Genomic DNA, 138,070 nt, shown 5'->3' with positions numbered 1-138,070 from the left:
GGCTTGTAAGGTTTAAGTCCTAGGAAGATTTGTATAATGCTATATATAAGTAAGTTTTTTGTGTGTTCTACAGTTGACCAGCCTCAAGATTAACTTGCTTAAAATTTATGGATCTGCCAAGCATCATTAAAATTTATAATATACCTTTTTTTTATAGCTTTATAATATCTTTTTTTTTTATAGTTAGATAGAACTTTTGGATCCAACTCTTACACTCCTGAAGCTACTTAAGTCAGTTGTTTGCTTTAAAAAGGTGCATTTAAAATTCTTTAGCTTATAGAGTTTAACTGCTTGTCACTTAAGTTAAAAAAAAGGTCTGATTTATTTTTTTTAATGAGGTCTGATTTTTTTTTTTAAATGGAGCAAGATCTGTTCATAAGTGTTTTTTCAATGCCTTAAGAAACCTTTGCAAAATCTTTTACTTTCCTTGATAAATAACATCTGTATGTGAAATTAATATGGATCATATGACTTGTGATGCCTTTTTTCCTCAGGACCTTCTAATTTTTTGTCAAACTGAGTTTTGCAATGTAGATTTTTAATACACGTGTAACTTTTATGCTCTGAAAATTAAACTACTAGTAAAGGTGACTCCATGTGGTGTTTCCAGACTGTGGCAGAAAGTGAGTGTTCGCCTGCTAAAATTCCTGGCTCTAATGTAAAAAGAATAGGAAGAAAAATAAAAGGGTCATGTCAACAATCTGTCAGCTAACCCAGTAAACAGAGATTGAAAAGTCAGCAGTTTATCTGCCAGGAGGGATGAATCACTTGTCTCCCTGTCTGGGGAGAATCAGGACAGAGTGAACTGGCTTGCCAGACCATCTGCCCAGAGGTGCTGTCCTAGAAGGGAAACAGCCTGCTGGCTAATAGGTTCTGGGATGTTAACCTGTAATCTCTTCTCAGATGGTGCTGTAAGCAAATGAGTTACCTGGGAGAGTGAGGGAATGGCAGAAAGAAGAAATCCAAATATAAGTTACACTAAGGCAGAATTCTTCAATAAAAAGATGTATGTGATTTAAAGAAATATCTTTTAAGATATAAAGCTGTTCTGATGGTGAAAAGGATACTGGAATCGGGCAGTTGTATGTATGTAATCTCAGGTGTGTGATAATACAGTGAATCCGAGGGGAAGTTTGTTTGTCATTTGGGGTTTTTTTTAACCTCTAATACTTGTTATTTTCTATTTCTCGAAGAGGTTTCGATTCTAGTATTTTATCTATTATTCTAGTAATATTTCTAATAACTCCTCCTCATGAGAGTAAAAGAACATTGTTGTGGTTTAAGACCAGCCAGCAACTAAGCATCACGCAGCCGCTCAATCATTTCCCCCCCACCCAGTGGGATGGGGGAGAGAATTGGGAAAAAAAAGGGAAAACTTGTGGGTTGAGATAAAAACAGTTTAATGGAACAGAAAGGAAGAAACTAATAATGATAATAACAATAATAAAATGACAATAACAATAAAAGGATTGGAATATACAAAACAAGTGATGCACAATGCAATTGCTCACCACTCACTGGCTGATGCCAAGTTAGTTCCCAAGCAGCAATCTCACCCCCAGGCCAACTCCCCCCAGTTTATATACTGGGCATGACGTCACATGGTATGGAACACCCATTTGGCCAGTTTGCCTCAGCTGTCCTGGCTGTGTCCCCTCCCAACTTCTTGTGCCCCTCCAGCCTTCTTGCTGGCTGGGCATGAGAAGCTGAAAAATCCTTGACTTAGTCTAAACACTACTTAGCAACAACTGAAGACATCTGTGTGTTATCAACATTATTCTCATACTAGATCCAAGACATAACACTATACCAGCTACTAGAAAGAAAATTAACTCTATCCCAACTGAAACCAGGACAAATGTATATAAATCATACTTAAAGAAAAGGGGTGATTTTTACAGAGCTGTAGCTCAAACAGTGCATGTATTCTACAAGAATTCTGAGATTCTGTATTAGGCTTTGCATCTATTACTAGATTATGATATTGAAGAGAATAGTGTGCAAACCATATTCTCTCATAATACTTTACATCTTAAAAATGTAAAAGGAATCTCTTCTGCATGTAAGAATATGTAGATCATAATCACATTGCTTCAGTATTCAGTTGGATAAAGTAATTAGTATGTGAAGTACTCTTTTCGCTTGTCATTATTTAAGGTCTAAAATTGTTCCTTGGCGCTCTTTTTTTTTTTTCAGTTTGTAAACTGCTTTCTTTTCTTTTCTTCTCAAATGAATATGCCAGAATGTGATGCAAGACCACATTCCAGTCTATGATAAAGATGCCTATGTTACTGTTGGCCAAAACCAGCCACATAGGATCTGCATGGGAATGCTCCCTTGTATTAGTAGTATCTCATTTACATTTACCTTTGGATGCCAGTGATTTACATAGATATAATCAATTTCGAACCCTATATAGTTTGGGGTTTTTTTATAACACCAATTTTTTTTTTTTTTTTTTTCCTCAATGTCATACAAGCCTATTAAAAGGCTTCTGCAGGGCATTTGATGTCAACACAGTTACTTTGATCAAATAAACCTGTATTCAGAAAAAAGTGGGTTTTGGCAAGACTTAGTTCTCCTAAAGCTGTTCTGATGCTCATCAGTTATTCTAGCATCTCTAATTCTAAACTGATTGCAGTCTTTATTTTCCATTGTATTATTTTACCCAGGATCAGTATCGAAATGACCAGCATATATTTACATACCTGTTCTCTTTCATCCTTTGAAAATACCTTATATTAGTAAGAGAAAAAGGTCAAAGAAGGTTGTAATTAAAAATAAAGAAACCAGGACAATTCAGAGAGTGAATTCAAGAGAAATATAAGGATCAGAAAGCACATAAATAACAGTGAGGAAATACTAATATTGACATTTCTGCACTAATTGCAACCTCAGCCTCTATTCCTCTATGTTCTTTTAATGCACCTGAGATCAGATGTTTATATAATCAGATAATTTATTTGTATATTGAATAATATTTAAGGTTTTAAATGTAAGTTCACAAAGAATGGCAATGTATACTTAATTTTAGAGGAGATTTAATTTCCTGTGACTACTCTGTTTCCCATCCTTCATCTTTAATTTATCAGTTATTTTTTTTATGAATGCCATAGTCTGTGGAAGCAGAAAACTTAAGCTTTCATAGTATCGTGTGCTTCTCTGTAGGATGCCAGATTTTGTCATCAAAATGGTTTGTATGCCTTACATTAAAAAAAGTAGTTTCATGGGAGAAGTCTAGAATACTTGTTTATGTAGATGTTAAAATGCATTTGTGTAAGTGGTGACATTTGGACTCTTAATGTGGATTGAAGTAAAGAAAATATGTTAACACTCTTGGCCAAAGGCCTGTAGTTCTGCAGAGGAGCTGGTAATAGAATATAGTCCTTTTGACCTCAGCATTTGTGCATTAACTAAAAAGCCATCCTTTGGAGCAGTGACAGGGATGGAGCTGAATTTACTCAGAATAGTTTGTTAGTATAACATAAAATATGTTCTGGCACCTTTGTCTTCCAGAACATTTTTCAGGACACAGAGTTATAAATTACTTGGGTTCTTTAGCTTCCTTGAAAAATGGGTGCCTTAATGTCCCTTGGTCCTTTGACAGTTTTTCCTGTGTTTCCCTGGTTTACAAGCTCTTTGGAACAGAAATTGTTTTGGTTTGTGTATCACTTTTCAGCTTGTAGTAAGTAACACATTCAGTAAATAACAGTAAATCCATCCTGAAATGCATAGTTAGATAATAAAGGATGCAAATGCAATGGAAAAAATTACAAATAGAAGAAAACAGGAATAAGTTTGCCTATGTAGATACTTACTGGTGTTTGAGTCACTTTTCACATGAAGTGTTTGTCTGTTGCAAGTTGAGTGTCTGGATTTTTAATGAGTTATAATACAAAAATTACAGGTCACTTTGTTCATCAGCTCAGAGCTTATGTCTTACTTGAAGAATGTTCTGTGGAATTACACTTTCTTTACGTGGTTTATGATTTAAAAGGAATTACCCAACCAAGCCTCCTGAAATGTTTACCTCTACTGTTCTTGTGTATTTCAGCATACGTTTTAGTATCTGTCTGTGATTTGTTTTATTCTCAAAGAATAAAACTGTTAATTATCCTCTGTTATTTTAAATTCTGATGTAGCTTTGTATTGAATATTAGTTAATGCATAACTGTTTATTTCACAGAAATTCAAGGAAAATAAGAGTTTGTTCTTTCACACTTGTTTAAATTTTAATTGCCTTTTCAAGTAACAAACAAGCTTCAAGCTAAGACTTGCAGATGTTGAAAACTAGGTCATCCTGTTTATGCACAAACTCTGCTTGCTGTACTGCAGTGATGGTCTATAAAAACAAATTAGAAGGATTTTCCTAGGATTAGGCAAGTCAATAAGTACGTTAGAGTATCCTTATTGCATCCTGCCATGAACTAACCATTAGTTTTTTAGTAGTTATTCACCTATTATAGTTCTATTTTTCACTTACTTGGATTTACTTTAACTATCAGACTCGGGATGAGTAATTTTTAAGGAGATTCTTCACTGAAAATGTAACCCATGGAATCAAAGACTGGTATTTAACAAGGATTGATCCAGTGCTTTCTATAATTTAGTCTGCATTGTAGGGTAACTTTACACAGGACTGGTCGCCATGAAGGGAACAGGATCATGCCAGATTACATAGTCATACCATCTTTCTAACCATAAGGATGATTTGAAATGTGGTGACATAAAGCTGTTTCCTTCCTTTACTTCATGTTAGTCATACCATATATCCAGTAAGCCATTCAGTTGCTAAAGTGATGCATAAACAGGCTAATAGTTCTTGTCTTCACTGCAAAACATTAATATTTAACCATTAGTCAGAAGTATGAGGGTAAGTGGTAAAATGCTGACATCACAACTGGTTATATGGAGACTACACATGAAAATGATGTTTAGTGTCATGGTGGCAGTTTATACTTACCTTGTACTGTTTTTTAGATTTGAGCTGTCATTTGTTGAGAGTAAAAATTTCAGGATCTCAAGTGGTAAACTAGGGTAAACACTCAAAAGACATGGTGAGATTTTTGAAAATTTTGTTTTCTTTTTCTGAATCTCTTGCCTCTTTATGGAAGTAATAAGAAAGATATAATGAAAAATTTATCAAATTTCAGTGCTTTTTATGTCAGCTTCGTAAATAGCACAAGAATAGTGCTTCATTTACCCCTGCTAGTTTCCAGTCTTGTTCAGAACAAAAATGCAAAGTTTCGTGAGAACTGAAAGAGTGAAAGTTGTTAAGGTTCTATTAGTCTGAAGTTTTCCATATTATTTATCTCTGACAGTAAATGAGTAGAGTGCTCATGCTAAAATCTGTATTAATGCAACCCAAGAGATTGAGCGTTTGCCTCTGTGACATACCTTTCTTTTGCGTGTCACCTTTTTATTACTCAGAAAAAGCATAGGAATAGATATACTAGAATCTTTCTGCAGTGCTTGGTAGGTTGAGCATATTGTTCACATGAAAGGCTTATCTCTTTCCATTTCCCTGCCTCCTCCTGTTCTGCCTGCTATCTTCCTGTCTGCTTCTATTTTAGAAACACATAAATATATGTTAATAGATGATCTTGTACAATTTGTGATTTATTTAGGGATACCTTCACTTTCTAATAGTGTGGGGGGTTTACTCAAGACATTAGCCTTTTAAACTCAAGGAGGTGATAGAACAGAAATGGAGGAAGTTGGCTTTGTTATATAGAACATTGCTTCACTTAGAAAACTTATTTTATTATTTAAGATTAAATTCACAAAAATTACTAGCTAGGTTGATAGTGTTCTGTTTTTCACTGAATGACTGGGTTTTTAACAAAACCTTTTCTTTATGGCAAATGGCTAGCTCCTTAAAGCTAAATAACTAAAACCTGAAAAGGGTCCTGTTTTCATCTGAAATTTTGTGTTTCAATGTGAGTAATACTGTAGTAAGTAAATAATTATCGGGTTTGATGCCACTGCTTTCACTTTTCTCTGTACACTGGGTTCTTTGACTTCACTACATAGTCTGCTATGCATACTGAATCTTACTCTCCCTTCTTTCCCCCACTTCACCATGAGGGAAGAAATAACATTTCCTAGTTATTTTAATCATCACTCCTTTACAGATCAAGATGTATTACAAAGAAAAGATTAAGGCTTGAGGCAAAGAGCACATTCAATAGCAGCTATGTGACTCAACAGTCCAAGGATTAAAATGGAATTTAACCCTTGATAGCTTTTTATCGAAGTTTTAACTTGTGATGTCTTTTATTCATTTATGCACAAATCTCTGTTGCATCACTTGAGTAACTATGCAATGCAGTCTGTTCAGATGCCATAAGGTAATTGTATAGGATGTGTAAAGTGGGGCAATAATCTCTTCATCTCATTGTCTCACTCTGAATTATTAAAACAACTACACAGAAGTTGGTAATACTGCTGCATATGTCTTACCTGCCAGATGCTAGATTGGAATTGTAGGTACAGGTGGTATGTTTTCTTGGAACACTTAGTACAGTTGGCAAAGTGGCATTTGGTTGCAGAAGCCCCTTTTTTGGATCTGAAATGAAACAACAAACTTCAAAATTAAATACTGTTGAGAATAATTGGTCTCAGATTATACGAGAAAGGAGATAGCTGGTTCCTATGGACTGAAGCAGGGAGGGAGGACGTAAGCAGGGAAGAGAGCTGCCAAGGTGATCATTTACTTGAGGAGAGTGATAGGTAAATTATAGCCTGTGGGACAAGAATATGTTTCAATCGGAGTCAGCAGAGAAGCCACAAATACCTTAGCTTGACCTTCAAATTCTGTTTCTGGAATTTGAATTTGGAAGGGAAGGGAAACAAACAAAACAATACAACTTAGTGAATGATGTAGTTAAGTTTACTCAATTTGCAAGCCAAATAAATGTAAAATGCGTGAGAAGCACTGCAGCAACAATACTATTTTAGTGCAATTTTACAGGCATTTTCTTCAGAGTTTTGCAGGTGTTCAAGTTGATCTGAAACATCTCGTTGTGTACTCTGTTAATTTTTTGCAAATAAAAAACAAGACTTAAATAGGCTGGGATTTTTTGTGTGTGTGTTTTGGGTTTGGGTTTTTTGGGGTTTTTGTTTTTTTGGGGTTTTTTTACTGTTCTGGCAGAGGTATTCTTGATGGCATTTGTCCTCTTATAATACAGTTGACTTTCTTTAGAGACTATGTATCTTGAGTATGTGTATCACACATAGACCCCCTGAAGTCCTTTGAAATCGAAGTAGTTAATAGTTAATGACAGTGTATTATGCATTGTATTGTAATTCCTACTGCTGATTGTATTTGCAGAATATCTGCGTTTTGGGCTAAAACTAGCTAACTGCATGAACCATCTTGGTTTTTCATTTCCACCTGTAGTAGTATTATTTATTCCTTTTCTCAGATATTCATGATGTATTGTAAAAGGCATTAAATTAGAAAGTCATTTACAGTGTTCTGTTTTGATACTGCTGTTCACATTTTTACTAGTGTTGTTACACTGGCTTGTTCATGGATGATTTGGTTTCAAAATTTTTTTTGGCATCAGTATCATACCTTTTCTCCTTTTAAAAAAAAAATAATTAAAAGAATGATTTTTCTGAATAGTTTGCTGATTCTGTGTGCCAGATGTTGTCAAGCACATTGTCTCTAGAATATGTCTACAATATTTAAGGAAAGTGTTTGGGAGAGGTATCTGGTATTTTTGTAGCTCATCAGTATTAGAACTTACTGAAAAAACAGTATCTCTTGATCAAAATGTATCTATGAGGTATACAGTATGACTCAGCAATTTGTATAGCACTGGCTCAATAATATTTGCAGAAGGAAAAAACACACATGGTGTACTGAAGATAATGCCTAGCTATTTTGGAGGTTGTTTCTCTTCTTTTGATTCATACAAAACTGAACTCACTACCTGTTTGCCATGGCAACTATCTCTTGATAAACCTGTTGCCTTATCTGTATGAGTCACTCTTGACAGGTGTGATCTGACTTGTCCTAAGTGGTGTAGAAACATCCTTACACTCTCTCATGGGTAGGCATGAGGCATGCTCACATGTAAGTGGCAAAGAGAACAGGATCCCTACATTCAGGTTACAGATTCAGATTTAATGTCTGTTTTGACCATGGGAAGACATCCATATAATCTCTAGTACTGATAAATGAGACATTGTTATCATCTTTGTGTAACACTGCTGAATCCTTGTATATGAAATTCTCTGAACTACATTTGGTATATGTAAATATAATATATGCATATAATAAGGAAAGGCAAAGTTATAGATAACTGAAGAAATTGATTTCATTTGATATTCAGTGTCATTGTGTGAAGCATTTTTAGAATATATTTATATTCAGATATCACACCGTAATCAGAGTGGGATGCCATGACCAGTACAGAGATATGGTAAGAATTTTTATTCAAAATTGCATCCCATACCTAGAATTTGGATTTGCAAACAATACTTAGTTTTAAAGTGAGCTGAACCAAAATCTTCACGGTAATTCCCCTGAAAGATTAGTAGCTCAAAATCCATGTCTTAGTTTTGTGGCAGACTTCCATTTCTGATGAAGTTTAACTGAAATTAAGCAATGCCCTATGATGTAACTGATGCAACACTCATAAGGCGTAACAGAAACAGTCCAGGTGGATTGTACAAATGAATTACAAAATTATACATTTTTTCTCTGTATCTGTATTTCATGTCATATCTGAATTTGTGTACCTCTTGTAGTACTTTCTTTTTAGAAGTGGAAAAAGACGTTCTCATCTTTGACCTGATGGGCATAATAATTTTTTTTCATGGGTAAGGCAGAATTTTGACTCAGTCTACCAAGTTAGTCAGCCATGAAAATATTTAATGTCATCACTAAATCAAGCATATTATTATATTGGCCTATCCCACCCCCTTCTCCAAATCAGCTACACTGGAGGTGAGAGGTGACCCAAAAGAGGTCTTCTGGTGATCTTGTTTTCTCTGTGACATAGTTTTTATACCCAGCCAGGCTCATTCAAGGACTCAAAAACAGCAGCATATCTGCAACATCTTCTTGTCTATCTACTGGTAGGATTGTTATCTTTGTCTGGGTAAACAGCCAAAAACTCTGTAGACGTATTTTCAGACTGAGGAAAAAAAATCCCAAATGTTCACTACAAATTTTTTTCTTTTTTTTTTTTAAATAGCATTTTTTTGTTTGCAGAGACATAATAAACTATCGAGCCATACTTTCTATTGCTTTTTCTTCAGCTTTTTTCTCACTTTCTTGAGTGAAGCTGGCTATACTGCTTTAGCTAGCCCATAAAGAATCCAGGCTTCTAACCCAAGAAAGAAGCTAATTCCTTAATCCTGCTTAAGAAAAAAGTGAATCTCTTCCACAATACTTATACAAGTGACACATATCATGGCTCTAACAATAATGGCTTAAAATGCTATTTGCCCATACTTTGAATCCATTTCATTGTTTTTTAATAAAACACCCTACCTACTGTTTGCTGGGACATAACCATAGTTTTGACTTCTCATTGGTCAAAAAGTGAAATGTGTTACATGTGTGACATCTCCAACCCTAGAGTATTATTCCTATCTAGTAGAAATACTCCTATAAAAGCACCACAGAAGACTTACAGCTTTGCAATAGTCATTATGATCAGAGATTAGGGAAAGTGTCTTAAGGAAGGGTTATATTGAAATAAATTATTTGTATGTAAAGTAGAATCAATGTTTTACTGTTAATTTTATAAAGAGTTTTTATGAGTCATGACTAGGCAGAGATTTTCATTAGAATGAAAACAAATAATAATGCATGTGAAGTGTGATAGCAGTTTGGGAGTTCCTGCCAGGGACAAAGATTTCATGACACTACTGAAATTAGTCACCGGTTAAATTAATATAATTTCATGACATTGTTTAGTACTAATTAACAATATTCCACACAGGCAGGAAAGAAGGGCTGTTTGCATGTTAGAGCAGTATTTAAGCACATTTTAGAATTTATTTTTTTCTTTGATGGTCATAATTTGCTGACAGTTATATATATGGGCAAACTCTTTTGATGTTTGTACCATTGCAGATGCCATTTAGACTTTACCTTTGCATTGATGCTTGCTCTATGCCACATCCAGTTTAACTGGCAGCCAAAGCAGTAACGAGGTTGTTACTCAGCAGCTTATGACAGTGTACTTTACAACTTGTCTTAAGATTGAATGCAGTAGTAGTTCCAGGTGGATTTAATTCATTAACAGATAAGTTCATTAGCCAAAAATAAAACCCGAGTCTTGTTGTAGAAGTAGATAAAATTCACTGCTAGGTTTTGATTCCATTTCACATTGAAGAGGTGACAAGTTTTCTTGATTAATCTTTCTTCCGGTGTTTGGAAGAAAGAGCCTGACTTGTTTTTTTTTTTTTGAATTACACTGATTTATGATGTTGTCAAATCATTGTTTATAACTTTATTGTTTATTTTTCAGAGTGACCAAGAGTCTAGCATAGCGCGTCTGCCCAACTAGAATTAGTACTATATCTTGGGCAATATCGCTCTGTGGTTACTTCTTTAGGACATACAATACTCACTGTGTATGTCTTACCTACCAGATGGTAGACTGTATCTCCCATTTTTCATTCAAAAACCTTTTACTGTCTACTCTTAGGCAGTTAATATACAAATACAAGATATTAATTGTAATAAATAGTAGAGTAGATATATAAAAAACCAGTGTATTGTGGTATATACCCACAAGATGGCAGATTAACTTTAGCTTATGTGACCTTCAGCATTTGCTGAATTTTGTATTTAGACATGAAGCCTTAATGGTTTATTGATGCCAGAAAGCCTCTGCCTGCCTGTTAAATGGGTATATGTTGGAAAGAGTGACTGTAGGCAGAGTGCATGAGCACCTCCTGTTTGTGTAGTGGTGTAAGGATCAGTCAAAATTGAACCAACATATCTGAAAGCACTGAACCACTCTTCATTTTTCCTAACTTCATCAAAACTGTCTTCTCTACTAACCATTTGTAAAATAAAATATTTACTGTTTACAAATGATATAGTAAGGATTGAAGAACTTCTAACCTGATCTCCTATGACAAGGTGACCCACTTAGCAGATGAGGGAAAGGATGTGGATGTTGTCTATCTAGACTTTAGTCAAGCCTTTGACATTGTTTCCCACAGCATTCTCCTGGAGAAACTGGCTGCTCGTGGCTTTGGCAGGCGTTTGCTTCACTGGGTAAAAGAACTGGCTGGATGGCTGAGCCCAAAGAGCGGTGGTGAATAGAGTCAAATCCAGTTGGCAGCCGGTCACAAGTGGTGTTCCCCAGGGCTCTGTATTGGGGCCAGTTCTGTTTAATATCTTAATCAACAATCTGGATGAGGGGACTGAGTGCACCCTCAGTAATTTTGCAGGCGACACCTAGTTGGGCAGGAGTGCTGATCTGCTTGAGGGTAGGAGGGTTCTACAGAGGGATCTGGACAGGCTGGATTGATGGGCTGAGGCCAACTGTATGAGATTCAACAAGGCCAAGTGCCAGGTCCTGCACTTGGGTCACAACAACCCCATGCAACGCTACAGGCTTGGGGAAGAGTGGCTGGAAAGCTGCCCAGCAGAAAAGGACCTGGGGGTGTTGGTCGACAGACGGCTGCATATGAGCTAGCAGTGTGCCCAGGTGGTCAAGAAGGCCAACAGCATCCTGGCTTGTATCTGAAATAGTGTGGCCAGCAGGACTAGGAAAGTGATCATCCCCTTATGCTTGGCACTGGTGAGGCTGTACCTCAAATATTGTGTTCAGTTTGGGGCCCCTCACTACAAGAAAGACATTGAGGTGCTGGAGCACATCCAAAGAAAGGCAATGAAGCTGGTGAAGGATCTTGTGAGGAGCAGCTGAGGGAACTGGAGTTGTTTATTCTGGAGAAGAGGAGGCTGAAGGAAGACCTTATCACTCTCTGCAACTACCTGAAAGGAGGTTGTAGCCAGGTGGGCGTCGGTCTCTTCTATCAAGTAACTAGTGATAGGACGAGAGGAAATGGCCTCAAGTTGTGCCAGAGGAGGTTTAGATTGGATATTAGGAAAAATTTCTTTACTGAAAGGGTTGTCAGGCATTGGAACAGGCTGCCCAGGGAAGTGGTGGAGTCACCATCCCTGGAGGTATTGAAAAGACATGTAGATGTGGTGCTTGGGGACATGGTTAGTGGTGGACTTGGCAGTGTTAGGTTAATGGTTGGACTTGATGACCTTTTGGACCAACTGAAATGATTCTTTTATCTTCCACACTGAAAGATGTCATCTGCAGTATTGGGAAACCCAGTGCATGTGAATGGATCAGTAGGAGCTCTAGGTTTCCAATAGCTCCTGCCCATTTAGGGAAATAGAGGTCCAACCCAATTCAGCAGCACAGCCTCTGGAAAAATCTACATATGGTCTCTGATGGTAAATCTAAACCACAAGATGGAGAATTCTGCAGCTTGCCTTTTAGTCCTCACTCTCCAGTCACCTATTTCAGGGAACCTGTTGAACACTGAAAATCCCTACCAGCCTGCATTTCTTTCCTGGGGAAACCCAGTGTGCTGGGAAGAGAAGAGGAAGGGGATACTCACTGTGTCTTGCCCAGTGTAAGGTCAAGCTAAGGTAGGGTCACACACCCACATCTGAGCTGTGAGGTGCCGCCTAATTCCGCAACGTACGCATAAACTGAAGGATAGACTATATATATGGGATAAGAAGGAGGAATTCCTCTGCTCCCATTCTGTTTAGGCTGTCTCTTGTCTGTGCTGGGATGCATTTTGCCTGCTTATTTCATTATTTATACTGTTTAATTCCTCACTTCACTGAGTGGTACCATGATAGTAGTTTAGCTAGTTTTTCTGTGATTTTTGGTCAGCTGATGTTTAGAGTCTCAGAAACTGGCAAAATGCTGCAAGCTGGACACTGTTAACTGCAGGCAAACAGTATATGATAATCTGTGTGCATTTCCTCTGCAATAAAAGCAATGTGTAGTAACAATTGCAGCCTATTGTAAAATCTGTTTCTATAATGCCTGCGTTTTAGACTTCTGGACGTAAAGCATCCCGTTTATGATTTTATGCTCAAAATTGCATTTTGAAGAATGTGAAATGTCCATTCATATAAATTTTCAAGCCACTGTTTGTTTTATTTTTTTCATTTTCATAAGCCTTTATTAATAAATCTGGAAATTTCTTCAGATTTTATACTTTGAAAACTGTTTTCTTTGGTTTCTGTTAGGATCAGGTTATTTGGAGATGTGCTGTATGCATTCAGCAGCAGCAAAACAAAGCTTTGTATTCTGGCTCATCGCCTCTGTTGCAGGGGCAGACAGGTGGTGATGTCCTGTCACCATGACTACATACAGCCCTTAGGGAGGGCTCTTGTAAGATGATAGTAATTCCTGAATGGGGGGAAGGGCATCAAGATATACTCCTGGCTGTGGGTTCTTTTGTGTGGGTTGCACTTGATTACCCACCTACCCTGTCGCATGCGTGTGCGCTCCCTGAAATGCAGGAATCGGAAAGAATACATCACTGCAGACAGTGCAACAGGAGCAGCTCACATTTACCATTTAAAGTCTTTGCATGGATTAGAAAGGCAAAAAGACGATTACAGTCAGACTGCCTAAGCTTCTGCATTGTAGTGATCATAGGTCTTCCCAGAGTTAGGCACTTGAGAAGGAAAGGTATACCTGTGCTGAGGTGAAAGCAGGTTAATACAGCAGCAGTTAAGGTCATTGGTCTGAATGGGAAGGGAGGGCTCTGTGGCTTTGACGACATGTAGTGACAGAAAGTGCACATGCTGTGGTGGGAAATGCTGCTGAGAGTAAATGGAAAACGTCCTTCAGCTCTGTCTTCCCTCAGTATGTCCCAGCAATTTGGGTAAGTAGAATTAAGAAGATGGACTATGCCTAGCACACACAGACCACCAGCTTTCGCTTGTGAAAAGAGGTCTAATAGCATTTTCAGTGATTAAATGTGGCTTGACCTTGTTGATGTCATAGCTGAAAAATGGGATTGCATCATCTTTGGCTTCGGATTTGAGTGACTCAAAAAGTGCCACCTAGTGAATTGCCAGTATTTTCCCTCTACATGCTTTTCTGCGGCCTGACCTGGCATGGCCTTGTTCAAACTTCTGAGATCTGCCAAGACCACAGCTGGGTTGGTGTTGCTGCAGGACACTTGTTTCAATTCCACTCCTCCTTTGCAGCAGCGCAGGTAAACATCTCTGCTGCTGGAGGAAGTAATGTGTTTGAGTAAGGAGAGAGAAACTTGAGAGGGGTGTAAGAGAGTTAAATAACATTAGCTGAGAAATGTTAAAGGACTGTCAGGCTTGAAGGGACAGAACAAGCTAAATGAAAGCTGGCCTTGTGGTTCAGAAGGGATTTTTGTTGTTGTTTATGTGACTGAAATTTTACTTTAAGGACCATGCAGCTGTCACTCTGTGTGTCTATGTCTAATACCTGGTGAAGATGAGTTGTGGAGAAGAGTTGGTAATCTGTGATGTTACTAATATTATTCAGTGTTGGAATTTTCAGCCTAATGTTCAGCCAGGAATGCTGTACACAGACAACAGGAAGGTGTCCCTGTTTCAAATTTAGTGTGGCCTGACAGAAAGGAGAGTATAATGCATGAGGAGAGTAAAGATGGGAAGAAACTCTGCCTTTTTAATGGCGAACTAATTAGAGATAATTGGCTAAATGGAAGAAAAGACTTCAGCTAGTACTTCCTTGAAGTGTGTAAGTCCCCGTGGTGAGTGAATGAGAGTTACCACCTGGATCTTAGTTTCCCAAGGGAAGAGACTCTGTGTATATTTTCAGTGCTGTGGAGAAGTGCGGGAGCAGTGATGAGCTGTGGAGAACGATTGGTCTCCTTTGTACTCCATCTTCAGATGCAGCAGTTCCTTCAGTCTGCTGTTTGCTGCCTAATGATTCAGGAACAGAAAGAAGCAGTGACCTAGAAAATATAGAAATATAATTTTACTGTAAAATATTTACAGTTTCTAGCTTCAGCTAGGCAAATTCTGCAGAATGATGAATTGGGAGCAGCCATGCTAGTAAACTGAATTGTCTTCCAAAATTGTTGGTTACATATTTGTCATGGTTTAACCCCAGCCAGCTGCTCGCTCACTCCCCCCCACCCAGTGGGATGGGGGAGAAAATTAGGAAAAGAACTAAAATTTGTGGGTTGAGATAAGAACGGTTTAATAGAACAGAAAAGAAGAAACTAATAATGATAACACTAATAAAATGACAACAGTTGTAATAAAAGGATTGGAATGTACAAATGATGCGCAGGGCAATTGCTCACCACCCACCGACCAACACCCAGCTAGTCCCCGCACGGCGATCCCCCCATCCCTACTCCCCCCAGTCCCTATACTAGACGTGATGTCCCACGGTATGGAATACCCCGTTGGCCAGTTTGGGTCAGCTGCCCTGGCTGTGTCCTGTGCCAGCTTCTTGTGCCCCTCCAGCTTTCTCGCTGGCTGGGCATGAGAAGCTGAAAAATCCTTGACTTCAGTCTAAACACTACTTAGCAACAACTGAAACCATCAGTGTTATCAACATTCTTCACATACTGAACTCAAAACATAGCACTGTACCAGCTACTAGGAAGACAATTAACTCTATCCCAGCTGAAACCAGGACAATATTTTAATCTGAAGTATGACAAGGAGCATTCTCGTATATACATTCTATCTGTAAAATAGAAGTAGAACGGTTAGAACAAGAAATACAGGCTTGCAAAATCACTTTGAAAATTTACTAGCCCAGCCATCAAATTGCCTGCCTGTTCCATTGACAATTAAATAGCATAAATCACCAAGCTATGAAACAAACTTGTTCTGGGCAAGTATTCTGAGACTAATAAAACAATGGGGGGCTTTGTATTTTTAGTTACCTACTAAGTTTTAAGACTTGTTCTTGCATGTCAATCATGAAGACATGTAAGGTGTCAACATCAGAGTTCTGATGAACTTGGATCATGGTATGCAAAAAGGCTACAATCATGCTGGGTCTGGGAACTGAGAATTCCCCTATAGGACTGCCCACTGGAGGTCAAGTACCCCTTAAGGCCCTTTGCACTCAGTATATATTCTCATGTATATGGACAACAAGTGGGATGTTGCTTCATATCCCCATTTGGAACTCTTGAAATTCTGCTGTATATCAAAAACCTGGAGGGCATGGGCAAAGGATGCAGGTGATTTAAATACCACTGCTGCCTTTCCACGTTTCCTATTGCACAACTTGGATGAACTAGATAATTTGTTCTCATTCTTTGGAAGAAAAGGAGAAGGAAAAAAAAAAAGTGTGCTCAATGGAGCAGTTACAGGTTTTTATGTCCAAAACACATAATTGAAAATACACATGTAAATTAAGCATTTAAAAATAATAGACTCTGGGTTAAAATGCTGCATTATGAAACAAAGATAACAGTAAAATAAAAATTATTGCTTGTCCTCATTTCTGCACAAACTCTGCAACATATGAATTAAGGATGTGCCTGGTGCAGATGGGAGATGTTAGTAACATCCTTTCTACACAGCACACATTCATGGAAGTAGCATATGCTCTGCCAGTTTTGTCCCTTGTCACTTTCAGAGTTTGAAAAGAATGTGCTGTTCCCTGGTGCCTGGAGTGGTGGTAGCAAAATCCCATCCAAAGAATAAATTATACCTATGATATGTGTCCCACATGTCAGGATCTGACTATGCCAATTAAAGCTACCATCCCTTTTTTCTTCTGTATCTTTTTGTGTTTATGTATTTCATTTAATGTTTCTTAGTTGAGAGAGTGAATTTATACAGCTTTCCCATTGCTTACTTTCACATGCTTCTCAGATCTTTCTCTGCTTATTTGCATGAAAAGGTAGGATAAGGCCTTTGGTATTCAGCAGAGTTAAAAAGCTGTTATTTTTTTCTGGGTCAATAAATTTCCTTCCTTAGATCAGAGCTGGATTCTCTGAAGTGTATACCAGAACTGAGCTTCCTGCAGTCGTAAAATTAGACCCATCACTGTCATCCCCCTGTAATAGCAACAAGAGAAAAAAAGTGAAGAAGTGTAAAATTTTGTGGTTGTTGAACTCAGTCAATCAGCTCCAGTTCTCTGGGAAAGAAACTCATAATACAACCACTTACAGTGTTTGTATGACATAATTAAAAAACCTGTGCATGTTACCTTTGAATATAGCTGCTATTATATGTCATGTTGTTAAACGGCTTCTTTTGGTTTGCTGGATTTGATATCACTGCATTAGACTGAGGGAAAAAACAGCATGACCCACTTTGATTTAGGATGGCCGATTTCACTCATTAAGACTGTACTTTGCTGCAAGCACATACCTGGGGCTATGCCTTCTGAAAGCAAACCCCAAATTATTAGGAGACTGGTGGGGCAAGATATTTGTGATCCATGTACAAGCTATAAAAGTTTTAGAATCAATAATCCTCTGATACTGAAATTCTCATGAGAGGCTTATTGTTTTATAAAAAAACAGGAATGCCATGTAAGGTCTGGTAAATGCTTTTTTTATATGTATTTCCTATAAGAATGAAGAATACCTTTTAGGGCTGATACCATTTTTTCCCCTTACCCGTTAATGTAGGTTATGAGAAAAAACATTAAATGGCTTTTATTATACAGGAAATGTACTTGAAGTGTAGAATGCTTGGGAATGGATGCCTGCTTTACTGCTATAAATTGTTCATGATATGTCTTTTCTTATATGCATCAAACACAGCACTTGCTGCAGAGATGCATGTGATCTGTCTTCTCTCCTGAGAGATGGTAATTGGCTTCAGTTTACTTAGGCTACTGCAGTACAATTTATTTTCTTAGCTTAGCTGAGGCTCATGTTGCAGCATGTTTTCTTCCATGAGGGTGAAGTATTTAATTTGTAAAGTGGTGGAGAGTATGCGTTGCATTACAAAGACAAAGCACATCCCTGCTCTGTGGTGTTTAGTGGAAACGGGTTACAGCACTCCACCATCCCCCTTTATCCTGTCTTGTTATTAAATTGTACATGAACTAATCATGATCTTTTAGAGAACATCCATTGTAACTAGCTCAGTAATTTGAACACATGACTAATGAACTGTGGTTACTATTTCCTTTGTCTGTTTATAATGAATTATTTCTGTGGTTTTCAGCCACAGTCACATGGTATTATTTCCCTTTTCTGAGTCTTGTCTCTGTCTGGATAACCAAACATTCTTCAAACAGGCAACAAATAGAAAAATAATGAAAACTTATTTTAAGCATAAGGTTTTGTTGATAGTTCAGTGATCTTTCTTCCTGCTCAGATTTCTTTATGGTTTTTCAAATTTATCTATCTAGATGAAGAACTAAACAGATGAACATAAAAATCACAACAAAGGGCAATTCAAGAGAGTTAAGCTTTTCAATGTAAAAATATTCACACAATTGTAACAATTCATGTAGCAATAATAATGATGTAACTTGTAAGTCTTATACAGGAGATGAACCCTCTGAGTGAGGGCTTTCCTGATTTTATTAATTCCCATCATAATTTTACTTTCTAAACGATTGACTTTTTTTTTTCTTCCCCCGATAAAGTATGGTATGCAATTCATAATGGACTAAGAAGTGCTGAGTACACACAGTTCCCTTTAACAGATTAATGAATTTCACGGCAAATACATTTGACTATTGGGGATCTTAACGTGCCATAATGGCAGTCCCACTTACTGTTATTGTGGCCAGTCTACTCCTTCTTGGGGCGGGGGGGGGAGCAGTTGCCACCACACACTGAGCTTTCCTCCTTTGTTAATATTGCTTCAGTGCTGAATTAGCTTCAGTTAATTCTGCAAGCTCATTACTCTTTTATGACTGTGCACATGTTAGTACTGCTGCATTAGCTCATGTGAGGCACTAGGACTTCTGGGAACACTTGCTTGGGAACAGCATTAAGCTGTGCTGCCCTGTGAATTAATTTGCAATGTACTGAACAAGAATATGTCTCCTTTCTGGGCATCCATGTGGAAATTTTTTAATCTAAAAACTCATTAAATAAAAGCAGCAAGTAATGAACTTCTACTACCAGAGTGACCTAGCTCTACTGTCAGCATTATTAATACTCTCGTTTTGGCAATATGTGACAGATAAGGTGTTTAATACAGAGTGGAAGGCATTTTGTCTGTGGTTGGACACATTGAAAATTCACCTGCTTGTGGACATGGATCAATATAGTCATGCAATGAGGATTTTAAGTAGCCAATAAGGGATTCTCCTTTGCTGACTGGAAACTGTGGAGAGGGACTACAAGCACAATGTGGTAGGAATATAAAACTATGTTTGATTGGGATAACCATCACTACTGGCTTGCCTAGCAGCATATAGGGAGTTCTTTCAAGTGGCATTTCTGTTCAAATGCTCTGGAAGCATAGGAGAGGAGTGTGTAATGTGCAATTTAAATTATACAAACTCTATTGATTTCTATGGAAAAAGGAATGGGTAGAAGGGAAGAGGAAGTTCACAGAAGCAGCAAAGGGTAAATGGAAGGACATACATGCCCTCAAAGCAGTGAGCATATTTAGAGTCCACATTAAACCAAGACCATTTCTGCTGGTCCCGTCTGAAAGCATTGTCAATGTTTTCCCACATGCAGTGCTTGGTAATGAAGCTGGGTACAGTAATCTTACTTTTACAGAGTACTGTAAGAGACTCCAGGTTCCTGAAAATGAATGATGAACTGTCATTCCTTATCAGAACACTTGCCAGCCTGTTCACAGAGCAGAAGTTCTGCAGATTTTAGGTGCTGTTTTGAACAGGTAATATGAATAGGTATGAGTAAAACACAATTGTTAGATGTGAAGTCAGGGACCAAAGAAGCAGAACAGCTCCAAAAGTCTCTGGAAGTAAACTGAATCATTTATGAGGTTAGATAAGGTAGTTAGAGGAGTGGTGGAATAAATAACGTACATAACTTTGACTTCGAGGATTTACATATTGACATTAACACAATGTGATTAGAGCATTCTCTAATTCGGGCCTGGAGGCCAGGTACTTATAAGGATGCCCAGACAACTGTGGAATGCCATGTCTTGAGCTTTAACCCCATATTCTAAGAGGGCAGGGACCAGTTCCAGGAACTAATGAGTGGGCTAGATAATTCTGTGTGTTCTTGGTAACGCATATTTTCTGGTGTTGGTAAAGCCATTCCTGTAAGCAAATATAGCTTCCCTATTGCATGGTATACCAACCATGAGATTCTGCTGCAGTGATTGCTAATGCTCATCATATTAGAGATCTTAATAGATTGTAGCGTTAGAATATTTGAACAATTATTTCATGGCTATCCAAGCAATTTAATATTTAGCCAAAATATGGCTAATATGGCATAATATCCACAGGTGAAGAAAACACTGAAAACGTGCCAGTGAGCAAACTCCAAGAACATTCTACTGACTGCTAATTTTGAAATATAATATTTTAAATTCAAGAAGATAATATTGTGTTTCAGTGTACTATATCTTTCTGCCCTTGAACATCATGAAGACATCCATTATAAGTCAAAAGTTACTGTATAGCACCTGGATATTATGACTATGAACACAGCACAGCTGAGTTTCAGTGAGGTCCCTTTCTTGTGAGATCAAGTGAAATGTTATTTATTATTTTTGAGAATTACTGGAATAAAAAGAATCACTGTACAATTAAAAAAACCTTCTGTTTGCAGTGAGCTCTTTGGCTGAATGTTATACAGGACCAAACAGAGGAACTTTGTTGGAGTGTTTGTTTGCATATTTAAGACTCGTAAGTATGGGCAGCTTTGGTAGCAGCAGTGTGGCAAACTAAAACACCACTTTAGATACTGAGCAGTGCCTTGATGGTTTAGAAGGGATTTTGAGGGTTGTCAGAAAGGCTGTTGGGGTAGAATGTGTAGGTGTCCTGTGTTATCCCTAGATAGTACACTGGTGACAAAGAAGTAGAAATCAATGTGGTGTAGTCAAAGTTCCCTCATTTTTTAAAAATCATTTTACATAAAAAAAGATAAATGTGAAGAATAAGGTATTTAGCTCTAGTGATAAAGAAAGCATTCTTTATTTGTACCAAAGCCAGTTTTGGCTTGCTTTAACCAACAGAAGGACAGAGACAAAGAAAAATAAATACAATAAAAAAATGAAATCTTTATTTTTTGGCTCATTTGTAATATTGTTTACGTTGTTTATGATAATAACAATTTCCTGCATGCATTTCACCAACACATTACAAGTCAAAAGCATTTGTAAAAGAAAGATTCTACATTTAATGTTAGCTTGTGTATGAAACACACAATGTCCTGATGTCCTTGATTATACAAATGTGCCATTTTGTTCTTGGGAAATATCGTGGATCCTATTTGTACAAGTCTAGTGCAGCGTGATTCAAAAAGAATAAGAATAGGCTATGTAAACAGACACTGCAAGATAGCAAGGATTTAATGGACAGTGAGACTATCTTGGAACTTCTGATGCAAATGGTGCTAGAAATTTGCATGTTCCCCTAATACTTTCCTTGCTATGTCCTGTTACCAGATATAACTATTTGGAAACAAGCTGGGTTCCAGATTTACACAATTTACTTCACATTGAAATATATGCAAATATAATATTAAAACAAGATAGTCTACAAATACTCACTTTTTTTCTCATAGTGTGATGATGCCAGTTTGAAATGACCATGGTTAGAAAGTAAGTCAAGTGGATGAGGAAAGAAATATAAGAAACAGTGATCTAAACTTGAAGACACTTTTCTTATATACAAAACTGTTGCCAAATGGTATTTCTTTACATTATTTATATATGCTAACCACATCTTCAACAGGTTAAACAGTTTGCAATATGGCCTGTACAGTCTGATTCTACACCATATAGTAGCCACTTCAAATTTAAAATGCAAAACTAAAGAAGCTCATAAATAGCTGCAAACTATTGCTTAATGATTTGAAAGAATGAGGTCTGGTTGAACAATTTGATTCACTTCACCACTGACACATGGCTTCCTATAGTGGCGACTGTGGACAGTGGAAGGAGCAAGATACAGCAGCAAAAGCATTGACATGCATCAGTGATACTCTCCAGACTATCTATAATGACACAGAATACAACATGTCCTGTTGAGCTCTTGCAAATTACCCATACTGTGGCACATATCTGATGCAAGTCAATGTGGCAAAGCCGTTTAATTCTATGCTCAAATATGCACGACAGTATACTGTTAATATTTACATGGAAAAAGGTATTTTATTGATTCATTGGATGTTGGCCATAATGAGAGAAGACAGTAACTAAAGAACAGTCTAGGAAATAATTTGAGGGGTTTTTTTAAAAAAAGAGAACAAAAGAACTCCCAGGTATATTTTGGTGAAGCTATTTTTCCAGTGCAGAAACCACACAATATATTTTAGGCTGTGAATATTTTAACAAGAACAAGAACTTGTTCATCTTGAATGATTTGCATAAAAATAAGTCATTGCAGATTCCTGTAAATTAGAGGAGACTTTCCAGGCACATTAATCTGGATGCACATAATCTGGATGCAGCCATACAAGTAGTTAGAACGCCTCAAATTTAAGAGCAACCCTGAAACACGGAAGTTCTTAAAATCTTTAGCTTTGTGCAATGTCATATTTTTATTTAGGCATGATTGACAAGTGCAGCATGCCTATGCAAATCACTTCTATCTGTACATCATAGAGAATCTGAGAGTAGAACACCTGGTCCTCATACCTCTTTCCCCAACATAAAACCTATTACAAAAATAGTCACATATAATAGTAAACAACTTGTGAATTAAAAAATGATAAATACACTAATACTGATTTTGTAAAAATATGACAAATATAGCAGTTGCATTACAAACAGTGAAGAGAATTACTGTTCTACATGTTTTGCGGTAAGTGAAACAAAAAAAGTATCGCTTTGCACTCATTTCATGCTCCATGTTCTCTGTGGAGCCACTTTTCCCCTCATTCTTTGCAGTGTCAGCTGTAGTGAAAACAGTAACTTCTTGTCAAGTTTGTTACCCTGATTCACAGAGTCACAGTTTGATGATGAAGGTTCACTGTTTTGTTATAGGCACTGACCTTAAGTATATATATAATGTATATATATGCACACACACGCGCACACACACACACATATATATGTGTAAAAACTGTCAGTTTGGCATAAACCTCCTACAGGAGTCCAGTTGATGCTTCATTCTCAAAGACTGTAAACAAGTTGTCCCACAAGCAGAATTCTTAGAGCTTTATTTTTTATTTTCCCTGACATCTTTACCTTTGTAGTTCTTTTCTGCTTTATCTTTTTCGTATTTTTCTTTGTCGGGCTTTGTTACACTGTCATAAGAAGGTGGGGAAGTTGTAGAGGAACTCTCATCCGTTTTTTCTGGAGTGGAGTGCCCATTTAGTTTATCAATAATTATTTCTTTTATAACTGGTCCATCTCCTTCTTTGTTTTTATTTCTGTTGTATATACTAGACACCTTTTTAACTTTTTGCCTTAAAAGATAATGCCTGTAAGCACGCTGAATAATGACAGCAGATACCTCCTCCTGTTTGCGTTTTAATGTGGTTGTGATTGGTTCATAGGAGACTTTTGAAGGATTGGCTGCCATAAACCGATCTTCCATCTGTATTCTGAGGGCATCCATCTCCCCACTTTCCCCCAAAACACGCTTTGTGAAAGCAAACAAGATGTCAAGGCAGTGAATTCTGTCGCCGCTTACCATGGGTAGATCCATTGCAATAAGCTGGACTTTGTTTGGTTTTGCTATAAGAAGAGGAGGATCTAATGAAGCTGCAAAATCTGATAGTTTACTGTATTCTATGAATTGTGTTGCATCGGGATCAAACTTCTCCCAGACTTCATAGAACATCTCAAAGTCATCCTCGCTCAAGGGTTCAGCACTTTCTTCAGTAGCAACACTGAAGTTCTCCAAAATCACAGCAATGTACATGTTCACCACTACCAGAAATGATATGATAATGTAGCTGACAAAGAAGAAAATCCCAACGGAAGGGTTGCCGCAGTCGCCTTTAACGGAGCTCCCTGGATGATCTTTATGGGGATCACAGTCTGGCTCCCCACTGTTAAGAATTGGGGCTAGCAAACCATCCCAGCCAGCAGATGTGGTAATTTGAAATAGGCAGATCATGCTGTTGCCAAACGTTTCAAAGTTGAACATGTCATCAATCCCAACTTCCCTCTTAACATAGGCGAAGTTGGACATGCCAAATATCGCATAGATAAACATGACCAAGAACAGCAGCAGACCAATGTTGAACAGAGCAGGAAGAGACATCATCAAAGCAAAAAGCAGAGTGCGGATTCCCTTAGCGCCTTTAATGAGACGCAGGATTCGACCAATTCTGGCAAGTCGGATGACTCTGAATAGTGTGGGGGACACAAAATATTTCTCAATCATCTCAGCTAAGAACATACCTAGAGAAAAAAAAGTGAATATTTAAAATATAATTTTAAATTTATTTATTCATTATCTATGGAAAGATTTATTTATTTATTAAGACAGCAATAAACAATCAGTATAGGGAGTCTATGTTATAGCAAAACATCATACACGTTATTACATTTATTGAAAGCTGTTATTAAGGTGAAAGCACCTTCCTTATGTTGAAATGCTATCTAGGAGGAGGGAAGTAAGTAAATGAAAGAAGACTGCTTGTGACAAGGTAGCTAGTGTCTGCCTAAGTTTTCAGTTATTCCTAAAGCAGCCTGGAGAAAGGAGTTTCTGTCTTGGAAATAATTAGTTCTTGAAGCTGAGCCTATTACCACTGTCTTTTATGAAGGACTATATTGGCTTAATTTCTGCAAATTACTGATTTTTTTTTTAATCTGAGGATCCACACTGTATCAGCACAGCCTCTCTCAGGTGTATTACTCTTTAAGACTTAAGTTTTGTCACACAACTCATTTGCACCTTGGAGAGTCATTAGCTTTCAGTTGACAGAAATCTAAATACTCACCAAGACCTTAGTTAGCAAAAGCAATTAAAAATTTCACCCCCGTCACATACTTTTCAGTTTTAGTACTGAAAGCAAATCTGTGGTTAGTTTGCATATACTAGTAAACATTCCTCTTTATATTCCTACATGTTAATCTAATGTGCCAAATAGTTCCTTTATGTCTTTTGATGGGGATGATGACAGTGAATCTAGTGGGAGAGATAAAAATCTTATATGCAACATTTCATCTGTTGTATGCTATAAAGTATGAAGTTCTGAATTAACGTGTAAGTCGTATAGGAAACAGAAAATTTCATATTCAGTATCATAACATTCTTGAAACAAATGTTCTGTTTTCCTTCTACTAGTTCCTTCCTGAAAGGGAATTGCTCTTACCTACTATGGAGAGAATCACAACCACAAAATCAAAAATATTCCAGCCTATAGTGAAGTAGTAATGGCGAAGTGAAATCAATTTCAAGACACATTCTCCAGTGAAAAGGATAATGAACACAAGGTTAATCCGGGATAAAATTGTTTCCATTTCTTTACTCTGGTCATCTGTTTCTACCATCATTGTGACCATGTTAAGGCAGATGAGTATCATGATGCTGATGTCAAATACTTGTTTTGTTACAAAATCAAAGACCATGCCTTGGAATTTGTTCTGCAAAAACAAGGATGGAATATAGTTTACACTCTGAAAATATTTGTCTTTACAAATGCTAAATGAGAAAGCAAGTCCCTGCAAGATTTAGGAGTGCAGACCAAGACCCATTCACAATACATCTGTTAACATACACCAAACCATGCTGGTTTGTGTTTCATCCTGTTAGAGCACAAGTCTTATGAGAAGCAGCTGAGGGAACTGAGGTTGTTTAGTCTGGAGAAAAGGAGGCTGAGGGGAGACCTTATCACTCTCTGCAACTACCTGAAAGGAGGTTGTAATGAGGTGGGTACTGGTCTCTTCTATCAAGTAACTAGTGATAGGACGAGAGGAAATGGCGTCAAGTTGTGCCAGGGGAGGTTTAAATTGGATATTAGAAAAAATTTCATTACTGAAAGGGTTGTCAGGCATTGGAACAGGCTGCCCAGGGAGGTGGTGGAGTCACCATCTCTGGAGGTGTTGAAAAGACGTGTAGATGTGGCGCTTCAGGACATGGTTACAGGGCATGGTGGTGTTGGGTTGGCAGTTGGACTTAATCTTAGAGGTCTTTTCCAAACTTTATGATTCTTTTCTATTCTATTCTAAGAAGTGTACCACTGTTGGCTGAAGGGATGGGAAGGGAAACAATGCAATAATAGTAATAATAATAGTAATAATATTGACAATAGATATTATTGGTGTAAAAAGGGTAGTATAACTTGATACCCAGGAAGAATGCCAGCCAAATAGAAACACATTTTCTTATCTTTATTCTTAGCTGGTTTTAGAATACTAACCCCCCAGAGATGTCTCTCTCTTCCTTAAACTAATTGTGCTTGGTGAGATTGTTGGACCGCTGAAGTTACATGTCTCAAACACACCATGACTGCAATATCCTAGTTTTCCTTTAGTACTTAGCTAAATGTTTATTGCCATATGTTTCTCCTTAGAAAGTCTGTTTTTAACCACTTGGTGCATAAGGTTCAACAAGTACTACATTTTTTCCAAACACTGTAGGTGTTCAGTAAATAACAGAGTAGTTTCTTAGAGACAGATTTATCCTAGTTTATGCTTTACTCCCTAGGACATTCTTTTATTCTGTAAGATTATCTGCATCTGTCTTTCTCTTTCACATTAGGTGACCACTGCCCCCTTCTGTCTTCAGCAGCAAGGGCCAGTGCATCCCCATTTCCTACAAATTCTCTGCAAGGAATAAAAACAGAAAATGAAGTTTATCTGTGGGTAACAAGAACTAATAAATGATCCAATCAACTGTACTTTTCTAGGACCTAGCCAGGGAATTGTGAAATTTATCACATTAACCTTATTAAATCCTACAGTTCATACTTCAGAGTGTGTTTTTAAATGAAACATGACCTAGTCCACTGAATTAAAAAAAAGGGGGACAAATTCTACCTTTACCAGAAAGTACATGGAAAAAATATTTTCTTTCCGGACATATAACCTTCTCTTGTTGGCTAAAATCATATTCCCAAATCAATATTTAATATTAGGGGTATTAAAATCAATTCACTCTTACCACTGGCCTCGGTATAGGTTTCTGTGGCTTTTTGGATCCCAGTTTTTTCATTGCATTGTAATATTTCTTCTGTTCTTCTGTCATAAATATATCCTGACCTCCAAAGTAAAGAAATAATATCAAAACTAATTACTACCATGTCCACACATGCAACATTTAACTACAGTATGTCTCTCTGTAATATAACATTACATTTATATTTGATTTATATAACAAAAGTGATTTTTTCAGGTATTTATAGTGTGGATGCTCGTATGCATTCCTAACACACACAAAAAACCCTTACTGGTGCCTTGTCAGGCTGACGGTTGAGTTTTGCCAGTGTCTTCATGCTCGCTTTTGCTGACATGGCTAAAATGGTTCCTACTATACTGATGCTGTTAAATAACTTGCTGAGTAGGATATGTTTAGTGCATAAGAGCTTGACTGGTGCCTTACATGTCCTAAATTCTAGATAGACTTTTAGGATTACAGCTAACCAGGTCTAAAAGTGGCATAACTTCGAGGCACAAGTTGTGTCAAGGGAGAGTATTTGGGTCTATGAGGATTTTAATGACAGCAAAAAAAATCACCTTTGATATAAACTTAAGAAAAGTAATCCAAATCATGCCATAGCAAATTATTAATTAAAACATCACTGGAAACTTGACTAACTCAAATTAACCTTTGTTTGCAGATGCAAATGCTGCCAGTCAGATGTGCGACTGACTGAATTTCAGTATAAAGTAAATTGTGCTTATTGATGAGTCTGAACTAAGTCAGATGGAAACACAATGTCAAAGTCACTGTCTGCTAAAGTGGATATTGAAGCCCAAAGCATGGCATAGTTGACAGAAAGTGAGGAAGTAGCCCCAGACCTGTTTATGGCTCTTTTAAGAAGCTAAAGAATATTTTCACAAGGAAAAAATTCTGTAGCTCACAATTGACTTTTACCATAGATTCTGTTTGGTGCTGCTGCTTTTTATTTGGTGATTGGATAAAACCAAATCATATGAAACTGCTTTTTCACAGCATACAAAGATTTAGAGTGATCCTGAGGTTCTCATTCTTTTTGTCAGTTGAAGGCTAAGAATCTTGAGGCTTCAAAATATTTTAAATGTGATTATTTGTATTTTTAGATTTTTGAAGTTATTTTAAATAACACTATATGCATTATCAATATAATTATTTTAAACATACTTGTATGTCAAATGTGTACAGAAAAAATATCCTTCCTTTTATACCTTTGTTTTATTATTGCTAATAAATTATAGATTCTATTTGTTTAACAAGTTCATCTCATTTCTCACAGAAGTGTTAGAAAAATAGAGCTCTTTTGTAGACATTTTCACTTGTATCTTTAAGCCTTTTCATGTGAGGTTTATTGCACTTACTCTTAACCCCCTGTTTAATCAGTTTGCAGAACTATTATCTATTGTATGAACACAATGCCATGTTGTATCTTCATTAAGTGTCAACAGTTTATAAGATTAATTAAAAATTAATTTATCTTAATTCTTTAAACGTAATTAAAAAAGAAACTCTTCCATGGAAGATAATATTACATCTAATAAAAAGAACAATGCACTTTCCCTTTTTGCATCTTCATTTTAGCTCTTACACAATTTGCATATTATTATGAACTGACTCATGATTTGTCCCTCCTCACTTGTCAAAATGCTGAAATGCAAAGGTCAAAATCACATCCACAGATTTAACGCGGATTATATTTTAAAAGTATTCAAGGACTTGAAATAACTTTTGATTTTTATTAGCTGTACATAAATAAGTTATTAATTCATTAGAGCTATTAATTTATAGCACTGTGGAAACATTTTAAATACTTATCTTCTTTTTTTGTTGGTTGAAGTTGTCTATGATGACACCAATGAAAAGGTTCAAGGTAAAGAATGATCCAAATATGATAAAGATGACAAAATAAAGATACATATACAAGTTGTCCTCATACTTAGGTTGATCTTCTACCTACAAAATGTTATAAATTTTATTACCCATGAGAATATTACATGTAAAAAACAATGTATATAATTTATGAATAGGTATATGCTATCTCAGCTAGAAAAGCTATAAAGTGTACTTAGTTATTAAAAAGACCCAACATGTCCATTCCAATCAATATTTGGAGAACTGGAAGCTGACAGAATGTTTACTCATATGGAGTCATTAGTACTTAAAATTTTAACAGCACAAATCTAAATATTTTATATTGTGTTCAGTATATTTTCATGCAACAGAATCAATTAATTTTTCTATTGTTTAAATCTCCCTGGAACTCTTTTGGTCTTGCATGAGTGTTCTTACATCCAGCTAAGAACAGATGCTCTCAGTAAATTTCTAGTGAGTGTATGTTTTGTGAAATCCATTAAATTGAGGCAAATTTCTAAGGAGGATTTTGTTATTGTTTCAATTTTCTGGATTCCACATCTCAACACCTGCACCATTACTGCACAAGGTGCTCTGGTGTAGAAATGCTGAAGTTAATGAAACGGGATATATTACTCTGGGAGGTGAATATCCCTGTGTGATGATGGATATCACTAATGTGACTATAACCTAGGTTGTACAGAACTAGTTCAGGTATCTGTGTTGCACTTTTTTGTACAAGGTAAACATAGTTTTAGTTTTGTAGCCAAGATAAAATTCTAATCCCTAGAAAACTTAACAGATGACCTTCAACCTTAAAATCTAATTGCAATTAAATAGCTAGATAACCTAAGTGCTCAACCTAAGGAAACAATGAAATGCAGTTACAAATTATAAAACAAGATTAATATATTCAATATGTAATAATTACATTATATAAACTTAAATTAATTCATACTCATGATTACCAAAAGAAGTGGTTAAAAAACCTCTTCTTTGTTTTTTTCATTAAGATTAGCTTTTCCAAATAAAGTCCAGTTAAGTTAATTTAACTTATTTGGCTAAACAGAAGGAAGTGGGATTAATTCTTTCCACTACAAATTCTAAGATTCATGAAGTTACATAGAAGTTCCTTTGTAGACTAAATGTATCTGGGAAAAATATGTATTGGTGCTGATTATCATTCTTAATGTTATTGTGTGTGTAGCTGTTTAAATTCTATACTCTTTAAGTTTATCAGAATATAACCAACACATGATTTTTGAAAGTCTTACACTTACATCTCGTGAATCAACAGCAGCATACATGATATCCATCCATCCTTTGAAAGTAGCCTAGAAATAAAATACAGTTGTTTATCTTCCCTATAAAAATTCATAATGTGGAAAATAACTAGGTCACAGCATTTGGACCTTAACTTTTAATAAAATCATATCTACATTTATAAACCACATTTAATAACAGGCATAATAAAATATTTTTCATTGTAATACTAGTTTTTTGAGAAATTACTTTTTAGGTATTCAATAAATATTAAAAATCAGGCTCTGAAGGTCTCAGCAAGGGCACAATGTGTTTGGAGCTGCAGATGCTTACTTTGCAGGTGAAGAATGGTAGAGTCAGATAGATGTTAATGCTGGAGATGTTCAGGTAGAATCTAATAGAATCACTCATGGTGACAGCCATTTTATCAAGTTTACAGCATGAATTGATGGAGTCAGCAATACAACTTCTGGACAGATGCCAACATGCATCTGAATGTTTTTGCTATGGTTAAACTGCCATGGTATTTTTAGAAATGTTTTAATCCCACATGACTAAAACGAATAGACTCTGTTCAAAATCAAAATATACATTGGTTCTTGAGGGATAAGATTTACAGAAGACAAAAAAAGTGAGCTGTGAAAGAGCTGTGATTAACTTTAAAACTTTGGGCTCAGTTCCTATAGAGACTTTGTCTAGGTAGAATAAAGAGTAAAAAAGATCTGCCGTCATTGCTCTGAGGAGGTGATTTTCAGGGACATGGAATGTCCACTTTCTGAGGAACACCAAAGGGTTGGTGTGACATGCTAGTTGAAGGTGTGAGTGCCTGCTCATTAGCCAGAGTTTCCAAGCTTATTCACAATAACAAAAAAAAAGAGCTAAAAAGCCTGTGAAATGAACAGATAAAGAGCATCTCTCCTGAGGAGATTCAGGAGAGGAACCATCCCAAGGAGTACACTTGCATTTGTGCTTGCCAGAACTAGCTCTGGTACTTTGGTACAGCTGCTAGTTTTCACAGCAGAAAACTTGCACTCTGGGAGTGTTCATGTCCTCCTGAATCTTGCAGTGCAATACAAATTTACTAAGAAGGAATGCTTGGAGCCAGGCTTCGTAGATCTTTCTGGCTCAGTCGACAATTGGCAGCTATTTGGTGCACTTTGCATAGCAGTATTAGAAGAGGAGCAGAGTTTGATAAGAGCAATAAGTACAGAAGTGTGGAGGGAGAATGTTAATGGAGACAATCAGCTGAAGAGGTGACATGATACATGCTCAAGGATCCCTTAATCTCTGGAGGAAAAGTAAAGGGTGGAAGGGAATATTTGAAAAGGAAAATAATGAAAAAAATCAGAACAAAAAGAAATAAAGAAAGAGAAGAAGAATGAAAGGTCCAAAGTAGTGATGTAGTAAGTAAAGACCAACACTGTCTGGATGGGTGACACGGATGACAATCAGACACAGCTTCAAGAGATTAGAATCTTTCCTTATACATCTTCAGAGGCAAGTATTTGTAATAAGATGGTTCACTTTAATCTCTAATACAAGGGTCACAATGAGATCTGAAGTCAGAGAATTAGAATCATTGTTCAGTACTACTACTCCGCACATGAGAGTCACATTGACTTTAGAGGCAAAACATTTTAAGCCAAGTAGTTAATTTGGGAATTAAGGTCAGCTAGGGATACTGACCTTCTCCAGGACAGAAGGGACAAGCATATCATTCTTAGATAACAGTGATATCAGAGCAGTAACAATCCCATGACATTTCTGACATCTTTTCATATATTGAAGCTGTATGTCAAGTTGTAGACAAGTCATTCTACAGCTACAGAGCTCAATCATCTAAACATTATTGCTTGCCTTCTTGCTTGTGTTTTGGGTCAGCTATCAGCTATCAGAAGCTCCACTCTAAGCCAAGGAGCCTGTAAAGAGCTAGGTCTTTATTCCTCTGGCATAAATAAAAGGTATGCTCAGTACCTAGAACAAAACCGTTTCTGTACCACACCGCATAGGAAAAGGACTTGAAGTGGAAATACAATTTACATACTTTGTATAAGTAGCAGTAAATAATAGAATGAATATGCCATGCAATACAATAACATCTAATACTTCACAAGGATAATACTATAAGTAACATAATATTTGTTTAGTATATTATAATGACTCTTTAAGAAGCATTAATGGAATATGGTAGTTATGAGTATTTTTTGTATTTCACATTTTCCTACTTTACCCACAGTTTAATGTCTTTGTAGTTTCAGGTACTTAATGAAATATATTTATTTTAGCAGCAAGTGCTGTTTATCTGCAAACATCAAGAGAAAGTGTTACATGATTAATCAGACCTAATACTCAATTAAGATCTGTCTATCAGTAACTATATTCCCATGGGCAGCTCCTACTTCTCTCAGAGGATTTCAGACCTCTTTCTTACACAAATATTATAATAATAGAGAAAGAATTGGCTCCATGCTACATGAAACATTGGGTGCCCCAATCTGAGATCTTGCATTATTTATGATTCCTTTCCCTAAACCCACTTGCAGGTCTGGAAAATCAAGCCCCTATTAAACAAATATCTGCATTGGAGACACCAGGTTGATATATTTTTATTTTTACCATCTAATTTACAAACTGGTTCCTTAGATGGAATATAGATGTGAAGAAAAATCCACTCCACCTTGACCAGGCTGTTGACAAAAGAAAAATTACTTCTCAGTGTCAAAAGTGCCTAGATTAATGGATTTTGACTGTGGAAGAATGTTGCTGTGGATGCATAATGATACCTAGGAACAGATTATGTGGGAGGCATTGGAGGTAGTTGCTCACTTCGGACCAGTCAGTTAGGAAGTCTGCCCTCTTTTAAGCTGCTGTCTGCCTTCCTGTCTTACAAGGTAACTGAGCTCATAAAGGAGGAGAGAGAGCTTCTAATAATTAGAGGGACCTCTGAGCCTTGTCCACCATGGCGAGACTCATGAAATGCATTACTGAATTTTATATTGTGCACTACTAAAAAGATTCTTGTACCATTTTCACTTATTATTTTCACATTATTATCATCACGATGAGACTGTATTCCCTAGCCTTAGAATGGAAAGTTACTCTACTATCATTAATAGAAAAATTACAGGTAACAATGCAATGGAGTTGTGTAAGCTGTACATCATTGCTATGAAGAAATCATTCCACTACTTAACAGTCTTAACTTGCCCATTTTTCCAAGACTTTTTTAAAAAGAGCAAAAAGAAAATATATAAATTTACTTACTACTTGAAGCAGAGCAAGATATCCAGCTCCTACATTATCAAAGTTTACTTTCACATTTTTCCATCGGGCACTTTGATTGTTTTTTATGAGTTCCTCACACTGAGTATAATTGTTGACATCACTGACATCAAACATCTCACCAGTTGTGGTGTTGACACAGTGATAGAATTTGCCAGCAAACAGATTTACTCCCATGATGCTGAAGATGAGCCAGAATATAAGACAAACCAGCAATACATTCATGATAGACGGAATTGCTCCTACAAGGGCATTTACAACCACCTAGTGTACAAATTAGACAAAATAGCCACTTAGTTTGTGAACAGAAAAATAAAAATACTTTTAAAATGTTAAAACAGTATTAATATGGAATGGACAGTTAAAATATTACATTAAAAATTTAAGGGGAAAATGTTATTTAAGGTTCAATAAAAACACTAATGAGATTGCAAAAAGGAAGAAATAAAATAATATGGAAACCAAGACAATGCAAAAGTCTGAAAAAAACTTAAAAAGCAAAATAAAACCTGTTAGTAGCAAGATGGATTCTTAGAATTTGTGTGCTCTGGAGAAAAAGAGAGAAATAAATGTTAAATTCCAACAATACAAATCAAAATCTATAAGTAGAAAATAAACCAGAAAAAGATCAAAGAATGATGATGTGGAAGACTGAATAAAAATGTCTGCATGTAAAACTATCATTACTAATGATTTTTTTTCTCAGAAACTTTATATATATATATTGTCACCAGTGTATTTTAGCATCTACATACAGTGTAACATAATAAAGCATATTTTATTTAGTGTTTATTAACAGCATCTGCTATAAGTCTTGGTTTTAAATTGCCTGGCTCACTATAGTTGCTCTTATATTTATCTGTTAGGTTTTTTTTTTAATTGGCTGCATTTAATACAGTTGAGCTACTCTATATGGGCAAGTGGAGTAAAAGATCAGGTGAAATTCCTTGAGAAAAATTTTCTTTTACTTATTGTGGTTGAACTAAAAGAAAGCTGCAGATATTCAGACAATAATTTTCTACCAAATCAGTAAAGACTGCAGTACTTTTTTGTGTATGCTTTTAAAAATTGTAGTATTTTTCAATTCACTAATTTGACTGAAAGTAGTCTAAGATCAATAGAGCTTTTGGCCATTTATTAGATAGGGACTTATGTGTTGTTTGCAATGCAAATCATGTAAAATGTAACAGTGATGGCGATGTGCCGCAGGACACACTCCCCTACAGTAGACAGTGTGGCCACCTTTAGAATATCAACAGCCTCAACCCACACAGGAACCACACTATTTATTTGGAAACTTAAGACTTGTGACCAAACTATAAACATGTATTGCCACGTATGGGTATAGGTGAAAGAGTAAAAGGAGATTTCTCGATAACATTATCTTATTCATTTTTTTTTTTATCGGTTTTTCCAGGAAATAGCACAGTCTGCATTTTCAGCACACAGCTTGTAACAGTTGGGTGGGGTTTTTTTGTCAGACTGGTAGAATATGAAAATAATAAATTCCTCAACAGGAAGGATTTAGCTGTGTAGAAGGAGAGGTAAGATGGCAGCAGATGCATTCATACGAAGTAAAAGACACTAGCTGAGAAAATTATTTCCCATCTCTCCCCTTCTATACTTCCAACCCCATTCTTATTTCAGGTGTATGTTCAGAGAACCATTCCCTAATACTACAGCATTTATTGTGGGTTTTTTTCCCCCCAGGCAGGTAGCAGGGAGCTGCAGGGAGGCTTTAGTTTCTGATGTGTCACTGTTGTCAGCTTCTTCTCCTTTTTTTGGTTTGGTTTGGTTTGGTTTGGTTTGGTTTCCGGCTAATCCTGTTCCACCCTGAACCACTGACAAACTAACAGAAAATAAAAGTTAGCTGCAGAAATTTATAAAACAAAGTCCCTAGCTAAAATGGAGGAAAAAAACCCAACCCTCTGTTCTAAAATTTCTCATGTCCTTTTACATTTCTATATAGGTGCAGAAATCAATGGAAATTTTAACAGTCAGGGGGCTGGGATAACACAACTATGCAGCAGTGAGCAGGCAAATTTAATGAGCTCAAGGTCTAATCTCCAAATGTAAGCTGTACACCAGTCGTGTATAAAGACATGTTGGAAGGCCTTTTTCAACACATTTTTGCATGCATTCCCATTCTGGAGTTCTTTGCAGAAGGCACGAGTGTCACACTTCTATATTAATTTTTGTATGCATACATTCATTCAGACTGATTAATTTTATCTCACCCTCATTCCTTCAAATCGTGACAAGGCTCTTAAAGGTCTTAAAGCTCTTAATGTGCGAAGCGATTTAATGGCACCAAGTTCAGAATAGCCCAAAGCATTGGCTATTAAACTAACCAATGAGACCTATAAAAATACAGAAAAAATATTATGAAAATTGTTCTACATTGTTTATTTAAAAAGAATACATGATCAATCAACAGAAAGTTCAACAGTGACAAATAGAAAAACACCATTCTTGCTTATAGTGATATTGGAGGCCCAATCCCACAATTTTCATACTTGCTGGAAAGCCAAGAGGTCATAAGAAGGCATGTTTGAAAAAGGAATATATGCTATTAAATGTCTATTATACGTGGATAGGGTTTCACAGTCAGATAGAAGCACACTGTTGGTGAAGGATAAGATTTTCAGAAATACTTAAAGACAAGATAGCCATACTTTCAGTAACTTCATTAATGTTCAACCTTCCAAGCGATTTAAAGTTCTGAATACATTTGTATAGTTTATTAACTACTGACAATATTTTTAATGCCTGTAATCACTAATAATATGCTAAATAATATAGTGGTTAATTAGCTTCTGCTATAAATATTATTTCTAAGTAAGTCAAACACTCAGTTCATAGCAACAATAGCCAGGGTATCTATGAAATATATATTGACAGAGGTGGTACTTTCTCACTTGCCTGACAACTCTCTCAATAACATTTTTTTTTCTTCTAAATATAGGAAAATATTATGGGATAGTTATTAACAGATGCTAGCATTATAACAGTAAGTGCTTTATTATCTACAACAGTAGTGAGCTCCTGATTCATGTTATCGGGATTTTAATATAATCCAGTCCACTTCAGCAAGGAGCAATTAATTTGCTTCTCAAATGGAACTGAGTTTTAAACAGTGCGAATGTGAAAGAATTTAATTTACTTACTTTGAGCAGTTTTGGAGACAGGAGTGGGGAAATATCATACCTTACTCATCTTTTATTCAGTTCTACCACCAAAAGCATAGAAGACACATAAATGAACATAGACATATTTCAGTCCTTGAAAAAAATCCCTCAAATGTTCATTTCTGTACCTCAATCTAGAGAGTTCATCAAATAATTGGCCGTACAGAAATAGACATTCACTGGCAATGGTGGTAAGATTTTGCCCACTATAGGAAAAGGTGGTTTCCTATGTTAGTTGTATCCGTAAAGAACAATTAGATGAATCACAAACACAAGAGTTACAAGATCATGTCTCAAAAGGACAATCTGAGAGCAGATAGGAATCAATTATTCATTACTATGTTGCTATGTATATTAATCTAACAGAAAATAGTATTTTAGTGAATTCATATCACTGTACCTTTCAACTGGATTACATGTCAGGATGTAATTCTTTTTATCAAAGGAAAGGCTTATTTTATTGCTGTAATGGATAAGTTTGTAAAGAAACTTGCTGTGATTTGTAAGCATATTAAGAAGAAAAATCTTACTGATTTTCTGTAGTCTGTAACTCAAGTCTGTTCACTTACAAGAGATAACATTATTGTTTCTGCCATTACAGTAATTATTGTCATTAATTGTTATCAATAATTGTCATTAATACAATTTATTTGTCCTGTGATTCTACAGTGAGAGAGTACTTTTTTATCCTTGGCCACCTTTAATATATTCCAGAGATAACAAGACATGGAATTCTCTGTATTTTTAATAGAATAGTCATTGATTCACATCAACAAGATACCCAGACATGACCATAAACTGTAGTGTAAAGACAGCACATTTTATGGATTAAAAATAAACTATGAAATATATGTTAAAAAAAAATATGTCTCTCACTGGGAGAGCAAGACATCTCTTTTAAAATTGAACTCACATTAATGGCTCCTTCATTTTATACTTCCTCCCCAAATTAGCACTGTGCCTTAGCTATCTTTCACAAACAAGACTCCATACAGGCTAGTTACATAGCTGTAGCTCCTGTAACTTCAGTGCCACTGTGTATATTAGCAGTTTTTTTGGTTCTGATTGTAAGTCATTCTCCTGAATTGTTTTTGCTTTCCGTTTCAACCTATTTGCAGCTTTCTTAGCATGGTGCTAGTTCTCTTACATCATAAACCTGAAATTGTTTCACAGAGAAATACTTCATCTACTGTAAACAACACGTTTTCCTCTGAAGCACAGTTCAAATGAGAGGCAAAGATTTGCTTGGAATTCTTTGATATTAATTCTATTTTATATAAAGCATAAGTATATACAGCTGTTCTGTACTGCTCTGGTTTTCTCAGTCTTCTCAGCTTGGTCTTCTGTCATCTGTTCCACCTGTTTTGTTGCTAGCAGGTGAGAAAATAAATGTCTCTATACACTGATAAATAGATTAATTTCTTTCTTTTGAGATAAGAATGCATGCAGATGCAGTAATTTTAAGAAATGAAAATGAACTCAAAATGGTAGAAAGAATTTTTACATTCATCTCCTAAAACTGGAGGGTTGTATGTCCACATTTTTGTGTATGGCTCTTCTAATGTAGACTGTCGCAAAAAATGTTTTGAAACTTAACAGTCACAATTAGCCCTGCTGAAGATCTTCAGTCAGGGTTGTCATCTGGGCCAGAGTGTTGGTCATGCAGCTCCACATTTACTTTATTTCTATCTAGGCCTAAAATTTTAATCCAAATTAATTCTGTGCTACTTGGTGAGGTGGCTAATTTATGTGATTTGATTCCAGGTTCCCAGTGGCATATGGCCCTCCTCACTTCCAACACTGCTTATCCTATCTTTCATGCAGTTTAAGTATTCAGGTGTTACACTTAAGTAGGAATAAAAACAAACTGCAAGATTTGGGAAAAAAAAAAATCCAAATATTTTTTCTTTCTATTGAGAAGTTAATGATTTTTCTTATTTTTTGAAAAATAGATACTATATTATCGGTATTCCAGGTAGGCATTTTTTACAATCTCAGAGACAGGACACTGGGCCCAATGTAGCCTTTCTTATGCCTTACGTAGCCTTTCTTATGTTATGGTCCTATGCTAAGGTAATATAATTTTTTCTATATGTACTTGGTGAATAATTCTTAATTTATGGTATTTTATTGGCAAGTATTCAAAATTCATTTTCTTTAGATGCATAATTGCAAGCTATGATTCTGTTCCCTAACTCACTGAACAAGACCCTTAGGTTTCATGCATAGATCATCCGAATATCCCTTTGAATTAATTAATTAATTTCATTAATTTCTGGATTATCCAATGCTATCATAGTGTTCCACATTAGATTACACACAAAGACATATGAGACTGTCTAGGAAGACAAAGTGACATCTCTTTTTGTATCTGGTTTCCCAACACATGAATATGCTCATCTTCTTATTTCTTCTTATTTTTATTATGAAGTTGTCAGGGCAGCAGTTGCCTCTTACTCTGTGCATACAGCATTTAGTATATTAGTATAATGTGACCCTGATCTTTTCCAGAATGTTGCTGCTGAGTTAATTATTCTGAAAAGCTGATAAAAAGGTTGAAAGCACTGTTTAATTAAATTACTTTAACTGTTTTAACAAAAAGCATGAAACATTTTTAGCTATAAGAAGAAATATTATATAAGCCCTCAATATGACCAACTTCTTATGTACTATACAACAAACCCAACTGAAGGGTTGTTTTGCTACATTTAATTGTTCAAAAACTGTACCCATTGGAATTTTTTCAGGCATGAGCATTTTCAGGAAGTTCAAAGATTTCATTCCATTTACAGATTCATTACTGGCCTACAGTATTTGGCAAATACATGATCTGTTTTAAATGTTACTTATTTCCATTTCATTCAAGCACTATTTATTAACACAATAATTTAGAAATAAAGTGTCTACACCAAATTATAGGACTAACTTATAAAGTTTAAAAATATACAGCATAAAATGGTATCCACTTAAGATTATCTAAGATTACATATTGTAACAACAAACTACACAAACAAATTTAATAACTGACAAACTCATTGGGTATTCCCAGATACCCTATCTCCTTCCTTGATGTCATATCTCCTAGCTTTGTATGTGGCAAAGACATCTTAGAGTCATTATAGCTGTAATGTGTTATGTACCTAGACATAATAAACTTATGACAGATGGCTTCTAGAAAAAGGGATAAGAGCAAAAACCAAGGTACAGGATGACATGCTCTACAGTATATAGTAACCCAGTTGTACTGAGTTAAGATATTGCTGTCTCAAGCTGTTACTGGATAACTCTGCCAGAATTAGTCTCCCCCAAAAAAGTGAGTATGTCCCTGCTTCTCAGCTGCGTGCATCCAAAATTCAGTCTCTTTGCTTATACCGCTGATAAATGTGTTTGAACTAATTTACCAGATTGTGATTTTGGGTAGATAAGGCACTCCACCCAAATACCTGCTCCTTGCTACAGATACTGTTGCATCTAGCAGAAGAGTGGGGTGGAGAGATGGCATGATAAGGTCTTAAACTGAGATAGCCAGATGTACCAAGAGTCATCTGTCATGGCTGTAAACTGACAGTGCTGAAAATTGCCATTTCTTTGTGTAATTATTAAAATCTAATTTGGTCACAATCACTGAGAGCAACTATGGCTATTTCTCACAGTCAGAGACTCAGGTATGTAAGATATTAAAGGTCAAAGCCCTAAAGGACTATCAGTGTTTACTCTTGAATAACTTTAGAGGATGGAATTAAACAATTTGATTGACTTTAGTCACTTCTAATGAAGAAGGGCTTACTGGTGTTCTCACTGGGAGAATGCCACTGAATCACACCTGTTTAAACTGCCTGTTAAAGCAGTGTAGATTCTCTGCTTTTCTACAGGAAGATAACATGAGTTCATGTATTTCTTTCAAGTGCTGTCTGGTGGTGCTAAAGGAATCGCTGAATTAGCCTTAGGCACAGTAAGACATTTTTTACCACTTTCTGGAACACTGAATATTATTCTTCAAAAGTAGAAGGTTCCAATCTCATTTAGTCATGCTTTTGTTTATAAAATTAAAAATTATGAGTAAAAATTTGGCAAAATGGATGCTTTACTTATGATGATGTTCTTTATATGTTCTGAGAGCCTGCTCAGATAACAGCATCTGTGAGGCTAAACTATTATTAAGAAACCATGGAGTATGGCTTAGAGTAATCTGTTTAGGTTTATGTTACAAAAAAGAATAATTAAAACATGAGTCGTAGTTTATCTAAAAAAAAAATCCATTCTTAACATAATCCTGGAAGGGAGCATCTGTCTTCTGCATTAAAATCCTCTTAAGAAAACCATTCACACTGCTCCATTCAAGCACAGATTTTCAAGACAGAGCTAGAGATTGACAGTATAACAAAACTAAATTCCTCAGGTTAAAAAAAAGAGAAGGTCTTCCATTTTGAGTTATGGGCCAATCTAGCTAGGTTTTTTCCCCTCTGGGAGTCACAAATCCGATACATTTCTATTATATATTCATAAGGAATAAGTATTTATGGGACCAGGATTTATGCAAACTTCTCAAGAAATATGGTAGCTTGGGCAGAAATTACTATAAATGCATATTTGCCCTGAGATGCCATCTCTCAGTTCCACACTGAGAACATGTATAGCCAATGAACCGGGTCAGATAATGTGTGAAGGCAAGAGACTAAAATAATCTGGGACTAAACCCAGCTTTGATCCCTTCTGACTACATAAGCAAGGCCTTTGCACAGAAGTTTATCACAGCTGGGAAGGCAGCCAAGAAACCTTGTATTGTCTTCTATCATAAACCCTGCCAAGTCATAGCTCATTTAACTATTGCAGATTGTCAGCCCATTAAAACTAATTAATTTTTAGACCAAATAGCCACTGTCATTCTGTTTTACTAAAAATGATAACAGGATAGTTTGGGAGGACGAAGTTCTGAGAACTCAGATGAAATCTGGACCAGATGTATTGTTTCACTTGCAAAGCTGCAGTGTTTGTAGAAGAAACTTGTGCAATGTAGTGTCTTCTTTGCTAAGGAATAAGGCAGTATGATCATAGCATGATTATGTATGAAAGGTAAGTATGTAGGGTAGTATGAAAATAACATGTTGCAAAATTAATTTTTTCCTCATAAAATCTCAAGTATGATACATCCTGAGTATGAAATTATTAACCATGAAGAATGAGCAAACTTATGCCCAGCCATCCTTTTCCATCTGGCATATAAATTTACTTTAAATAACACATACAGATCACTGCAGGCTATTACTAGTGCAGTATAACTATACAATGTGAATTATTTTTGCATGTTTATAAGAAGATCACTTAGTAATAATGAGTTTTACAACATAATGGGCTTTGCTATAGGGAATTTTGCAATATTAAAGACTGTGTACTTACATCAACAATCAAGAAGTCCAGCCAGCACCAGGCATTAGTAAAATATATTTGAAAACCGTATGCTACCCATTTTAAAAGCATTTCCAAAATGAAAATATATGTAAAAACTTTGTCAGCATATTCCAGCATGGTCTTGATAGTTTTGCGCTGTTCAATATAGATATCTTCAAAAGCCTATGAAAGAAATATATTCAGGTATTACTAATGTTTCACAGAACATAAATGATAAAAATAAGGAATAAAAAATAAAAAATAAGTAGGTCGGAGCTAATCTTTTCCCTTGTTCTTCTGCATCCTCTTATTTTACGTATTTCCCAACTTTAATCAAACTACAAATTGGAGCAACTTTATGTATTCTGCCCTGTCTGGGGTTGAACATATATATATGTCCTATTTTCCTAATGAATGAAGAAATAAACTCAAAGCATGAATTTTTGTCCACAGTGATATTAAGAAACTCACATACACACACAAAACACCCTTTCTTATACAAAATCTGTTCCAAATTTGTATATTCCATTCTAGGAAGTGGTTAGGGAGATTACATTTCTATGCTCTATTAATCAAACTTATCTCTAAAAGTCAAATTAAAGAGCAGTGTATTTGCTAGAATGTACACTATGCACATTGATACTGTAGCAAATGTTCAACTTGAGTAAAGCTGGAAAGGTAGGTAATGTAATTTTGTTGAAAAGTGGTTGTTAGGTTTAATTTGCTATCACACTCTTCCCTATCTCCTGCCTCCAAAAAAGGAAGAGAATGAAGTAATTATTCCATTTTTTGTATGGTCTTTCGTAATCAGAATCCAAGAAGTGGCTGAGCCTACAAGGAATTAAGGATTTAAAATCATACATTTAGCTATATATTCACAGTTAACAGTGGTCCTTTGTACTCAAATCTCTTGATAAACATGCTGAAAATTGGTAGGCAGCTTGAATCTTGAGTAGCTATGCTGGCTTAAATAAAATTGCATCAGCTTTACGGTGGTAAACCAAAAGTATCACTAAAAAAGTACATGTGAAATTTAACAAACTTTTTCAAGTTTGGGCCAAGTTTCATTCCATCCTGAAATGATGGAATGCAGGTAATTTTATACAGCTCCAAGCAAAACAAGTCCTGAAGCAAATTTGAATTTTGCTGTTGCTTCTAAGGAGATATCTAAATATTTCAGCATCTGCAATTTTTTTCTACTTACTAGAGCTCCGCTGCTGAGAAGAATCATGAAGACAATGAAAGTCTCAAACCAGTTGTGCTCAACTATACTGTAGCAGGTTTTTCTAAGATTCCACCAAATTTTTCCTTTGCCATCTTCTATACTTACTTGACAACATGGAAATTTCTGCACACAACCTGCATTAGATTAAGAGATATTAGGATCCAAAAGCAAACTATTTCAAAGTCAATATTTACTGAGGTATCAACATTGTTAGAAGCTTTAACAAATTTTATAATAATTTTATAAATTAAACACTGGAATTCTCTTTTATAGGATGCTGAATATCTGAATTTAGCTGAGTAATTTGGAGACAAACCAGACAATAGTAGATGTAATTATGAGTAAACTCAGTCCAAAAAACATTGATATTTTTGACTGTTGGCATGTAACTGTTCCATTTGTTGATGGAGTCTCACAAAAATTAATTTGTTGCAAATTTCAAGGGCCCTTTCAAATAACTGAGAAGCATTTTAAGAATAGAAAAGTTAATGAAGTTTCTTAGTAACAGGACATATGCAGTGGCCAGGCAGATTAAGTTACTCAAAGCCTAGGGAAACCTTGTTTTGGCATCTGATTTCCAGCACTCTAGGCTATGAGTATTTTCTTTCAATTGGTCATGAAGGTCCAGCAGATTTGAAAGTCTCAAGAATTTAAATATGCCTAGAAATAATGCCATTTTACTAATACATCTCATAAGTCAACAGTTATTCTACAACCTTCTGTAAAACAGGCTTCTGGTTCGAGAGCTTCTTCACTTTCAATTTCTGCTTGCTCGCCCTCTCCAGGAGGAGCAATATCAACTGTGCTGCCTTCTGATGAACTGGATGCATTTAGTTTCTGCAAGTAAAGTTCCAAAGAACAATTTTTTTTCATTAGATACATATTCTTTAAAAAATGATACTAAATCAAATCATGCCAGTCTCTGACTTTTGAAGAACGCTAAATTTATACTGATAAATATGCATCACCATAAGTAAAAACATAGTCATGACATGTATATTGTATAGTTTATCTTCTCACAGGGAACAATTAAATATAATTTGGCTACTAACCTGATCCACGTATTCTCAGTAGTATTAAAACTGGAGAGCTTGCATGTACCATGCTCTCGAGTTATTTCATTTTCTTTACTATACTGGATTACATTGAAAATATGTTTTAATTTTCCCAGCAAAATGAACTAGCAGAAAGCTCCACATATATCTTCATGTCCACTACAGATGGTGTTTTCACAAACATACACCATATCTGGATTAAAAAGTTGTAAATTTAATGGCATTTAATGGCAAATTTCTGCACAGTTTAATTAATTTTTGCAGAAAGCACAAATTACCAGATCTGAAATATCTTCTTTGCATTCCAGTCTCTTCTGCATATTGAGAGACCTCCTGAGGTCCTTTCCATCCCAAATTTTTCTATCATTCTATTACTTTTGTGTACAGTGAAATACTATAGTCCTTACTGCAGTAAAAGCACTTCTAGATCTGAAAACTGCAAGAACTGGAGAGTGATATAAAGCAACTGAAATTAAGTAACTTCTTACCAAGTACATTGAAATTTGGATCAGGTCAAGCTGTTTATCAGTCATGCATGACTGCCCATAATTTTGTCCTTTTAAGAAGCATATTTTGAAAGGACAAACCTGCTAAAGATGCATGCAACTAATGCAATAATTGGACATAGAGTTTGTACTGTTTGTGTCTTTAATTGCTTTCATCCAAAATACATTCTTTTTTACTGTGAAATAAGGCTTGTAATCAGAAAGCAACATTAAAAAAAGCATGGTAGTGAAATACTTCTGGTTTATACTATGTAGCAGTAATACATAGGAATTTCAGGGGGTAATCTAGAATGCACCTCTAACTTAAATACTTTAAACTGTACAGGCACTGATGTAACAAAAGGGCATTTGGTCACAGACTAGAGTTGTGGTTTCAGCTAAGCAGATCTGGTCATGCCCTTTGACCTATATGAAGACCTTTCTATACAAATGTTTTGAAAGAATGCTTAATACAAATTACTTTTACATTTAGCTTTCAAGATAGTGACATTTTTAGAATATAAAAAAATACTATTCAGATTATTTGAATGATTTTGCAACAAATAATAAACAATAACTTTTTAGAGAGGCATTTCCGTGTATTCTCTTCTTCAGAGACACTGCTGCAAATTAAAACTAGTTACTTAACTCTTCAGTTAAAACCCAGTCCCTTCAGAAAAATGCATTGGGAGCTAAGACCTTCTTTTCTGCCAGAAATGAAGTAAGTGGCACATATATCTTTATATAGTTTGGTAAGCAATTCTTTCCTCATATTCAACTCTTACCTGAGATTAATTAAGTTTAAAAAAAAAATTCATGTTGGGTGATAGATAATTTCAGGGTTAAGTTTCAAGAAGCTGCCCTCACACACACACATGCAAATGTAGCCAATATATGGCCACTCAAACCTCAGGCTACATGGCTGCTACTGCATTGTGACCAAAAATAAAGGACTTGTCCCATAATAGAAAAGATTTCTGACAAGCACACAGGTATGAGTTTGAAAACCATTCTTTCCTTTTTTAAATATCATGATCTGTCATACATGGAAAATCACACTGACAAATGTGAAAAGATTTGGATAAATACATTGAGATTTGGATTTTCCAATGGTTAATTTTTGCTTAGTTACCATGTTAAAATATCATGTTTCCTTTTTCATACTGCACTTCCTCTGTGATTTCCAAAATTTATATATGTAAAATAGTTACAGCCGTATTGCCTCTAAATGGAATCTTTTTATTACCAGTCATGTAGAGCACTAAGTCTGAAATAAAATATTGTGTACCTCATGTAGTGAGAATATTTTAAACTTTGCTTTCTGTATTACATTTACAGACCAAAATGCACATTAATGTATGCTATATTAAGTGTTATTAGCACACCACCTTATTATCCGCACATCAGGCTCTCTTTTAAAAAGGAAATAGTTTTGTGAATTAACTCTCTTATTATATATCATTGTAATACAAAGAAATAAGAAGTCTGAAATTTGTCACTGAAATTATAGGCAGTTTCTTCATTAAATAAAAACCAAATATTGTGAAAATAATAATCTGTCACATTCAAGTTAGGAAAATTAAAACTAATTCATGGCCTGATCCATCATCATTAAATCAATTACTGACTTAATAGTAGCAAGATAAAGGTTCACAGTAAGCATCAATTATTAATCTATATGAGTGCCAATTAAAGCAGTCAATTTTTTAACTGCATCTTCCCTTGTAAACTCTGTTGCAGATAGTCCTTGTCAGCATAGTTGCTAAAAACCAAGTAATAGAAGTGCAATTTATAATCAGTACAAACAAAACCTACTATAATCCCCTTCATTATTTTTCACATAAAGCATTCTCTTCATTATTTTTCAAATAATCTTAAACAATTGCATTATAAAAAAACCTCATTAAGTTAATAAAACTCCTCTTCTTTGCTTCAAGACCCTAAATTAGGAAAGAACCATTGCATTTTAAATAAGGTGACTTTAATGATCTTTTTTTCTAGCAATAAAACTAATAGAACTAATAGGAAACTGAAGATACGTGATGGATTAACAAAATCTTCTTTTCACCTCATAAGTGTGATTATCAGCCTCTAGAACACGCCATGCCCTGTAAATACTTATTTGCATCTTCAGTGATATCACATTTTCCTTTACAAAGATACATTTGAAAGCAATTGCTTATGATGCAGCATTCTCAAGGCCTGAATCAGCAAAACCACATGCTTGACTAGAGCAGAAGCCTGAGCAATACTGTGGAAATCACACACAAAAATAAAATAAAATAAAAAAAACTACCTGAATGGGATTATATTTTTCTGAAAATAGTATTATAGCTACTCTTGTATAGGATAGAAAATTAAAAAAATGCTTCATCACCAACCCAAATACTTGGTTAATATATGTATAATCAGCCTCCATACTGTCCTTTCAGAGCAGTGCATCTCTTTTCAACAGCTTAGATCATTAAAACAAGCTTTGACCAACAGCATGTTAATGTGCCCATTTACAGGAAAATGCATTCACTTAAGACCCAGTCTTGCTCTCATTCATTTGTTTTTGTTCTAGATTTCAATAAGAGCAAGAGCAGGCTACTAAAATTTTAAGCTTTACAAACGGCTTCATGATTCAAGTGACAAATAAAGGGATTCAGCCATTACAAATTGCCTTTAGTAATTCAGCCATGTGATTTTATCCTTTGAATCTTGAAAGCTGCACTGTAATTGAGTGACAAAATATAAAATAATGGGGATCAATGATTCCAAAGTGATTCTAAACTGACTTTAAATCTCAGATCTTATGATATTTGACTTTTATATAATATTAAGAAAACCACTTTAAAAATCTCTTTCCTTAGAGTTTTATTTGATGTTTGAAGCATATCTTGGTTTAAAATTTAATCAGTAAAATCTCAGAATTTTCAGAATACATACCAGTATGAATTTCTTTTGGCATCTCTGGACAATTTATAACACGATATAATATGGGTAGATCATACTACACTATAATCAATGGTACAAAATGAACCATTTGGTTATCCTTTTGAAGCCAGTGAGACTCTGCCTGAAGGAAACAGATTTGAATCCTGCTATAGGACTGAAATCTCAATCCCAACAAAATTTTGACACCTAGTTTTACTAAGGTAATTTGACCTCCTTAGTTTCATGTATCTTTGGCTCCTGTGCAATATTTGCTGTCCTTATTCCTGAAGGCTCTGCCAATTATGCATCAATGAACATTATACTTGCCTATAATGAAAAACTACCTAGGGTAAATATATATGGAATTTTATAAAAATTATGCCAACTACTCCATAGTCTTTCTAATTTGCACCAAGTAAAGTCCCCCAACTCAGTCACAGACTGCTATCGTGAAACACATTCCAAAATACTGCTATTTATGAAGGAGTTTAAAGTTTAAGAAAACAGTATTTGTAAAATGCTTTGCTTTGAGAGTTTTTTAAGGTGGGTTATTTGCTAAGTATAATTTTAGCAATTATGAAACTATCGGCTCTGCTTACAGTTTATAAAACTCAAGATATGCACTGCCCAAATGAATACAGAATGTAGTTTGTAGCATCTTGAATATTTGCATTACAGTGCAATGTAGGTTTAAAAGCATAACAGTGTAATTTTTATGCAAGTAGCTACTGCAATAGTTTAAATGTTGTTCATTAAGGAGCTGAAGTTGTGGCAGTAATCATTACATAAATCACTTAATGCATTTCATTAAAAATTTACATTTATAAGGGCTGAATCAAAAAGGGTTGTTTTTATTCTTTAAAAACTATGCATGCTCCCTTTTTCTTTGGCCTCTTTAACATATAACATTCCAGTACTCTTATGATTCATACTTCAAAACCTGTAGAGCATGCAGTTATTGCTAAAGACTGTATCAAAATATCCAGAAAAATCATTAGCAGAGTTAAAAAATATGTCGGGGTTGCCAATCCCGCCTGACCATGCTGTGACGTGAGTCCCGTGACTCAGCAGAGAGCAGCTGTGCATGTTTCTACTGTCTTGCAATGGATAGGGAAGGTACATAGCTGAATAGCATGCAGGCCAGTCAAAATCCATTAAAAAGTGATTATATATATATATACATATATATGTATAACTTGCTTAGGTAACCTGTGTGAAAATGGTGACACGTTGCTCTACCTGGTTAAAAAGCACCAGAGCTGCATTCTTGATTGCTCCAGCTTGGTTTTACCCCTGTGAGAAGTAAGAATGGTAGGTAGTGAAGTTCAAGACACAGGATCTCTAGTTTTCCTCTTTTTGGAATCTCTAATTCAAACATGGCTTTAAGACAATTAAAACATAATTATTAAATATTTTATGATCAGTTGGCAAAAAGGGAAATACATAACACCCGAAAAGTTCAACAAACTTTTCTACAGAACTTGTTAGTTTATTTTAGAGAAATAAGAAATGCAGAAGCTGGACCTAAGAATCTGGACTCTGAAATCGTGCTTCATAAATAAAAATACAATGAATTAAATTAGTAAAGACATGGTTAGCAGGTTTGGAAAGTATTCCAGTATTTATATAGTGCAATTTGATTAATGCATATTAATCAAAATTTTAAGGGTTTTTTCTGTTTAATGTTCTAGTCTTCATTTAACTGACTATGTGATTATTTCTTATTTGCCAAAAATGTACATACAGTAAGCAAAATACTTTGAAGATGTATGTCTTCCCATTCCTCCTTCATCCTCTAATAATGGTGGTAGATCTCAATGAGAATACACCTCCTTAATTTCTGTTCAAATTAAATGTGAAGAAGTATCGTATTGTGTAAGTTTCTAGTTTAGATTTAGTATGCTATATACTTCTGACTCTATAACCTCTCCCTCTAAATGTTTCAAAAGAGGATTTTATTGGTGTCCAGACAATGGCCCATCAGTATATCCAGAGATATGGTTTCATTCATTAGTTATCCACAGCTAGTCCACAACTTAAAGAATCTGTGACTTTTGAAGATACCGTCCCAGAAATGGTCAGTTTTAGAAAAGGGGAATTTAGATTGTTGGATATTTTAAAAGAAATGTTATAAAAAATCATCCAGCAAATCACTACTGGGTATGTTTTGGCTAAGAAATTTATTGAAGCCCAATGGCAGTGCTTAACTTTTGGGAATGCAATAACTGTGTTCCTGTCTTTTTACTTCACCTAGGCACAAAGGCACTGGTGAAGCCAATCAGAAAACTGAACTTACTCCTTGTTTTGAAAATTCAGGGGATTAGATGATGAAGGATATTTTAAATTTTATTAAAACCATCTGTTGTGATTTCAGAAGTTAATTGAGCAGCATTACTTCTCCAATCTGAATTTGTACTTACTGCACATACACTGTAGATAGAAAGGCTTTTGGAATTCTGAATGATATAGGCCTGTAGGAATATGTATTTTTTTAGTTGTGAAGTAAGCTTTCCGTAACTGATTAATACATTTGTAATTACTTTTCCATGCTGAAATCCAAAACTTTATTCTATGAAGTTGTGATTCAGATATAATGAACAGTTGTTAAGTGGTACAGAAATAGAATAGCTAGGATTCTTATGTTTGGTAAGATTAACATAGTGCATTCATTTCACTGATTAGCAGGCATATTTTAGAATAGAAACAGCATCCACAATGGTAACTTTAAAAAATACTAAATTATCCCCTTTTGTTGCTTATAATTTTCTTATTATCTTCAAAGTTAATTATCTCAAGTATCTGATTTTCAAAACAGAAATCTGTTATTTCTGATAGTTATTTCATTGGGTATTTCACCTCTATTTTCTGATAGTAGATATTAAAAAAATCCTCCTTCAAAGTATCAGTGAAATGTTCGCTTCTTTCAGGTACTTTTGGTAGTGGGTAACTTTTAAATTGAATAAATGTTATTGTTCTGTTTCATCCAGAGACTTCCCCAAATTTCTAGTGATAAGTATTAGGAAGATCTTGTTTACGTCTGGAACTTGCAACCAGGTTCCAGAATGGATTCTGGCAGATTTGGGAAGTTATTAACTAAAAAATTAATTAGAAAGTGTTTTTATGAACCCGGGGGGGTGGGGGGGGCAGGGGAGGAACCAGCCTTCCAAAAGAAACTTGGTGGCTAGTTATTTTGTACCATAGTATATAGGTGTACTATATAAATAGGAAAAATTACAATTTTTTTCCTCACTCACCACAGTGACAATTTCTATAGTAATGACCTGCTTTTTGCATGCTCCTCAGGGACACACAGCCCCTGCCCCACTTCTAGCATGACCTCTTATTGCTGACAGACTTTAAATAATCATTGTGCTCTTAACATCAGTGACAGTCAGTAAGACACCAGAAAAAAAATGGTTCATTTTACAGTTCCTGTGCAGATCTAGCTTCCCACAGCTGTGTTGTTAAATAAAAAGTTATTAAAGGGGATACCTCCTGAGGGTATTTTAGTTGCTACGTACTGCCACAGTTAAGGCAGGGAAAGTTCTGCCCCATCTCTTATCCCTCCTTTTGCAGACCAGGCCTTCTCCTAGCAGGAATGTTGTCTCAGTGGTATTCCTTGAGAGGCAAAATAAAGCAAATAATGGTGTACTGTTCTAGAGAGGTAACTTAAATGCTGTGCCAATACACTCTTTATCTTCTTCAAAAGACAATCAGAAGGCAGCAAAAGATTCAACAGTACTGTTGACTTGGTAGGAGAAGATTGGGAATCTTTACAAATTCCTGTCACACGCCAGAACATCTGTTTGTATATTACCAAAGCAGGTGGTTTTTTATACACACAATGAAAAAAAGCACTTTATCCTTTCCCTAAAAACCATCCAGAAGGAATGGAATAAGGAATACAGAACAGAAACTGCAATTAATATAGAATTCACAGTTTTCAGGGCACTGGTAAGAAATTCCTGTCTTATTAGGTACCGTTCACAATATGCACACTTGCACTGTACGAATACATGTCAGACAGTTAAATGCTAAACAGTTGTGTGTGAGCAGAACTTGAGGGAAGCACTATTGCTCCAGCTTCACAATGGTAGTGATAATTACATTCTATGGAAATCTTGAGGCTCCACAGAAGTTCTAAACTTATCCTATCCCCATTTAAAATTTCTCCACAAGTTCTTAATATAAACACCATCCATCATTTACTGGTGGATTTCCCACAGTCACCTGAAATTTTCACTTTCAAATTGCTTGTACAGACTTTTGGATTTGGTTTCTTTTCCTGAAGACATACGGATACATCTGAAGTCCATAAAAAAAAAAAAAAGCAAAATCCCTTTTTATTTTTTACGGTCCTGAATCTTCAGGATGGCCTTAGAAGAAAAAAGCATGATGTCTGAACCAGGCAAAGATGGGAATGAACAGAGCAATTGACTTGTGAAAGTCACCCTGAAATCGGTATAATTCAGAACTTCTCAGCACAACAAGGGCTTTTAATCCATTTTTGGGGGGTGTACGTACATCATATATTCACTTGGAAAGCAGAGGAGTTTCTGCCTTTGCAAAGCATTTTATTTTTTCTTCAGCTGTCCTGATAAAATATATGGCAGTACACTGTAAACTTAAGCATTCAATCCATCTTAGAGAAGAAATAAATAAGTAATACCTATGGGATGATGTTATTTAACTTACATCACTCTAGTGACGTGCCTTATAGTACGGACCCACAAGCACTGTAGCAAAGAAAGTAAAGACTGACAGGGGATCAGGAGCCACGTGTGGATGGGAACTTCCCAAGCCAGCTCTGCTGCTGCAGCTAACATGTCACGTAACCAACACATTTAGCATCTGCACAGCTTATAAGCCTCCCAACTTCCTAAGGCATATTACAAACTTTTTAAAAAGTAACATATTCATGAAATTTTTAGGCATGTAACTTCATAAGATGATGTTACTAGGAAGGCACTCATCACTGTGTTTATGAAAACTAACTGCTATCAAAACTAAGGAAAGCAGAAAATTTGTAGTAAAATGTCATTGTAAAGAACATCAGAATATATGAAAAGACTTAGAATACTTTGCTCAAGATTCATTGGAAAAGACAATTAACTTTTATTAGATCAGCTCAGATGAAAAATACTCTCAGACCCAGAGTAACTCTGAAAGCTTTTTTTTTTTAATAGTAGTTGATCTCATAAATTATATCACTTTACACTTCTTGTATCTCTTATATCCTTAAATTTTTCTGGATAAGCACTACTGCTATACTATCTCATACATCTGCATTGAAAATATTTGTCTCATAACTGAACAACTGAGATGATAGAATATCTTGCTCTTAATCTTACAGTTGTTGTGCAGAGTAACTTTCTTTGCAGTTGCAAATAAACACACACTCTTTAAGTTCCTTCATGTTCTTTAGCAAAAAAACCCCAACTATGATTAACTGGATCATGTCTATCCATTAAAGTTTTGTGGTATGGTTTGGTATTGCTGAGGAATACAGCATTATTTGCAAATATGGCAGCTATACAGCTATGATACAGTAATGAATGCAGGGCTTCTTTGTAGAACTTTCTTTACGGTAATGAAACCCTTTTGTATTAATGAGTTATCACACAACACCAGAGCTTCTAATCTAACTGAAAACATATTTATCCATGGTTCCTGGTCCCTTAAACCTCACAGTTCCTACATTTCTAATGGCATTGAATATAATTATATTCTGCTAATGCATTTATTAGCTTGTCATTGAACATTACTCCAACATACAAAGTTTTCCTTGAGTAGCACCTGTTTGTGACCACTTCTGGTATTTAAGCCACTTATACTTTGAGGCACATGGCTTCTGGTTTTTAGACCAGCTTTTGTCTCTTTGCACAATAATAATAGCAATGGTAATTTCAAGTAAACTGCTTCCACATGCATCTATATTACAAGATTATTCTGCTCTCCAGGATAACTTGAGATACTGCTTCATCATGACATTGATTGGTATCTGGATTACTTCGATTCAGCCAGCCATAGTCTCTGAACCCAAAATCTGTATGAGTATTACTCACAAAACTTTTTAGATAATCCAGAATACATCACTGCTTTATGATGTCTCAGGGTTCATTCTTAGAACTACCCTAAATACAGAAAAAAATATTTTTTCTCCACTTATATTTGATTGGGTATGCAATGCTGTGTACTCTTGATTGTTCCTTAGCCTTCTACAATACTCTTATCCCATAAATCCTGATCACATTATAGGTACTACAGAAAGAATGCTTTACGAAATGTGTGCTAGTCCTAAAACCTCATAAAGTTGTGAAAGAGATAACCATACTGAAAATGATACATCTTTCAAATGCTAATAAACAGAGTATTAAAAACGTAAACTCTAAGGACGCCCTAATATCCCATCATGTAGGTTATTTCTTTTCTTGAATTACAATTACATAAAATAATAAAATATAAAATATATTTGTATGGGATAAGACAGTTTTTAAACAATTCTAAATATGTAATTAAGAAACATGTAAATGCATGACTACAATTTAATTGTTAAGATTGAAAAAATCCTACCTGTTTGCTTTCTTCCATATCAGATTCGCTGCTAAATTCTTCTGTATTTAAATTTTCAAAATCTGATTCTCCAACTGCAATTGGCACTGTCACAGTGAGGCCTGGGTTGTTTATGAATGACATGTAATCGTTTTCATCAATTACGTATTTTTCCACACTGCTGCCTGTGCCTACACCACTGGTAGTTCCATTCCCGTCTTTAAGATAATTCAGATCTTTGCTTATTTCAACAGCGGTATGATTGGAAATGCAGCTGTCTTTCTTGTTGTTTAGCTCTTCAAGTGCTTTGATTTCCTCTAAAGCTTTCTGCTTTCTAACAAAGGCTTTTTGGATGAACTCCTGTATCTTTTTCTTAACATAATCTATTCCCTTCTGAATCCTTGCCACAGCAATCTGGAGATTGTTCATTTCATTATCATCATCAGTAGCAGCAAGGTTGTCTGAACTAAATGAGCTCAGCAGCAAGGCCAGAAATAGGTTCAATACCTAAAAGATGAGAGAATACAGCTGTATAGTAAATACATACATATAAGAAGTGAGTATTTTTACAGGATACTGTCAAATAGCACACATTGTTTTGAAAAAACAACATTCACTAATTTAGACAACCATATAGCACCTTAAATTACAAAAGATCTCCTTACTTGTTTTGATCAGTATTCACTCAGAAGATGAAAACAGACAAGCTAATACCTAAATATTTTAAACTTTTGATCTTTGTTTGAAGCAGCATGGTTGCTTAGACTCTAAAATTTTTAAAAAGTTATAAAAATTCTAGCGATACACATTCATCAGAGGTTTGAAAGGCTTCTGTCTAAATCTCTTAAAATCACTTGGAATTTAAGTAGAATTAAACAAACATGATTCATAAAATTAGATTGGTTTCTATGATGCAGATATTTTAGAAACTTCTATCTGTTAATGCTATAATAACCTACTTATACTTTCTAATTACTATTTGGAAGATTATACCATGAGGCTGTGGTTTTCTGTTAATTCTGGGTGTGCCTCTTAAATTCTATAAAGCTTATTATAAAAGGATAAAAGGAATATTTAAAATGAATTTTACACTTTAATCTCTATTATTTATAATAATACTATATTATTTGTAATTGGATTTTTTTTCCTTTTTCACTTGGCAAAAAATGAAAATTTTGTTTGCTCTTATGTAGGAATTTAAAATGAAATAGACTTCTTTCATCAGCAGGTAACAATCTTAGCACCAGTATTGCCTGAGACTGTCATTTATTGCCTCAGAATTTGATCATAGTTATTGTTCATTTAATATAATCTCCTATAATCTGTAGCTATTTCACTAAAGCTTACAAGAAATTAATCATTTCATACTTTCAGTCTGTTACACCACCAAGCATCAAAAGTTGTCATGATATGGCAAAATGGCATAAATAAACTTCCCCCTTCTTAAATGTGTTTGTTAGGTCTCTCATTTGTACTCTCTATGAAATTTAATTCTGCAGACTTTCACAATTCCAGAAAAGAACGCTGAAGGTAAAAAGTCACTTGGAAGAAAGAAGACAATATGAATTTGGAACAGTATTTCTATGCTGGAATGGATGTCCAATCAATCTGTATTTCATTTTTGTTTTTTACACCTAAACAGGCTAAAAAGTTCAGTACTTAAGTTGAAGATATATACTTTTTTTTACTAAGTAAGTCAGACGTATTAGTGCTGGAATTAGCTGTAATATGTGTAAGATAGTCCATTAGATTTTTTTTCTCCAAAGAAGCAGCTGCCTAGGAGCTGGTGCAGCATAAGCCTTATTATTTCAAAAGTAATTAGGAAGACATTTGGATTTAAAGAGCACCTCTAAACTAGCTGCAGCACTCCTATGATAGGGTGTTTGAGTTGACATTTTGGTGTATTCCTAAATTCCTGGAAACATAGTGAGAGTATTTCAGTGTATGCAAATGAGTGAAAAGGGGGAGAAGGGAATCATCACAAGTTTTTACCCAAAAGCTAGCAGAATCAGATTTATGTTTTAATTATAAACAGAAGTATGACAAACATTCTCATTGCCTAGCTGTAAGTTATGTACATTTTGCATCAGAGTTAATGTTCAAAAACGTTCATCACATACCACTAGGTTTCCGATCACCATGACCAGCATGAAAACAATAAGGCACATGGTTTGGCCTGCAACCTCCATGCAGTCCCACATCGTTTCTATCCATTCTCCACACAGCACTCGGAATACAATCAAGAAAGAGTGGAAAAAGTCATGCATGTGCCAGCGTGGAAGCACACAGTCACTGGAGATCTTGCAGACACATTCCTTGTAGCTTTTCCCAAACAGCTGCATCCCAACCACAGCGAAAATGAACACGATGATGGCCAGCACCAGGGTCAGATTTCCCAAAGCTCCCACTGAGTTGCCAATAATCTTAATCAGCATGTTTAGAGTTGGCCAAGATTTTGCTAACTTAAAAACTCGAAGCTGAAAAAAAATAATGCAAAGGAATCATTAATGGTACTTATGAAATAGAAGCTAGGTCCAAGTTGTTTAGCCAGATGTTTCTGTAGATTAATTTGTTCAGTAGGTACGTATTATTATTTTAATGGAAAGCAGGGAGCATGGACTATTTGCCTAAACTGCAGTGTTCAGCATTTCATTTTAGTGATGCACATAGAAAAAAACCCCATCATTTGTGTTTGTACCACATTTGATTTTAGTATTTTTAAACGTCCACTTACAGATGATTACTGAACAATTCTTAAAGACATTTTAGAAGTTTGTACTCTTTTCATCATCTTAACTACACACTCTTTGCTAGCTTTGTTCCACATTTCCCTCAGGACCACATTAGGTCTTCCAGGCTTAGTCAGAGGACAATTTTTGACCAAAAATTTGATGCTGGTATTGTCACGTCCATTCAAATCATAAACGCTAACTTAAAAATAATATTCAGTAACCAAACTATGGTATGTGAAGTAGGGTACCATTGCAACTGGTGCTAGTAAACTAAGTCACTCCTTCCTGCTCTATATATTAGGAAATAACCTAGGTTTTCAAGTAATGTGATAGCTATTAGTAATACAGACTTAAATCATGAATCTTGTGCCTCCGTTTAACATACCTATAAATTAGTTTGTGTACAATACTAATTGCTATAAAAAAGACATTTCTAGTAGAAACTCAATAATATTTCAATTTAAGTCAGATTATTATGACTCTTTGTTATATGTAATGGAGTTACTATATGTTTATTCTCAGTGCCCATTAAAATAAATGTTGTGAAGAGAGGATCTACTTAGGGCCTTTATGAGTAACACAAAGTAATGTTCACAATATAAAGACTGAAAATGGGATGATTCTTTATGTTGATGGCAATATGTATGTTTTTACAGATATTCAGCTTTGATGAATCTTAATGAAATCAGTATAACAAAGATTTACAAAATTCTCAAAAGGTAGCAGTTAGTCTTATGCTGGCAAAGGATATCAGTAGGATAGGATATCAACAGGATAATTTGATACCAAAACATATCAAAGGATTTCAATTGACAAACATCTTAAACTTGTACTTATCAAATATGGCATGCAAATTAGGCATATATGAAAAATAGTGTGTGCCATTTAAGTATATATCTTTACAATACTGGTAATTATGACAGGCATTAGCACTTTTTTTTTTAATGAGACAATTGCATGCAAATATTTAATTATCTAGGTCTTTACCAATCTGAATGACCGAAGAACAGATAATCCTTCAACATTTGCAAGACCGAGCTCCATTAAACTAAGGCTAACGATAATACCATCAAAAATATTCCAGCCTTCTTGGAAATAATAATAAGGGTCCATGGCAATTATCTTTAGTACCATTTCTGCTGTGAATATCCCAGTGAATACCTAAAACAAAATATAATTAATTAGTTCAGGTGTTATGAGAAATTTATATACCTGAGTAAATTTTTCTAATCCAGCTTGAGTTCTCATACTTGCTGCCTGTACCTGTTACTATAAAAAATAGCTGACTGCTATCTCCAAATTGCATCTAAACACTGAAAATTGATAATGAAAAACAAATTACTAAATCAGGACAGATATAGGAGGGCAGAGGTTTGATAAACATATAAAAAGCTATTCACCAGTCGGCAGCTCAGCTCCAGTTCATATTTGACTGCTATGTGCTGGACTATCCGTCCAGCAGATGATGTGATATGATCAGGTGTTTCCAGTCCTGTTTCTAGACGGTAGTCCCAGTAAAGCAAAAGAAGATTTGACAGCTTTTTTTTTTCCTTGCTACAGTCTAAACAGAAGTGTTAGAAAAAACTCTCTAAGGTCAGACTCCCTAAGGACAGACTCTCCAAAGTCTGTCTGTCTTTTAGGTCAGAGTTGAAGAGTATGGGTGGAATAGATGGGAAGCTGGAATTTCTTGCACTGGGCTTTTTGTAAGGATATAGAGGTTTCACACACAGCTACTATTCTGTGTGACAGCAATTTCCTTTTGGGAAAAAGAACTTCATGGCAATAATGTTCTTTGAAATATCTGGAAGTGCCAAATGTGAAATTATCAATGCTCCTTAGTGTTTTGAAGTCCAGAATTTAACCCAACGCTTTCTTTCAATGAGTAGTGATCAGTGGTTTGTGCAGCATAATAAAGAAGTTTTGGACCATAATGCAAAACCACTAAAAACATATGAATATTCTGCACAACACTCAAAGGATATCCTAGATGATCCAAAAGTCTACTAAAGTACACCAGTTCTTTACCCAGCTTGTTCTCAGTCCTCTTACAGCAAGTTTTATGGAAGCAAAGCTGACTTTCTTGCAACACTATATAACTATACTCATGATTAACTTTTAATTTAAGAAGATTAGGAGGCGGATATAATGCTGTGGGAACATTCACCTTTGTCAAAGTGTAAATATTAACATTTTTAAAAGTATATACTTTTGAGAAACTACAAATCTAGCAAGAAATACTATACTAATAACTTGATATATGAGAGATGTTACCATATGGTCAGAAGAATGTAACCGGTATTGCTATGTGTGGTAAAGAGAACACAACAAAGAATATTATTCTTGATAAAACTGTCATACTTGTCAAAATAATTGAAAAAAAAGCAATGAAAAACATTTCATTTTAAAATATTCCCTTCACAAAATAACCAATTCCATCCACAAACTTCTTTTTCTTGAGCATAACTGCATCCCCAAATACACAAAAATACATTTTAACAGAAGTAAACGCAAGTTTTCTTATAAATACTTAGGACTTTTGAATACTGAATGACTCAGTATTACAAAACTAAATCATTGCATTTTAGAACTATTGCTTCTTTCTCATTAAAATGCTACAGAAAAGGCAGAGTCATATGTGTCATATTTAATTTATCCTCAAACAGACCGTGATGTCACAAGCAAAGAGTAAATTAACATATTTTGAATGGAAATCACAAAATTAAGGTTAATAGATTAATACAGTGAGGAACAATTTAATTGAAACCAGCAGGAATAGTATTCACTGCATATATATAGTCCTAATTAAGGATACTGGATTGTTACAAAGGTAGTTAACAATATGACTGTTGCTAGCTTGGAGTAAAAAAAAGTTAAAATATGAGATGGGAAAAGGCAGAAGACCTTGTAAGTATAAATGGTTGGAGAGAAATAATTCTAACAATATGACAGAACATTTTAAAATACAATATTCTGTAATCTGTGATGAATATAAGAACATGCCAGCAATTAGATTTTTGTCCAGGAGAAAGGAAAGTGTAACGTGCACAAGAACATGTAGGTAGTAAACTCAATTTTAGTTCTATTTTTAAAAAAAGTAATAGAAGGATGTATTACCAGTACGTATAAGGAAAATGTTTAGCCTTTGAAACATACTCTGACTGAGAAATCTATTACTGCTTCATTTAAATATTAGCAGAGTTTTAAAAACTAATCTTTTTGAGTGATTAGTTCAGAACACTTGGTTGGTTTTGATTTTCAGGATTACATGCTGTGTGAGCCAATCCAGACCTCTCCTGTGTAATCTATTGGTAGTTATGTGAGCTGGCAAAAAATTAAAAATGTATGAATCTTCTTCTGAAACAAACATTTGCAAGGTTCAGTCTTCTGCTTCCTGAGCATTAGAAGCAAGTGGAGAGAAACAGACAAGAACATTTAAGTGTTACTAACATTTAGGTATCTGCTCAGAAAAGGAATTACATGTGACCTGGATCAGTTTAAAATTGGGAAAGGCATCACTAATAAACTTACAGATACAAGGTGCTTTTTGTTAGAGAATAAATAATAGTTTATTATTTTTTAGTTACCTAAAGTGGCAAGGACTTACTGCTAACAAGAAATATGCCTTTCTTGGAAATGTACTTTCACTGTAGTGTAACCAAAAAAAAATTCAAAGAGAAATTCTGACATCTGAATATATCATCAATTTCTTACAGAAGAAAAGCATTTTCTGTAATGGAATATCAGTACCATGGTAAAAATTAGATAATCTACCTTAACATTTTAAAGAAAAAACCCAAGGTAGACCTCAAGATATCTGACAATTGAGTGAATACTGCACATCCACACATATTCAGTTATTTTGTTATAGGAGTTACAAAATAAAGTCGTGAAAGTTAATGGCTCCAGCAAAAATCACTTTATCTATGAAAATCATATATACAGTTTCTGAACTGATTATAAAACCCAACCTGGAATAAATTTAAAACCAATGCAATGCATTTATGCATTTCTACTTTTAGAAAATGGTATTGTTACACCAAGTAGTGTATGACAAACCACTTACCAGGTTTCCCACAGAAAGTACACTGCTAAACTGTTCTGTCATTGGGTAATGTTCCATGGCCATAAACAAGGTGTTTAAAACAATGCAAATAGTTATAGCAAGATCAACAAATGGATCCATCACAACTAAATTGACGACATGTTTTACTTTTAACCACGGACTCCAGCAATCCCAGATCAAGAAAGTATTTGCAAATCTGTACCAGCATGGTGGGCATTTCTGTCTGGATTCTTCAAGCTCTGAAAAAAAAGAGAAAAAAAAATAACAGATAATGAATGTTCCAATTATATCCTCTGGAAGTTCTTGTTTAAAATATGTAAAAAGATTAAATCATTCAAATAAACAGCACACACTAACATGGGATTTCTCTCACCTATGTTTATCCATCTTAACATTAAGCATCTATGCTTTTTCATATAGTACATATAATGGTTTTTTATCTTTGATATACTTACCTAAGAAAGTTTAAGAAATGCTTAAGGAAGGCAGTTCATGTGCATTGGCATGGGTTGATTACAGCTGGTTGTTTTCTTTAAAACTATTTTTTTCATTCCAATTTCCTATTGTCTATGCTTGGATTTTAAGTCTAAGGGAAATTACTGTTCTAGCACATCACTGCCTTTATCATAGCAATTCCTGTGTATCTTAATGGATTTTTCCTGTTGATGTCTTATACGAAGAAAATCCCTGTATTCTCTGTTTGGGGCTCTGGCAGTCCCCTAGCTATGATTATTTTGTCTCTGTTAGTCCACTCAATAGAGTAATGTTTCGGAAGGTGTCATGAAAAATAAATGACTAAGCATTTAGAATGTGTAAATGATCTTAGAAATGCTCAAAAGCCTTTTGTATCTGATGTTCAGAGATTTCACATGTCCAGTTTTACATTTACAAAGGAAATTATGTAAATAATTGCTCTGTACATTAGTTAGCAGAAATTCACTGAACTGCCTGTCAGATAAAATGCATCAAATACCTTCCATTGTGTTTGTAAGTATGCTGGCTATACTCATTGCTCTTTGTCTTGCAGCAGAATCTTCCAGCATTTCCATAGAAATTTGATAAGAACTCAGTCGTCTTTTTCTTATTTCTGTTTCTGTAGTGGTGCCCTGTAAATGAAATACTGAGGAATTAAACCATCCATTTCAACAGCCAACGAACAATATTTACTGTATAAATATTGTCGTGATAATCAAAATCAGCTTTGTGCAGCATACTAGACTTTTCTTACACACTGAAGGTTTCTGTTCCTGTAGGAATTTCTTTGTTCTTTGTTGAGGAACTCAGTGGGAATTTCATACAGGTCTACACATAATTAACTGGGGGACACAATACCAAGGCAATGTGGGACCAAAGGTGGTTCTGATTTAAATGACTGAGTGAACAAAATTTTTGCTAGGTATCTCTTTGCTAGTGATAATTATTAGTCTTTCAAGAAAAAATGATCAAAGTTGAAACCTTAATTTCCAGCAGCTAGTCATGTTAAATAATTAAAGTGCGAGTACAGAAAGAAGTGAACTATTACTGAAGAAAATAACTTTGATACAAGAAACATGAGTATAATCCTAGGAATTAATTATCTAATACTATGTACTGCATTCCTAACCTGATAAGTGTGGTTGGAAAATTTTATATGAGAAAAAAATCACATCTTTTTTAATATTTCTTCTACCTAATTCTCACCCACCGCCATGCTTATACAGAATTTGTGATATATTCTTCCAATGAAAATGCAAGTCCTCTCTGTTTTGTATGGCTTCTAATTATCTTTTCAAAGCAATTACACCCAGCTCTGAGTTAAATGTGACTAACATGTCACTACTCTGTAGCTTGTAGGTGTCCTTACAGTTGCTTTGCTTTTCTTCTGGAGTGTGGCCTCAGAATCTAAACACAGGAGTGGGATTAAAAAGTTCCTAAATCTTGGTTTTTTCTCTGCCACAAGAGTGATTCATGGAAACCACTCACTCTTTTCTGATTATTCTGTCCCCATCCAGAAAAAGACTAAAAAAGCCTGCAGAACTCATAAGAGATTTTAAGGTTATCTTAGCGTGAGGAAGAAAAACCATTTCTGAGCATTCACTAGTACTATTTCTTTAGAGAAGACTCTTGAGTTAAATAGCTAAATCTTTTTTCAAGTTAATGTATTTCTGAAATAGAAGTATATAGGCGTAACCTCTGAGATAATCTGATTGAATTTCTGGTATGAGGGTCTATATCAAAATAGGAGAGAAGCAAAAATAAAAAGAAATGTGTAATAGTAGCAATGAAATCTTAATACTTATTTATAATGAAAATATTTTTCAGGTTAAATACAGTGCTATTATAGCCAGCAAAATACCATACTGAATCCATATTAAAATACTATGTATGAAAAAGCTTGCTTTTTTGAAAGTTTGAAAGAACATCTTAGCTGACAGAAATCTGAGACTGAGATGTAATGTAATTGCAAAGGAATTGTATGTATTTTTCTTATAAAAGTTATGAGAGAAATTTCTTCAAGATAAATTCAGTAACAGGTATTTCTATTAACTATCATGGTAGTAGTGACTGCATTCTGCTTAATTTTTCAGGTGTTTTCCTATACATATTTCCAATTTATATCCTTAATTATATGTCAAATGTCTACCTTTGTTGATGAGGTGAAACTATATACAAATTGATGAATTCAGTTTATGGTTTTTTTTCTTTCTATGTGCAGATCTTTTGCTGAAGGCAAGGAGAATATAATACTTTACTGAGACTCAGATATAGGAGGTTGAGGACTTTTTTCCCTTATGTTCTGTTACTTAGAAATTATTGCAAGTTATTTCTCACAGCTCTAAGAAATTATAAGGCATGCAGAGGTGAGCAGTAAGAAAAAATTCTGTGCCTGAACCAAACTGTAATAATTACTGGTTTATTTATAATTACCTCTGGTATAAGCTGACCAGTAGGTGAAGTTAAAATTGAAGGTCCTCCAACCAAGGAAACTACTCCATTGCAATCCACAGTGCTGTGCATCTTCCCATTTACTGGAAGGGCTGGTACCATTCTAGAAGACACACTCGCCTGACTAATATTACTGTTGCGCCGTTCTCCGTGTCGATTTGGAACGAAGAGAGAATCTCTTCTGCTCTCATTGTCTTCAAGAGTGCTGTGCTCATCATCAGCAAAGTCATTTTCAGATCCTATATCCTTTGCACGACCTCTGAAACTGAAAATGCTTGTTTTGCTGTTGCGCCTTGGTGAGAACAGGGAACCACGAATACTTAGCAAAGACTGTAAAAGATTTAAAACAAACCAAAACAAAACAGCATTAGAATTGAAGTTCTAAGTTCTTGGCTTTTCAAAGAATAGTTACACTGCTGGAAGAAGGATAGTCACTTTTTTCTTCAATAGTATCAGTGTGTCCATTAGGGGAATGTGCTTATTAGGGGACTTGAAGTAGAGGGGAAAAAATTCTTTTTAAGGTGATGTAGCAGGACTGAGGAAAAGTTGTGCAGAAGACATAAGTAAGGTTGGACAGTTTCGAGCAAAGAAGGAAGGTTGAATTGGTCTGGACCCATGACAGTGCTGCAGACAGTTCTCAACATCCCTATCAAGGTTTTGCAGGTATTTGTCTTTTATTCCTTCTTCTATTAGAGGACAGAGCTAAAAATCTTTTCTTTTTCTTCCTTTCTTCATCCCCTGGATTCTTAGGGATAAAAATTGGTGCTCACTAATATTGTTTTCTATTTTATTTGCTAGAGGCAGAAGTGGTCTTAAGTTTGGTATTAAATTCAGTCTAAGGTGATGTAATGAACTTGTCTGCCATCTTCACAATAGGCTCAATAGGGTGGGAACAACATATGCAGTACTCTCAAACTAGAAGAAAGAGGCAACAGCTTGGGGAAGCTCTGGACTTGTTCACAATGTGAACATGACTAGTAGCACTCTTGGGCATAGCACTCGGGGGGCTATAGCAGGCTGCACACCTACCAGAAGGTACCACTTGGCCATCAGGCAGCTCAAAGCAAGTATTCACCAGGGACACAGTTACCTATCCTCTTACAAATGAGAAAAAAAAAAAAAAATCAGTGGTTGTTGGTAATTCATCTTTTAATTACAGTAGAAGCTGGTTAATGGAATGTTCTTCTCCCTTGCTACATATTTTATTAACAGCATTCATGAATAAATAAAATGAGTACTAATTGTGGAAAAAAGAAACCTTGCATTAAGCTTTCTTCAGTTCTACATTTGTACAAATCTTCGCATCTTGGTACATCAAAAACCTGGTTTGAGTTGATTCTCAATTTTACCCTAGTTTTGCAGGTGGAAATTGCTCATATGTAATAGCAGTGGGTTTTATCCCAGAATAATTAAAGTGAAAGTGAAAACTGCACTATAATATATAAGCCTATGTTCATACTGTGAAAACCAAACACTGAATATATACATGTATCAATCCATATGTATCTCTGTATATGCATACTCAGATTTGTACATACACACACATAATGTGTGTGCTGAACCAGTAGTACTGCCTCTTATAAAGACCGGCAGGTGTTTACCATTATGAGATGTATTTTTTCTGCTCTTACAGCTATACCAAATTTTAATAATTTGGGCTGAAATTTGCTATGCTGGCTGTCAGCCTCAGGCGGAGTTACTTGAAGAATATCAGCCAAATGGTTTTGCTAACCCATTTATGTAAACTTGGCTGGAGAAAAAGTGCTGTTTTGCTTATGCTGAAAGATAATTTTATCTAAAAAAAAAGCTCTAGCTGCTATAGAGCATGACACTGAATTCTGACAAAGTGGTAAGCTAATTACTGCACCCTTTGTACATTTCTCTGTAAATGTGTTTGGCCAACCTACAGTCCTTCAAAAAATCACACACTCACTAGGTTTCGTCTGACTACCACTGCTACCCTTGCTTTTTTAGAAAATGTTTTCCATGGCTGCTATGTTTTGTTTGTAGTCCAGTCTTTGAAATATGTGTTAACATGCTCTGAGCACAGCTAAATGGATCAGGCCCCTCAGGGATTTGGGAGGAGTAATGCCTGCTTTGCAAGTCCCTGCTGGATTGAGGCAAAAGATATAAGCCAAAATGGTTGCAATTCTAACACATGTAGCGGCAGAAATATATGTGTCTGCGTGCTTCTGGAAAGTAAGGTCTGAAAGGAAAGCTTGGCTTTTCTCGCAGGTCACATGCATCATTCATTTGCACATGGAATATTGTGTTAAAGGACAAAACCTCTACAGGGGCTGACTGGGCAGATTATCTCCCTTTACCATTCTAGTGTGTTTCGTGCTCTGCCACCCTGTTTCACCAGGGAGCTAACTGCATGGCTAACAAGACAAACCAGCTCTTCCTTTACCGGTTCTACTGCCCGTGATCCTTCCACTCTTGTGGCAGCTCAGTTTTATTTCAGTTACATGCAGGCAACGTTTGCCCCAAAGCATTTTTACAACTGCAAAAACAATTACCAAGACAGTCTTTAATTAATAAATTATCCTCAATTAGATTATTTGCTTGATACAAGTCTCTTTGTATTTTAAAATTTAAATTAGTTTAAAATTTATTTATTTCAGATGGTCACTTATTTCCTTCTTGCTGTGTAATTCACAACATCTCAAGATGAGCTGTTTCCTGACTTTTGCACCATTTCCTTCTTTCCTTTCAAATCTAAGACATACACAATATTTGTTTTCACTTGATTTTAATGAATTTTAATTATTTTTTCTGCAACATGCATTCACATTTAATTTTAATGTTATCAAAAGTCATTTGAAATGCCTTGCTTTCCTAAGCTTCTTAAGTTTCTGTGGAAGTTTCACAGTTCTTCATGACACTTGACAGGATGAAAGCTTTCTGAGAGTTTCAGAGTATGAACAAATAAATGCAACAATGTTTTACTGTATGTTTATAAAGCTACAGAAAGTTTATTATCTATGGAATCCCTTTGTCTCAAATTCCCCTCCCCTTAGTATACATGCTTCTGTATTAAGTATTTTTTCTGTGCACCAAAAAATTTATTTAATATAAATGTAATATGTTCCTTAATCAGTCACTTCACCAGAAGGATATAAAAGAGCATCAGGGAATTTAGACTAGACAATGGAGGGGCCTATTATCAAGTAGTTACAGCACAGGACTAGCAGTCAGAAATTCCTTTCTCCTCAGACTTTGTCAGTGACTCTTCTTTAGTGTGGTAAAGTCACTCACTGTCCTCATCTATGAGGTATGGATGCTTATATATACATCTAAGTGAGGCAGGACTGCACAGTCTAAGATGAGATCTTTGGCTGCATCTCCTTGTATCAGCCTGACTCAAAGCCCATTCCAATTAATGAAAGATTTTTTGGAGCAGCTTTGGCCCAAAACTAATAGTACTTTTTATTAGATTGGAAATACACTTTTACAATATTACTCAAAGAGGTTAAGATAGATTTAATAATTTGTTTTTCTTACATTTTATTTATTTTTTTTTAATCCAGAGAACAAGCTGGTTATTCTTCTTAATGATAATAAACATTACTTCATTTCCTTAGAAATGCAAATGTATCTATTTCAGACCAGGCATCATCCCTTATACTTTACTAATTACTGAGGCTTTGTCTCAATATTAAGTTTTCCTCCCCTCAGCACATATATTTCAGTATGAAGTATTTCTGCCACTGAATCTCATATTTTATATGAGTCTGTACACTAACACAGTTAATATGAACATTAAATAGGGTAAACATTGGTAGTTAAACATGGGTATTATTGGTAGGCAGATGTCATCTATTGGCTGAGACCAGACATGATCATTTTGAGTGATTTTACTACAAATACCATAACTATGTGTAGATTTGAAATAAGAAAAGATATCCTTAAGGGACAGAAGAGATCCTTTGACTTAAGAGAGTAGAGCTTTTACGTTTGGACTAAGTGATTTCCAGAGGCCCTTCCTAAACTATTTTTTTTTCTACGATTGCAATGATTCTCCATCTTGTATAAGGAATTTCTAATGAAAAAGAACAGTATGAGTCAATTCTTATAAATATAAGCCCAAACGATCCCTATATAGTTTGTCTTTATTGTGGAGTACCAGAGCTACTTTTCTCATTAGCTGCCATGTAAAGAAGCTAGTTAAGTAAAAAAATAGAAACTAATGGTAGTGTGGAATTTCTTATGCAGGGTATTTGATGATGTGGTGTGCTACCCCCCCCACCCCCCCCTTATTTGTATAATATTTAAATGGATGCAAAACAGAGAACCTATGGTTGATTAACGAAATATATGCATACTAATGAAAGAGTCCTTGATTCTTTCTCCAATCTACCACATCCATCTTCAGAAATACATTTTCAGAAATGTTTTAATTAAGTTTACAATTATCCTTGGTATGTTCTTTTTATCCCTTTGCTAATAGAATGAGTCAAACTATATTAAACTGCAACACTGTTAACGGTACTACCACTGTTTTTTTCCTTCACTCACCATTTACATAACTTCCAATATGTAAAGCTGCTGTAATGTCAGTCAAAACTAAATTAGAGTATATTAGTATATTAGGATATAATTAAAAAGTGCTGTACCTGGTGAGGAGATGTGAACCTTTTTTCATATGTCAGTTGACTTCCTTCTGTGGAGAAGCGGAAACTTTTCCTTCTGATACTGTCTTCTGACTCGGACTTGGGGAACTTATCAATATCTCCTTTGTCCTCTGCTTCAGACATTTCTTTCTGTCTTCTTTTCTTCCTTCTGTTTCTTCTTTCTTTAGCACTTTTTGAGCTCAACTTTGATGCTTCTGAAGAACTTTCCAAGAGTTCTCCTAATCCCCCTACACCACTGAAATCTCTTGATGCAACTGATGCTGCTGCTACTGCTGCTGTTGCCTGTCAGTTTACAAAGCAAGGTATTCTTAGCAAATCCTTCCAGAAGGAACAATTTTATAGGCTTTTATCAACAGTTTTTATTATCACTGTGGTAATACTGCTGATTGTACACTCCTGAGAATGCAAATATACACAAACAAAATGAACTGAAAATAAACTATTGAGTTGTAGAGCTCTTCATTGTTTAGTAGCATGAGCTACTTGAAGCATCAACTTCAGCAGAACAATAGCATCACTATTACTTAAAGACTTGCTGCACAAGACACTGGCCTAAAATTAAGGTAGTCAGAAAAGTATAAACATGGTCTTTTTCATGTATTTCAGACCTGCTTCCCCATTTTCTCTCAAGAAAAATCCCCCATCATGCTCTAATTTGGCTGATCCCTTCTGAGTCCTTATGGAGAAAACTAATCCCTAACATCCACCATATGAGTTAATGTATCATAATCCAACTAGCAGCCTGCAAGTAATTGAATCCAGCCTTTCCTGACTTCACAGCAAGGACACTCCCCTCACTTTCCTTCTACCATGACAGGCAACAGGCACACTCTCTAGACAGGTATTCAAGCCCTACCTCCCTTTTCATGTGTCCCCTCCCACATTTCCCACTGTAACAGCACTCTAGGTCTTTGTTATAGATACACAAAGGTACATTCATTGCCGGTTGCTGCTGTGGCCAAGGAGAAGAAAAAGTTTAGGTTTCTTCTCTGCTGGAAAGGGGTGAGATGACTCACTGGAGTGAAAAGCCATCCCAAAACTCAGGACCAGTATCTTCAACTGCAGTGGTCAGCCTATCTGATTTGGTTCATTAGGGAAACTGGTTCATTTAGTCATCAAATAAAGGAAGAATTGAGAGTGCGTCCAGTACTCTTCTTAGAAAGAACTATCTGGGAGAGTACTATGAAATTCTGCAGTGGAAAATATCTTTGGGAAGATGATAGGCTGCTGTGAGCTTACAAAAAAGGGTGGTGTGCTAAATGGCAAGAGATTAGGGTTATATAACTAAGATGACTAGTAATTATCCAGCAAAACATATTATATTCAATGCCAAATATTTCAGGAATTATGAGATATCTCTCTACAGCAGGAAAGAATAATTTGAAAGCTCATAGTATGAATTAATGGCCTTCTGCGCCACAATATACAACCCGTGCTATACAAGTTGACTCGATACATACTTCTGCTAAATGGAGTATTAAAATGATTCTGAAATGTTTATCCGTTAAAAAAAAGTGTTACTCAAAATTTTGTCATACTGTTTTCAGAATATTGTCATTCAAATGCTCTAACAGAAACAAAGGCAGCAGATGCTGAGTCATCACCCATCTACTTCATAATACTAATACCAAAGGTCAAACAGGTGAAGCTATCCAAAGACTGCTGTGATGATTTAGGTTTTGGATGAATAGGTTCAGTGTCAATGGAGTGAACAGATGGGTCCCACACTCATTTCTGTCTGAGCAACCTATTCAGCAGTGATCCACCTTGTAATGCATACTTTCTGCTAATATTTTCACATACAAAAGGGATCTTGACTATAATACTGCTTTTCTTATAATTAATTGAGTGGTCATTCATTTAAAAAAGTAACGACTTTCCAGGGCCTTTATCCAACCTTCCTTGTAGTCTCTGCTTCATATGGTTCTGTTCTTCCTAATTCTGGATCAGCTTCATCTCTTTCCCCACTCTCAAACACACAAACATCTAGGTGAGCCTCCTGATATCTTTTGATATAATGTGATTTAGTGCCTTTCATGGATGCAATTATCAGATTAAAAAAAAAAAAGTATTTTTTGCTGATATTTAACTTTTTTTTAATTTGAATTTTGCAGGATTCTGCTTTTTTTTTAGTGATTTGGAAGTGATAAGGTTTAATGACTAAAATAGAGATATGCTAATTAGATTTCACAGGTCATGCATAAAGCTTTCTTTTCAAGAAAAAGGTGGAGAGTTTCACTTTCTATTAGCACTTTATAGAATCATTCTAACTTAGTGAAAGTAGCTGTAAAATACTACCAAAATTATAGTTTCATAGAAGATTCTAATTTGCTAGCATTTTATAAACATTTTCCTGTTGAAAATGACTATATGCCAGATGAAAAGCAGTAGAAAATCAGTCCAGAAATTAGACAGAGGTCTGATTCACAAAGCTGAACTCCTGCATATATTTTACTTTCAGATAAGAAAACCTCACACAAAAATATCTATTCAAATGTCTTTTTCTCAGAAAACTTTAAATAATTTTTTTCTCTTTTTCAAAGAGAACAAAATTACTTTAAAAGAAATCTGAAGTAATACCTCTGTTACAAATATTGCTAGTCTGATCTAAGGATATATAAACTTCTGGTTGACTTCAGTGTGCTTGAATTAGGGATATGCTTAAATACCTTGCTGGATAAAAACCTAAAAGAACACTGATTACAATCCTTCTCTCTATTTTCTGAATATTGGGGAAGAACTATTAACTACAGCAAGCCTAGCAGTTCCCACTCAGACCATAAACCAGAAGTTCATGCTGTTCATAAGATCTGTAACATAAAAGCATCATATACTATGACTACCTAAAGTCAGGTTTCTAGGACACTCTTATCACAAATATTTTACTTTTACAGTCTTTTGGTGAACTTAGTAGCATTCTTTTCTGTACCATTAGCTTGCTTTTTTGCTACTTGGTTATTTCCTGATTTTCATTGGCTATTTCCACTTTTATAACTTACGTGTTAAACAAGACTTTTTTCTTTCTGTAATTCATTGCACAATTTATAGGTGTTCTAATTCATAAAAGATTATTATCCTTGCCTTAAAAATAAGGCTGTTCAGAAAGTACAATTTCCATCATTACCTGAGCTTCTTCTTGTTGCTTCTTCAGTTGTTCCAGCATCTGTTGAAATTCTGCTTCTTTCTGCTCTGCTTCTTCCATGGTTGCTTGATTCTGTTCTTCATAGGCCATGGCGACCACAGCCAGGATCAAGTTGATCAGATAGAAAGACCCCAGAAAAATCACCAGAACAAAAAATATCATGTATGTCTTCCCAGCAGCACGTAGTGTCTAGGGAGTAGAAAGCATATCTATATATTATTCCACCACTTATCTTTGTTACTGCAACAGCATTATGCTTTCAGCTCATGTACAAATAAGCCTATTTATATAATTTTGTATGTCACCTACAGTTTACTTTTTATGTCATAAAAATTTCTTACCAGCTGATACAGGTTTTCCCAGAAGTCCTGAGTCATTAGCCGAAAGAGCGACAGAAAAGCCCAACTGAAGGTGTCAAAACTTGTGTAACCATAGTTGGGGTTTCTACCAGCTTTCACACATATATATCCCTCTGGACACTGCCTATGTGAAAACCAAACAGGAGGTACTTAGTCATAACTTTTATGTCCTTCTAGAACATATTAATTATCTTTTGGAACAATATGCATTATTTTTCCACAGGAAATCCATGAATTACGATTAAATTCATTCAGAAAAAAAAGTCCTAAGAAACGAACTAATAAGAGAGTAAATGAAAAATACCCTTTCCATCCGTTCACTGGTTGAAATGACCTAAATATTTAAATTCTCCTCAGTCACATTTTGCAAATAGAATCTTTATTCCAAATTAATAATTTCCTGGCAGAAATAATTGCTAGAATGTTATTAAGGTTACAGACAGATTAAACAATATTATTAGCTAAATCCACTTGTACTCTTAGAGATCTCCCACATAATGCTGAGATATTTTTTTTTAATAAGCTTCTTCACTGTTGCCAGTTAGGTATCAGAGTTCAGCTAACAATTCTAGGCTCATAATTGGGCACATGTGTGTGGCAGAATTTGCCAGTAATGAAAAAGAGTTAGGCTTGAAAAAAAGATTCAGTCTTTAACTCTGAAGTCAGTACTGTGCTTTCTTAATATTTTACATATTCTCTTTCTCAGTTCTAACTTTAGCTTTCATCCTACTTTCTTCAGTTAGTACATCTCAAAAATAGACTTTACAAGAGTTCAGATTTTATCATTAACACCAACATAATTTTCCAATCAAGCAGGAAGAAAGGCTATTAATGAGTATTTTGTTTAGCCAGAGAGTAAAATATTTTGACTTGGGTAAGAAGTCATTGTTTAGCATCAAAACTGTAAGTTCTGTAACACTGCTAAATATGGAGTTGCAACTGCTGTGGGTAGGTTTCATGTTACTGCTTTTTCTACAGAACATAACAGAGGATTTTTGAAAGGGTCTTACCCTGCATCAGAGCTATTACCACAAAGTAGGGCATCTCTTTGTCCTTCCAAAATGTAAAAATGAGCTGTGTAGAAAGCATTAGAAATATATGTGAATAAATCAAATTAACCTGAAAGTACTAGAAAGTGAAATAAAAATAAATTGTATAAAATCAAAGTGGTAGCTGCTGGTCACTTTGTAGTTTGTTTAGGAACCCTTCTGGTTATTGTTTATTGTATGTACTTTATCTCTGTCAGTCAGTGACTGTAAGCAGTTCTACATAAGGCAGAAATATAAACCGTTCAATGTTTGTTTGATCACAAATAGTTACGTGCTATAGCCACAAATATATTAAGAATAGTTATATCAGACATTCTTACTTTCATCCTCAATGTAATCCTTCCAGTTAAATGTGCTCACTGTCATATTAACAAATGTACCATTTTCATCCATTGTGCTGTTAAAGTAGGAAATAATGTTTATTTCAAAAGTAGAATTGTCTGGAGGCCACTGCAGGCATTTATTCCTCAAGTTGCCCATGAACAGCTGCAGCCCTATTAGTGCAAATACACTCAGACAAAACACAGTCAGGATCATAACATCCGAGAGCTTCTTCACCGACTGAATTAGGGCTCCTACAATAGTCTTTAGGCCTGCAAAGAGAAAAGATCCATAGATTTATCAAAGAGTATCTTTGTGCTTCCTATATAATTAAGATGTCATGCAGACACTTAAAAAGAAATTATTTTTTATTTTTCAAACAGTAAAGCTTCATGAGCAGCCTCAGAGCTTGTGAGGATGAATGAAAGAAAAAGATTCTTTTTTATGAATATGCAATGTATATATATTCCAATAAATTAAGTATAAAAAAGTTGTTCTCAAGCAGGAAATTTTATCAATCATGCTTTCCTGTTATAGATTTGATTTTATTTCTTAATTTTTCTCTGCATTTAATATTCTTCCAATAATTCAGTTTCCAGTTAATATTAAATATGACTTCACAACAGTATGAAGACAGAATGAGATAGAATGGCAAGTAATTTTGAGGAAAAAAAATTAATATTATATATGACTTTATAACAGTATAAAGATAGAATGAGATAGAATTGCAAGTAATTTTGAAGAAAAAAAATAATTTGTGTTTGATAAACTTTCCTGTGCAATATTTATCTCCTGTTTTGTAGCGTTTTTTGTTGTTACTTGATTGTCTGTAAGACTAACGTCAATCTGAAGTGGTAAAATAAAGGAAAAAATTCAAAATCAAGAAAGCCATAGCACTAAAGCTTTATTAATGTAAAATAGGCAATTTGTCATAATAAAATGCAGAAAAACAAAGCAAAACAACCCATAGGCCTCATATTTTATGCTTCATGCAACAATCTGTTAAACTCAAAGGCTGATTTTGCAAAATAAAAAAAGCTAATGCTGAAAAGGCAAAGAATCATAATCCAGGCTTATGATCCATGCCTTTTTTTTTTCTTTTTTTTTTTTTGGCAACACAAGCAGCAAACAGCAAGACTTATGCTCAAAAGAAGTGAATTCAACTTCAATGGAACGAAAGTCAGCCTCGGTGTTTAACCTCGCTCTCACCTGGAATGACTGATATTGTTTTCAAAGCTCGGAGAACTCTGAATGTTCTCAACGCTGAGACATTGCCCAGGTCCACAAACTCTGTCACATATCTGTAATAGGGGAGTTCACACACAAACACAATGACAGCACACAAATAACAGTTGGAGATACGAGGGGCCTAACACCTTACACCAACTACTTCTTACCTGGGATTACAGAAATAGTTTTCAAAGCTCTCAATACTCTGAAAGTTCGAAGAGCTGAAACATTGCCTAGGTTTACAAATTCTGTTACATACCTGTAGGATTAAATCACAGTTATTCAGAATTGAGGCAGAGCTTATACTAATTATGTGGGTCTTCAAAACCTCTGTGGCAATATTAGCAATCATGCTTCCAAATTTACCTTTCTTTTCAGTACACCTCACTTTCATTATTTATTTCCATCAATTTTGTTTAAATTTCATTGAAGTGAAGTTCACTACTTTGTATTTGAACAGCTAATTAAACTAACTCTCTTGTAATAGGACGGTGACATAAAGTCAAAGGGATGGCTTCCATTCTGGTGAGCAGAAAAATGTAGGACATGAAATTAGTGTCCCTCAGCAGTAATTACACTAGCAGCTGACACTCTGTGCTGGCTCCTGCCATATTTTACTTTGATTTATGAGTACTAAAATGTGTGATATGGTGTCTAAACTTCACAGGTAGCAGAAATTAAATACTTTTAAATCAATATATTTATTATAATAATATTTGCCGCTAATTTCATGCCCTAAATGCTTAAAAAGTTCTTAAACCACTTACGCCATTAAAATGACACTGAAGTCAAGCCAGTTCCATGGGTCTCGCAGAAAAGTGAAACCTTCTAAGCAGAAGCCCCTTGCAAGAATTTTGATAAGTGATTCAAAGGTATAAATTCCAGTGAAAGTGTACCTGAAAAGCATCAGAGCGGGAATAATGGATTTTTGCATACTTATGCTTATAGACATTGCCATGCTTCATCAAAGACGACTTACAAGAAAAGTGTTTGGAGGCAAAAGAAGGGAATTATAACTTAACTTGCCCCAAACACTTAATGTAATCATTGTTCAGTAGATGAAATGTGAACCTGACACATATATAGTATTCATTTTCTAAAAGGCTGATTTAATCTCAGTTTTTGTGCTTGCAAATAATTTCAGATTCTAGTATTTATATATACATTTCAGACTTTGATATTTATATGTACATTCTCTGGCACTCACAGGGCTGCCTCTTAACTTGCATTCACAAATCAGGTAGATCTCTAAGTGTTACAAAAAATGATTATTTTTTTTTAATGTCAAAATCAGTTTTGTGAAAATCAGTTCTGGATAATAACTATACTCATGCCTATAATACAGGTTTATTTCATAAATAATCATTAAATATAAGAAAGTATGCCCAGACTGTTATTCTTGAAGATGTGGAGCATGATTACAGATTTGCCTGGTGTGGGAACAACCATTCATCTAAAAACATAGGATAGTCAGTTATAACCAGGGCATTGCAGGGACTTCCGGAGACCTACGTGGGTCTGTGCAGACCTCCAGAATAAAGGAAATCTACCTACAGACCCTACTGTTCTTTCAGACTTTCAGCTAAACCCTAACAAGCCATAGTCACTGTTGAGCATACTGGGAATGGGTGAATTCTGGTGCGGTTCCTAAACATAGCATTCAGAGTAAAATTCCTTAATGCAGTGAAATAAATAAATATAAATGAATAATGGCTATTGGATAACAGGAGGAAATGAAAGAAACCACAAGTGGTTAGGACCAGGTTTTTCATGAGTGGTATTACTGCAAAGGAAAACATAATATTTCAAAGGAAAACGTGTATCTGTTTTTTATTAGAGAACAAGGAAGAGAAACAGAGATACTTCATGGTTTCCTTACATCTGTCAGCTCTTTGTTACTCCTTCATTGGTAAGGCCCTTTCCTCAGCAGTTTGAGATTCCTGCGGTTTGGGTGTTTTGTGTGCTTGCTGTGGCTGGCACTTGTGAGTTCACATCAGCGAGCCACGAAGAATGTCCCACGGTGCTAAGATCATGGATACTCAAGCAATACGTGGCTGGCCTCACCAATGACGTGCAAGAATTTTACATGCACATTTGAAGTTCTGGAGCTCCTTTTCCAATTTACAGCTCTGAATACTCAAGGACAAGAGCTTGTGTTTGTACTTCACGGTAGAAGTTCAGATATTCCTCAGACATAACTTTAAAGAACAAGGCATTACTCTTAAAGCATTTACATTATTCAACAGGAAACCAGAAAGATATTGATGATCTCATGTAATCTGATTCTTTGTGACTCTGGAAAAGCCCATTCTGTCGTGCAACTTTCCATAAATGCTTCTTGTTTGGAGTCACACAAAAACAAAGACGTAACAATAAAGAAGTAAAAATGTTTAACTTACTCTACATTCTTTGTCCAGTCTGGAGGGTTACTCATGGTCATAAATACACAGTTGGTCAAAATAGTGCACATGATAAGCATGCTGAATAATGTAGAGTATAGTCAAGGCATGTAAGTCAACAAAGTATGACAGTTTTATAACACTGAAATAATTAAAAATATTAAGTATATAAAAATATGTAAAAATAAAGTGACATTCTAAATAAAATCTGAAAATAAAGCTTTGCACATAATTTTATCTATTTTAAATTGTATGCCATCTGGCATGTTATGGTGCACTTACTGTAAAACAATGCACTACTTTTATAATTATGGCAGGTTTAGGATTTAAATGAAACTTAAACACATCCTTAAGTCTGTAAAAATATGAAATGAGTACCCAAACATAATTACTAATTGAAGCCAGAGGGGATCATTCTAAAAGATTTTTAGGAAAAGGTTGGTTGTTTACGCCCAAGTTGTTCTTTGGACATAATTGAAATACATTTGAAGATATTCTCCTTTATTCTGACCTGGATCTTTTGTAGGACACCTACCCCAATGCTGAAAACACAATGCTGAAAAAGTATGCCTGAAAAAGCAGCTCTTTACCCATGCTCTTTTGTCCTTGCTAAGTGAGTCTCGTTCATGAATAGCACTACTGGTCTTGGTAAAAGTGTGACCTTAGATATGTTCAAGTGCAATGGTTTGTTACTAATTTGGCCTTAGCTGCAAGGCTTAGTATGGGATCAGGTCTCCTTTTGTATATAAAGCCTGATACTTAAACTCTGACAGCTTTAGGTGGTTCAGTAGAGAATTCTCTCAGTAGGAATGAAGATCATACTGCAATTCACATCTGATCATACTTAAAAAGCAGCAATATCACCATATGTTTAGTTAGCATAGTACACCCACATGGACATAATTTGTATATCCATATGAAAAGTATTATTTCAGTAATTCAATAGTTTTAAATGGCAACCCTTAAATCAACATTAAGAAAAAAGGATATGAATGTACCAAAATCTTGATAGCAACTTTTCTGATGGGATTAAAAGGAGTTAAAATGTACAAGGCAGATGTGGCACTGAATCGGAAAATTGCCTTTCCCTTATTCAATACTATGAAAGTCTGCAAAAAAGAAATACAAAATTAAAATACAGTGTTGACTACATAAATCTTTACCTCCTTCTAAAGGATTCCATTCTCTGCCCGTGAGGTTCAAGTTCCATTCTACTGTGTACCTGTGGTAGGAAAACAACTGATTTCTATGAATACAGTGGGTTAAGCCTTCCACAGCAAATTCTCCAATTTGCTGAATTTCCCAGCATGTGGACTAAATTCTGATGTTGTTAAAACCAGTGGGAATTATCAGCACCAATGTCAGTTTATCAATATTAGCAAAATGCAGCATTCCATCACTAAAGTATTTTCAGTTTTATTTCTAACGAAGTCTTTGATTAAAGTCAGAGTTTCAAATTAATCAAATACACTCTACCTTGTGAGCAAACACGAACAAAACCAAAACAGCAAAAGGACAATTCAAAATGGCAGTTGGTGTTGGGAACAAATACTTGACAGAATTATATACACATATATATGTTGACAACGACAAACACCTGTCACTAAACAATTAACCATAATTTAAAAATAATTTTGCTTTCATTTTTTATTTTTAAATACTACCAATATAAATTATATGTATTTTCTAAAAATGTATCTGTGAAAAAAATAAAAGGGATTAATAAATTGCCAGCTGTCATCATTCTGAGCAGTCTGAGACAAACGTGCACCAGAATTTGGCATCCTATAACTACAAATCTTTTCTTCAAAAAAATGCTGTTTTCATTTTTAACAATATGCTCTTATTTTCCCTATATGTAAACACCAAATTTAGGTAGTTATTATCTTTGAAAATTTGACCTGATAAACCTACGGTTCATGTTCATTACATTCTGTTCCTGTTGGCGGTCATCGCCTAAGTGTTATCGTTTTTATTCCAAGTGTATTCATGTGTGAGGTTTACTGGCATCTTTGGTGCTGTTTGAAATTTCTTCAGGACATGACTATTCTTCATTCCTTTCGCTCTTTGTCGACGGTAATGGCTCTGCTTTGTGTTACCATAATAGAGTCTTTGTTACACTCTCAGCAGAGCTATATAGTATCACTGTTCTCCATGTTGATTTCCATTCTCTGTAAAAACTTGGCTGTGATCAGAAAAATGCTGCCCTCTCCGTGGCCTTTACTGCCTATCTGGTCTGCCTTCTCCAGGAGAGAAAGCAAACCTCTCTACAGTGGGAAAGAAAACAGGTAAAGGAGTTTTGCCAGTGCCTGTTCACCAAATAACATCAAGCGCAGCACTGAGGATGACAGAGAATGGACTCACACTCATTGGCATTTCTCTCTGCCCTACAGTCCTTCACCCAGCTAGAAACGCTGGAAAGATGTTGCCTGTCCCAAGGTCACTGCTGCAGCAGGGCCTGAAGACAGACTACAATTCACCTATGATTTTCTCTGCATTGACAAGTTGATGATTCTAGTTCATCATTTAAGATGTCCATGTGTTTTCTGTCGAGGACATTAGGCTGGTACGTAACTTAAATACAGATGTCACCTGTGACAACAGAGTCTGCAGCTTACTAATTACTCTTATAGATGAACAAGTCCATCAGTAGTCTGAGTTTTTACACTTTTGTCCCCCCAAATTTTACTATTTTTTCTGAGCATTGGAGGTTAAAATGTATACTTCAGTACTTCTCAGATTTTTTGATACTTCATTTGTAGAAGACTTGTTTAGAAAACTTTATTCATGAACTTATTTATGCAACTTTGTTCCTGAATTTTTTTGCAGCTAGTCAAGAAAAGGGCTTTGTGTACACAATTATATTGTAAGTAAGAATCTGCATGGAACTGTTGATATAACCAAAACCATACAAATGAAAATAACCCTTGGTAACACTCCTTCTCTGAGTTTTCATGTCTTTAGATTTCCCTAATAATGTTAATATTTGTATTACCTACAGCATTGTTTATTTAACTTTGGCAACTGTTAGGTTATGCAATTACATATGGATTCTGCTTTCCTGTTCCTATTACTGAAGCCATAATTTTAAAAACAGTTTTGCAAACCACAAATATAGGCACTAAATGGAGAGTGCTATCGGCATGATTTTTTCCTAACAAAGTAAGTTTCTTTACAGCTTGAAATATTTTATGTCTTCATTTTTTTGTAGTTGCTCAACATCAAGTTTCGTATCTCGATGGCAGCCTGGAATGCTTCAAGCCGTCATCAGAGCAACTCTGTCCATTTCCTTCTCTGTTTCAGAGAGATGGGAAAAGATAATCCCAAGCACTTGTCCATAAAACACCTTCTGCATTTTTGAATTTAGGGTTATCATCCACAGCTTTACCTTCCTTCACTCTCCTTACCCACAACACTTCGCAGGTCTGTCAGGAACTGAGAGAACATCTTGATGCTGCTAAAGGAGCATGTGGAAATAAGCAGATAGAGAGTACAGAGGAGAACCTGCTCTTACTGTCAGCTGTACCTTTCAGTAACTTGTGCAGCACATAAGGTATTTTTAACCATTCCCATGGACTATTTCAGATCCTGGAGGAGTTTAACACAGTCTTCAACTGATCCCAGCTACGGAGATATACTTGTTTGTTACATGTCTTTCTCTTAAGTCATATAATGGTAGCCTGTTTCCAGACTGTATGCATCATTGCTACAAGACCAAAGACCATATACTCTGCTGCAGATCCTGACTTTTAAATGGTCGAGGGGCAAACTTTTTACTTGAATGGATCTGTTTGAACTAGCCTTTCTATCTCCAAGTCCCTGGCTTGTGGGTCATGTGAAAATGAGGACTTCATATGACTGTGCAAATCGGAAGGGGAAGTACACCTCTTTTAGGAGTTTACTTTCTTCATGGAGCACAACTATGCTATTAATGGTCCAGTTGTGTTGTAGCCTCACACATGTAACTCAGGCACTTTACTCTCACAAATCATAACTCTTTGCTCTGCTCTTTCTGTATAAAAACTCTCAGTTAGTCTTCAGAACAACAAAGCTATTGTTTTTCAATTCCTTCATCAAAACCTAGCTTTTCTGTGGTGTCTGCCACAGGCTTCTAATTGACAGCTGTACAGCACAGATCTATCATAGCAATTCCAAGCACCTCAAGCAACAGTTTTCATTGTGGTAGTTTTATATGACCCAAGACTTACACAGAGTCTCTATATGCTACATATATAGATAGATATATTTTATACATACATATATAGATATATTTTTACATGTGTTACATAGCTGTAACAGAAACAAAGAACATGGTTACAGCCCTTTATATCACTAACTTGGATGGATGCTACCTGGTTATCTACAACTGTCTCCACTGCAAAACCATGCTTGGAACACCTCGTTTGTCACATCTGGTCTTACTGCTATATGGAAATGAGGAAAATTCAGTCATGTTCTCAAGTTCAGGCAAGCTCAGGAAGCGATATCTTCTGTACAATGAAGTCAATAACAATTAACTCAATGGAAGCTGAAGGAGTCACAATATAGAAGAGCATAAATCAGTTCTGTTAAATGAAAGGAAGTTTCTGTGTATTTAGTGGCTTCATGGCTCTAACCTCATATCTTGTGATTAAGCTTTTCTAGTATAGAAAACTATATTCTATTTTGTGCAAAAGATTACTCACTCACTTTTTTATTGATATAATATGGGTCCAGGTCTTCCAAAGGTTCAGATACCATTCCTGGAGGTATGTCACCGTAAATAAATGGCAGTGTCTTTCCTGCCTCCAAGTCACTGTTTGGTTTTGGACCATTTTCATCATCATCATCTGCATGTTCTTGCTTGGGCTTTTTAGCTTTTTCTTCTGCAGAACGCTTTTCAATAGCTGCGAGAGAATCTCTAGTAAAATAGCGGAAGCTTTCAGGTCCTGGTGGTACCAGCAGTGCCTGTGCCATGTTTTCATCCTGCAAATTTAATTACTTTTAGCCTCTTGCATAAGAATGACCTATAAAAGAAAATTAGATAATTTAGGAAAACTACATTGTACCATGTTGTGGTTTAACCCCAGCCAGCAACTAAGCACCACGCAGCCGCTCACTCACTCCTCCAACCCCCAGTGGGATGGGGGAGAAAATTGGGAAAAGAAGTAAAACTCGTGGGTTGAGATAAGAATGGTTTAATAGAACAGAAAAGAAGAAACTAATAATGATAATGATAACACTAATAAAATGACAACAGTAGTAATAAAAGGATTGGAATGTACAAATGATGCGCAGGGCAATTGCTCACCACCCACCGACCGACCCCCAGCTAGTCCCCGCACGGCGATCCCCCCATCCCCACTCCCCCCAGTCCCTATACTAGACGTGATGTCCCACGGTATGGAATACCCCGTTGGCCAGTTTGGGTCAGGTGCCCTGGCTGTGTCCTGTGCCAACTTCTTGTGCCCCTCCAGCTTTCTCTCTGGCTGGGCATGAGAAGCTGAAAAATCCTTGACTATAGTCTAAACACTACTTAGCAACAACTGAAACCATCAGTGTTATCAACATTCTTCGCATACTGAACTCAAAACATAGCATTGTACCAGCTACTAGGAAGACAATTAACTCTTTCCCAGCTGAAACCAGGACATACCAACAGAAAAAAAAACATTTGCTCAGAAACCCTCTCCAGGCCTGAAATAGAAGCAGCATATTTCAAGGCTGAATGAAAGTTAAAAGCAACTGCTCAGAATTTATTTAGATATTTTATAAATTATTTTTCACCTTTTTCCTGTTGGTCTAGAAAAAGACACTACTTCTGCCCACAAACACTGCTTTGCCTGTGTCCTTAGACTCTCCCAGTTAGAGCAAAATACTGATACAAGTGTTTTAACTACATCTTTTTTTAACAGAAGTATAAATGCATATTCTATGAAGTACTCCTGAAAATTTTAAGCCTATATTTTACATTAATACATTTTGTCTTCCTGTATTTTTTCAAGTATCAGTAATCCGACTTTACAAACGTAAATGCTTTCATTAACCAAAAAAGAAGTGTTCGTACGATTAATGCTGTTTAAATGACAGCAACTGAATTATGGGAGGAACAAACATAATTCTTTCTTACTGACAGTTTACTGTGCTGAAGGTTAATGTTAGATACCAAAGCAGGTTAGGTTGCATTTATTGACTGTGAGCTGTGAATCAAAACCACAAGCCTTTTAAGTAAAAGGAAACAGGATGTACAATCAAGACTATGTGGGAAAAGAATGCTGTTCCTGATTTTTTGCAAGGCAAGTGTCATAATATTATTTTAGACTAAAACTACTTTGAAATCTAAGACTTTGGTTCCCTATGAATGTCTTTGGTGCCAGTGCTGGATGATGTAGTCCCTGCTGCTTTTTCTTACCCTCTGCACCAAACTTTCCACTGTACAATAGGTGTCTTTACAAAGCCTAGCATTGCATCGGCTGAAAGTGATGTTCTTTTCTGTCTTCCAAGTCTTTCTGCAGCAGGACTAGTTACTTAAACTGATGCACTGTACAGCACAGAGGAGAGGGTTGAACGGCTGGAGGGAGGGAATGGCAGAAGACAGGCAGATCTGCTTAAGGAGCAGTGGCACCAAGTAAGAAATGATAGCTTTATTTGATGTCTACTTTGCAAAAGTTTGTGGCATAGTGTAGTAATAATTTTAACTATGAAAACCAATTCTTAAGTTTCAGTGCCTGAAATGAGTTCTAATTGTGTTTTCTGTACATGAAGCCATCTAGCCTTCCCTATATTTCCTCATGAATGTGCAACTTCTATATTCTGGAGTTGCCATGTCTAGATTTGAAACATAATATTGTATTCATTCTTATTCATTCAATAGTCTTGCTCCTAAAGCTTCTTGACTGTCTGGAGCAGTTTGTAGAAATTGCACACATGCACACACACAAAGTGCTATAGTAATGATCTTATGAAAAAATTGATTTCTTTTCAAATGACCCTCAAAAATTCAAATCCTGTACAAAGGTAGAGGGGGATGTTAAAAAGTGCTTGAAGAATCTACAATAGAAAACTGGAGGAAAGACATTAAATAGCATATTCCTAAATCTGAATTCCCAATACAATGACATAGTGGGTAAACCTGCTCCCGTGCCACCTCAAGTCTTTGTCTCTGGCATGGGTTCACAGCACAGCATCAGTGTGTACAATCAACACTGAGATCACTGAAATAATTTAGTCAGTCTAGATTATAGCACCAAGCATCTAAGTAACACAAGACAAGAACTGAGGTACCTGATCATAAATTCATAAATAAAATATACTGTAATGTAGACATGGAGAAAGCTTTTCTCAAGGAAGAGCCTGGAGAACAATGAGTTAATGTAATGTGTAGAATCACAGAGATCCTGGAGGGGCTGGAGGTACTGATGCAGTATAAATTGAAAAATAAATTGTTAAGCCAGCCAGAGTCTCCAGCAGGCAACCTTATCACATGTTGCTATACTGAAACTTCTGCTACTAATTTGTAGTTTGTACAAGATGGAAGCCTTTGCTGAGACCTGTTTTTTATTAATGCAACTCCCAATTATAAGGATGCTAAACTCAAAAATTGTCCTTTATTTGAGAATTAAAAGCACACGCATTCTCTGGATACAGTCCACACTCCCTTGATTATTGCTTCTGGCCATCCAGGATTAATAAACTAAGAAGATGTTTGAGGTTTCCCTTTGGTCTTTCTGAATAATTGATTCCTTTATTCCACATTTTAGGCAGGTCTGTGATTCAAGTTGTTGACCTAGGTGCCTTTTCTGTGAAACTAGTCTTAAAAGATGCACCCTCCCAGAGTCACCAGTGGGTCTGCCTTCTCTTTATAGTTCAGTGCATTTGGTGAGGCTGCTTCTCATCCATTAACACCTATGGTTATGAATGCTATAACAAAATACATTGTCCTCACTAGAAATACATGTATTTGTATTGCTAGAAGTCCACAAAGGGGACAGTGAATGACTGGGAAAAGTAATATTAGCAGACTTCGGATTTCACTGTGTTTCTCAGACAATCATTAAACATGCTTTAAAAAAGTTTTCTTGACAATTTGGAAATATTACTTGACTCCTGCCTCCACTACTGTCTAGTGCAGTTATATGTTTCCTGGCTGCTGCTATTACACAAGAAGGTTTTTCCCATACTAAATATGCCCCAAGTGTTTTCATTCAGATTATAGAGCTTAACAGATCAACACAGAAATATGTGTTTGGTTACTGTTGCTACACTTGTAGTAGTTTAATAGAACAATGAAACAAAAGTAATTCTGTTCCATGCACTGAGCCCTGAACAAGCTCTTAGCAATCCTTGAACTATGAGCCACTTGTTTGTTAGTGATAGGTTCCCTCTTCTTCCTTCACTAGTTTTAAAATTGCTTGTTATCCGGTAACTAAACTGCCAGGACATGAATGATACTGGGCAGAATTCAGACAAAGAATTCTGTATATCTAGTCATTTCAGAATAGCTTTCATTAAAAAAACAATCTTTAAAGGAATAGTCTCAAAAATACATGTGGTCCAGGCCCCTCAGTACATGATACTGTTCAGCAAAAAGAACTTCAAGTATTTGAAATACAATTTGGGCCGAGATACCATATGTATAATGGTCTCTACAATTCAGTAGATTTCATTAGAAAAAAATAAGCTCCGATTTATTAAAGTCATGCTTTCGCCAAATAGATCCATTTAGTTGTATTTGAGCATTGCATTCCATAAATCCTTTTCCAGTTTTCCCTCAATCCCTTTCCTTAAATAATAAAATTGAGCAATAAACAGTATCCATATGTTCTTAATTTTATGCATGTTTCAGTTAATTATATTATGTCCATGGATAACTCGTTAAATTTTATTTTTTAATATAATTACCTTCTCACCATTTACACAGAAGATGACTCAGAAAGTAAGTGAAATATCTGTGCTAATGATGTCAAATTAATTTTTGTGTGTCTCTGAAAAAGCCAGAAGTGGCCTGAAGGCATCTATTTTTATGATATCTTAAATTAGGCAAATGGTAAAAGTGAAAGTATTGGTGTAAGAACCAGGTGGACACTATGATCATTTATTAAAATCATCAGGTAATATAACAGGTTATTTGCATTCTGCATGAAGCAGTCCACATACATCCTTCAAAATTTTCAAGGTGGAGAAATAGCAAACCCTGCAGTGTTTCTTATGGGATGGGGTTTTTGCTTTTAGAGCACTGGCATTTGAATGATTTTCCTGCTAAAACCTTGAAAAAGCTGACTACTGAGATTTTCATTCCATTAAAACTGAAACACTGGCACACGAATGTGCATCTGATTAGGGTTGGAATAAGTGCAAGGATAGCGAATGGAATCTGTAAAATGACCAACTATCATAATTTTCCTATGCTAATCTTTTATTGGAGAGGCTGTAATTTGGGAATAATACCTTCCTCTTTGCCAAGCACAGCAATAGCCTCTCAGATGCTAAAACCTGTATTAAAGACCCTGCTCTAAATCTCTAGTGTTAGTGAGACTAGCTGTCTCACATCAGGCCAGTAAAGAAGCTTCTCCAAATCAAAAAGGTGGGGCTCCCATGGTAGGAGAGACAGAAAAAACAGGGCTAGTGGCACCACTTCAGCATCAGCTACAGATTATTTTCTGCAGCTTTAGAAGTAAAAAGTGTAGCTGTTCTGTGCTGATGTCATCAGAAAATTACCTCAACTCAAACTACACTGTCCTGAGGAGGAAAGAAGTGCAGAGGGAGTGTATGCAGGAAGAGTCAGCAGAAACGAGTCATCTTAACTGCCTCTTTTAGTATTTGGGGAGTTGTTTTGCAAAATTCACATATTAGTTTTCTGGATGTCATGGTTGAACCCCAGCCAGCAACTAAGCATCACGCAGCCGCTCACTCACTCCCCCCCACCCAGTGGGATGGGGGAGAGAATTGGGAAAAGAAGCAAAACCTGTGGGTTGAGATAAGAACAGTTTAATAGAACAGAAAAGAAGAAACTAATAATGATAATGATAACACTAATAAAATGACAACAGTAGTAATAAAAGGATTGGAATGTACAAATGATGCGCAGGGCAATTGCTCACCACCTGCCGACCGACACCCAGCCAGTCCCCGAGTGGCGATTCCCCGCCCCCACTCCCCCCAGTTCCTATACAAGATGTGACATCACATGGTATGGATAACCAGTTGACCAGTTTGGGTCGACTGCCCTGGCTGTGTCCTGTGCCAGCTTCTTGTGCCCCTCCAGCTTTCTCTCTGGCTGGGCATGAGAAGCTGAAAAATCCTTGACTTTAGTCTAAACACTACTGAGCAACAACTGAAAACATCAGTGTTATCAACATTCTTCCCATACTGAACTCAAAAACATAGCACTGTACCAGCTACTAGGAAGACAGTTAACTCTATCCCAGCTGAAACCAGGACACTGGAAGTGAAGATAAGTTATGTTTAAGTTACTATGCTCTGATCAAATTCCAAATTGGGTAATGCTGCATTCAATTTATCCTAAAAAAAGAAAGGGGATGAGTAAATATTAGTTGGTTGTGAAGATGATCTAAAATGAAATATTTTTATTGGAATTTCTCATGGCATTTGTGCACAGAGGCTAGTTTCACAAAGAAAAACCTATCCCCTTATCTGCTGAAGTGCTTTGAAGTATTTTTTTACTGTTATAGATTATTATGTTTTCATAACTGACATTTACCTTGTTTCTCCTGGCATCTTGACACTATTGTTAACTGCTTTAAAAATATTTGAATAAGAAACAGAACTCCAAAAAGAAAAAAAGACCCCCAAAATGTCACTGCTGTAATCCAAAGTGGTAAATGCAATGCTAATGCAGAGATAATTGAGATATCTGAAGAGATATCCAGTCAAAACTATCCATGGGTCCTAAGCCAAGGAATCCCTGAATGTCAGTTCCGCAGAAGTAGGTGTTTTCAAGGAAAGGAGTGACTTCCTCAAAGCTGAAAACAGCCTCCAGCATTTAGCACCTGCCCAGAACCTGCCTCTTCTTTTAAGTGTAATCTACTAATTTGAACTATGATAATTTGTGGTTACAGGTCCTAACTCACTAATATGTAGGGTTTGTTTTTCTTTTTTCCATTCCTTCCAACATTTACCATTCATATGTTGTGTCATTTTCCTTAGAATATAATTTATCTGTAGCAATGACTATAATTTTTGTCTGGATTTGTACAGTCAGCCCCAGTAGCCTATAGGCATTACTGTTATGTAACTAAATGAAAATAAAAATAATGAAATCACCACCAAGTATTTGTTAATAAAATTAATAAATCACAGAAGACAAAATACTTCTTATTATGAGAATATGAAATCAACTAATAATGGCATGGAACAGAAGTATTTCCTTAATAACACCTTACTTTAAAAGGACTTAGAATGGGGTAGTGATAAGTGGCTGAGTATGAATTGGTCATTCCCATTGGCTGAAACCTGACTGAAGAACAGTAAATACAGGAAATACTAATGAATTAATACTAATGAATTAATACTAAAGTGGTGCTTCAGGGATGTTACATGCAATTTTATTTAATATCCTCAGTAATGACTTGCAATAAAGTGTGAAAGCATGTTAACTAAATCTTAAGAACCCTAATCTCAACAAAAGAAAGTACTGTAAGAGTTTGGAAATCTGGGTACAATATATACATGAGGTTCAATCTGACTGGTGAAAGACTAGGCAGATAGGAAAACACTCAAAACAGATTAGATTACAGACTGGGAAGCAATCTCAGACCTGTCTGAAAGATCCAGAAGCTGTTTCTTTGGAGGATATCTTTGGAAGCTGCTCTCTCTCACCAAGATACTGCTATGGATAGTCTTTCCCCCCTTTTATTTGCCTGTTTGTGCCCACTGCTGTTCCACACTCATCTCTTTTCTTCCCTTTCTACCTCACTTCAACATTTGCTTTTGAATTAATTTGTTCCTATTTTTTCTCTCCTCCTTCCTAGGAGTGGAAATAGCAGATTAAGATTCTTACATCAAGGCCAACATACATGGTACCTAGTAAACTGGAGTAATCAAAAATAGATAGGTTATGTAAAGAAATGAACCTGGATTCCTCATATACGTACCTGCAAGTTGTAGAACCCCCAAAATAAATTGTTTGACCCATTTATTTATAAAAATTGACCAAAACCTCCAGGAATTCTTTAAATGCAGGCCTGCTTTCTATTTTCTTTAACACCATAAGTTGCCTCTGAGAAGGTGTGAAAAAAGAGATCAAGTGTGAATACTTGAAGTATTGGAGAAACCTGAAGAAGGCCAAATGAAAACCATATGCAATTGAAGAGGAAGAGGAAGAGTGTCTTTCTTAGCACATCAACCTAGTTGGAATACAGTACTTAATTAATATTTTTCAAATACCTTCCAATGTTAAAGATCCTTACATTCTAATGGAAAATAGTTACAATACATGTAACACAAATTTCTACAGCTAGACCTCATTAAAGATGTTGATTTAATTTTCCCAATGATATTTTAGTGAAGATATATAGCGCTATATCAAATGGCCATCTTATGAAGTGAAACATTATTTCTGGCTGAGAAGAAAAGATAGTCTTACCTTTGTTTTTCTAAGAAATGCCAGATCTCAGAATTTAGCCACTGGATCTTTTGCTATCAGGAAAACAAAAAGGCTGCATTTCTAGCAGAAAATGGAATTGGTAAGAAAAGTTTTTCCTTGGGAGCTGAAGCTTCTTCAAGACTGAAGTTTCTTCAAGACTCTCTCATTCTTTGTTGCTCTGTCCAAATCTTCTCAAAATTAATCGCAATAGACAAAGTCTACATATCCACATAAACACATTTCCTAACCTAAGAACAAAGAGACATAGGAAAAGCAGGATGGAACATGGGTTAGTCCACAAAACTTAGCACAGACTGAAAGTACATTTAAGAATATTATTTAAGTGATATGTGTTTCAAAAATTCAATTTATTCTGCATGCTTTAGCTAAAAGGGAAAAATGGGTCTTGTTGAGATTACTGCATGACTAGTGCAGTCTTTTATAAACATGGGATAACTGTGCCCAGGCTAAACAGGAGTGTTCTCATCTGTCACTTAGGGAACTGCACAGTGTATCATTACTCCCCACTGGCTTTACTGTCTTTAACCAGGAATAGAAGTTAATTCGGTCTATATTTGCATGAAAATATGGATACTTCTTCATGTTCTTTATCTTAGAGAATGTTGGTTTTTCTTCCTGTGACAAAATTTTTCATTCATCTCAAGCAAAGTAATAGAAGAAAAAGACAATTTCTTTTCTAGGTTCTTCAATTTAAAGATTGCATCATTACAAAAGCTGAGCAAAGGTTGGCTATGGCTTCCTCAGTCTTTAAAGCTTTAATAATCTGAGTAGCTAGTTCATTACATTTAAATAGTCTACTTACAGCTTACAAACTTTAGTCTTCAGCCATTGAAATTGAGATGAAATGTCTTTAAGACATGTATTCTCATTTGAACTAGATATGTTTCTGTCTCTTTTTGTACTTTTTTTACTGTTGTTATTTTGATTTTAGTCCTAGAGAAGAAAAGAAAAAGAAGACATCCTTCTTTTCTAGGTCTCTTCTCCTGCTTAAACAGCCCTTAATAATACTTTTCTCCAAATATAGTGAGAATGAGCAGCCACTGTAGAAACTCTGTAGACAAAGAAAATCAGTGTAGCCACAGATCGGGCCAAAGAGAACACAGAAGGTGGGCAAACAGAAAGTGAAAGCTTTCTACTACAGCACTGCTCCTCTTATTTATAAAGATAGAAGATCTACAAGTACTCCTACAGAAAATATATTTCAAAAACTAACCTAGATTTTACCTAGTACCAGTTATTATTAATCTAGAATTACATTTTTCCCAAAGATACAATAAGTGGTACCCCAATTAGAGCTTCTATTTTTTTAATAATGTAACGTTAAGTCATTCCAACGATTGCTAACAGCAAACTCTTTCAACGTCCTGGTCATTTTGAGTAAGGCACTGATTCAGCACATCTTACTGTGGTGAGTCACTACTGAAGAGGCTCCACTGAAGACATCTGAAAGCTGTGTCTCCAGTACTAACCTCAGGGGATCATGACTCTCATACTGCCACCAATGATACTTATCCACCAATGCATATTTTCCACTGAATGCAGCTTTACCTGGGGGTATGTAGGGGATTTCCCCATCCATTTGCCTATTGGGTACATCTGGATTCTGTCTCTGAAGTAGCGTTGTGGCTGAAATCTGATCTCATGGTCAGATACAGTGCAAGTAAGCAAAATGTGTAAGTGCTGTTGCTTGCAAGTTTTAAAATAATATGAAAGGCATACTATAGCTTCCTAATAAAAGAGTAATCACTAATATTAATCATTCATATGACGTTATTTTCAAAAAAGGGGGTGTAACTTCTATCCAGTTGTTAAAATATTTGCCAGTTTGCAAAAAGTTGAGGAATTCATCTTCGATGTGTGTTGAGGAATTCATCTTTAATTTCAATAAATCTGTGTTTTGAATTAGAACACAAGACAAAGAATCTTTTTTCACATGTAACCCTATCACCTAGTCTCCATCTCCCTATTTATTACATCCTATGTATGTTTGTATTTGCTGTATCTCCAATGGATAAGAGATGCAGCTTTGTATCTACTAATGCTATACATCATGGTAGTATAGTAGTATCAATGGTAGTCACAGCAAAAACTGAAGGAAGGAGGTTGGCAGAATTGTGAGCCCTTTGTCATGAATTTATAATAGGCCTAGGCCATGTCAGAGTAATTTCACTACAGAATTTCAATTATTAATAACTTACCTCATGTGGTTTTTAGCATTTTTTTCTGTATAATGCAGATATTTGCAATACATTTTTAAAAAAAACTTTGTTTTTTTTTTTAATCTAATGTCTTTGGTTCTCACCTCAAGACTAGAAATTTTCATAGGCAGGTCCAGATTATACAGTTTTACTGTAGCTGAAAGTGACAACAGAAAATTATTTTGGCTGATATCATGTTGACCAAAATAATTTTTATTTGGGATAGATTATCCTGATTCAGCTTCTGAGAGTGAATCATAGGTAAAATCTCAGGCCTAGTCAGAATGATTCCTGATGGACAGACTATACTTTTTCTTTCCTGTGGGACTCTTTCCTAAACTCTTCTGCATACATGGCATCAGCATTTATTTTAAGACTGGTTAGAATATCCTTCAAATTCTGAGACATGATATTGCTTCAAAAAAATTTTCAAACTATATCCTCATGCACTTGAGCTCCCTTTCAATGAGCTGGAAAAGATAGTTGCATATTATTGTCACATTGTCCTGTGGCAAAATGTGTGATTCCATCTGAAATGTGATTTAGAAAAGACATAGGCTTGTTCAAAATTAGATACTCTCATAAAGGCTGTTATAGGACAATATGCAAGTGATGGTTTCAACTAAGCGAAATCTTGTGTTAGAGATGGATGCCAGACAATTAATGGAAATCGTGGGCCACTATATGGACATTTGAAGTGTTAAGTGATTATAAAAATGTTAACCTGGTTTTAGATTAACAAGAAACAGAGTTATCCACCAAATTAATTGTCCAGATTCAGAATTATTTGTTGCGTGTTCCCCATAACCTAGATTCAACTAATACCTAATATTTTTTTGTACTCAAAATAAAATTCAAATGTGTTGACAAATGAAACAGTGGAACATACACCAGTATCAACTGTGGAGGTGTTAAAGAAGTCACAATAACACATCAGTTAGCAATATCTAAATTCAATGCAGTATCAATTTTGCTTTGTAAAAATAATAGAAAGGTCTGTTTGTAAAGTAATACTCTTTTCTAAATTTTTCTAGGGGAACTTATGAAAATGCATTTGCAACAGAAAATATTGCTTATGAACCTGAAAAGAAATAACAAACTAAATTCAGAAAATTAACTGAATCATTAAGAATCATGCAGCTGGAACACTTACCTTCCTAGTCTTACTAAGCCTCAGAAACTAATCAATACAAAATATGAAAGAATAAACTTTGTATAGCACAAGATTAATGGATTGTATTTAGACTTTGACAGTTGTCTAGGAAACTGAAAGGGAAAAAATTGTAACTTCTGGCTGAGAGGCTTACACACAATTCTCAGCTGAATGTGATCGCTAATACACAAGTAGGAAAATGCACAAAAAGTCAACATGAAAATGGAGTGCTTTATACCTGTGGTTTAACACAGCACATGAAAAATGTACATGGATTTCTTCAAGGCGTTCATTCAGGCATCATGGAAGTGCCTAATACAACTTAACCAAGCCCTAAGTTTGGAATATTTTCTGAATGGATAATGGAATTATGACTTTGATCTAGTCACTACCTGTATGTAAAAATTCCAAAGGACCAAAGCTTATGAGTTACAGGTTCTACCACCTCTTTAAAAGGTGTCTCTTGTAATGTTGAAATTTAAGTATATTAACAAAGTAATGTACTAATTACAGGCCTATAGCTTTAAGTAATACACACTACAGAATGATAGCTAGTGTTATAGCAGCTACTAGAATTCTAGTATTCTTCCTTTTACAACACAAACTAAAGCAAATTGATGTGTACGAAATACAGGGAAAGTAACTTAAACTGGTGTTAGCAAAAACCTTTCAGGAAGACTCCTTTAATACTCAGTTACAACTTCACTCAGTAGGAACAAATCCCTTCCTAGCACAAGTTGAATTTTTTTTATATTGCTTTTGGTCAAAACTTCTGTCTCGGGTCAGACTTCTTCATATGAACATTTTGGCCTTAAATATTAGTGACAGGCTTTTCTTCAGACATTTCATCTGAATGAAAGTAAACATTAGGATTGCCCTCTTTCAGTTCAATCTGACCTTGGACCCTTGGGCCTTTTGAGAGTAACTACTTATTTCTGTCAACAGGTTTATTCCATTCAGACCTAATATAACATTATAAATAGATTGCCTTTCTTATTGTAAACCCTAGCACTTTTGCTTTCATCTGTCGTACACAAGTTTTGCAGATGATTGGGATTTAAGTTAAAATAAAGTTAAACAGAATTTTTAAAAAAGATTCAAAGCTGTTTGTGGTAAGTGGAAGTTGCTTTGTTCCTTGATCAGGTGCAAGAGTGCAAGTTTGGCATATGCCTTCACTCATCATTTAAATGTGCTTGCTCTCTCTGTGTAACATAAAAGTTATCACAGGAAACTTGAATTTTTGGACACTGTTTAGATTTAGGGAATTCTTTCCCTCTGAAGAGTGCTTTTCAATGGAAAACACACTCAAGTATCTGTTCAAATAAGAACAATTTATCTGTGGTGAAAAAAGTCTTGCTTTCTAAAATGTATAGGGCTTCTTCATTCCTGTGACTTAATATCCTTTTTTTGTACTCTACTAGCTTGATCTTTATTACTTAACGACTGCACAATCACATATACATTCAAAAGTAAATGCTCTTAACAGTAGTAACTGTAGAGAAATTTCAGTGCCCAAGGAAATCAAGTTGGTAGCATGTTAACTGCATTTGAAAAAAAAAAAAAATCTGTGTTTTTAGGTGAGACAGAGGTGAACTCACCTTCAGGTTTCCAGGATCACCACACGTATATTTCAAATATGAATAAAAAGGGATAAAAATATTCTTGTATCAAAGTCAGTTACACAGTTGTACTCTGTGACTGGCTTTTGAAAAAGCAGTGAGAGTTTGCTAACAAAGTGCATTCTTTTTAACATCTGAAAACTTATTTGGATATATTTAAAATTAGACCAAGAACTTTGGTTTGGTTGGAGAGTATATTTTTAACCAACATATATTTGGAGTTCCTCACTGTGTCTAAATATTAAAAGATAGTACAACAGCACATAAGAAAGGGCAGACTTTTCAGGATACTCAAAACAATATAGGCAAGAATTTGGAACATGTGGGCCCAAATTCAGGCTACATGGGCTCAGGAAATTTCTACTCCTATCCCAGGACTACCAGACAGTGGAAGGACATGATTTATGAGAAATGATGGCAGTTTTTTCTCAATGAATACAGTAGCCAGGCCATGTAGTGCCATGTTGCCCTATATAAAAGGAACTATTTTTCCTGTGAACAATTAATTTCCTTTTATTCCTTGCTCATTTTAATTCTTCATCTGCATTTCTGTAGTGATTTTGAATACTAACTTGTAACTTCTTAGAAACCTATATGTAATCATACATAATAATATTCTATGGTTAAGCGGACCATGCAACAATTTGTGCTAGCCCCAGATTTCACACACACATAAAGGAAGTTTCTCACTTCACATTGTTCTTAAAATAAATTACGCTAAAATGTCAGAAACACTGCTGCCCTCTCATATCAAAAAGCAGGACCTAATATTAAATAAGCAATGTCTAATTTAAGCATAAATCATCTATAAATGGAAATTGCCTGCTATGTATCTCTATCCCAAGATCTTCCTGTTAAGTGGTTATACTGGGGTATAGTGAAGGGGATCACAGAGCCAATAGTACTGATACTCTTCTCAGCCATTTTCCATACTGGCCTCTGTGATATCCTTTCAGATTTACTAGTGTCCCTCATACTTTCATTCAGGAAATCCTGCAGAGAAGTATGAGGATGTGCCTGATGCAGTGCAGGCATAGGGAGTCAGCTGTACGTGCTGTTTAGCTGATCTATACATAATGTAGTAACTTCAACGTATGTGAAACATCAGCTTTGCTGAGCAGGTAGCTCAACAGTACAGCATGTATGCAGTTGATATACCTGGGATGTGCCAGACTCACTGCATATGGACTACACAGCCAATACATACATATTCAAAACGTGATCATTTGATAAGGATATATGACATCCAGGAAGTTGATGGATCAAGTCAGGAATCCAGAGAAGTAGCAGGAAAAACAATTTCAGGTTGAAAAAGGGATCTGTGCACATGATAGCTCTATGATTACACTTGCCTAAGTAAAACTACTCAGTAAGAAGAGATCAATAACAATAAAGAACAAATAACTAGACAAATAATTAATCTGAGCATAAATAACCTTTTCCTTAAGGTTTTTACAGTGAAAAAGCCTCATAAAAGCTTAATTAAGTTTTAACTTAGTTGCATTTTTTTGCTGTAAAACACATTCCATGATCTGTCGTAGTTGGTAGAGTAAGTGAACAGTAATTTTTTGTAGGAAGACATTACCAAGACTGGTGACCACTTTGAAGTTTAGCAACAATTTGAAATGACAGTTTTGGGGTGGCTTGGCTAGTGCTTTTGGTTTGGGGGTTTCTTTGTAACGGAAAGAAATAATTTTGGGATGGATAATGAACAACTGAGAGACCAGATACTTTTGTGACCTAGAATTTAACTTGTTTACTCCTGTTTAGGATTACAGGGGTAGTACACTCACATTATGGTTACTCAAGAGCATATGGTGCTCCTACTCTATATTTATATTTTTAAGTAATACAGTCTCTGCCTGAGCTGCTCTTATCCCTCGTCCCTCTGCTTTACCTCACCATAAGACAAGGAAAATCAAGCAATAACACTATCACAGTAATATACTAGGGATTCTGTTTGTTCATAAAGAAAATTTTGATGAAAGCAGGTGAACTGGTTGTAAGATACCAGCTCCAATATCAAGGTTCTATAGGAGGGGACTCAATACCAAACTTAGGGAGAGATGCCATTGGCAATATGCTTCAGAGATATTAATCAGAAGTATTAGCTGTAATGAGTAGCAGTAGCTTTCCAATGAAGAGGATGCAGTTTCCTATAGATGGATTTTATGGTGGTTGACACTTGATTTGATGGACCCACTGAAGCCACAGCTCAGAGTGTACCCATTTATTCTGTAAGCAGTCTGAACTAGTAAGCATCAATTTTATTATGATATTTTAAACCTTTTATTTATTCAAGTAAGGATGAAAAAACAATATTCCCTCCAAATGGCAACAGTATATATTACTGATTAACAACTATGAGGTAAAAAAATATAGAAGAGATACACTGAGTGGCAAAAACGCTAATTAGACTTTTGAAGGTTAAGTTTCTAACTAGAATTTTTGATAAAGAACAGTGTAAATGTAATTTTCTGAAACTTACTTTCAATAGCCATTTTCAGAGTTCAACAAATATATCATCTTAACAAATAAAGTACCAAATATCAGAAACTTGCATTTATTTTCTCTAACTTGCATTAAACTTCTCATTTATCTTACTCTCAAGCAGAGTTCGAGCAATTTTTTCATTGTCACCTTATGGCAAGAACAGCATACGGTTAAAAAGGGCCAGGATTTGCATGTTAGAGAACAAGGTCACAACTTTCTTGCCTTGCACAAAGAACTCTCTTAGTATCTGCTATTCTCTGATCCATCAAAAGTTGTGGAACTCCAGCAATGTAATTAATACATAGCATACGCATAACAAATTACATAGGGCTGAGAACATGAGTAGCAGAAGGAAATGGATACCATCAGTCAGAAAGTTCCATCTTACATCCCACCATCCTTTTTGCTTCTAAAATCCTTAGTCTTCTGAGGGCAAATAAATTTATCTCCGTGCCTAATCTTCATAAGGTACAAGTGAACTCATCTAATGCTATCTGATGAAGAAAAAGAGGTGAAAACACAAAATGTGTCATCAGCATATTGATTAAAAACCCCATACTTTCCATACTTTCTCATTTCCCTTAATCCCTCCCCACTCCGGGTTACCTCATAATAAAGGGAAATGACCAAACTACCACTCTGACAGAATCTGATAGGGCACAGGGAATTGTTTCATGTTCTCCAATGAAAACGCGAAAGTCTCTACCTCTGCTAGCATCTAGTATCATCTAAACAGAACCTTACAATACTAAGCTTAATTGGCACAGCAAAGAAAAACAGTACGGACTCTTAACTTCTCATTAGAGGGAAAAATCATAAGCTAACAACACAAGCATAATTTCTATAAATATCAAGGCCTAATAAACAACATATCTGTTTAACAGGTGCTATGAAGCTTCAGATTACTGCAGCAGCTCACATTCTAGTCTTTAACAATCTTTCCTCCCAAAATGGAGATGTGCAAGAGAGTAAAAATTAAATATTAAACTGTTAGAGATAAAAAGTCATCTTCTGAAACTGATTTCTTGACAAATCAATTATGAAAGCACAAACATGATATGTTTTTAAAACAAACATCATCATTGTTATTATTTATTTATTTTGAAATTACACAAGGACACGACAGGTACATTGATTTGGCACCATAAAAAATACAAATTAAAAACTTCATTCTTTCATATCACTACTTCAGGTACAGGCCACACTTGCTATTCAGAGTACCACCTGAGACCAAATCCTGCTTTCTTTTTCTTACATGGATTGAGGTGGTGATTTGTAAACAGTGGGCTCCTTATTCTGCTGTATGTTTTTTTGTCATTTTTTTAATTTCTACTGTTTTCTCTTGGAAATAATTTCCAAATTAATACTATGATAACATATATAGTTTTAATGTGAACGTGTGTCTGTAGAACCACTACTGAAAAAAGAATTCACATATCAAAATGATCTTCAATAGATATATTCCTTTTACCTTTGATAACTGACAGGTTTAATTATTACTGATAACAATGAATGAGACAATAGATAAATGGACAATAACATGAAGAAATAGAATAATTCTTGTGCTGATTTCTTCAAACAGTCCTATTAAGAAGCATATATTAAGGTAAACAGTAATGTTACAGACAAAATGTGAACTGTATTGTCAGCGTGGACCTCTGGTTAATTAACAGTTGGTGAGCCCCTTCTCTCATACAGAGACACACAACCATGCAAAAAAATGGCACAGAAAGAAAATATTTCCTTATATATCTTTTACAAAATCTAGCTAATAAGGGAATTTCTTCAAATAGCATATATATATTGAAAATAGCAGTAACAAGCCACATAGATTTTATTCCTGGATCATCAGAATCTGAGATGCTTAGAATCTTATGAGACCTGCTGTTCCTGAGCCTGAATATCACCAGATTTTTCTTCTTAGGAAACAAGGTCACTTCTATAAAACGCTAGGAATTAATTTAGTATACCTTAATTATAAAATGATCAGATTTTTCAAGTGAGACTACTGCATTACAACATCACATTAAGAGTAAGAGGCCAGATATCAGATTTAACGAGGTTAAAATGGAAAAAAATCACACCATCATCACAATCAGTCAGTACAAAATGGCTTTGAACTCCCCATTCCATCTTTGGCTCTACCATAACAGCAAACCAGAGGGTACAATCCGATTCCAAAATGTGGAAAAGATCATATTGCCAAGATTTATTATGGGTACAATTAAATGTTTTGCCAGCTTACCTGACTGAAAGAGAATGACAAATCACTGCAAAGCCCAGCATCCAAAAATAATATGATAATATATGTCTCCTCCTGAAATAGTCCAGATTTCCATCCACAAAGCTTTAGTAATTAATTATAATTTCTGTATTCTCAGTGGAAAAGAAAACACAGAGACCTTTCCAGAATCCTCTCTGATTCTGCCTCCGCTTCCTGTTCTCAGTCTCACTCTATGGTACCCAACATATATCAGAAAACAGCTTATTAGGAGAAGGGGGGAGTGAAGGGTGGGGGAATGGAGGGGGAGAAGTGAAAAAAATGCAGCACCTAACGTGGCAGCTCCACCTACTGGTAAAGATAATGAATGCGTACAAAGCATCCGCTTATGAGGCAGCTTTATCCCAGTTTATGCTGACCTCCACTTCAAACAGCTCCTCTGGAGTTAAGTTCCTCCAGGCAAGAAACAAAGCAGACCAACAAAACCACACTGATTATTGAATAACCCGTTTAAAGACTTTTTCTGAAAATAATTAAATTAAATTCAAACACATGTCTATATACATTCAGCAAAACATAGAGTTTTAAATGTGCTGTTTCCTTTAAAAACCCACAGGAAGAGAGAAATGTGTAAATAAGAGAGCTTAGGCACTGACTGCACCCCTAACTGGTGTATGCTGAGCTTGCTAATTATCTTGATACTGTCTTATTCATTAAATACTACTATGCATTTTTGGCATCATGTTAATTTCTTTTATGTGCGTAAAATGTACCACGCATATGTGAAAAGCACAGCTCAAAGTCTTTCCCTCAGACAGGATTCCTAGGCACGTATGGATTTACATCTGCTTACCTAGGATTCCTCTGGCCATCCTGGGAAGAATTATTAGAGCAGTGGCTCTAACATCGCCCGGTCCGTGGGCAACAGTATTGAGTGAATAATGTGCTTCAGGCAACATATTATTTTGTCCTGCATGTCAGTTTGAGGAGTATTGTGTCTGTGGAAAGCAAGATGTAGAAACGCTGAGCAATGTCAGCAAGTGTGTGCAATATATTGACTCATAGCCTTGGGTTAGAGACCACTACACTTCCCAACTAATTTAAAATCAAGCTACCAGCTTTGTTCAGTCATGTGGGATTTAATGACCAAACATTATTTCAGAAAACAAGAAAGAAGAGTGTAAGAGGTAATGAATATTTTGCTCTCTATCTGGTGGCTCCTGTATTTCTTTAAATACCTCTTCAGCAGTGGCAAGAGACAGCCCCATTCTTTGTCCCACTTGTCACATACTTCGTTTTGGAAGCCAGGACTCCAAGGCAGCCGGCATGTGTCCAGTCTGATGGCCGCTACCGAACCACAACTACGCAAAGCAGCAGTAGCGGTGACAACTGCCTACAACTGATGTCCCTTATGTCTAATATCACACAGATATCCCTATTTAAATAAGCATACTTAAACCACAGTCTTTCAGCAATTGTGTCCATTTGTGAGTAGTCCTGTTGATTTCAGTTAAGCTTGCTGCGTGCTTGACACATATAAATACCAAATTCCTGAATTTGGCTGATAACAGCAATTAGAAATACATTTTCAGAGGATGTATGTATTCTGTATGTACAGAATAATCTCTGTATATTAAGTGAAGAAGGTGTTCCCCTAGCTTGCAAATGCAGCTGCATTACTTTTCTCATTTGTTTTTGTAAAACTGGCGCTCCTGATCCTGTTCAAGCAAATCCCCCCTTTCATTTCAAAAAGACTTTGAGGGTGTGAACATATACCACAGTTTGATAAGAAAAAAAGAGATTTGTTCTCCTTTTGATTTTAACGTTTACATTTTCAAACTTTCAGAAATTAAGAAGGAATGTATTTTTAATAAAAATGTTCATTGTCTCTAGAGCATTGGTTTTGCTTTCATAAGATTATGCTAATTTAGCAAACCCATGAATGAACAGAAGCTGGTGTCTTGATTTGAAACTGCTTAGAGACATTGTTTTGCAACCATATTGTGTTTTGAAAATCAAACCAGTCCTTGGATAGGACTTTCATTTGTTTACATGCTGAGTTTCTTTTATTTATTATTTTTAATCTTAAAATTTTTTCTTAGTGGTCTTTGGAAGTTTTCTTTAGAAAGTCTTTATGTCATAGTCCAAATGCAATCATCATCTAGTAACATGCCAGTTAAGGGTGGGTTATACATGTTGAATCTGCTTCTCCTGGAAAAATAAAGACATTCTAATCTACATAACAAATTATTTCAACCTCATTAAAAAATAGGAAATATAGTCCTCAATACCAGCAGTGTAATTCCAACAGAAAAGGGTGTATAAAAAGCAGGTTTGAACCTGAGCCGGTTCAGAGATTTGACTCTCTGACAAGTTTTATAACAGCATATTCTTAGCATAACTAATTTTTATGTGCTGATGTTCCAAAAAATGGTTAGATTAACATCATATTACTAGAGAACCTCCAGTCCTGCTTTCTTGCGGTAGTACCCTTATATTGATTGCAATCTTCTATGATGTACTGGTTGGCACAATGACTGTACATAATGTATTCATCTATACCAAGACAGCCTTCTCATAGGTGTAGGTCTGATATTAGAGAAATGTTGTGTCACTGATTTAAACAATTACCAACCCTCACACTAAAAAAAAAAATCCAGAAAGAAAAAGTTTTGTTTGTAGGAATGATCATGCCACAAAAAGTCATGATAAATACTCATTTATGAATATGGCTCACATGTGGCTCATATTCTTCTTTAATCAATGTACAGGATTGCCTGTATAGTGATTCAAAGTCATTGAAACCAGTCAGAGTCTTTGATTTATTGAAACAGAGTTTGAATCATGTTCTTAATACCTTAGCACTTTTTTAATCTATCAGTGGAACAACAGGGCAGAAACAAATGACTATGCAATATGCATAAATATATATTTATACTATAAATACATCAAACCATCTATATGGAACAACCCCCACACACACCCCTCTGAATTTTTAAACATGAAAATTTCATTTAAAAAAATGATCTTTCACCACAAATCTATATAAAGTGCATATATGCGACACATACTATGTATATCAAATGTATACATATTATGTATACAAAATCTCTCTCCCTCCTTTCCTCTGCCCCACTAGGTCCCACTGAACAGTCGACTGCCAGATCTGAAAAGCAAAAGTGGTTATTTAAAAGACAACAACAAATAGACTGCTTTGACAAAAGTAATTTATAACAATGCCAGCCTGGCACTTGTTTCAATGTAAATTATTAGTACAACTTTTAATGAATTACCACTGAAAGTTCATTTCAGAATTACGTTTAAAAATATAACTTGAGAAGCCCTGACATTTCTAAATAATCTGTTTGTCTGGGAATCCTGCCCCAGGTGCAGTTATGCTCTCAGTAATGAGTGAATAAATGCAAAGCTACTCAGTCACTTTTAACTGAAGAGCTGGAACAGAAATGTTGAAGTATCTTAGTTGCAAAGAGAAATATAATTTTGAAGTGTTAAACACGAATGAATACAGCCCCTGTATGAGGTCTCATATAAGGGCAAACCCTGTACATAGCTCACATGTAACTTCTTAGCAATGCAGTCATCAGCTTGTTTTAACATCAAATTTTGATTTTGTTTGATTAATACCATTATTTTTGGACAACAATTCTCCTTCATACTTCTCAGGTACTTTTGTGAACACTATACGTTACACTACTCATAATTTGTCAAAGTAGCACGTACTTAAAGGCACCAAAATACAAGACATGTTGTCATAGCTATTCCTTCAACTACTTACCAGTATTAGCCTTTGAAAGTGACCTAAACTGCAATTATTTAGCTAAGTGTGATGGATCTGACTTTAATTCAAGTTCAAGTGTATAACTGTATTCTTCCACCTTTGGTTTCTTTCTTTTTTCCTCCTTTTTGTCTCTAGAGTGCAGAATCAAAAAACCTGTTTGTAATAAATTTTGTACCAGAGTTACTAAAGTATATTTACAAGCCATGGACCTGCCATAGTGGCTTTCCAGCTAATAATCTGCATTTTTACTTGAGACTCTTTTTTTTGACTCCTGCTTAGGGTGGTAAGCAAAATTTAGGGAAGGCAATACACTCAACTGCAGTGGAAGAATCTGGTCTAACATTTAAGGAAGATCGGTGGTAGGCTTGCAAAGGAGTTTCTACAGTCTCTTTTTATTCAAAAACTTGTAGGTTGCACATGTGGAATTTCAAAACTGGGAAAGAAAATACAAAATGTGGCAAGCAGTCAAATGCTACAGAACAGAACTGCAGAACTTCCTGGGGTAAAGAGGAGCCAGAGGATACACCTCAACTCCACATCCTTGCTGTATCAACAGAAATAACATAATATTCTGTTTGTATAGGATCATTTAAAAGTATAAGGACTTCACAGTAACTTAAGCCTTTGACTGCTACGATATTTTAACTAGCCATAGAACATACTATCTGAAAAATTATCTGCTCTGAGTTATTCGTAATAATATCATAATAAAGGTATGTGATCAGCAATCTGTACTTTAATGGTTGTAGCTTTCAATAATAATACAAAATTATTTTAACACTAATGTTACTAAATAATAGTTAGACCCCTCCTATTCTTGTAGAAAAACAATACAAAGGCCATACCCAAATGGCTGCAGGCAATGTGGTCCCAATAATTCCGTCATTTTAGTAAAAATGAATTGAAATAATTCTCAAAGCATAAACCACCCCGACCTCCTTCCATATGTGCCTACATGTTTCCAAAATATTGACCTCTAGTTACAACTTTCCGGTCATTCAGATGAATTACAGTCACAATTATAAAATTATTGTGAGTTGAACAAAATGTACACAACAATGACAGCTTAGTGATGTCTTAAAATATTCACATTATATACACACACACTTTGTGTTTATATATAGAAAGAGTAGGGATCTTGTGCATCTACATTTTGAATAAATAAGATTATCATGTGAGACTGATATCTGTTTAGTCCAGTGGTCTTACAGTGGCCAGTACCACAGGCTTCTAAGTTCAAGATAATTAGCAGCAAACAATAGTAAAATAACTGGTCAATAAAAAGATTTTTTCTTATGCCGGTGATCCTCAAGCTAGAGGCAGGGCTAGCTGGCACACTACTTGGTTGCAGGAGCTTCACAGCCAACTTGGCATTGTTAATTAGTGAGAGAGTCAGTGAGAAGTTCCACAGGTTAACTGGAAAGATGTAGGTTTCCCATCATATACGTGCTAGATGTTTCTATCCTCTAGCATGTAGCAGGCACTGCATCTGCTGCCACTACAGAAGTAGTTTAGGAATTTCTGGGTGCTAGGAGCAATATTCCTTCTCATCTTGTTAATCTTGCATGATAAGACTTTTTATTTTATGTCTATTTTGGCATAAGACAGGACAGTCATAGAAGGCAACTAATTCATAAGAAAATACTTTTTGCATGACATATAATATACCTTAAGAACGTGCAGATATACAGGCCAACATCTCAGGAAGATTCTGAAAAAATTATGTGAATAATAAGAGTTAGAACAGGGAGCAGTCACTCAGATAATAAGGATTCAGTCTCTAAGGCTTGCAAGCTTCTTGTGTAACTTCCAGAACATAATGTATGTTTGTATCTCAGTTTGTCATCTATGGAATGGAGACAATAATTCCTGACTTCAGAAGGAGCTATAGGATAAATTAATTCTGTTAGCCAATTATGCTGTAGAGAACAAAACTGAAGAAGTATTTTAATATTCCCTGTAATGTCCAAAGAGGCCAGCCAGGCCTAGGAAGCTATTATTTTAGGCCCTATAAATTCACAGGACACAGACCATGTTCAAAAGATTCTACTATATATATGACAAGACAAATAAACAAAGACAAAATGCAAGCAAGCAGTTTCAGAGTGAACAAATACAATTTCAGATAGACAGATTTTAAGAGGTGGACAAATGAATTAAATGATACCTCAGCAACAAGTGCAGTAGTGCTCCCAGAGCTAGTAACAAAATCTAATAATGTTCTCCCAGGACACCTATAAACACTGAGATTGCATTCATATGTTTTCATTCCATTTATTGCTACTGAGTCATGTGGTTTAATTGGTCAGATGAAAGGTAATCATCACTTGGAGAGAGGGGAGGTTTTGTTAAGCAAACCTCAAGTTATGATTTATTTATTTGCTAGTCTTTTAAAGCTGGAATGCCTAGAAGAATTGCTCTGTTTAATAACGTATGATTGCCAAGTTGATTTGGTATTAGAAAGTTTTTCTGCATCTCACAGTATGCCTAGCAGTCATCTGCACTGAAAATAGTACCTTTCTAAGTAAATTGTGAAAATATACTACACTGAGAGTGATGATACAAAATTTCAAACAATTGACTCTAATATGTTAAAAAAACCCAACTTTACCTTGATCTGCTTTTGGCCAAGAATAATAAAGATACAGAACATGTAAACTGTTTAGTGCACTGAATCGTGAAGTAAGCCCAAGTTAATGCCTTAATGGTTCTGATTATAGGCATACTAATGTCTCAGAGAGCAAAGATGGAAGTGATACGTACTTTCAAAAACTGTTGTACACATTCCCTTTCAAATCTGTCTTCACTGTTAGTCATTAAGAGTGACTTCAGTGTTAGCCCCAGGCAGGCAAGAAATGACTGGCTTTACATTTTGAAAATACTATGAATGCGATTTAAAATATTCCCTTCTTCAAAAGTAATTATCAAGACCAAATAGTTTTCATTGCATAGAATTTTTTTCAGAAATCTTTTAAATTCCAAAGCTATTTTTCTTCTTAGGCAGAGGTAAAAAAACTGGCAGCCGGTGCTAATACACCTCAGATGCAAAGATTTTAGATATGAAAGAAATGTAACAAAATTAAAAGATTGCTGATGTTTAGTAGTCACCAGGGTAATTTCTCTTAAAGTAACTCTGGAACAGGGAAGAAAATATGCTTCATATTTAGAATCATCTTAAAGTTCAGTTTCACTTCAATGAGTAATTTGCAAAGGTGATTCTCAAACTTTAAAGGCAAGAATGATAGGCTTTATGATTTCATCAGAACTAAATAACAAAGGCTGATAACTTTTGATTGAGATTAATTTATGTATTTTAATCAGATGACACATCAAGGAACCATGAACCTGTTCACTCTGCAGACCTCTTTTGCCTTAGCAATTTACAGATTCAGGTTTAGAGTTTGAGAGTTAAGAGATGTATGGATATAAAAGACAAAAAGAAAAAGTAAGGGTTTTAAATATGTGAAATAGCTATTTCTTTGAGTCATGTAAAGGACAGGCGAAGATAAGTGTCTCTTGGCCAGAATAGCTACTGGCATTGCTCCTTAGGCTTAAAAACCCATGCGCTGTGGAAACTAGAGTTTGACCTTTTGCTCCATCTCTTCTGGGTAAATGTTTTTGCATGATTTAATGGAATGGTTATTTTTTATGCAGATGACTGTTAGCCATGCTCTGAGAGGCAAAGAGAAATTTCTGGTAGAAATGAGCTCTATCAGCACGGTTGAATAAGCAGAAAGATTCTTCTAGCTATCCTAGTTTTAAGACACTTAAATAAAAAAAAAACCCAGAAAATGAGATTTGTTCAATGGGTATTTGTTTTCATTCCTATATAATTACTATTAATATGATTAATAAAACCATGAATAAACCATGTTTGTATGTGTTGTTGGAGAGCTTTAGCAGATTTAGAATCAGCTCTGAAAGATTTACTGGAATTTGTTGATTCTCACAGTGCTCTTCTGAATTTTTCATAGAAAAATTCTGTATTTTCTCACATACTTGTAACTGGGCAAGTATGTGCCACTGACAAACGCAGTTTTTGTAAGAAAATGTAAACTTAGAAAATTCCTGTGAATTTCAGCAGTTAATTTTTTATTGTCTTCGACTTATTATGGCATTTTTTGTGGTATATGTGAGATATTATCATACTTAATTTTTATTGTACTCTTCACAGAGGATTCAGAAAAGCAAAGCTAGCTTTGCCAGTGAGCTTTACCATTAAGATGTAATTGTCATATACCTACAGATTAAAGAAGCGAGAGTGACAGACTGTAGAAGGATTAAGATTACAGAATAAAAAAAATAAAAATTAAAACTTTCTCTGAGTTTGGGAGAGAGAAAATAGTGTTTATAATGGAGCTGAAATGTATGCTTCTTCTCAGTACTTCTTTAGCTAAATGGTTACTTCACAGCTAAGAATAATATATTAGTATTATTAAAAGTAATACAGATTAATACAAGCTCCAAATTTCTTGTAATACTTTTATCTCACTTTTAATCTTTCAGATTTTATTAATTCAAATTATTTTTTTTTTTTTTAGATAGCATAGAAAATCTTGTTTTGTTTATGAGTTAGATTAAATTCATACTCGAAATTTTAATGTTACCTATTCCAATGAAATGATTGTTTTGTGAAAAGTACATTCAATAAGGCTTTAGAATATCAGCTGCACCAATTTAGGCCAACAGTGGACCTCTATCCATTCACGGTGCATTTCCGTATTTATACAAAGTTGCCAAAGTACATTCAAAAGTATTTAAGGTTACGTGCACTTTGGACTCCGGCCATTTTGAAGTGCAAGGTCTTCGTGGAATGCCGAGGTGCGCTTCAGCACCACGGACAGCGCCCACCCCCTCCGTTTAACAGTAGCTTGGGAAACATTGTCCATACTTTTCAGTGAAATCCTTTTTCAGGATATAAATAGTATTTTTTATATAAAATAGTATTTTAGAGCAAATTTCCTTAAAACAAGGTCAAATGAGAGTGTATGTTTCTGTGATAATAGGATTTCTAAAACGCTCAGTCCATGCTCACACAATAGGTATTTTGACCTATTACTATCATTATTTGAACTATTTTAGTACTTCGGAGTTCTTTCATGGTCCAAGATCCCATTGTAGGGATTGAACAAGCATAGAAATTGATCTTTTTCCTGAAGAACTGACACTCCAAGGGTTTGTGATAACCGTTATGAATGGTTTAAGCTGATACAAATATGAGTTGCTACAGACAGGGACAGTCTCTCCAGCAATTTCCCTGTGTTGACATGAGTGATTTTTGTGGTGAGTTAGATCATGGATCCTAATTTAAAATTACATGGTTTTCATCTAGATCCATTCCTAGTTAACTCTTGCAGTTTTTCCTCTGCCAAACTCCATGTTTTGGTGAGATGAAATTTCCCTCCACAGCTGAGAGTTGTTGAGCCAGCCCTGCACACAGGTGGCTGCTAGCTGTTTGATGTGACAGAGCAGGTGTAAGTGAAAAAAAACTTTTAAGGAAATTGAGAGATAAAAGTAGACACACTCAGTTTTACAGCATTTCAGTATAAGGCATCCTTTAGCAACAGTAAATCCAACATTGCTGTCACGGGAATTGTGGCTAGAGACAGCTGGGGTGAGGCAGTCAACTTGCATATTAGTTTTTTATAACTAATGGTATCCGGAGTATCAAAGAGCAGTTTCAAGATGCTATAAAATGCAGAAGAGAGCCTTAGATGAAAATAAGTAAAACAGATCACCATAAAAAACTTTTTCTTGAGCAAAATAGTCCTGGCTAAATCCAAGCATCCATTCGTTTTGTCTTACATAACATTTTTTTTTCCTCTGGCTTTCAATAAAGGTATAAATGTACTTTATATTTTGCAGAATCAATAATCAAAGGGGAAAAAAGCAGGCACCCTTATTTTCTAGTGTTTTGTAGTGGTGGCTTCTGAATAAAGAATGACTTCTGTATTTTTAAACATAAAGTGCGTTAGTACATAGTAAAATAAAGATACCTGGCAGAACCTTGAGTTTTCTGCAAGTATTTCTATATAGATGTATTGAAATACTTACTTCATTAATAAAAAAAAACAAACCCAAAAGCTGTGCGGTTTAAATCTCAAACCAATTTTTAAAAATATGTAAGCATTCATTAGTCCTAACACACTTACTTTATTTTAAAGCTGTATAATCAAAGGCTAATATGCGATTTAAAACTAAAATACAGTTTTGATAGGGTGTTAAGAATCCAGCTGAGCTCATTTCCTTGCCAGTAGGTGGAGCTAGCACGTAATATGCTGCCTCCTTGTTTCCTCCCCCTCATCTCTTCTCCTCCCCCTCCTCCTTTTCCCCCCCCATAACCAATTTTCTGATCGCTGCTGGGATTCAAAGAGTGAATCTCAAAACAGGAAGCAGGCGAAGAGACTACAGAATACTGCAGAGGTTCTTTTGTTGCTTTGACGGGGAGGTTCTTTCTTCATTTCTTTCCTTTTTCCTTTCAGTGAAATTAAGAGTTTACAAGCATCTTTGCCTAGGAACCTGAACCTGCAGTAGAAGGAGCCTCATCATTTACAAGTGTATGGATATTTCTTATGCCATGATTTGTAATTCTCTTTTAATCAGGTAAGACAACATGATATTTAATTAAAATGCTTAGGCAACAAATTCCAGTTGTTTTGTACCAAGATTCTTCTGTTGTGGTGCCACACCTAGTTTTCAATTAATATTAATAGAGCAAGAGGAGAGGAAATAATAGCCATCTTTGCCACTGCATGGATTTTTCATCGTATTTAATTAGGTCTTAGCACAATAACAAAAAATGTTGTTTTTCTTTGGAGTTCTCTGGTGCTATGGGGTTTTTTAAGATTCTATGTTTATAATTAGAATTACTTTTGAGTTTGTATTTTTCATCCTAAGTGTGGTAATTTGTTGCTGGTTTTTGAGGTGGTCATCCACAAGTGTTTTCTTTTTCTAGTGGAGGCTATGTTGGTGCTGTACCCAGAATACAAATTGGAGTGTATTTTAAAGCATACAAATACATCCCTGGGATTGCCCAGTTTTAATGCAGAAATGTGCTGTTGCTTCTTTATACCATCTTCAGTCAGAGGCTTTCTTTACTTCCTAAATTCATCATTTTGTTTCCGTGAGGCATAAGAGATTTACAGGATTCTCCCCTCCCTCATCTCTCAAAACAGCCTCTCCCTGATGGAAGACAGAATGGAGGACTTGTCTGTGACTAAACATGGTTTTGCACTGCTGCAAATATCATATGAAACACATGTGTTTTGTGAATTGTTTAATATATATATAAAAGAATGAATTTTTATTGTAAAAACTGCATTCCATATTGCATGAGAAAGAGGGGAAAAAATTCTCCTTTCACTGTTTTTTTCTAGATGCATGATACACACTGGGAGAGACAGCAGAATGACTCAGGAGGTGGGAAGCTCATGCAGCACCCCCTGACTCTTCTTTCAAACCTTCTGCTTTTTTTCTTACCTTCTCTTAATTACAGCAATAATTTATTTAGTTGGGAAAAACAACATAGAGATACATTGACTTACACAGTCACAGATCAGAGAAAGGGCTCAGTAGCCAGTATATGAGAAAAAAAATGTGTAATTAGTGCTTTTTGTTATAAGGTGGTAAGTAGGAAAGCACTTAATCAAAATTTTCACACACCTGTGTAAAGGTAAACTTCTTTTTTTTTAGTGGTGATTAGTGAAGCAACAGAAAACTGCCTGTTGGGATTTGAATGGTAGATGCTGCCTTGGCTTTAGATGTTTCCTTACATACATGTGAAATGTTAAGAAGGTTCACCTGCATTCTTGCTGTCTATGTGTGTTGCCTGCTTAGTTCTATTTTTCTGATCAATGTTTACAGTATGTATATATGGATATGGCTCAGCTATTGTAGTTCTGAAGATATTTTTACTAGATGGTATAGGATCATCCATTCTTGAACAGATCTGGAGAAAAGATGAAAAATCGTGTCCAAATGATCTGCAATTTCCTCCGGTGACAAATGCATTAAAGAAATGGTGTTCTCTTATGTCTATAGGCCCCAATTCAACAACAAACAGGCATGTCAATGGGATGACTCACATTCTTAATATTAGGCAAGTGTATAAGTACCTGGCTCTGTTCTCTTGATTTTTTTAGACTGCACCAATGCTCAAGGAGAGAATAACTTTTTTTAAGCACAGAAATTTTGCAGTGTTCATAAAATGCAGTTAGTAGGCCAAATGAGCATATAGCTTCAAAGACAAGCTATAGATTTACTTCTACATTTAAAAAATAAAAAAGAAAATCCATTGAGTTGTTACAAGACTTAAAGGAAAATATTGAAGTTGAATTCTTACAGATTTTTAGCACGTTAATTGTGAACATCAGTCTTTGGGAAATACAAACACATAAATGGCTATAACATATCAAAGCATGTTCCAGTTACCTTTCAGTAGTGATGAAGTCGGATGTCTCTGGAGGAGTTCAAGCAAAAGTTGACCCTAAGAGAAAAGTGGCCCTCCCTACGTTTTGTGAAACTTAATTTTAGGGGATATTTAAGCCTTCTCGTTATTTTTGTTCATCTGAATTACTGTAATTGATGTGTACTCTGTACACATATAAGCATCAGATCTCCGCAGCAGAGACCAGCAGACACACTCTGTAGCCAGAGCAAGAGTCCAGCAGCAGTCACCTTGTCAGCGCTGCTTGCTCAATTTCTTCATCGCAGACCTTGATGAATGGATTTGCTGGGTCACTACCTGCTCTGCCCCTGAGTAGCCCCTAAACTCTCCCCCTGAGGGTACAGAGAGGACACCGAAATCTAACATGGCCTATCGTCTGCTTGAATTGTACTAGGCACCAACGAATGCAGCCGTAATACCTTCTTATGCATGCAGCTCTCAGCTGGAGTACGAAAATCACAAACAAGATTTTACTGTGTTGCTTCCATTGTTTTAAGGCCATGCACACACTCACACCAACTTCTCCAGAGGACAGTGTGGATCCTCTGCAGCGGCAGGCCCTGTACTCCCCCAGAGCAGGAGCAGCCCCTCGCCCATCAGAGTCCTCCCGCTCCTTTCTTTTTGCCCTTGGCCCTGGCTTGCCGAGCAGGCGTCGGGAATCCCGGAGGTCTCCTTTCTAGAGGCTTCCCGAAGCCACTCGAAAGAATCCATTTCTTGTGCCTCCTCTCCCCTCGCTGACACCTACCAGTCTCAGAAATGCTGTGTTAAAAGACATTTCTGCCAATGGTGGCCTGCATCTCCTGTTCTTCTGTTATTGTCTTTGAAAGACAAATAATGTACCTGATTTCAAAGAGGTGTTAACAAGGGAAGGCAAATGATGTTGTGAATCATTAAATACCACAAAGATAAGAATCATAAAAAAAGCTAAGGAGGAAATTGATGATTCTGTAGTCACTGCATGTTTGGGAAGATGTGCAATAAAGAAGGTTTGGGACCAAAATACTAAAAGAGGACAATTTAAAGAAACATTGAATAACAATATTCATGTTACTCAGGTCAAATTCCTATTTTTTTCCAAGCTTGCAACTTTACCTCTATTATTTTTGCTCCTGAACCTACTATTGTTCCTTTTTTCTACCCTTATCTCCAAATTAAGTTAGGCTGCTTCCTCTTTCTGCCTCTAAATGGTTTGGGACCAGCAGAAGGGCTTTGCTTCTGCTCCTGGTTTCAGCATTTGATGCCTCAGCAGCTATTGCTATCAATTACACTGAATGGGCTGCTAATGCTAGGCAGAGACACAGTCAACACGTGGCAGCTCTGTAAGTATTTACTGCAAGCCGCTAAGAAGCTTTTTCTGAGCATATTTAGAAATTATTTTAGAGAAGTGCTGAATCACCAGATTTCAATAAATTTAAAAAGGAGCAACAAAATTCAAAGTCTTTTATTGCCTGAGCAGCCTACTTGACAAAATTCAGAGTAAAGAGGTTGTAGCAGAAGTTCTCAAAAAATGGCTGGAAATAAATTTTAATGTCACAGTATTACCAACATACTCATTAAATAATCACAAAAATAGTTTTAAATCTTCCTATTAAAAAATGTAACAACATAGATTAATTGTTCTTGCCTTTTGGTTTCTAAACTTGTAGATTAGTGGAATAATACTTTCAAACTTTTCCCAATAAGTCAACTACAAATGTACCTTTTCTATTAAGTGGTGAAGTTTTTGTTGTTGGTAGCATTCAAGCTGAAAGAAATAAGAAGTATCATGAGGACACATGGCTCCACATTGTCAAGTTCAGCTTTTCTTTGTAACTTCATTGAAAGAAGTATCTCACCATTTATAGTGTCATTAAAGAAAGAAATCGGGATGAGGCCAAGAGTGTAAACAAATTCAGTCTCAACAATTAATGTTTGGCAAAGCTGAAGGCATTAGGAAGAGATTCTCATGATGGAAACTCTTAAGCAAACAAAACTGTCAGCTCTGTTCATACTACATAGAAAAAAAGTTCAAAAAATATTAAAAAATCAGCAATAACTTATTTTTCAGATCTCTCCATCTGAAGTTCAGTGATTGTTTCTGTATGAAGTTTCCTTAGGGGTTTTTGTTTTTTTTTTTTATAATTCTGATCACAGTTGCTTCTTGATTCTTAGGTCAGCTTCCCTTAAATGTGGGCAGAATCTGATTTTGGCCAGAAGAACTGTTCTTGAACTGCTAATATTAACCAGTTCTCATTCATCTTTCTGGAGATCCTCACAAGTACTTCAATTGTGTGGCAAAAATGGAGAGTTCCCCCATCAAGAAAGAGGATCATGTTCAATAAGATAATGATTGCTCTATGCAGTGTGTAGTCAGTTACCTTATTTGGACAAACTGATAACATAGAATGTGAGCAGACATGCATTTTAAGACAATGGATGTCCAGGTTTTGCACACACAGCAAGTGGTGTTCTCGTGGTCTACCATGGACCTGTCACATGACAGGAGATGCCTGATTTTTATGCCATATGGTGCTGCCTGTCTGGTCTCAAATAACATGCAGCTTTTGAGTACATTTAGAAGATGTCAAATGACCTGCTGTAGCTAAAAAAAATTGGGTACCATTCAACCCTGCAGTAAAAAGCATGACTGCAGTGGGTAAACCAGCTCTCAGCTTAGTACTTCGGTTTCAAAGGCAGTATATGTGCTTTATAGAACTGTACCAACCCACCTGATTATTTTGGTTACTCATTTGGCCTGCTAGCCTACCAATCCATAGCTTTCTGGTCACTGGTACGAGCTAACTGAATTAAAGCTACAATATTTCCACGTCTACTGCTGTCATTCCTCTGACAGCGGTGCAAATTTTGCTTTAGTTAAACTATTACCAGCAGGCTTTCAGAGTGGGGCAGAAACAGTCTTCCTGTTTGAATGGGTGTTATTTATACATTAATTTCTTTTCTATACCATCCTCACCACGTCTCATCCTCCTCAATGTAACTGCAAAATCCTCAGCAGACTTTGACCCCATGTAGTTTTGTTTGATGATAAATGTAAATGACTCACTCTGAAATGAGGAGTCTGACTCAAGTTCTCTAAAGCGATACACCGTGTTCTAGACTCACCCATTTGTCTCGGTAGAATCGCATATACGTTAGGAGCCAGATTCCACATATGTATACAAAATGGAGTCAGATGCATGCAAAAAAATTTGACAGTCTGTGATCTCAAGGAGAATAGTGGCTGGAGCTTAATGCATTGTACACTGCATACAGATAGAGCAAGGCCAGAAAGAAGTGTCCTTTCCCTAGACACTGTGGTCTGAATTTGCTGTTTTAAAATGAGTTCCATAAACAGGTGCCACCAAAAAGAAGGCTGAAGTAGCACCTGAGAATCTAAACAGACGATGTGCTTATAGGGAAGTGTATGGCAAATTTCTATACAACCACAACTATTATGAAACAAGAACTCTGCCCAGGATATTTGAAATTTGACAGCTGATCTCAAAGTACATTCATCATATTTTGTTTATTTGTAAGTATTTGTACCAAATGCAAACCAGTGGAAAAATCCTACCTCTTGGGCCACAAGGCAAGCTTTGTTAGATCAGTTTTCCCCCCTAGAAGTCTTTGGCGAGGTTGTTCTAACTGGGACTGTGGCACGCAAGGTCATATCGCAGGAGTGTGTAACAGGTGTTATTTGTGGAGTGTGTGACCTCCATATGTTTTCTCTTTACTGAGAGTCAATAATAAAACCATGGAAACTAAAAGATAAGTACTGATATCAGGCAGAATGAAAAAATGTTCCATCTCTAGTTGTGTTAACCTGAAAGCAGACATAAGGCAAACACTGCACAATTGTTTCCAGATTGAGACTTCAGCGTTGGCTGCACAAACATCCTGATGGCAAATGCGTTTGCACAGGTTAGATTTTGCAGTGCAGGGCAGGTTTCTATGTTGTAGAATGGGAAGTACCACAAAAGTGCTGATGGCAGACAGCCTCCTAGGTACCATGATAATACTACTGAACAATTCTCCTAATGAAGCAATGAGAATACGCTTTGAAAATACTGGGGTGCAGGATGAGCTAAAGTTTAATTTGGCTTCTGGAAAATACTAATAGACAAAATAGAAAGCACCCAATTTTACTGTCAGTAGTAATGGTAAGATGCAAATCTTTAAAGTTACTAAGGAAATCAATTTGATTAGGAAGCAATAGACTGTAAGTGTTACTGGGCCACATTTATGAGAGTCACTTTTCAATAGAATAACATTTTACATCTTGCAAACAGTTTGCTTTTGTAGCTTTGTTGGCTAAACATATGCAACAGTCAGAACATTTTCAAGAGTTATTGTTTCAAATGATTTTTTTTACAATATTTTCCATTAGAGTTAACATTTAAAGCACTCCACAGCCTTTAAAACATTTGTGACTGTAAAAAGATATTTGTGCTTTTGCCAGCTGTAGTTTTTATGAATTACATGATCTTTGATCTGAAGCAAAGCTTCAGCCCTCTGAGCCAAGCTGAAGGCAGGCTAGTCTTTGCACAGAGAGAAATCTGTTACTCTACTCCACCAGTATCCTTCAGGGAAAAAAAAACAAACAAACCTTGAATGTAAGCCTCAGGGTATGAAGATGATGACCTTTAAAATTATATAGGGCACTTGGGTGCTGTTACTCATGCTGATATCTTGCTCTGTGGAGTGGCAGAGGCTGGGAACCCAGAAGCACTCTCCATTGCTGGGAAAGGGATTCTATAGCTTTCATATTGACCTCACTTCCAAATTCGTTTAAGGATTCACATGTTCTCAAAATAATCTGTCCTTAGTGAGAAAGATGATGGATATGATGCAGAAATTGAGTGAGCTGGTATAAATATTGTGAAGATGGGCAAACAGCTTTGAAATGGTGATAAGGAAAGGAAATATCCAGTGGAAATCTAGATAAGAATGATTGATGGGGGGAAAGCAATCAAGTGTAGGGGGAAAAAGAGAAATTTTAGGAGGGTATACAAATTCAGTTCATACGAGAAAAAAGTAGCATCCATTGTAAAGCAAATATTGAAACATGTACCTGTGTTCCTGTACTGAGGTAAGCAGTGTGGTGTGCATGGCTCCAGTGGGAAGATCTCCTTGCAGTGGTATGGCTCCAGAATGCAGGTGATACTGTGAGCAAGGAATGCTTGAGAAAAATCTTTGGGGAGCTCTTGTATTCCCTCTAATCAGAACCCGTTTTGCTGGCTGATAGTGGGAAAGGAAAAACTCTCCTGAGGAGGTTTGCAACATCTGCTCCCTTCCTTTATTCACATGTACCAACAAACGCAAATGGAATATACTCCAAGAAAATTTACAGTTAGGAAATTATTCCATACTGGAGTAAATTGTCAAACTCCACTGAACAATTCTCAGTTCCAAATCACCCAGCTACAAAGGGCTGCACTTGTATTTTAGCCTAGACTTTTGTAGATTACCCTGAGCAATCCTTCTTTTCCCCATAGTTATGAAATGATACTATAATGAACAAGCCTCCTCTCCTTTTTTTTTTTTTTTTTTTTAAAAGCTGCCTTGAAACTGCATCTGCTTTTTTAAAGACAGTAATTGAACTTTACAGCTGTTGGTTCTCTGGTTTTTTTCCCAGAGGTTTGATGAGGTTTTCCCCCTCTTCTGAAAAAATTCAGGAGCTAAAATAGATTAGTTTGGGGCAGATATATGGTATAACTGTTCAGCTTTCTATTTCTGGCACATTCCCATACTTAAAAGGAAAAGTGGCACAGGAGTTTTCTTAACTTCACTACCCAGCAAAGTGATGTCTAAGTATAAAATAAGGCACCCATGTTTTTGTAATAATGCTTTGCCATCAAGCAGCTTACTAAGGGATTCTCATGAATTTGGTGTGTTCCAGCTGAGGCTCATGTTAAATGAGGGGACTTTTATAAGCCATACCATGCAGAATGTCAGAATAAACACTCATAATGATCTCCTCTGATCCTACATTTATGAATATGTGTTGTTCCCTCAGGCCTTTCAAGTTTCTTGATGGAATAGTTACATTACCTTTCTGCTCTTACTTAGTTGCGTATGTCTGCCATATGCACTTTGTCCCTCAGGATAACTTGATCCATAAAGATGTTTTTATAGTGTTCAGAATATTCTCAATTAATATCTTGATATGACAGTTAGGTTATCAGGACACTATAAAAGGCAAGCAGAAACTGGGCCTGGCAAGCTCTTTCAGGTTTTCTTTTAATGGCATTTCTATTTAATTGTGGGCCAATTAACTACACAGTTTCCTTTCAGAAAAAAAAAAATCCTCTAAATTTAATAGACAGTTGTTTAATGCTTCCTAATGCTGTATATCTGACTGAGCTTTTCATTTCCCAGAGAAATAAACATGCTGGTCAGGTCACCAGGGACTAGTGGTGATGTTTGCTGTCTTCCTTTGCATGGGAGGTGGTGGGGATGAAGCTGGAGCTCTTAAGTTTTCTAATGGTTCCTGTATGATGGTCTGGGAAATGCTATATAACAACTCAGGTGTGTTCTGCACAAGTCACCAACCATATTATTCATCATGAGATCTAATTTCATGCTGTTTGGTTTAATTTTTCCTTTTTGGTTGCCAAATCTTGAATATACATCCAGCCTTATGTGCCTCACACTGGTGGCATCTCCATTTAAAAGACATACTTAATCAACTGTAGAGATGCCTGTACTGTGACGTTTTGGACAGTTGGCAGAACTGTAATAAATCATAACTATTAAAATTTGCTGTAATTAAAATATATGCTAAGTACTATAACAGGAATATTCAGTTCTCAGCCTGCCTCTGTTAATATGTATTGGTATGCAAACCACTTATATTTTCATCTGTCATTCTGTTTCCAAAACCACATGTGGTCCTGTTTCTCAAAATGTAAAGTGGGACTAATGTCAATAGGTGCAAAATAAGTGGCTGATATTTAATATAGAGGTGTGGAAGTATAACGTTCCACTAAATACTTCACATTTTAAAAATTGCATTAGAAGTATGTTAGTAAGTGGCAGAGTTGAGCAGTCAGTTATGGGACACTGAATTAAGGCGCTCTTTACATTCTGGTAATCGGCTACATGATTTGTAGCCACCTATGAAAAGAGCAATCTGAGTGAATTGCCTGCCATCATATCTGAGTACTGAGTAGGATTCATCTCATCTCTCTCCCTTTAGAGTCAGTGGAGAGAAACAGGCACTTCTAGGGCACAACTTGCCTCACCTTAAGGTAGCTATCTAAAATAGGTCAGTAGAATTGCCTTTTAAAGGACCCATTTTTCTCCAGTGAATATGAAAGTAGTTTAGAATGGCTTAGATGTGGATGCCTACAGATACAGACATCTGATGCCAGGGAAGGCGAATCCTACTCGTGACACGGGCAGAGGTGACATCCAGTTCTCCAAGACAGCATACGGACCTTACACAAAGAACAGTATTTTTTTGCCCATGTCGTTATTGTCCCTTTTCCCCTTCCCACTAGTCACTTCTCCCAATCCACGTGCAGCACCAATGAATCAAGGAAGTCTCCTCCAAAACAAATCTCACTGCTTTTAAGAGCTCGTTGATATTGTATACTACAGAAGACAGTGAATGTCGCATTATAGTACCTACTGACGAATGAACCAAAAGTAAGGCAGATCTCAATGCTGTCATTCGAGTCCTCCTTCCTGCAGTCATAGGTGTTTTTTATTGGAATGTTTGTACACAGTTTTAGGGAGACCATATTGGTACCCATATGAGTGATCAGGAGTTATTGAATGTATGTTTATACATACTTCACAGACCTCTGAACTTGTCATCTTTATAGTGCTGTATAAACTCATTTTCAGATCTTTTTGTCCATCCTTCCAATTAATTCCAGTCCAGTTATCTCAGCTTTTTATTCCCTGTCTTGCCCATTCAGTCCAAGCTTTTTTGCTTTGTCCTATCTTGGTTATACTGGTTCCCGCCTACTCTCCTTCCCTTTTCCTTCACTTTTTTCCAGCCTGGTTTCCTGTGAGGTCAAACTGATCAACCTAGATGATTTTCTTAGTCATAATAATCTACAAGTCTTTGTGCTTTTTGTGTCTCTGCAATCAGCCTCCAGGACAGATAATTTTGAGACAATTTCTTTATCCAGGCAAACAGTTCTTCCATATATTATTTCTTTTCAGGTTTTTTTTTCTGCTGCCAATCTTTAATCCCAGATAAGTCTCCCTTTCTTCCTACCTCACCCCTTTTCCTTCTGTATTTCTTTCTTTTTTTTTTTTTAATAACCAACGTGTAGGATCATTAAGAACACAAAGACGAAAGCATTCCCACTCTTAGGTCAGCACAGTCCACACAGACCCAGGCTTCAGCTGCAGGAAAATCCCCTTAGCTGGACGCTGAAACTTTAACAGAAAAGGCATTATCTCTGGAATTCACACCTTTAAACCTCTGGGGTGGTCTTCCAAATATATGCAAGCTAATTTTTCAAAAATTTTCAGCTCTGGGCAAGTATTATAGGTATCACTTCAATAGAAAATAGTCCAAAATTCAGAATGCTGTTCTGCAAAAAGTTCTGCAGACTTCATATTTATGCTTTGAAAATTGGCAGCTATAACATTTTAAAGAGAAATACATATGCATAGCTTTTTCTTGGAAATAGTTGCATCATTTGAGTTGAAGCTTCCCTCCAAAAATCAGCCTGAGGCAAAAATGGAAAATTTTAGCCCCAGTGCTTCAAATTTGGCATAATCGAGCAAGGGAAGGGGGGGGGGGGAACAGGACAGGTCAAGCATCTTGGTAACAAACAGTACTGCCAGCCTCATCTGTAATTATCATGAAACATGACAACCCGTAACTAGTAGCTGGCTTGGACCCATCTGCACTTTATCCCTAAGGATATAGTAACAACTGCTAACCCATGAACAAACCATCATAAGAATAAAAGAATATTTAAAAGTAAGTATGGGACCTCCTCTATGACTTATTTTCCAGAACCACCGAAATTACTTTGCTTCCGGCTTATTTGAAGTGGGACTTCCCTGAAACAAAGCCAGCTCTTCCATTCCAGTGGCAAAGAGAATCTGGTGGAGACCACGCATGGGAAAGGGAGTTGTGCTTTTTAGTTGTGCTTTTTGCTGTCTCTACCTGCTTCAGAGACCTTGCTATGTTTCCAGGTGCAGCTACATAGTAGGACATGCAGGTAGGGGCATGAGTATTGCTGCTGAGGAAACACAGTCTGTGGCATCCTGCCCTTGGAGGCTGATGGATATCCAGGGAGTTAATGCTTCTTTCAAGCTGCATTAACTCCTGCAGGATCCCCTCAGCAGCTGGTGCTGTGCAGCTGCAGGGAGCCTGTCAGTGGCAGTGCAGTTCCCAGAGGAAAATTCTCATATGTTATCCGTGGAGATGTTTGTTTCCCCCATGTGGGATGGTCCTCACGCTTTCCGTGTCTATTGTGTTTTGGTTTTAGAAATAAGTTCCTCAAGAGGCAGTTGTGTTTGTTACTAATAAACTATCTTTGCAATTGCAGGCCTATTTAGAGAACACTCCGTTTAGATTCAGGTTCTCTTTATTTTGTAAAGTTACAAATTAGATACGTACCTACTGATGCTCTCTCACCTATACCAAAGCTAAACTCAGGGTTATTTGGCATGTGGGGGAAGAGGTTATTTTTTCCTAAACACATACCAACAGCTTGAAATCAGGACATCTTTTAAAAGCGGAGATGATGTAAAAACTGTCCCAGCACCCCACTCCCCATGTCCGTTTCTATGGTTTTACAGTCACCATTTCCTATTAAAAAAAACCCAACAACAGCAACAACCAAAAAAACAAAACCACGACCACCCCCACATGAAGAAGGGGGATTGGCCGGCTGCAGACAGTAGGTAAGCAGCGTGGCTATCTGTATCCACCACAGACAGTAAACACGTTTAGCAGAAGGAGGGATGTCGATCCCGCCGGTTCCTTCCCGCCTTGGGTGTAAAGCCTGGATTTGGCACCACCCGTGGTGGGACAGAGGGGACCTCGCTCGCCGGGGCTCCGGCCTCTGCCCGGGCTGGGGCTGGCCCAGGGCCTCAGCTCTTCCTCGCTGGTGACTCCGAAAGGGGGATTCACCTCAGCCCCCCCTTCTCCACGGCAGCCCCCCTTCCACTTCTGCCTCTCTGACCCTGCCTTTAGCTACCCAACGCTAAATGCCTGCTCTTTTCCGCCCTCCCCCTGCTTCTCCCGTGTGATTAGGTCCTGCTGAAGCAGGCAGGGGAAGCTTTCCTTCTGGAAAAAACAATCTGCCCGGAGCAGGTTTTCACGGGCAGTCTCCGCAGCCCGCGGGCGGCGGCGGCGCCGCTCCCCCTGCGCTGCGCTGTCTGCCAGGCCGCAGCGCGGGTGCCGCAGCCGCCGGGCCGGTTGCTAGGCAACCTCCGCGCCGCCATTGCGGAGCCGCGTCCCTTCACAACCCAGCAGCTCCCCGTCCGTCTCCCCAGCGGGCTTTTCACTGGGCGTTGGCGCTTCGAGCGACGCGGGGCTGCCCGTCTTCCCTCGTTGTAGCGCGGAGTGGCAACGGGAGGCGATGAGGACCAGGGCGGAGGTTCGGCTGCCGCACCTGAGGCGTCCGGCAGCTGGGGCGGGCTCGGCACTGCGGCCTGCGCTCCGCCCTGCCTTCCCTCTCGTTCTCCCGCAGCGCCCGAGTTGCTGGCTTGTTGGCCCTGCGAGGTTAAAAGGAGCGTGCCGGTGGAAGCGGTTTGGGGTTGAAGTGGAAGCCGGTCGCCACGTTTTACCGAGGCGGAGGGGTCCTCGGCCCTTTGTCCTTGACTTGAGGGGAGCTGGGCCCAGCTTCGCTGTCAGAGCCTGACCTGGGCTTACGTAAGCGTTAACCGAAGAAGCACGGTTTTCTCCAGGTTGCGTTTGCAATAGAAGACGGTGAGAGGCTATAAAAGTGGAAACGCACGGTATTTTCCACAGTCACTTCTCGGTAGGTTCAGAATCATGATTGATGTTGTTCATCTAAAATTGCTAGGCAGTTGTTAGGGGATAGTAAAATCTCCTCTCTACCTGGTGTCTTTTATCCAAAAGATTATAAATTATAGATGATTGAATTTTCTGTAGCTGCGCTGTAGTTAAGATTAATGGAGATTTCATTCTAAACATCTTTACATAATGCCCATACTGGGAATGTTAAACTCGGGGTTCTGGTTTGTCAGGAAAGAAATCACAGCATGTTTTATTAACAGCATAAGTAGTCAGCACATTCTCCCATTCAGGCATCTGGAAATATCTAGCTCATCCCATACATATGGCACTTCTGTTATCATTACATCTTTGAGTTGTACAGTCACTCTCCCCACACAAACACACTAAAAATGGATATATCTTTAGCCTGACACTTAACTTACACAAGAATGTACTTGTGGGCATACATTTCTCACAATGGATATCAGGGCACAGACTGATTTGATGAAAAGCCCACCTCAGCTAGATGGCCGAAAGGCCTTAATCACTTAGCCAGCTTCATTAGGGATTTGATGAATGCTCTCCTCGAATTGCTTTGTCTCCTACATTGCTGTTTGCTCTGGAGACAGTATATTTCTCTTTTTGTAAAGAGAAACTTGAACTGTTGTTCTGAATCTTTCTCAGGTGTGCATTGCTCTTTGTTTTTTCCTCTGGTCATGGAGCAGCGGAGGAGCTCATCTGAGTCTGGCAGAAAGCTTATTTCACTGTATACAAAAAAAGTTGAGAATGGTATTTTCATGAAGTGAAAAAAACATTGTCTAATGCTAGAAAGAAGGACTTAAGGGCCTCTTATTGGAAAAACAAATAGGTTTTTGTTCATTCACTGACATTTGATTGAAAATCAGCAATTGTTCAGAGACCATTTCTGATAAAAGAGGAAAATGGAGTATGTAACTATAACCAAATGCAAGTCATTGCCAGTTATTGGCTAACAGTAAGTAAAGATAACAATCAACTGATTTTTACCAATTTATTTTTCATACTCCCTTGGAGTACATCTTGCCATAGCCCTGTGGGCAGTACCCTGAAATAAGTTTTAAAGAGAGCAAGAAAATTGGTTTGAAGGAACCCCCAAACTTTGCCAATAGAGGTCTTTGTATACCTATTTTCATATTAGATGATCCTTGCCATATTTTTTGCATAAAATGCTGTCCTGATGTCATGATGTCCATGTTGAAAGGCAGAGGGTGATCCAGGTCACCTCCTGATCTTGGAACAGCAGTCCTGAGGCTGCTATAACTGAATGCTAATCCAATTTGATCCCTAGATTTGCTAGTGTTTGGGCATTTTAATAAACCCTTTTGCTTTTTTTATCCTACCTATACAGGGTTCTACACCAGGTACAGGATCTGTGCTAATACTTGTGGACTGTACAATTGTTAGAGCTCTGTTCAGCTCCAGCATTCGAGCGCTGAAGATCAGTTTATTCATACTCTGGTGCCTTAAGGCCTACTGAGCTTTGCACTTAGGAGAAGCACTAAAATTTGGAAGACACTGTAGATAGTCACCTAGTCCTTTGCACTCTAAAAGTGAGAGGACATACTAAGCCTCTCAATTTCTTTCTTGTAGTGTGATGGATCAACTCTCTGATCTGTCTGAAATCTGGCCACTTATTTGTAGTTTGCAGCCAGACCAGTGAGCTGATCTGGCTAAAATGCAGAGGTGCAAAAGTGCTCAAGCCAGCACAGTGGGAAATGACCAGAGTTAACAGTGGGTGGAGAATGGGGCTGTCCCTTCTGAAAGCACCATCTCATATTGGCTTAAGATTTTCAGAAACTGCATTTTCAAAGGTGACTTGCTAGTTATACATCCATTTAAAATGTTGGACAATGTGTAGGAAGCTGTATTTTTATATAGCTCTTCTAAGAGCTGTTTGGAAAAATTTGTTGTATAGAAACACCTACTGTTCAAGTCTCACAATTCAGCACATAGATACTGTATGAAGAGAACTCTGTCAGAGCTCTGACTACTGAACATACCATGCAGCTAGTATGAAACACACAAACCTCAAGCACAGGAGAATTGATTTTTATTTGCTGTCTACTAATTTCAGCAGTGGAGTAGTGAGACCATAAATCTTAGCAGAGATACTGCACCAGCTGTAAACCTTCCACCTTCAGACAGGGCAATCACATGTTATACAATCTTTCATGCAGTGCCATGGAGTGCTGACACATCCAGAAAGGCTATAGCCCTTTGAGACACAACAGGGTTTTTTCCAGCATTTATCTTACCCATGTATAGGAATAGCAGTGATGCAAGGTGCAAGTAAGAGAATGGACTATGAAATAGCTCTTCAAACTTGTTTTAATTTCTCTTTGTCAGGCTAGGGCAAAAAGAAAATACTGGAAGGAGAGAGAAGTAAATAAAGAGAAACTGGGGGCAGACCTCTCCTATTCCACACCAATGCTTCCTTAGGCAATCTTGTCTCTTTCTCTGTAAAGAAGTCCTTGGGACTTTCCTGCATGGGATGTCACTTTTTTCTATCCTGCACCCCCCTGGCTCTTCAAGAACTTTCTCAGCCAAGAGTGACTGAAATCATCCCCCCTTCTTTTCTGCCTCTCTGATACATAAACAATAAGCTCTTGCTCCCTTGAGGCCTGGGGAGAAACATAACAGATGGAGCAGCACAAAACCATGAGAAACCTATGCTTATTAAGACCCTAAACCAGTGAGGGCCTGTTACAAGTTTCATGATTCTCATCCTGATCAGTTTTGCTACAAATCTCACTCATCACTGGTCTTTCTTTTTACAGGGCCTAGACTTTCTTAAAGCCCGTGAATGATTGTGGCGTGTCTACTCTGTTCATTCTCTATTTTCACTGGTAAAATGTTTTCCTAACAAATCCCTCTTGTGCAGTTTAGTCCCACAACCTGTCTGCCTGTATGCCAGATAAAAAGAAAACAAATTCCTCCTCTTCCTTGGAAGAGCTTTCTAGACATATAAAGACTGTCATCGTATCTTCCATCAATCTTTTCAATCTAAAATTAAGACAGAAAGAATTCAAATAAATCCCACAATTCCTTAGATGTTTTCTCATAAATTATGTTTTTATTGCTGTGATCTGAATTCTTTCTAGGTGGCCCCCATATTTTTTGAAATGTAATAACCAAGTTGGACATACTGTTCCAACTAGAAGAGTAGAAGATCGTTTCACAAGTTTATAAATCCAAGTACTTGCTTTTTTCTTTTTTTTTTCTTCTGCAAGATTGGCATTTTTCACTCATGCTTGGTTTGTAATGCAGTAAGTACTCCAGATCTTTTCCTGCAGACCTATTGGTGAGGTTGTGTTCCTCATCCTGTAATTTTTCAGTTATTTATTCTTGCCTAAATATAAAACATAGGATTGTATGTCTTAAATTGCATCCTATTTTGAGACCATTTTGTTATTTGTTAGGACATTTTAAATTCTAATACTGTCCTCCTGTTCACCTGTAGCCCTCCCAGTTCATGTCATCTGCAAAGCTAGCAAACATGTTTTTCAGTGATCCATATCACCATGATTAATTTAGTAGTATAGTGTTTTAAGTAGCATGGGGGAAGAGGTGACAGGAATTTCTTTAGATTCAGTGCATAAGATTAAATGTATACTATTTACAAGAAGAAAAAGCTCCCTTTTCCCTCTTCTACCTCTTTAAATGCAAAAAATACTATCTCATTTTAGAGCATAAACTTCAGATTTTTTTTAAGATGAAAATTCTTAGAGTAGTACTAACATTTTGCAAACTATAGCAAATACCACAGTCACCTACGCTTTGGTCAAAGTTGCTCATCACCATTTTAATTTTAGGACAGATTTTATTTAAAATTTAATTAATTGTTTCAGCAAAGAAAGTGGAGATATGCCAATGTAATTTGCTCATATCACAAAGTTGGGAGGCATTGTCACAGAACAAGCAAGCTATTACACAGAAAGGGCTAGATGAGTTTGATGACTGGTGTTACTGGCATGAGATGAAATTCAGAACTATAAATGAAAAGTCATGCACTTAGGGACAATTCTAATATAGTACAGGAACACACAGCTGGAGAGTAAAAGCATCACAGAACCACAGAATGACAGCAAGTTGCCACATGGGTACATTTTAATGTTTCGCTTTAACATTGAACAAAGACAGTTAATTTTTACAGATTTCTGAGGAGAAGCTGGTAATCTGTTTTCCTTCTGATTTTATTAATCAGGATTGTCTGTAGATGAAGGGCTTCTAGATGGGCAGGAAAAGACTCAGAAGTTTCTCTCAGCTCTGTCCTGTCAAAAATCCTTCACCCTAATGTAGAGTTTCTTTACATATGACACTGAATACTTCTTCAACTCTACCCTTTATATGGGCCATGAGCGTTTTGCCAAATGATTAAAAGACGAAGTCCACTTGAAGCGTTCAGATGTGCCACAGTACTGGGAAAGCAGATACCACTGGTGATAAAATTATTCATAAAATGTACCCATGGCTGTAGGTAGGAAGCTAGACAGCAGTGAGAATTTACCTATTACCAGAATTCTTATTCCATGTTTATATTTTAGGTAAATTTTGACCAGGTTTGAACAATAGTTTTTAAATGTAGATTATGTTGGATTGGGTTTTGATTGATATTTACTATCTGATTTGATCATTTTCTCTTCCTCTCTCTACTAATTTTATCTATTATATTTACTATAGCTATGTAGTATCTAATTATTTTGATCTGTTTTAAGGTTTGTTACTAGCTTCTCCTGATGTACTACTGTGGTCTCCTCTTTAGAAGTATATATATTTCTCTTTTAGATTGCAAAGATCGTATTGCATTTCCTGCCTATTCTGTCTCTCTAAAACACTTGTTCTTTTCACCTTACAGCCTAGTAAGACTGTAGACCCAAGCATCTAAGGCAATGGGATACAATGTCCCATTGGCTATTTCCTTTTCATCTTTACTTTTCACTGTCCTTCCTAATGCTATGCATGTAGGTTGTATAGCACTGGTGGAAATCAAACTGAGATCTCAGGTAATTTCAGGCCCATACAATAAGAAACAAATAATCAGACACTTTAACTTAATATACCATTAACAGCAGAATGAAGCTCCTTTTCCATATTGTGTGAATTAGCCCAGCTTTTCCGGTACTTGGTTTACTGTAACTTTAATAAGCAGCTGCATAAACACATACGGACATATCCACACATATAAATAAACAAAATGCTTTTGTAGTTAGACGCTCCTTTACTCCTTTTGTGAATCTGTGCTGTCTCATAATCCTCTTATTTTGAGACTGCAGAGCAGCTCCGAGTAAGCCACAGTCCTAATTAGAGCCAGCCAGAAGTTTTCATCCAAAGCTTTTTAACAAAAAAAAATTGGTTACATGGAATTGTTTGCAAAATTTCTATTGATTTCATTGAATCATTTGTGAAATTAGAAAACCCTATCAAATAAAAGAGTTTTCTAAAAAAGCTTTTAGTGTGATTTTAAAATATTGCATAATGTTTAAATGATTCAAAAGCAAATCAATACTTCTGATGTGGTTAAATTATATTTCTCAATCAAGACATTTTTTCTTAGTTGCTGAAAATTTTGAAACCACTATTTTGATCCAGTCAATCTGTTTGTTCTCTCACAATTACCAGAGAACCAAATTATCAGTATTTGTCCCTCTCTTAATTGTCTTTTTTTCAAAGCCACAGTGGTGTTTCTTCAGCTGCTGTATTCTTTCTTTCTCCAACCTTTCTCACTTTAGAGTCACCCTTTGTTTTTTATTACCTTCCACAGCTCCTTTAGTCCTCTTCACAGCTGAAGGAAAGGACATGGCAGAGGGACAAGTAAATGACTGCCTGATGGTCTGAATCTATAGCTACAAGAATTGCTTGGAAGGTTTGAAAGAGATTTGGGTACGTGTGAGAGGAGGAGGGAAGGGCAGAAGGTTGATGGTGGGAAAAGACAGGCTAAAAAAGTTTTATTAGTGCAGTGTGAGAAAAAGTATGAAAATCAGTAAGCATAGAGAATACAAAGAAAGCAGGAGGGTGAAAAAAAGTAGGATGGCATTTAGGTGGAGTGGTGTCCAAAGGTGATGTCTTATTGATTTGCCACATTGGAGGGGCTTGCAGTGCTCCTGATCATCTAGTCTTGCTCCCTGCTACAGTGCGTGATTTCTGTACAGGAATTCACCACTGCAGTGAACACTCAGAACTGCCATCCTTCCCTCTCATTGCTGGCTTTCACCAATTTAGAAAGAATACACATCAAATATATTGTATAAATTTATTTTAGAAAACTGATACAAGCTATAGTTTAAAATAATCCAGACTGCCGATAATTCAGTCTCAGCAACTGCTTTGGTTGTACACTGCTTGTGCAACCTCCATTTTTCTATTTCTCTTACTTTGCTATCCCTCCTACTTTCTTTCTGTGTCACCTTCACAGTTTTAACAGCTATGGTCTCATCAGCAGTAGCTGCTATATATTCAAAAGAATTTTTGAGAATCCTGAGACCTGGCTGGTTATATAAAATCATGTATTTTAGTCACAGAGTCTCAGTTTAAGCAAGTGTTCGAGCATGCAAAAATGCTTTACCATTTCAGATGAGAATTTATGGATATATATCAGTACCATCTAGTGGCAATAAGAGTTATAGCACTCAGTAGGCTCGCACAGGAAATGCCAGATTTTACTTCAATAACCAGGATCCTTCAGCAGGAAGTTAGGTGTGGTCTGTACAAGGAGAATTTAAAAAAAAAAAAAAAAAAAGAGAGAGAGAGAAAAAGAAAAAGGAAAAGACATGATGGAATTTTAGCTGCAGTCTTCCTTGGTGCCATTCCAAACCCACATAAGTGCAAGATTCTTCACTGGTAATGAATTTTTAATTTTTTCCTGCAGTATTAAAACAGGATTATGCCCCCCCCCCCATAATTAACAATAAAATCTAACAGGATTCTGCTGCAGGACTACTTTCATTTTCCTAATTAACCCTTTTGCTGCTACTAGTCAGTGCAGCTTCCAGCAGCAGTTTGCTACAGACCGTCCATGACAGAATGCACTAGGTTCATTTGCCTGCAATGGAAGAGCACGCTCATAGGGAGACCTGCAGGAGTTGGGATGTGTGTGGATGTCTGTGTAGGTGTAAATGGCTATGTGCATATGGTTGAAAAGGAGGAGAAAGCATCGTGTTGCAGTTTATTTAGCAGGCTTCAAAAATATGAATTTGTTGCAGCTGTGCTGGAGTATGTGTATTTAGCGAGACAGTAAAATAGAATCATGCTGATTGTATTCTAACTATTGTATTGTTTTAATTTGATTGGTATATTGTCTTACTCAGAAGTTGTTACTTTTTTATTGCATTTGCTATATTTTTAATGTGCTTACTCAGGAGAAGGACTCTTGAGAAAAATTCTTGAAGGCTATGGCAGAGATCCCATTTATGGTTTCAGATCAAATTATTTGCATTGGGAATATTTTCCACTTGTTCTTTTTAACTGAACTGTCTGGAGACATTAAGAAGAGATGGTTCTGGTCTTGTTAGTGAAAACTGTGGAAAAAAAAAAAACCAAACAACCAATTGATATGGTATCGGACGTAAAAGATCTAAGCGCAGTATGTAATGATTAAAGATCATTTTTCTTTAATTCAGCAATTCTTCCAGTGCACAGTGTGTTGCCAGGCAGGGGATCTGAATACAGGTGCTTATGCCTGAATCTTGTTTCCTGAGCTGGCAGCTCTGCAAAGGCAGCATATTTGTACCCAAAGAGAAGGAGCATCTCACATTACTTTCAAATGATCCCTCTGGCCTTACATGGCAGTAGTGGATTCTAGGAGTCATTTCTGGTCCTTATAGCTAGAGGGAGGGTTGGTCCGAGGTGCAGCTTTCAGGATAATAAGGAGGTGAATTGTCTGGAGTCTCACTCCTCAGCACCAAACAAGAAACACTTCAGAACTGTTGATTCCTCACACTGAATGTGGTGGAAAATATCTCCTACTTTATTCACTGGAATGGATAGCATTACCCTTGATAAAGGCAAGAAGATGTTATTGTATTGTATGTGACATTTTTTAATACAGTCTATAGAATTGGCAATCTATTGTCACAAGCACTAAGTTAATTTTAAATGAAATGTTTTAAGAATTGATACCTTCAAGACAACTCTAAGAGGCCAGCTGCAAAGGAAAATGGTTTGTCTTGAAATAAAAACAAATGAAAAAATCCCTTTCACAGCAGCCTCCTCTGGATGATAATTACCGAATTTAACAAGATTTCCCACAGAATAGTCTATGAAGGTATATTCCTTTACATTGTTTGTAGCTATATGTGTTGCTGTAAATTTTTTCTGTGTTTTTTATATTTTTAGCACTTTTTTATGAGAGAGGCTAAACAGTAATTAAGAGGTGCAGGATGAAAAGATGGCACAATCAGTGCTGGTACCACCAGGACCTGACAGCTTCCGCTATTTCACAAGAGAATCACTTGCAGCTATTGAGCAGCGTGTCAATGAAGAAAAAGCTAAAAAATCCAAACAAGAACGCAAAGATGATGATGATGAAGATGGCCCAAAGCCAAATAGCGACTTGGAGGCAGGAAAGACGCTGCCGTTTATTTACGGTGACATACCTCCAGGAATGGTGTCCGAGCCCTTGGAAGACCTGGACCCATATTATATCAATAAAAAAGTGAGTGTGTTGTATATTTCTATTGGACTTCAAGAAGATTAAAATACAAGGACCCCTCTCACAGACATAGTATTTCCAGTATTTTGGACCCGGTCTTTACGTATAATACATTCCCCCAGCAGCTGATTTCATTGGCAGAAATCTCAATTGTAAGAACAGAAGTTAGTAATGAAAGTTTGTGGGACCTCATCTGTTGGTAGAGATGCATTTAGATTTATTTTAATATACCTGGCATTTTACTAAAATTTGTAACTTTCAGTGCTTTACACACAGGAGAAGTGCAGAAGTAGCACAAGAGTTATCTTTAGAATTATTATTTTATTAATTGCTGTATTATAGATGTGAAAGAAACAGATCTTCACTATGAAACCCACCCCAAATGGAGCTAGACACCTTCTCACTAGCTTTCTTTACTGTCACGTGGAAAGCCTAGGATGCATTCTCTTGTTGCTGGGAAGGATAGGGAAGTATGTAAAGGTAATTTCTCAGGATATGCTGAAGATCATCCTCTTCCATTTTGTACTCTACAGAGGCATCATATATCTGACTTATATAGATAGTCTGGGTGAAAATTTTTTCATATCCAGATTTATATTGTTCTATGATTGTTATCAAAGAGAGGTGTTTAAAAGAGGGACATAAATAAAGAGGAGGTAGGAATTCCTCCTGGAGTGTTGACAGAATGTTACGCAATTTTAAAAATATTTTATAGATATGTTAATTTTAAAAAAAATAAAACCATATATTTCCTTTTTGCTTAAAGTAACAACAACTGTTGTGGCTAAGCACAGAAGTGCTGAACTTTAGACTTTTAACCAGATGGCTTTGGGTTTCCTCCAGAATTCCAGTCCTACAGATTTTGGCATCATATGTATTGCACCATCATTATTCTACCAGTAAAGAAGAAATTACCGATTTTTTTTTTTTTTCTGTTTTCATAATTTTTTTCTTGTGCTTTCCTTTCCTTCCTACGGAAATTAGCTAGTGAATAAATCCAAGTGAATTTAAAAAAAAAACCAAAACCCAAACACGAAAGAAAAAACTTACTTCAAAGAAAAAGGAAGAAAACCCCCAAGAATTGTTAGGGCTTAAACCTGAACTGAGTTAAAAAAAACAAATTCAGATATTTACTGCAGGAATTAGGGGTATGCCTCATCACTAATATATTGAAACAATAACAATATAGGCATACCGTAGTAAACTAAACAGATGGAGCAGCTTTACAAAAATCAGCTGTACCTTAAATTTTCATTGCAGAATTTCTAAAACTCAATTCATGCTATGGAGAATTGTGAGTTAAATTTGAAAACAATGTTTTCAATTAAATATAGTGTTCTGCTCACTTTACTCAAGTGATTTACCCTGTTGAAATCTGGAAGTAAGGCAAATGGAATTTGGGTCAAAGTGCTGATCCCTTTTCTTCCTTCTTTCCCCATTCTGCAGTAGTAAAAATCTAAATTCAGTGCTGGAAATCCTAAAGTTAGCACAGTTATCATGCTTTGGAAACTAGAAAAGTAATTCTGCAATTAAGTGTGGACATGAAGTAAAATCCTGCTGAATTGCTTGTTCCTGATTGAGAAATGCATAGCAGTTGTCTTGATCTTTTCCAAAAGCATAGTGGTTTCTAGTAGGAGGTGTAAGACTCCAAACTATATGTGCATTGCAATCATAATTTCTCCTATTATTTTTCTTGGTGTTCTTTGCATATCTTTGAACATCCTTGTTTAGGTCAGGCTCCATTTTGATTTTTTAATATGTCTTGATGAGTAGCATCTCACAAATGATGTTTCATCAGAGGTTTTGTCAGAGTAAAGGGAACAGAAAACAGATGAAAAACTCTGATTTGAGGGCATATTTTCTTGAACTCCAGGAAGAATAGTAACAGAGTTGAAAAGCAATGGTAGCAAAGAGTACAAACCTTTCTCCTCTACAATAAAGGACCAAAGTATGGTTTGAGAATCAATGGGCATCTGGGAACTCAAATAAGTTTGGTTTGGAAGCACTGAAATTTATGATTTCAGGCAGAGGGAAACACTGTGTTTTCAGGATTTCAGCTGCTGTATTTAGTGCACCTGCTCAGAAAGTAGAGCATAATCTTTACAAATGCTGCCCTCTGATTCCAGCTGAGGCAGATCATGGCTACTGGCTGTGCTCCAGGTTTGCATGGCTTATGTTCCCTTTGGGCTTTTTAGGGCTGCCACAATACTAGCTAGATCCTTCAATGAGCATGAACTTTCACCCATGTGTAGAAAGAAGAGATGATAGAAATAGATAGGAACTTCCCCAAATGCATGGAAATATAAATAATTTAAAAACTGACTGCATGTTAAATAAAGACTTTATTCTTCTTTATTTCCCAGGTTTTAAGAAAACTATTACATTTATAAATGCTTTTTTAAAAATGTTGGTAGTACGCATGACATTGCTGAAACTGTGGAGAGGCAGTGAAAATACATGGATTATTGAAGTCTGTATTAGGTAAAAGTAAAGCATGACATAAGAAAAATAGAATTGCAGGTATGAAACTCTCACAAGAAATAGTTGAAAAGAGAAGCAATATGTTACTCTTAGAGTACAGCAAAAACTTCAGTACATTAGTGTCATGTTGAAAAACTGATTATTGAACACTCAATTTCCTTATTTTCATGAAGATCACTCTTGAAATTTAGATCATTTTGTAGTCCTGTTGTCTTAGTACTTTGATGTGATAATTAATGCTGGTTATTTGATTCAGGGAATGTTGGAAGTTTTAATGGCTCTCTTTTTTTTAAAGTTATGTACTTCAGTGTATATATTATAAGGTACAAAAAGTATACTAATTTTTCAAATATTATGTACATTTGTACCTTATGTACCTGTCTTTGCTTTCTAACTAGCAATATCAGGATTACTTATGATTTCTAAATAAACTTATTCAAATGTTTTCTTGCAATTATAGTTGTTTGGCTGGAATCTACTATATGTGAACTGGACAAGGGGATTGTGATTCTGGGGGAGGTGTAAATGGAAGAAGAGTTTGACCAAGTATGATTAATGATGAAATTAAAATGATTCTGGGTTTGAACTTGTTTGTAACTTGTTATCTTTTAAATGCTATTTTTCATTCTGTGTTTCTTTTTCCAGACCTTTATAGTATTGAATAAAGGGAAGGCAATATTCCGATTCAGTGCCACCTCTGCCCTGTACATGTTAACTCCTTTCAATCCTCTTAGAAAAATAGCTATTAAGATTTTGGTACATTCATATCCTTTTCAAGTGGTTAGTCTAAAACTCTAGTGATTGAGATGTTACTTAGTATTTAAATCATTCCCTGGCACATGTCCCAGGATCAATACGATCTATAGTGCTTTGTCCCTCTTCTCTCTACTATTTCTGTCTTCAGTTCTTTTTTGTATTCCCTTTTTACATTTGTGTTCATTACTGGATCTTAATATAGTAATATCAGAAGCCAGACAACCAGTCATCATCCATTACAATTTCTTCCTGTGTCTTTTTTCTTCCTCCACCTATTTTTTCCCTTCCCTCTTATTTTTCCTAAAACCATCCCCTTTTTTTTCCTCTCTTCCCCCCCCCCCCCTTTTTCGTAAACTGCAGATATATTGCTCAAAATACTTCCAGTTCTTCACTGACACTTTGTGTTTAAAATCAAATCTTTGATCCCAGGTTTGTGCTTGCATGAATATTTAGTGAAAATATGGTTTCATTATTCCTTTTCATTTTCTGATTCAGATAACAATTGCAGAAGGATAGGTTGATAAAACAGCTTAGGTTTCTTGTTTTATTGTACATTCTTGGTCCTGTATGTGTCTTACTTGTCTATTTTATTTCTTGATCATTATTGCATTATGCACTCGTAATCCTGTAGATGTTTTAATTTCAGCCTTCAAGTAGGTCGTGAGTTTTCCACATTGCAGGTAGAGGTTTGCAAAGCCAAATGATCATAATGACTTAAGTATTATTTTGTCTTTTTCAGTGTTTTGATAGCTGACTATAGTAGGTATCCCACTGGTCTGATCCCAAATGCTGATATGACCAATGAGGGCATTAACTTCAGCAAGTCTGCTTACTTAAGGAACAAATGCAAATATTTGCACACCTACATTTTACAAGAGCCTAACATAAGCACATTGAAAGTTTTGTGTGTAGCAATCACATATAGGGATCATGGTGAATAAATCTTGAAAGGATTTTTTTCAATCTTGGTATAATGGAAGTCTGATAATGACAATGGTTGTTATTTGTTGGATGTTGTTATCAATGGCTAGCCTACAAATGACTTCAGAATCAATCACGACACTACATAGCCTGTTTTGCATTTGCTTGCTACAGGTGTCACTACTAATAATTATTTGTCAATTATATGACACTCCTTAGCATGTTATAGAGCATTATTCAATTACATGGAATAATGGAAGATCATGGGACTGAGATGGTGGTGAAGAGCTAGAGTCACCAAAGTCAGAATGTTAAAAACCATTGTTTAAAATTATGGGAAGGTATATTCTAGTTATTTCTCCACTGATGAAAGAATAGTGAGGATTTGCAACTCTTAGAGGACATGTCATTAAAAAAGATTTTGAAAGCCTGTGTAAAATACAGGCTTGTGAAACACTCTTATAACATATTATTTTTTATGTTTTTTAAAATACCTTCCTTTCTCTTCTGCTCCGTTCATATATGAATTACATAGTGAGAAGCTAGATTCTGAGTAAAGGATTTGAAATTTATTTACTGAGCAGAAAACCCAAAGAATTGTTGAATGTAATGCCACAGTTGTTTGATAGTTGAGAAAGCAGAGTTATTTACTGTCGCTTGGAGTTTTTTTATTAATGTAGACATGCAAATAAAACTTCATGAGGGGAACCTCACAGTGCTTCCCACCCCATTATACTCAGATTTCTATTTAGGAGCATCGTGTGAACCTGCATTTTAGTTAACAGAAGCTAAAGCGCTTCTCAAAGTCGAGCTTTGTCTTCTTTCTAGTTTTAGATGATGGTGCCATCATGTGGACATTTTGTGCATCATCAGTGTGGTTTTCATTTTGGTGTTTGTATTTTCATTTCTAAGAAGAAAGTAATGAGTCCTGAGAGTGAAAGGTTGTAGATCCAGAGCAGTTCTGTTAAAATAAATGAAATTATTTACGACTTGGACCTGTTCTGGAATTCTTTTAGGTTTCTTTTTTTGAGAATATCATGTGCCTTCCCCTCCACCAACATTTATATTACAAAAGCCATACGTAAAGCAAACAGTAATTAAATACTTTTCCCCCTAAAATTTCCCTGTGCTCTCTCCTACTATGTGATAACTAGCTTTCAGTATATGTATTATAATGATAAGCAAAAATTTTGAACATGCCAAATTCTATGGTGAAAGAGAAGAAAATTGAAGAAAACTTATTTTTCACTGTTTTGTATGCATGAAGTAGATCAGATTTGTCTAGATCATCCAAAACAAATGCTTTTTGTGTTATTCCAATAAATTAGAAGCTAGTACTTCAAACTTCCACATTTTTATGTGAAAAGAAAAAATCATCTAAGGCCTTCTTAAAATTAGGGGTTGAGGGGTTTTTTATATCTTTCAGATTTTCTAAATTTTACTATGTGATTGTTCTCTTTTAGCTATAAAGCAGTGCCTGTGGAAGCTTTAACATATTCAGGGCTTTTCCCTGAGTGTTAACAGAGCCTTGGAGGGATAAATAGCTTCTAATAGTGGAAATCTGCCAAAGCAGCGTGTTATTTGATACTCTTTTTATGAGATTTTCTGGCTTACATTCCTTAACTCTTAACCTACATTATTCAGCATGCTTATAATGTGCACTATTTTGACCAACTGTGTATTTATGACCATGAGTAACCCTCCAGACTGGACAAAGAATGTAGAGTAAGTTAAATGGATTTTCTTTGAATAATATTCAGTAATCTGAAATAAACTGCTGTAAATTATTTTATATTAGGATGGCATGGACTGGCAGCAGCTACCTTATTGGCATATCCTTTCAAGAGGTATTCTGATGCTAGCTTCTTCTGTGTAATATTAAATACATATATTTTACCAAGTTGTTCAATATCCATCCTCTGTTTGCAGTACTAGATGGGGAATGTAAGAAGAGAAGTTAGTCTTATGATCATGCAAAAAAGTGGATTATAAATATTTTCCACTGCATTCAATGTTACATCTGTGCAAGAATGCAGGGAAATACACTATTCTGTCTCTGTTGCAATAACCATTACAGATAAAGGGATCATCTGATGGATGTCTGTGTTCACCATAGCACAGCTTTCCTTTACCAAAGACAATCTAACAATGGAAAGCTTGTATGAAAAATAAGCTATTAAAAAGTGTTTAAGTGGTTGGCTAACCTTACCATAGGAAGAGAAAAGGTCCGATATGATGTCAACTACTTGGTGCTGATATACAATTGGTGCATATTTTGTGATAGTTCCAAGGCTGTAGGCTACAGCATGAAACACTGCTCTTCATGGTCCTTCATTTTTGCAATAGCATTTTATGCTTCTGCTTCTTCTTCATTCCTAACTGCTTTGGATGATATGTACCTGTTTAATCTTCAGTAATCAAAAGTGAAATCATAGAGCTATTAAAGTCAGTAGAGTCATTCTCATTTTGAATTCAATATGAACATATATGTATTCAGGATGTCTAGCATATAGTAAATA

The 138,070-nt window shown here is 36.0% G+C and overlaps 2 protein-coding genes across 9 annotated transcripts in view; one reads left to right on the top strand and one right to left on the bottom strand.

Annotated features, from left to right (window-relative positions):
- Positions 1 to 21,165: 21,165 nt before the first annotated feature.
- On the bottom strand, positions 21,166 to 82,212 carry LOC104831700 (sodium channel protein type 2 subunit alpha-like). Of its 8 annotated transcripts, XM_010567499.1 has the most exons (28): positions 81,946 to 82,212; positions 78,247 to 78,365; positions 77,257 to 77,346; positions 75,625 to 75,753; positions 74,837 to 74,928; positions 73,627 to 73,899; positions 73,268 to 73,331; positions 72,240 to 72,381; positions 71,881 to 72,087; positions 70,630 to 70,642; positions 68,819 to 68,983; positions 67,486 to 67,525; positions 64,087 to 64,441; positions 62,171 to 62,303; positions 61,198 to 61,436; positions 58,122 to 58,295; positions 56,523 to 56,879; positions 54,424 to 54,909; positions 44,108 to 44,228; positions 43,371 to 43,525; positions 42,176 to 42,349; positions 35,828 to 35,950; positions 33,573 to 33,854; positions 30,326 to 30,379; positions 29,010 to 29,147; positions 27,183 to 27,287; positions 25,393 to 25,663; positions 21,166 to 24,475 (listed from the first exon to the last, which is right to left on the bottom strand). In XM_010567499.1, exons 1-28 carry the CDS (start codon positions 82,210 to 82,212, stop codon positions 23,283 to 23,285), a joined length of 5,961 nt encoding a protein of 1,986 aa, XP_010565801.1. In that variant the 3' UTR covers positions 21,166 to 23,282. The 8 variants fall into 8 exon arrangements, with proteins under 8 accessions (XP_010565801.1, XP_010565751.1, XP_010565774.1 ...); XM_010567449.1 differs by lacking the exons at positions 67,486 to 67,525; positions 70,630 to 70,642 and adding an exon at positions 71,426 to 71,429 and having other exon boundaries at positions 64,087 to 64,452; positions 68,739 to 69,031; XM_010567472.1 differs by lacking the exons at positions 67,486 to 67,525; positions 70,630 to 70,642 and adding an exon at positions 71,426 to 71,429 and having other exon boundaries at positions 64,105 to 64,452; positions 68,739 to 69,031.
- Positions 82,213 to 109,694: 27,482 nt separating this feature from the next.
- The window catches only part of SCN2A (sodium channel, voltage-gated, type II, alpha subunit), a 79,173-nt gene continuing 50,797 nt past the window's right edge, over positions 109,695 to 138,070 (top strand). The window contains exons 1-4 of the mRNA XM_010567438.1: positions 109,695 to 109,946; positions 131,078 to 131,396; positions 134,520 to 134,638; positions 137,187 to 137,276. Of these exons, the coding sequence (XP_010565740.1) occupies positions 131,130 to 131,396; positions 134,520 to 134,638; positions 137,187 to 137,276 (476 nt within the window). The 5' untranslated portion in view covers positions 109,695 to 109,946; positions 131,078 to 131,129. The remainder of the gene's footprint in view (positions 109,947 to 131,077; positions 131,397 to 134,519; positions 134,639 to 137,186; positions 137,277 to 138,070) is intronic.

This window comes from Haliaeetus leucocephalus, unplaced genomic scaffold (assembly GCF_000737465.1).
Source record: "Haliaeetus leucocephalus isolate CR32 unplaced genomic scaffold, Haliaeetus_leucocephalus-4.0 Scaffold1, whole genome shotgun sequence".
Taxonomy (NCBI): Eukaryota; Metazoa; Chordata; class Aves; order Accipitriformes; family Accipitridae; genus Haliaeetus; species Haliaeetus leucocephalus.
This window is presented reverse-complemented; position numbering and strand designations above follow the sequence as displayed.

Bases quoted from the DNA above. Each gene is read 5' to 3' on its own strand.
- LOC104831700 (XM_010567449.1), bottom strand. From the start codon at position 82,212: ATGGCACAGGCACTGCTGGTACCACCAGGACCTGAAAGCTTCCGCTAT. The intron at 74,929-75,624 runs GTAAGTGGTTTA...CCCCTATTACAG, and splicing joins TTCAGTGTCATTTTAATGGC to ATATGTGACAGAGTTTGTGG. The intron at 73,900-74,836 runs GTGAGAGCGAGG...TTCTCTTTGCAG, and splicing joins AACAATATCAGTCATTCCAG to GCCTAAAGACTATTGTAGGA.